This window comes from Eretmochelys imbricata, chromosome 1 (genome assembly GCF_965152235.1).
Source record: "Eretmochelys imbricata isolate rEreImb1 chromosome 1, rEreImb1.hap1, whole genome shotgun sequence".
Taxonomy (NCBI): domain Eukaryota; kingdom Metazoa; phylum Chordata; order Testudines; family Cheloniidae; genus Eretmochelys; species Eretmochelys imbricata.
In genome coordinates this window covers 324,084,940-324,229,118 of record NC_135572.1, presented here as the reverse complement: position 1 = coordinate 324,229,118, position 144,179 = coordinate 324,084,940, and the positions used below count along the sequence as shown (strand labels likewise).

The window sequence follows — 144,179 nt, the reverse complement described above, 5'->3', positions numbered from 1 at the left end:
ACATCTGGTGGTGAGGTGTGGCAAGTTGTGGAAAAGAACTTCAGGGGCCGATCTCATTTGCATAGGCACACCCACCCCGCCTAGAATGAGGCCATAGCTGCCCAAATGGTCACTTTGGCTGCTATGGGATCCCCAGTGACTCTGTTATTGGGGCAGAAAGAATAAATTGTTATTACCCTGATTATGGGAATCAAGGACAGTGGAACCGTACTTAGCCTTTTGTTATGATGGAGGGACTCGCCATCAACTAAGTAGCACTCGCTAGGCAAGGGACATGGGTTCCAAAACTCTGTGAATTGAGGGAGGTTGGGGGCCAGGTATTAATACTTGGTGGCATGGGCCCCCCTGGTGAGGGCCTTACATGCTAATTGTACTTCCTCCTCTCTCCACTGTGGAATATCAGAGCTATTTCAATTAATGGAATATTTGATTCCATTAGGAATCTAGTTACAGGCTGCTGAGCTGAATTCACTTTGGGCTAATGGTACACCAGCACTGAGGCTCCCCTACTACAAGCTGAAATCACAAAAGAGTTAAACTTACTAAGAGCTGAAATCACTGAGTGTTGTGTCAAGTAGTGGGGGAGCCTGAAGCTATATGGTGGAGCAGTTTGCGGGACGGCGAGCGGAGCGGCTGGCAGAGCAGAGCAGTTTGCGGGACGGCGAGCGGGATGGCTGCAGAACATTGCAGTTTGTGGGACGGCGAGCAGAGAGGAGCAGCTGGTGGAGCAGAGCAGTTTGTGGGACAGCGAGCGGAGCAGAGCGGAGTGGCTGGTGGAGCAGAGCAGTTTGCGGGACGGCGAGCAGAGCAGAGCGGATGGTGGAGCAGAGCAGTTTGTTGGATGCCTAGAGCAGCTCATGGGGCAGCTGGCAGAGCGGAACCCCATGGAGAGGTGGGGCCATCAGCTTTGGACCACGTAAGGTGCCCCTTAACCCCCCCTCCTCCCCAATCTCCACCAGTTTGGGAGGTAAAACTCTGCAGATAAACTTTTGAACTCTGGGGCTGCCCTGACCAAGGACAGAGACTTTTGGGTCGTTGGACTTTTGGGACTTTGGGTGATTTTGGGTTGCTGGACTCAAGAACCAAAGGGAAAGGACATGCCCCAATTTGCTTGGGGTGGGTTTTTTTGCTCATGGGTTTTGTTATGAATCCTGTTGGTGGTGTTTCCCCAATATAATGCCACATTGTTTCTCTCTGTTATTAAAAGGCTTTTTGCTACACTCAGACTATGTGCTTGGGAGAGGGGAAGTATTGCCTCTTGGAGGCGCCCAGCGGGGGTGGTATATATTTGTCCCAGGTCACTGGGTGGGGGCTCGAGCCGGTTTTCCATTGTGTTATTGGAATGGAACCCCTAGATACTGAACCCGGCCCTTGTTGCTGCCAACTCTGACAGGCAGAAGGGTTAGAAAAGCAAACCCAAGCCCTGCAAAGCAACAGGCAATTTTATTAAACCTTCATAGTGCATCATCTGCACCAATCACAATCACCTCCTAGCATTACAAACACTGCACTCCTGAGCATAGCAACAAATATCAGAGGCTTTCAGCTTCAAATTGCTACCTCAAGGCATCCCTGATCCTTATGGCCCCACGCTGCACCCCTCTTATAGCCCTGGTCTCTGGCTGTTCAAATTCAGCCTCCAGGCGCTGAGCCTTAGCAGTGCAGCCCTTTCACCCTTCCCTTCACAAATATTGTAGAGCATACAGCATGCAGCTATAAGCATAGGAATATTGTCATCGGCCAGGTCCAGTCTCCCATAGAGGCAGCGCCAGCGGGCCTTTGAACAGCCATAAGCCCACTCAATAGTCATTCTGCACTTGCTCAGCCTGTTGTTGAACAGCTCCTTGCTGTTGTCAAGGTGCCCCGTTTATGGCTTCATAAGCCACAGCATTAAAGGGTAAGCAGGGTCTCCCAGAATCACAATGGGCATTTCGACTTCCCCTGCGGTGATCTTCTGGTCCAGGAGAAAAGGAGTACTTGTGGCACCTTAGAGACTAACCAATTTATTTGAGCATAAGCTTTTGTGAGCTACAGCTCATTTCATCGGATGCATACTGTGGAAAGTATAGAAGATCTTTTGATACACACAAAGCATGAAAAAATGGGTGTTTACCACTACAAAAGGTTTTCTCTCCCCCCACCCCACTCTCCTGCTGGTAATAGCTTATCTAAAGTGATCACTCTCCTTACAATGTGTATGATAATCAAGGTGGGCCATTTCCAGCACAAATCCAGGGTTTAACAAGAACGTCTGGGGGGGGGGGGGAAGGGGTAGGAAAAAACAAGGGGAAATAGGTTACCTTGTATAATGACTTAGCCACTCCCAGTCTCTATTCAATCCTAAATTAATTTGCAAATAAATTCCAATTCAACAGTCTCTCGCTGGAGTCTGGTTTTGAAGTTTTTTTGTTGTACTATTGCAATTTTCATGTCTGTAATCGCGTGACCAGAGAGATTTAAGTGTTCTCCGACTGGTTTATGAATGTTATAATTCTTGACATCTGATTTGTGTCCATTTATTCTTTTATGTAGAGACTGTCCAGTTTGACCAATGTACATGGCAGAGGGGCATTGCTGGCACATGATGGCATATATCACATTGGTGGATGTGCAGGTGAACGAGCCTCTGATAGTGTGGCTGATGTTATTAGGCCCTGTGAGGGTGTCCCCTGAATAGATATGTGGGCACAGCTGGCAACGGGCTTTGTTGCAAGGATAGGTTCCTGGGTTAGTGGTTCTGTTGTGTGGTATGTGGTTGCTGGTGAGTATTTGCTTCAGGTTGGCGGGCTGTCTGTAGGCAAGGACTGGCCTGTCTCCCAAGATTTGTGAGAGTGTTGGGTCATCCTTCAGGATAGGTTGTAGATCCTTAATAATGCGTTGGAGGGGTTTTAGTTGGGGGCTGAAGGTGGCGGCTAGTGGCGTTCTGTTATTTTCTTTGTTAGGCCTGTCCTGTAGTAGGTGACTTCTGGGGAACTCTTCTGGCTCTATCAATCTGTTTCTTCACTTCCGCAGGTGGGTAGTGTAGTTGTAAGAATGCTTGATAGAGATCTTGTAGGTGTTTGTCTCTGTCTGAGGGGTTGGAGCAAATGCGGTTGTATCGCAGAGCTTAGCTGTAGACAATGGATCGTGTGGTGTGGTCAGGGTGAAAGCTGAAGGCATGTAGGTAGGAATAGCGGTCAGTAGGTTTCCGGTATAGGGTGGTGTTTATGTGACCATCGTTTATTAGCACTGTAGTGTCCAGGAAGTGGATCTCTTGTGTGGACTGGACCAGGCTGAGGTTGATGGTGGGATGGAAATTGTTGAAATCATGGTGGAATTCCTCAAGGGCTTCTTTTCCATAGGTCCAGATGATGAAGATGTCATCAATATAGCGCAAGTAGAGTAGGGGCGTTAGGGGACGAGAGCTGAGGAAGCTCCTCCTTGTTCTAAGTCAGTCATAAAAATGTTGGCATACTGTGGGGCCATGCAGGTACCCATAGCAGTGCCGCTGATCTGAAGGTATACATTGTCCCCAAATGTAAAATAGTTATGGGTAAGGACAAAGTCACAAAGTTCAGCCACCAGGTTAGCCGTGACATTATCGGGGATAGTATTCTTGACGGCTTGTAGTCCATCTTTGTGTGGAATGTTGGTGTAGAGGGCTTCTACATCCATAGTGGCCGGGATGGTGTTTTCAGGAAGATCACCGATGGATTGTAGTTTCCTCAGGAAGTCAGTGGTGTCTCGAAGGTAGCTGGGAGTGCTGGTAGCGTAGGGCCTGAGGAGGGAGTCTACATAGCCAGACAATCCTGCTGTCAGGGTGCCAATGCCTGAGATGATGGGGCGCCCAGGATTTCCAGGTTTATGGATCTTGGGTAGTAGATAGAATATCCCAGGTCGGGGTTCCAGGGGTGTATCTGTGCGGATTTGATCTTGTGCTTTTTCAGGGAGTTTCCTGAGCAAATGCTGTAGTTTCTTTTGGTAACTCTCAGTGGGATCAGAGGGTAATGGCTTGTAGAAAGTGGTGTTGGAGAGCTGCCGAGCAGCCTCTTGTTCATATTCCGACCTATTTCATGCTTTGTTTGTATAAAAAGATCTTCTATACTTTCCACAGTATGCATCCGATGAAGTGAGCTGTAGCTCAGGAAAGCTTATGCTCAAATAAATTGGTTAGTCTCTAAGGTGCCACAAGTACTCCTTTTCTTTTTGCGAATACAGACTAACATGGCTGTTACTCTGAAAACTGGTCTAGGAGAAAGTCCCTGCTTGCAGCTTCCTGAACAGGCCAGTTTTCTGAAATATGTGCGGGTCATGCACCTTTCCGGACCAGCCTGAGTTAATGTCCGTGAAATGCCCACGGTGATTCACAAGCACCTGGAGAACCATTGAAATATACCCCTTCTGATTAATGTACTCAGTGGCTAGGTGGTCTGGTGCCAGAATTGGAATATGCATACCATCTATCGTCCCTCTGAAGTTAGGGAAGCCCATTTGTGCAAAGCTATCCACAATGTCACACACGTTGCCCAGAGTCACAGTCTTTCGGAGCAGGATGTGATTAATGGCCCTGCACGCTTCCATCAACATGAGTCCAACGGTTGACTTTCCCACTCTGAACTTGTTAGCGACCAATTGGTAGCAGTATGGAGTAGCTAGTTTCCACAGTGCAATCGTCACGTGCTTCTCCAACGGCAGGGCAGCTCCTATTTTCATGTCCCTGTGCCACAGAGCTGGGGCGAGCTCATCACACACGCCCATGAATGTGGCTTTCCTCGTCCGAAAGTTCTGCAGCCACTGCTCGTCATCCCAGACGTGCATCATGATGTGATCCCACCACTCAGTGCTCGTTTCCTGAGCCCAGAAGCAGCATTCCACTGTGGTCAGCACCTCCGTGAATGCCACAAGCAATCTTGTATTGTAGCTACTACGCATGGCGAGATCAATGAAAAATGCTCTTGCCTTTGCAGTTTAAGGAATAACTCCACTGCCACTCATGACGTGTTAGTGAGAGCGAGCAGCATATTGGTCAACAGTGCGGGATCCATTCCTGCAGACCAAAGAGGCAGAGCAGAGTACGCACAGTATACAAACCACTGAAAGATGGTGCCAAATGTGAATGGAAGCACAGGGATTGCTGGGATCCCTCCGCCTTCCCACAACTCTTAGCAGCAGAAGAGGAAGAGATGCTCTGTGAGATAGCTGCCCAGAGTGCAGCACTTCAACTACCGCTGCAAGTGCTGCAAGTGTGAACTTGCTATTGCGCAGGCAGCTGACAGTGTGAACGCACAACAGCAGTTTCCTTTCAGCACTCTCTGAGCGGTGCTGTACCTGCCGGCGCTGTAACTGTGCCAGTGTAGACATATCCCTAGTTCTGCCATGAGTGCAGGGGACTGGACTAGATGACCTGTCGCGGTCCCTTCCAGTCCTCTAATTCTCTGATTCCAGACCCCTTGGGCACCAGGACCAGCTGACCCCACCGGGAATAAGGTGGGCAGACAATTTCAAATGGAAATAAGTAGTGAATACCTAAGGACAAAACGACTGCTGTATTAAAACAACAGGCCTCTGTACCTATACCTGTCCCTCCTACCGAATAACACAAATTAAATGTGGACAGTACTACCTATTGGACTGTCCTTGCACACCAGTTGCCTCATAGCCATTCCTAAGGTATTCCACTGCTTTTCATGATTATGATAAAGAGATTTGGCATCCAAATCACAGCTTTATTATGAACCCTTAAGATCATGGCCATATTGTGAAAAATATAATCTTTCTGATTTTCAGAAGTGCTTAGCACCTAGCAGCTCATGATTTTGCTAGACACTCAGAATCATGGATTCATAGCTTATTACAATGATCTGTAACCCACCAACCCTCCTCCTGGTCCTATGACAACAGGGGTGTTAACAGGCCACTTCTCCTTGAATGGTCCCTTAGATTATGTGCTAACTAGTTATGCTAAACCAGTGGTTCTTAACCTTTACTGCAGCCTGCACCCCTTTGGTTCTCAAAATACGTTCTTGCACCCCTTATCAAAAATCGTTGAAGTTCTTTAAACCTAGATATATTTTTTGTTTGTATATTACAGTAATCGTTAAAAAATGTATAATGTTAATAAACAAATAGGTTTCATGAAACAAAGTAGTTGTACTTACGTGCCTGTGCTTAATTTGTGTTTTCAATGATTTACCTTCTTAAAAAATCTGGCATGTCTCGCACCCCTAAGGGGTGCGTGCACCCCAGGTTAAGAACCACTGTGCTAAACTATCTATTTAGCTGTGAACCTCTGGCCAAGTCTAAAATTTTATTAAGATGATGTTTAAAAAAAAGTGAATGGTACAGAGTTTAAGCACAGAAGTTTCTGGTTATCAGGGAATCATATACAGATTATCAAGGGGTGCAAAGTTCAGTTTAAGATTGGATGGCGGAAGGAATACATAATCTGCAATATCTCCAATTGGGGGTAAAAGGTTAAAAGCTCAAAGTACAGACATTGAGATATGAGGGTATGTTGTTCATATAATGGCTATGTTCACGTGTGGAGTATAATGAGTGGATATGATGATGAGAATGGATTGACCCTCATTTGGTGAGATTTAACGTTCAATGAGTTTATGGTTCTAGTTCATATGGTCCAACAGACAAAGTCTCTCGGTCCCTTTCTCGTTGTCGATGCACGATGTCGCTCTGGCTCACACCTCCTGGTACTGTTGGTGGCCTGTGATGTGTTCGGTGTAGATGTCCCTGGACCATTGGATGGTGTCTGAGACCATGAGGCACCGCATGAGCCGTGCATAGCGTCGACCGATCCCGCAGGTCCGCAGCACACGCTCGTTGCAGGGGTTCCAGGCGCCCAGGGCTCCAATGATCAGGGCGTCCATCTGCACCTCGTAGCCCTTCGCTCTCAGAGTGTCAGCAAGGAGAGTGTACTTTTCCATCTTACGAGCTTGGGCTTTGCGAAAGGCCTGGGTCCTGTTCTCAAAGAAGACTGTGACGTTGACGAGGATAATCTTTTTCTGGGCCTCATCAGTGATGACGACGTCAGGTCACAGCTGGCTTTCGGAACCGGGGATGGCGCAGTTCACAGCGACTTCCCCCAGGCACAGTGCGATGGTTTTCACCAGGCGGTTCTGGATGGCGTTGTGGCTCAGTTGCCAGGCTCTGGAGTGGGGCTTGCAGCTTCGCAGGACGTGGGGCAGGGTCTCGTTGGAGTAGCCGCACTTCCTGCAACGCTTGTCTCAGTTTCTGTGGCTGACAGCTCCATTGAGCGGGATGCTGTTGAGCTGGGCAGTCGGTGAAACAGGTGAGGAAGTGGTTGCTGGCGTCCCACTTGCTGGTTAACTCAAAGGCTTTACCCTGGTCCGGTTTACCCTTCAGGGTTTCCATGTACAGCGAGTGGACGGCGGCCTTCAGGGTCCTCTCCAGCATGCCCCGGCGCTTGCGGTGACGATGGTGTTGTCGTCGGACCTGATCTGCAGCACCAGGACTCCCAGCTCCTGGCGCTCCTCGCACCACTCCCAGCGGCAGCTGACACACTTCCCCAGGTGACGTGTGGCATTGTGAGCGCAGGAACACAGTGAAGCAACGTCGCCCCTGTCCCGTCCAAATTCGCCATCCAGGGAGCCACTCAGGAAGGTGGCGATGTCTTGGTTGGAGGGGGCTCTGCTTCTTTATCACGCCATGCAGGGCATTTGCCACGATGTTCCTTACCATGGCATAGGGACACGTCAGCAGGCGGAAGGCATGGGTGATCACTGCAATGTTGCACAGGTCGCCGATGCGAGGGATGTTGGCGCTGCCGTGCCTGTGGGCGATGTAGACCAGCTCATTGCTGGATCTCTGGGGAAGGAGCAGCTGCTTCTTCACTAGCTGAAGGACAGTCTTGTCTGCCTTGTTGAGGGGCACCTTCGCAACAGCGGATCCCCTTAGGACAAACGAGATGTGGGGGATCAGAAAGGTGTTCAGGGCATTTATCTTCTGCCACGGTGCCAGCAGGGAGGTGACGATCTTGGCGGCATCCTGTAAGATCTCCTGGATGGTGTCCTTGGGTGTCTGCCAGACACGGAAACCCATTGGCGTGCCAAAGTGCTAATACACCTGCCCCTCTGCCGGGGGATGATGGGCTTGCCTGGATCTGGAACCCCGTCACCTTCACCAAGTCCCTTTTGCTGCCATCAATGTGGAGAGCTGCGCACTTCTTTGCATTAAAGCCGAGCCCCATCCAGTCGGCAGCTTGACTTATGGTGTCTAGCATACCTTGAAGGCTCTCTGGGTCGTCCGCAGTCAGGACCAGGTTGTCTGCGTAAGCCAGGACGCTCACCCTCTCACCGTGGAGGTTGAAGCCATCTGTGCCATTGGAGATCGCTCGCAGCAATGGCTCTATAGCGAGGTTAAAGATGATGGGGCTGAGGGGACAGCCCTGCTTTACTCCGCTCCGGATCGGGATCTCAGCGGTCTCCCCTTCAGCCAAGCAGATGGTGGTGCTGCATCCCTCGTAGAGCTCTCGGATCACACGAAGGAAGTTCTCTGGCATCCCGAACTCCTGAAGTGTGGCAAAGATGTGGTGGTAGGGTCGTCCCGCTCGCCCTTCTTGTACACCGGCACCATCACAGCCTTCTTCCAGGAGCTGGGAGTCCGGCAGAACTGCTTGCACTGGTTGAAGAGCATGGCGAGGACCAGGCAGCCAGGGTCTCGCTTTTTCAGGAGGCTGTGGGGGACGCCATCTTTCCCAGGAGCTGTGTTTTTTGTTTTCGAGAGTCTGGCCATCACTTCCTTGGGCGTAAAGTCAGTCTCCAGGACACCTACGTCGATGACGCGGGGCGGGGGGTGGAGGCGCTCTGGGCGCTATGTGGTCGAATACATCATTGATGTAGCTGTAAAGACGCTCAGACAGGATCGTGCAGTAGGACGAGGACCCATCTAGGATCCTCCTCATGGCCTTGGAGTGGTTTGCCCGGTACAGCTTTTGGATCCTGGAAGCCGCTACTGGATCGTAGCGGCGACTGGCGTTTCTGCTTCTGGCTCCCCTGGTGGCGGTGTTGTGGTTCGGAGCAGGCGTTCTGTGCACAGGTGAGGCGTTCTCCTGGTTCGAACTCCTCCTGGAAGCAATTTCCGCAGACAGCACTCGAGTGACCCTGTCTATGAGGAGGTCGAAGTCGTCAAAGGAAGCTGTCGCTTGTAGCTCCTCGGTCCAGGCCGTCTGCCACAGTGTGGCAGCCCTCACCATCGGCCGCTGGTCCTCAAGGTACTCGACCTCGTCTGGTGCAGGCTTTAAGCCTGCTGCGTGGCCGGCCTGCCGTCTCTCTCATGGGTCAGGATTCCCTTTGGTTGGGTTCTGGGGTAGAATCTCTGGCGGGATGGTGGCGTTGCTGGTGGTCAGAGAGATGCGGTCTGGCTCGGGGGTTTCTCGGACACTGCTGGTCCTTCTATGAGTGGCTGCTGCCTGGGCAGTTGCTGCTGGAGAGTGAGATCTCCCGTAGGCAGTGTCCCACAGGATGGACTTGGGGGCCGTGCTAGTCCATCTGGCGATGAAGGCCTCGTGCTTTGGTGTGACAGTGGGGCTGGTTCCTCCAGTGACGGCGAGAGTTTGTAGGTCTGAGGCGTGGTGCTGGCTCCTCTGCCAGTTGGAGTTCACAGGGCAGTCCGAGGGGCGGTGCTGGACCTTCCAGTGGCAGGATCTCGAGCAGCTATGCACGGTGGGACGCTGATCCTTCTGGAGATGGGGACATGCTGGACAGGTCGTGAGGCAGCACTGAGTCGTCTCAGCATGGAGATCTTCTTGGCGATATGCGAGGGTGAGATGGGCCTCTTGCTGGTGAGGACTTGGGTGATGTTCCCCGATGCAGCAGGTACCTTCCCAATCGCATCACCCGGTTCCGCTGGCCTGGTGATGGAGGCAGGTTTCTTGACGGCAGCTTGCGAGGTCAGCTTTCTTTGTTGAGGCTCAGGAGCAGCGGGCCAGCGTGCAGCAGGAGGGCTGGGAGCCGGGGCAGGAGACTGTATTGTTCCCTTGAGGCATTTCTTCCAGGCAACTTGGTGTGTCTTGCATTGCTTCTGCGTCTCGAAGGGCAGCCTGCAGAGGGCACAGCTGAAGGCGACCTGCTTGCTGTGACATCTCTTCAGGTTCCTGGTGATGCCACCGAGGAGATGGAAGCTTTGGGGCGGGGAGCAGATGGGGCAGATGAGAACATCTGCAGCGAGAAGATACTGCAGGTAGGTGGTGTTCTCATTATCTTACAGCAGGGGGTTTCCAGCATCATCAGTGGTACTGTTGGCTGGTTCTCCCTGGTGTGGGTGGGTGGGGTCGAAAGGTCCAGCTGGGCAGGTGTCTGGCAAGGTCCTGGGGTCCCTCTGGGTGGTTTCTGAGGCTGGGCAGGCATCTTGCAAGCTGCTGATAACCCTCTGGGTGGTCTCTGGAGAGATGCTGGTCTTGTCTGTGAAGATTCCTACCCGGATGGTGTGAAGAGCAGCGAGAGCACCACCAGTGTCAGGGTCCTGGGCAGCTGCAGGGGTAGAAGGTGGTCGCCTCGGAGCATCTTGCAGCTGGAGAGCAGGGGGTTCTGTCCGTCAGTGGCTGCTGGAGCACGGTGGGGCTGTCTGTCGGCAGCTGGTGCTGCTGGAGAGCGGGGGGGTGTCCCTCGACGGTTGCTGGAGAGCAGGTTGGGGGGCTGTCCTTTGGCGGTAGCTGGAGAGCGGAGGGGCTGTCCCATGGCAGCTGGTGCTGCTGGAAAGCGGGGGCAGGTTGTTCCTTCTGGTTGTAATTTCCCGACAGGCCGGTCTCAGTATGCAGGATCTTTCTGAAGCAGCATCTGTGGGGGAGTGGGGGGAATCCTTCGAGGAGGCACCATTCTTCCCCTTCGCGCTGCTGGTCTGCGAGGATCTTCTTCATAATCATTTTCCAAGAGATCTTCCGTGGAGCAGCAGCGGTAGCAGACTTGGACTCTTTCAAGGAGCAGTGCGCACTAGGTTCTCGGCTCAGTGTCCCCTTCTGGAACCCTGATTGTAAACCTATGACTTTCACTCCCATTCTTGTTTTTTCATTTGTTGTCCCCTGGAATTTGTTTATCCCTCTCCTTTTTCTGGTCTTTCCCCTCTGAAGAAGGAGAACCCCTTTTGAGCCAGTTAGTTGAGGGGCAATACTGAGATCGGACACGGATCTGTGGGAGAGGGGAAGTCTGGGACAGTCTGGACAAGGAGACTGAGATTAGGAACAGGGGAGAACTGAGACTGATTGGGCAAAGAGACTGGGAATAGATCAGGAAGTAAGGAGACTGGGTTAAGGAGCTGGGGGAAAGATTGAGATTGGATGAGGAGCCCAGGGAGGGAATCTTCAACAGGAAGCTAATTTGGGGTGGGGTGGGATGAGGGAAGACAACGCAAATGAGGAACTGGGAGCAAGAGAACTGGGGCTGGTTGGGCAAGGGGACTGGCTAGGAAAGGACAGCTGGGCCTGGGTGTAGGGATAGGGAAAGACTGGAAGTGAAGGAGGGTGATAGAGACAGCGAGCCTAGAGAGGAAGACTAGGCTGGCTTAGCAAGGAGACTGAGACTAGGGTGAGAAGCTTGAGGAGTAGAGACTGGGACTGGGTGGGCAAGGAGAATGGGACTGGGACAGGAATCTGGGGTAGGGTAGAGAGCAGCGAAACAAGGACAAATTGGAGGGGATGGCACGGAAAGAGTTAAGTTTGTGAGAAAATGGGCAGAACAGTCTGTGCCCACTACTTTCCAGAGCCTAGAATGCAACCCAAGATTCCTGACTCTCACCATTTCTCCTCTGCTACCAGCAAATATCCAAGGGTATGTCTACACTACGAAATTAGGTCAATTGTATAGAAGTCGATTTTTAGAAATCGATTTTATACAGTCAATTGTGTATGTCCCCACTAAGCACATTAAGTCAGCAGAGTGTGTCCTCAATACCGTGACTAGCATCGACTTCCGGAGCGGTTCACTGTGGGTAGCTATCCCACAGTTCCCGCAGTCTCTGCTGCCCACTGGAATTCTGGGTTAAGCTCCCAATGACTGATGGGGCAAAAACATTGTCTAGGGTGTTTTTGGGTACATGTAGTCAGTTGCCCCTCCCTCCCTCCGTGAAAGCAACAGAGTCACTCAGAAGAGATCTATGTGGTTCGAAAGCTTGTCTCTCTCACCAACAGAAGTTGGTCCAATAAAAGATGTCTCATATACCTTGTCTCCCGAGGAGAAACAGGACAGTTCTGAAACATATAAGTGTTCTGCAGAAGCTGTCTCAGGTGAAGAATCACTTTTAAGAAATTTGGTCCACGGGAAACTAATAGGCCCATTTAAAGTTCATGAAATCATCTAACCTCCAGCACAGCTTACTTCAGTAGGGTCATTCTGATCATCCTAAATTCACCACTGTATGGCTTCTCAGATATGATTGTAAGATGGTGGGCCTGCCCCTTTGAGAGCCTGGGGCTGGCCAATCCTGTTCAATCAGCCCACCTGTGCCATAATGAACTGTATCTAAGGCAGAGGAGGCAGGACTAACTGGCATCAGGTGGGCCTCATACAAGGACTGAGAAGATTAAGTTTACTGGAGGGAGGTAGTGGGTAATGAGCTGGTAGATAAAGTGGCAAAAAGTTCTGTCAAACACAAGCAAGCTGATTCAGAGAACCCTTTAAGTAAACTGGTGTTTAGAAATCTAATTAAAAATGAGTTCAGAGAGGAATGGCAGGAAATATGGGCAAAGGAAAAGGAAAAAAATCCATGATATAAGACCAAGAATTGAAAATGCTGATACACTCCAAGGCCCTGAGACAATGAAGTGGCTATTTAGAATTTTAACTGTACGTTGTGACTTAAATAGTAATTTGTTACTAATAAACAAACAAAGTTGGATTATGTGGGATGTGTGTGGTGCAGGAAACAGTTGAGCATCTGCTGTGGGAGTGCAAGGAGTATACCATTGAAAGGAGGAATTTATATGAAAAACGTAGAGGCTTTAAAGTATCAAAATTTTCACTGCAACACCGAGTTAGAGCACCAGGAAAATGGGCCCCTACCAAAAAGCAGTAGAGTGCTTCTTTAGGAACACTGGGAAAGATGAAAGACTTTAATTCTTGAATTATCTATGTGGTGTCCAATGTTTGGCAGCCATAGACTTGGCAAATGAGTTTGCTTCACCATAAAACACATGAAGAAGAAGTTTACAGGAGGAACTAAAAGATGCAATTTGGGCTCCTGTGGAAAGTCCTCAAGTATCCACTGGAAGAGGGGCTGAGATGGTGATGGGATTCCAGAGCAGAAGCCTGCGAGTCGGGGTTCTATCTAAGAGCCAGAGAAAGATTTAAACATAGCTCAGAAGGAACAAGGTTATAGAAGAGGAGTAAAAGAACATTTTGTTTGTGTGAACTTGTGTTTGCACTTGTCTTACCCTGGAAGTGCGTCTGGACTAGATGTGATTTGGCTGAATGCCAAATTGTGGAGAGGAACAGGCTATTGCAGGGCTAAAGAGGTGCTCAATAAGGGTGCTAGAGGTAAAAACCTGTGCAATACCATGCCCTCATACCAGAGGTGGTGAGTGGAACTGCTCAGAATGATTAACAGAATTTTAAAGCCAGGAGAGACCATTATGATCATCTCGAATGACTCTAGCGAGCAGGAGCGGCTAACAGGGGAGTTTTGTGAGGGAGTTCTCCAGGTGAAGGAGGAGTGATTACGTGACCCTTGGGGTAAGTTTGTTGTCCGTAGTGCGTATGTTTGTGTTTGTGGTGTGCTTGTTGCTTGACTGAAATTTACCATGTGGTCTGTTTGTTTGGGGGACTGTGCACTGACCGTGTGAGTGCTGAGCCTAGTGGCCCACTAGGCAAGGCTGAGAGCTTCTTAACAAGGCTTTGATCCCTAAGTCCTTTAGCACCCATCAACCTTACCAGGGGGCGGGGCTGCTCAGGAAGACCAGGGCTTTAAAAAGCCCACTCCTAAGCAACCAGAGGAGCTAGTGAACAGGAGCAGCTAACGGGAGTTTTGCAAGGGAGTTTACAGAGGAGGGCTAGATACATTCTTTAAACTTAAAGCCCAAAACACCCCCCGATAAAAACCAAACTTCAACAAAAGAACTAACTTCAGGAGTAAAAAGATAATGCAGGCACAAGTCCAGCAACAGAGTGGGGGCAACCCAGTTTATTGCACCCAATGCAGCATGTATGATTACTTGCCCTATGGGCAGGTGGTGTATGTGTGCATTCGGTACAAGGAGCTTCTGGCTCTCAGAGACCGTGTACGGACTTTGGAAACCAGGGTAGCTGAACTGGAGGAGCTAAGGGAAAGAAAGAGGTACATAGATGAGACTTTCCGGGACACAGTAGATCGTCCCACCCCCGGTCTGACAGCCTCTGTGATGTTGAGGAGAAGGAAAGTCTCAGGGCAGAGGAACATCCAACTGGAGCATATGGAAACGATCCCATAGTTGGGACCCTCCTTCCAGATGATGGTGTGTATCCTCTCGCATGGAGGATACCTCTCCAGAGGAGGGAACTCCAGTTATTAGGAAGAAACAGGTATTAGGGTGATTCGATCATTAGAAACATAGATAGCTCGGTTTGTGATGACCAGGAAAGCCACATGGTGACTTGCCCGCTTGGTGCGAAGGTTGCAGATCTCTCAAGGCATCTATATAGGCGTCTATGTAGTGCTGGGGAGGAGCCAGTGGTTGTGGTACATGTAGGTACCAATGACATAGGGAAGGAGAGAGGTCCTGGAGGCCAAATTTAAGTTGCTAGGAAAGAGATTGAAGTCCAGGACCTTTGTGGTAGCATTCTCTGAAATGCTTCAAGTTGCACATGCAGGGCCAGGTAGACAGACAGAACTGCAAGGTCTCAATGTGTGGATGAGATGATGGTGCAGGGAGGAGGGGTTTAGATTTATTAGGAACTGAGGGAACTTTTGGGAAAGGGGGAGCCTATACAGGAAGGATGGGTTCCACCTAAATCAAAATGGAACCAGATTGCTGGCACTTAACATTAAAAAGGTAGTAGAGCAGTTTTTAAACTAAAAGGGTTGGTGGAAAGCTGACAGGTGCGGAGGAGCACGTGGTTCAGACAGAGCATCCCTTGAGGAGGATCTATTAATGGAGATTCTCTATGTCCTATAAGGAGGAGAGAATGGAAGATGATAAAATACAGGTAGGATCTGATGAAAAAGAGTCAAAGGAAAAAAAATCCCATTCATTTACATCACGTAATGGCAGACAGCTAAAAATTGACAAGTTTTTAAAGTGCTTATATACCAATGCTAGAAGTCTAAATAATACAATGGGTGAACTAGAATGCCTTGTATTAAATGAGGATATTCATATAATAGGCATCACAGAAACTTGTTGGAATGAGGATAATCAATGGGACACAGAAATACTGGGGTAAAAAATATGTTGGAAGGACAGACCAGGTTGTGCTGGTGCGGGAGTGGCACTATATGTGAAAGAAAGCGTAGAATTAAATGAAGTAAAAATCTTAAATGAACCAAACTGTACCATATAATCTCGATGGATAGAAATTCCAGGCTCTAATAATACGAATATAGCAGTACAGATATATTACCACCCACCTGACCAGGATGGTGATAGTGACTGTGAAATGCTCAGGAAGATTAGAGAGGCTTTTAAAATAAAAAAAACCTCAGTAATAATGGGGGATTTCAGCTATCCCCATATTGATGGGTACATGTCACCGCAGGACGGGATGCAGAGATAAAGTTTTTTGACACTTAAATGACTGCTTCTTGGAGCAGCTAGTCCTGGAACGCACAAGAGGAGAGGCAACTAATTGATTTAGTCCTAAGTGGAGTACAGGATCTGATCCAAGAGGTGCATATAGCTGGACCGCTTGATAATAGTGACCATAATATAATTAAATGTAATATCCCTGTGGCAGGAAAAACACCACAGCAGCCCAACACTGTAGCATTTAATTTCAGAAAGGGAACTACACAAAAATGAGAAGGTTCGTTAAACCAAAATTAAAGGGTACAGTGCCAAAAGTGAAATATCTGCAAGCTGCGTGGAAACTTTTTAAAGACACCATAATAGAGGCTCAACTTAAATGTATACCCCAAATTAAAAAACATAGTAAGAGAACCAAAAAAGAGCCACCGTGGCTAAACAACAAAGTAAAAGAGGCAGTGAGAGGCAAAAAGGCATCCTTTAAAAAGTGGAAGTTAAATCCTAGTGAGGAAAATAGAAAGGAGCATAAACTCTGGCAAATGAAGTGTAAAAATATAATTAGGAAGGCAAAAAAGAATTTGAAGAACAGCTAGCCAAAGATTCAAAAAGTAATAGCAAAAAAAATTTAAAATACATCAGAAGAAGGAAGCCTGCTAAACAACCAGTGGGGCCACTGGACGATCGAGATGCTAAAGGAGCGCTCAAGGATGATAAGGCCATTGTGGAGAAACTAAATGAATTCTTTGCATCGGTCTTCACAGCTCAGGATGTGAGGGAGATTCCCAAACCTGATCCATTCTTTTTAGGTAATAAATCTGAGGAACTGTCCCAGATTGAGGTGTCATTAGAGAAGGTTTTGGAACAAATTGATAAACTAAACAGTAATAAATCACCAGAACCAGATGGTATTCACCCAAGAGTTCTGAAGGAACTCAAATTGAAATTGCAGAACTACTTCTGTAGTCAGTAACCTATCATTTAAATTAGCTTCTGTACCAAATGACTGGAGGATAGCTAATGTGACGCCAATTTTTAAGAAGGGCTCCAGAGGTGATCCTGACAATTACAGGCCAGTAAGCCTGACTTCAGTACCAAGCAAACTGGTTGAAACTTTAGTAAAGAACAAAATTGTCAGACACATAGATGAACATAATTTGTTGGGGAAGAGTCAACATGTTTTTTGTAAAGGGAAATCATGCCTCACCAATCTGCTAGAATTCGTTGAGGGGGTCAACAAGCATGTGGACAAGGGGGGTCCAGTAGATATAGTATACTTAGATTTTCAGAAAGCCTTTGACAAGGTCCCTCACCAAAGCCTCTTAAGCACAGTAAGCTGTCATGGGCTAAGAGGGAAGGTCCTTTCACGGATTGGTAACTGGTTAAAGATAGGAAACAAAGGATAGGAATAAATGGTCTGTTTTCAGAATGGAGAGGTAAATAGTGGTGTTCCCAGGGGTCTGTACTGGGAATAGTCTTAGGCCTGGTCTACACCATGAGTTTATGTCAGATTTAGCAGCTTTAAATCCGAATTAACCTTGTACCCGTTCACACAACGAAGCCATTTTTTCGACAAAAAGGGCTCTTAAAACCAATTTCTGTACTCCTCCCCAACGAGGGGAATAGCGCTGAAATCGACATCGCCATTTCGAATTAGGGTTAGTGTGGACGCAATTCGAAGGTATTGGCCTCCGGGAGCTATCCCACAGTGCACCATTGTGACTGCTCTGGACAGCACTCTGAACTCGGATGCACTGGCCAGGTGTACAGGAAAATCCCCAGGAACTTTTGAATCTCATTTTCTGTTTGGCCGGGCGAGCTCATCAGTACAGGTGACCATGCAGTCCCAGAATTGAAAAAGAGCTCCAGCATGGACCAAATGGGAGGTACTGGATCTGATCACTGTATGGGGAGAGGAATCCGTGCTATCAGAACTATGTTCCAAAAGACGAAATGCCAAAATATTTCAAAAAATCTCAGAGGCTACGAGGGACAGAGGCTACATCAGGGACGCAACACAGTGCTGCGTGAAACTTAAGGAGCTCAAACAAGTGTACCAGAAAACCAAAGTATCAAACGGACACTCCGGGACAGAGCCCCAGACATGCCGCTTCTACGCTGAGCTGCATGCAATTCTAGGGGGCGCCACCACCACTACCCCACCCCTGTCCGTGGACTCCGATGATGGGGTACTCTCCACCATGGCTGAGGATTTTGCAGATGGGTAAGATGATGATGTGGAGGACAAGCTTGGGGAGAGCACACAGCACACCGTTCTTCCCGACAGCCAGGATCTTTTTATCACCCTGAGTGAAATACCTTCCCAACCCAACGAAGCCGGAGAAGGGACCTCTGGTGAATGTACCTTTTAAAATATAATACATGTTATAAAAGCAAGTGTTTTTTAACGATTAAGTAGCCCTGAGGACTTGGGATGCATTTGTGGCCAGTACTGCTACTGGAAAAGTCTGTTTACGTGTCTGGGGATGGAGCGGAAATCCTCCAGGGACATCTCCATGAAGCTCTCCTGGAGGTACTCTAAAAGCCTTTGCAGAAGGTTTTTGGGGACAGCAGCCTTATTCCGTCCTCCATGGTAGGACGCTTTACAACGCCATGCTAGTAGCAAGTAATCTGGTATCATTGCATGACAAAGCCTGGCAGCGTATGGTCCTGGTGTTTGCTGGCATTCAAGCAACATCCATTCTTTACCTCTCTGTGTTATCCTCAGGAGAGTGATATCATTCATGATAACCTGGTTGAAATAGGGGAATTTAATTAAGGGGACATTCAGAGGTGCCTGTTCCTACTGGGCTGTTTGCCTGTGGCTGAAAAGAAATCCTCCCCGCAGTTAGCCACATGGGGGGGTGGGGGGAGGGCATTGACGCTGAGCTGTTCGTGTTTGGCTAGCAGGGATCTTCCCTGATACCAGCCAGGCGGTGGGGGGAGGGGGAAAGCGATCATCCCAGAGAATTGGATGCGGGGGAGGGGGTTAGTTTGGCTTCTGTTGCTGCACGTTAACAGGAAAACATGGCCAACTCAACGGGCTTTGCTTGGTATGGGAAAGGAGGGGATTGCTGTTATGAAGGTTGCAGAAGCCAAAAGGCTATAGCTTACCATGGCCGCCTGCAAGCTGAATTCTGTTGCCCGGTCCTGTCTGTGTGATCTCTAACACCAAAGCCACAGGCACTCAATATAAGATGCAAAATGCGACCTTGTACCAAAATCACGTGCTATGTAATGTGAATAGTGTTGTTCACGGTGAACAAGAATAGCCATTATTCTGTAAAATGTATCTTTTTAAATACATCACTCCCTTTTTTCCCTCAAGCAGCTGCAAATGTTTCAAGCCTCCCTCCTCCATCCCAAAGGCTATCTCAGATAAGGCGGCGAAAAAAACGCACGCGTGATGACATGTTCTCTGAGCTCATGCAGTCGGCCGGCACTGACAGAGCTGCGTGGAGGGACACAATAGCAGAGTACAGAACAGTGGCCGATGAACGTGAGGAGAGGTGGCAGTAGGAAGATCAGAGGAGGCATGAGGCAACGCTGGGGCTACTGCGGGATCAAACGGACATGCTCCGGCATCTGGTGGAGGTTCATGAATCGCAGCAGGATCACAGACTGCCGCTGCAGCCCCTGCTTAACCACCCTCTGTCCTCCCCAAGTTCCATAGCCTCCTCACCCAGATGCCCAAGAACACGGGGTGGGAGGCTCCGGGCACCCAACCACTCCACTCCAGTGGACAGCGCAAGCAACAGAAGGCTGGCATTCAACAAGTTTTAAAGTGATCTTTTCCTTCCCTCCTACCCTCCACCCACGCCCCACCCGGGCTACCTTGTGAGTTATCTCCCTATTTTTATAATCAATTAATAAAGAATACATGTTTTTTAAACAATAGTGACTTTTTCCTTTGCAAGCAAGCTGTGATCGAAGTGGGGAGGGCAGGTGGCTTACAGGGAATTTAGAGGCAACCAAGGGGGAGGGTTTTCATCAAGAAGAAACAAACAGAAGTGTCACACAGTACCCTGGCCAGTCATGAAACTGGTTTTCAAAGCTTCTCTGATGCGCAGCGCTTCCTGCTGTGCTCTTCTAACAGCCCAGTTGTCTGGCTGCGCGTATTCAGTGGCCAGGCAATTTGCCTCAACCTCCCACCCTGCCATAAATGTCTCCCCCTTACTCTCACAGAGATTGTGGAGCACACAGCAAGCAGGAATAACAATGGGAATATTGGTTTCGTTGAGGTCTGAGTGAGTCAGTAAACTGCGCCAGCAACCCTTTAAACGTCTAAATGCACACTCTACCACCATTCTGCACTTGCTCAGCCTATAGTTGAACAGCTCCTTACTACTGTCCAGGGTTCCTGTGTACAGCTTCATGAGCCATGGCATTAAGGGATAGGCTGGGTCCCCAAGGATAACTATAGGCATTTCAACATCCCCAACAGTTATTTTCTGGTTTGGGAAGTAAATCCCTTCCTGCAGTCATTTAAACAGACCAGAGTTCCTGAAGACGCGAGCGTCATGAACCTTTCCCGGCCATCCCACGTTGATGTTGGTGAAATGTCCCTTCTGATCCACCAGTGCTTGCAGCACCATTGAAAAGTACCCCTTGTGGTTTATGTATAGGTTGCCCTGGTGGTCCGGTCCCAAGATAGGGATATGCGTTCTGTCTATCGCCCCACCACAGTTAGGGAATCCCATTGCAGCAAAGCCATCTAGTATGACCTGCACATTTCCCAGAGTCACTACCTTTGATAGCAGCAGCTCAATGATTACGTTGGCTACTTGCATCACAGCAACCCCCACAGTAGATTTGCCCAATCCAAATTGATTACCAACTGACCAGTAGCTGTCTGGAGTTCATAGAATGATAGAATATCAGGGTTGGAAGGGACCTCAGGAGGTCATCTAGTCCAACCCCCGCTCAAAGCAGGACCAATCTCCCATTTTTGTCCCAGATCCCTAAATGGCCCCCTCATGGATGGAACTCACAACCCTGGGTTTAGCAGGCCAATGCTCAAACCACTGAGCTATCCCTCCCCCCAGTGTAAGTTGCAAGCTTCCACAGGGCTATTGCCACTTGCTTGTGAACTGTGAGGACTGCTCTCATCTTGGTATTCTTGCACTTCAGGGCAGGGGAAAGCAAGTCACAAAGTTCCATGAAAGTGCCCTTACGCATGCGAAAGTTTTGGAGCCACTGGGAATCATCCCAGACCTGCAACACTATGTGGTCCCACCAGTCTGTGCTTGTTTCCTGGGCCCAGAATCGGCGTTCCACAGCATGAGCCTGCCCCATTAACACCATGATCTCCAAATTGAGGGGGAACGTGGTTTGAGATAAAAGTGTGTTCATGTCCTCATCATCGCGCTGCCGTTGCCTCCACGCGTGGTTTTTCAGGTGCTGGTTCTGCATACACTGCACAATAATGTGCGAGGTGTTTACAATGGTCCTAACTGCTGCAGTGAGCTGAACAGGCTCCATGCTTTCTGTGCTATGGCGTCTGCTCCTGCTCGGGCAACCCAGGGAAAAGGGTGTGAAACGATTGTTTGCCATTGCTCTGACAGAGAGAGGGGTGACTGACAACATGGTTTACAGGGTTGGCTTACAGGGAATCAAAATCAACAAAGGGGGTGGCTTTGCGAGAAACAGAATGGTCCCCTCAAGGATAGAACTCAAAACCTCAAGGATGGAACTCAAAACTGGGTTTAGCAGGCCATTGATTTCACAGAGGAAGGGAGGAGAAAATGAATACAAAACAAATCTGGTCTATTTCTTGTTTTGATCCACTTCATCTATCTTTATACATCTTGCTGGCAGCAGACTGTGCAGTACAACCACTAGCCATCGTCATCTCCTGGGTGCTCGGCCGAAGACGGTGCAGTATGACTGCTGTCCATCGTCTTCTACTGGCTGCAGATTAAAAGACAGTGCAATGCCGGTAGGACTCAATCGCCATGAAACGAAACTTAAAAGGGAAACGACCTGTCTGAGCCACTCCCATGTTTCCCCAGGCGCCCCAACCTCATCGAGGTCGGTTAAAAGAGCACCCAGGACTACATCAACAATGGCTACCAGTCATACTGCACTGTCTGCTGCCAAAAGGCAATAAGCTGCTGCTTTGTAGCAATGCAGTACCACGTCTGCCAGCTCCCAGGAGAGACATACGGTGACGGTTAGCTGAGCGGGCTCCATGCTTGCCGTGGTATGGCGTCTGCATGGGTAACCCAGAAAAAAAGACGCGAAACGATTGTCTGCCGTTGGTTTCACGGAGGAAGAGAGGGAAGGGGGCCTGATGATATGTACCCAGAACCACCTGCGACAATGTTTTAGCCCCATCAGGCATTGGGATTTCTACCCAGAATTCAAATGGGTGGCGGAGACTGCGGGAACTGTGGGATAGCTACCCATAGTGCAACACTCCGGAAGTTGACGGTTGCCTCGATAGTGTGGACACACTCTGCCGACTATATGCACTTAGAGCATTTTTGTGGGGACACACATAAAATCGACTGTATAAAAATGCTTTCTACAAAATTGACTTCTATAAATTCGACCTAATTTCGTTGTGTAGACAAGGCCTTATTCAACATATTCATAAATAATCTGGAAAAAGGTAAACAGCGACGTGGCAAAATTTGCAAATGATACAAAATTATTCAAGATAGTTAAGTTCCAGGTAGACAGCGAAGAGCTACAAAAGGATCTCTCAAAACTGGATGACTGGGCAACAAAATGGCAGATGAAATTCAATGTTGATAAATGCAAAGTAATGCACATTGGAAAACATAATCCCAACTATACATATAAAATGATGGAGTCTAAATTAGCTGTTACCACTCAAGAAAGAGATCTTGGAGTCACTGTGGATAGTTCTCTGAAAACATCCACTCGATGTGCAGCGGCAGTCAAAAAAGTGAACAGAATGTTGGGACTCATTAAGAAAGGGATAGATAATAAGAAAGAAAATATCATATTGCCTCTATATAAATCCATGGTATGCCTACATCTTGAATACTTCATGCAGATGTGGTCACCCCATCTCAAAAATATATATTGAAATTGGAAAAGGTTCAGAAAAGGGCAACAAAAATGATTAGGGGTACAGAATGGCTTCCATATGAGGAGAGATTAATAAAACTGGGACTTTTCAGCTTGGAAAAGAGACGACTAAGGGGGAATATGACAAAAGTCTATAAAATCATGACTGGTGTGGAGAAAGTAAATAAGGAAGTGTTATTTACTCCTCATAACACAAGAACTAGGGGTCACCAAATGAAATTAATAGGCAGCAGGTTTAAAACAAACAAAAGGAAGTATTTCTTCATACAGCACACAGTCAACCTGTGGAACTCTTTGCCAGAGAATGTTGTAAAGGCCAGGACTATAACAGGGTTCAAAAAAGAACTAGATAAATTTATGGAGGATAGGTTTATCAGTGGCTATTAGTCAGGGATGGTGTCCCTGGCCTCTGTATGCCAGAAGCTGGGAATGAGTGACAGGGGATGGATCACTTGATGATTACCTGTTCTGTGCATTCCCTCTGGGACACCTGGCACTGGCCACTTTTGGAAGACAGGATACTTGGCTTGATGGATCTTTGGTCTGACCCAATATGGCTGTTCTTATGTTCATAACACAGACCATACAACTTAATCCAATACCAACAGACTTTCTCAATATAAGAACGAGTTCTGTGTACTAAATCTTGCCAATAAGTTTTTAATAAACCCCATTTGAAGCAAAGCATTGTTAAGATAAGAGGCAAAAAACAAAACAAAAAACTCTTTAGAATTTTCAAAACATATTTTTTCCAAGTCCCACATCTTAAAATAGCTTGTCTAAATACTGCTTGGAAGTCAAATGGTTTCCCAAAGAGCTGCATTAAGTTTCTCTCAGTCTTTGCCATAATCAAGGCGCACGGATACTCCACTGAAATCACAGGGTATGATTCAAAGGGACTCAGGGATTGAAGTACACCTACTATTAATCTGCAAGGTGAAATTAGGAATGGCATAAACCCAGGCTTGAGTAGCTGAAGTCTGGGTGGTATCTAGGAGCTGACATCCAGCTACCACATGAAAGACTACCTATTGATAGAGCGGGGGTAACAAGGTGAATCTTAGGCTTTGTCTACAGTAGGAATTAGGTCAGTAGAAAGATGCTCAGGGGTGTGAAAAATCACTGAGTAACACAGTTAAACCAAACTAACCACTGGGGAACATAGTGCTGTTGGCATAGGTATTATCTTCACTAAAGGGCTACAGCCCTGGAGCACCCATGGAATCAGCACCTATGCCAACTGAGGAAGATAGGCATTCAAGCGCTTGAAGTTGTGTGCAGGGCCCGATTTGGTAGGTGTGCTCAAAAGGCTGCCAACCAGATTGTGTCCCTCAAGTAAGTTCACACAATAGCTGGTGAAGGGAGGAGGAGGAGAACAACCACCTCCCTCACAACTTTTAGCGCAGTAGTCAGGATGTTGGAAGACCGCTGGTTCAAGTCCCCTGTACTTGATGAAAAGGGATTTGAACAGGAATCTGCTACAATTCAGCAGTGTGCCCTAACCACTAGGCTATAGGATTTTTTGATGTGGGGCTCCCTTAATCTTTCCCATTGAATTGTTTTAATAACATAATTGAATAACTAGGTCACAAAAAGTTAGAATGATGCCTTAGCCTAGTGGTTAGAGCTCTCAATTAAGACATAGCAAATATTTTCTAGTGTAGAGGGCGTGGTTTGAACTTGGGTCTCCCACAACCCAGGTATGTACTCTAACCAGTAGGTTATAACAGGCCTCCATCTCACACCTCCTTGCCCTCAGCTGTTTTGTGTGAACTCACCTGAGAGCTCTGATCTGATGGGAGGCCTCTGAGCTCGCCTACTGGATCAGCCCCTGCACATGCTAAGACAGCTGAATTGCCTATCTTCTCTCGGCCCCCACCACCACCTTTTGTGAATCACAGGCAGGGACAGACACCTCTCTGCAGCCTAGACTTAGGTGCTGAATTCTGAGAGAAACGTGGTGCTTAGCACACACCCTTCTGATCAGGATATCTCACTGGCTAGCTTAGGTGGTGGCTCCTCACCTAGGGTGTTTGCTGGGTGGATTCCATTCTAAGGTACCTATATCTTCCCATAGTATAGGAACCTACCTAACTCAGGCTTTGTGGATCACAGTTTTGTTCCTGTGATTTTCTAAGTGCCTACGCCCCTTTGTAGATCTGGGCCTTTGTCTCTTTACTCACTTGTTTCATTGAAGTTTTTGCAGTGAAATAGGTTTTTAAGACTATTACCAAGTCTTGGTTGCAGTTACAAGTGTTGTGGTTTCTTGTAAAGAATCACCTTTCTTGATCTGCATCACTAACACCTTGCCACCTGGAGCCTATTCTCCACCTTGTAGTTAACTCTTTTGTCTTCCACTACCTGCCAACAAATCGCTGTTTCTTTTTTCTTTGCTTTGTCTTATGAAATTTTTGTGTTGATTTGTGTGTGAGATGACATTTTTTCTCCTCCAGTTGAATGCTAGTCCTGCTCAAGCTCTAGGTCCCAGCTTTTTTTTTTTTTTTTTCCTCTCAGGCTTTTTATATATTCCTATTAGCTAGGAAATAAGTTCTAGCCATTTCACCCACTGAGAGATGCAGCTATGTGCTTATTCTCTCTCCCGTTAAGTAGCAGATAATTTAAAGTGATATCCCGTTTCACTGATCTTTAGAAGGATTGCCGCAGTTTGGGTAGGGACAGTAAACAAACAGTAAAGAGAGCACAGAGATGCACTGGAAAGCTGGCATGCACAATAGAAGAACACAGAATGGATTTACAGTCTTACTATAGTACCAGCTCTACTATAGCTAAGTTTGAGAACAGCTTTCTGTTTGAAGGTTGACTTTTCTAAGTGCTCTAAAATCCACACGGTTACTTGGATTGCCTTGAAATTGGGTAGCTCATCATGCGGGTTCCAGGTAGGGTGATCCACAAGGGGTTCCAGAGATACAGCCCCCACCCCAATACTTTTCTTAAGGTTGACAGATTCTTTTGCACAGACATAGGGATCAAACCAGGGATTCAAGTGTACACAGGGGCCAGTGTGCCTCTATCCTAAAAAAATCTTAGGTTGCCTTTTAAACATTTAATCCAAATGAGTTACCTTTATCACCACAGGAGGGAGAACAAACCAATCTTGGATTTACAGCACAAACAGTTCCAAAACTGCCTCAGCTGTCATTTTATACCACACCCTTGAGCGATGTAGTTATACCAACCTAACCTCCCATGCGGACAGCGCTATGTTGACGAGAGACCTTCTCCCACCAATATAGCTACTAACTCTCAGGGAGATGGATTAACTAGGCCTACTGGAGACACTGTCCCATCTGCGTAGTAGCATCTTCACTAAAGCACTACTGCAGCGCAGCTGCACCGCTGTAGCATCGTATGTGAAGACAAGGCCATGATGTGAATAGCTGGACATTTACCCCAACTAGTGTATTGCACCCATTAAATCTTTGGAGGAGCAACACTGAAAACACTATTCAAACAAGTTTGGCACTCTCAATAGCTGCATGCCTACCTTGCCTAACACTCAAGTGCCAAACAGATTATACTGCACATGTATAGATAGACTGCCCAAGAGCTTTGCTAGTCAGTCATGACTCACACAAGCTGTGTGGCTCAAGGGGACATCCACTGAATTTCAGCAACATTGAGGCACTGTAAATTCATATCCCACCTTGATCAGAAATCAGGTGGGTGTTGGCATGTTGCTACAATCTGCTTCTGTCAAAATAATTTTAAATTTGGGGAAATATCAGTTGAGTACAGCAGAAAATTCAGAAGCGGGGGGCGGAATGGGAACATCCATGGGGATGGAGTAATTCATATAGTTCAGAGCTATTGTTCTGGGCTCTGTTCATCTCCATGGGGTGTTCTCATTCATCTGAGACCATCACATTGAGATGAATGGGTCATTTCACACTCCTCAGAACCTCCTGTCCTTTCAGGTTTATCCTGTGCTGGGCATCTGGATATAGCAAAGCAGTTGCTGATTAATTTCATACTATATTACAGCAGGGCACCAATTCTGCTACAGTTGAGGCCCTGTCAACACTGGCAAGTTTCTGTGCAGTAAAGCAGCTTTCTGCACTGTAACTCCCGAGGTGTACACAGTGCCAAGCCACTTAGTGTTCAGAAACTGTGAAGTTATAGCGCTGTACAAAATCCACCCCAACGAGAGGTGTACAGCTTTCATTGCCAGGGCTACAGCACTTTGGTGCCAGTGTAGACACCATGGTTGATTACAGCACTGTGATTGGCCTCCGGGAGGTGTCCCACAATGCCTGTTCTCATCTCTCTGGTCATCAGTTTCAACTCTACTGCCCTGCCCTCAGGTGACCAACCGTCATCCCCACCCTATAAATTCCTTTGGAATTTTGAAAGTCCCCGTGCTGTTTGCTCGGTGACGCATGCAGTGGTCTCAGTGCATCTTTCCAGGTGATCGTGCCTGCTCCACACACCAGAAGATCCCCTGCTTGGATCAATGCCGAGCTGCTGGACCTCATCAGAATTTGGGGAGAGAAGGCTATCCAGTCCCAGCTGTGCTCCAGCCGTAGGAATTATGATTCCTATGGACAGATTTCATGATGCATGACAGAAAGGGGCCATGACTGGGACACATTGCAATGCAGGGTCAAAGTGAAGGAGCTGTGGAACACCTACCAAAAGGTGCAGGAGGAAAACCGCTGCTCTGGTGCTGCACCCACAAGCTGCCGATTCTACGAAGATCTGGATGCAAAACTCGATGGCAACCCCACCTCCATTGCGAAGGCCACTGTGGATACTTCGGTGGCTCGCGTGCCAGTTGAAAGTGGATCGAGCCAGGAGGAGAAAATCTTGGAGGAGGATGTGTGGGGGCCAAGGATGGCAGAGGATGACTCGGAGGTCAGAGATGCATGCAGCCAGGATCTCTTTTCTACCCCGGAGTAGGCTAGCCAGTCACAACTATCAGATGTTGGCGAAGCGCAAACTGGAGAGGAGGTTCCTGGTAAGTGGAATCGCTGAAGCGAGTTGTTGGGTGAAGGAGAGTTGCAGAAAGCAGGCTTGTCTCCCATCACATGCCTAGACTGAGCAGCGGAACAGTTTTGATTGACTCCCTCACTTCACAGGAATCTCCTGCAGAGGTCTCCAGGAAACTCTTGTGGAGATACTGGGCAATTCGCTGCCGCAGGTTCTTCGGTAGAGCTGCTTTGTTTCTTGCCCCATTAACAGTAACTTTCCCGGGCCGCTGTGCCGTCACAGGGGGTTGAGGACCATTGCTACACACAGGCAAGCCACACAGGGGCCAGGGCAGAAGCCACAGTCTTGGAGAAGACCCTCCCTTGATTCCCTGCTGACCCTCAGCAGCGAGATGTCTTCCATATGATCACAGACTATGGAAAGTGTGGGGACAGTAACGATTATCTGGCCCCTCCTAAAGTGCTGGCCCATTTCCCGTACAACACGGTGCGGGAAGAGTGATTTACTCTTCCCCTGGGGCTACTCACCATTCTGGGGGTCTTGTGGCTCCTGTGTGCTTGCTTGGGGTCAGCCAGTTAGTGACAGGTGGGAGAGTAGTGGCTGTGTTTTAAATCACTGAATCAGTGTTCTCTGTGTTGCAAACAATACTACTTCTGTAAAATGTTGTGTTTAAACTTCACAGAGATGACCTTGGGAGCCCAGCCTCCCCCTTTGTTTTCGGCGGCTGAATGGCTTCACAGAATTAGAAAGTGGCCAAGAAGAACTAAGGAGGACTTTCTGCCTGATGATGTGATGCACTCTGCCATCAAGAAACAGGAATTGAAGGAGCGGTGGGATAGCGAGAAGAGGGACAGAAAGGAGAATGCAACAGTCCAGTATGAAGCCACGGAGCGGTTCTTAAAGGCTATGGAGTGCCAAGCTGACACGCTCCAGGCAATACTAGCTCTTCAAAGCGCGCAGCTCCACGCCCGCCCTCCCCTGCCACTGTGGCAAAACTCTTTCCCATGCTCTCCCCTGACACCGCCAACACACTCTTATCAACCTCCTGGCTCCAGCCTATACACGCTGCATTCCACTCCTACCCCCTTACAGTCCAGCACTGTGGACTCCCACTACCCATTGCACTCAACACCCATCCCTCTGCAGTTTGGCCCTGCTGAAGCACAGTACCCGCTGCATTGTACTCCAAAGGAGAAGGTTGGATGTGATCCCTGGATGTACACAAATCTTTAGGCATCCCAGGATCTCCTCCTCCTGGGACCTTCCCTTCCCCTATTCCCTTCACTGCTGATGGTTTTTTTTGGTTTGACTCTCTCCTCCTGCTGTTTTTTTTTTAGTAAAAGAATTGTGTTGGTTTGAAAGCAATCTTTATTCTATTAATTGAAAGCAAAAAGAGCCCTACAAAGCAACATACAATTATGTTAAACCCACATACTGCATTGTCTGCACCTATCACCACCTAGCATTCCAAGCACTGCACTCCGGAGCATAGTAATAAATATGAGTGTCTCTCAGCTTCAAATTGCTGCCTCAAAGCATCCCTGATGCTTATGGTCCCGTGCTGCGCCCCTCTAATAGCCCTGGTCTCTGGCTGTTCAAATTCAGCCTCCAGGCACTGAGCCTTGTTAGGATATAGATATTCAGGCCTGTCTGTAAAGGCCTATACTCTAAGAATGTAGGTTTATGTTTATCATTTAGCTAGTAATATAGGTATACAAGAAAGAATCTGTGTAAGGGCCTTCTCTCACTGTGACAGTCTGAGGCCCTGTTCTTAGGCCAATGCCTTTGGCAAAGCAGCAGAGGCAGCCATAAGCTGGGAAGCATACGGTCACATCTTCACATTCCAAACTAATCAATATGGGGCTGTTAGGAAGGTGATCTGATCTATCACCTCCAGAGAAAGGGTAGAGCCTAGAAGATGTAAAAGGAAATTTAGGTTGATAGTTTTCTGTCTGGTAAGAACTCACTTATCAATAGTCACAGCTGGAAAACCCTTATGTCTTTATAGACGTAGTTGTGAAATTCTCACTTCTATATTGTTTTGTCATTATAGTTCCCACTTTGCTATTGTTTATTTGCATGGTCTCTGTCTGGTTCTGTGATTGTTTCTGTCTGCTGTATAATTAATTTTGCTGGGTGTAAACTAATTAAGGTGGTGGGATATAATTGGTTAGCTAATCACATTACAATATGTTAGGATTGGTTAGTTAAATTTCAGTAGAATGATTGGTTGAGGTATAGCTAAGAATATTACTATATAAATTAGGGGCAAACAGGAAGTAAGTGGGGATTCGAAAATAAGGAAAAAGGAACTTGGATTTAAGCTTGCTGGAAGTTCACCCCAATAAACATTGAATTGTTTGCACCTTCGGACTTCGGGTATTGTTGCTCTCTGTTCATGCGAGAAGGACCAGGGAAGTGGGAGAGTGAAGGAATAAGCTCTCTAACAAGCCTCTGTGGTCCAGCCCTGAGTGAAGCTTTCACCCTTCCCTTCACAAATATTATGGAGCATACAGCACGCGGCTATAAGCATAGGAATATTGTCATTGGCCAGGTCCAGCTTCCCACAGAGGCAATGCCAGTGGACTTTTAAATGGCCAAAAGCACACTCAACAATCATTCTGCATTTGTTCAGCCTGTTGTTGAATCACTCCTTGCTGCTGTCAAGGTGGCTCGTGTGTGGCTTCATAAGCCATGGCATTAAGGGGTAGGCAGGGTCTCCCAGGATCACAATGGACATTTCGACTCCCCTACGGTGATCTTCTGATCCAGGAAGAAAGTCCCTGCTTGCAGCTTCCTGAACAGGACAGTGTTCCGAAAGATGCGTGCGTCATGCACCTTTCTGGACCAGCGTTAATGTTCATGAAATGTCCCTGGTGATCCACAAGTGCCTGGAGAACCACTGAGAAATACCCTTTGCGATTAATGTACTCAGTGACTAGGTGGTCTGGTCCCAGAATTGGAATATGTGTGGCATCCATTGCCCCTCCGCAGTTAGGGAAGCCCATTTGTGCAAAGCCATCCACAATGTCACGCATGTTGCCCAGAATCACAGTCTTTCGGAGCAGGATGCAATTAATGGCCCTGCAGACTTCCGTCAACACGAGTGTAACAGTTGACTTTCCTACTCCGAACTGGTTTGGCCATCAGTAGCAGTCTGTCGTAGCCAGCTTCCACAGTGCAATCGTCACGTGCTTCTCCAATGGCACAGCAGCTCTCATTCTTGTGTCCTTGAGCTGCAGGGCTGGGGCAAGCTCATCACACAGTCCCATGAATTTGACTTTCCTCATCCGAAAGTTCTTCAGCCACTGCTCGTCATCCCAGACGTGCATTACGATGTGATCCCACCACTCAGTGCTTGATTCCCGAGCCCAAAAGCGGAGTTCCACTGTGGTCAGCACCTCCGTGAATGCAACAAGCAATCTCGTGTTGTAGCTACTATGCGTGGCGAAATCCATGTCGCTCTCCTCTTGCCTTTATAGGCTAAGGAATAACTCCACTGCCACTCCTGATGTGTTGGTCAGAAGGAGCAGCATACTGGTCAACAGTTCGGGATCCATTCCTGCAGCCTGAAGAGGCAGGGCATGCAATACACACACCGTTGAAAGATGGCGCCACATGCGGACGGAAGCACAGGGATTGCTGGGATGCAAAGCAATGTATCACAGGGCACTGGGACAGGATTCAGGATGCCCCACAACCCCCTCCACCTTCCCACAACTCTTAGCAGCAGAAGAGAAAGAGGTGCTCTGTGGGATAGCTGCCCAGAGTGCACCGCTCCGAATACCGCTTCAAGTGCCGCAAGTGTGAACACACTAGTGTGCAGGCAGCTTACGGTGTGAACACACAACAGCGGTTTCCCTTCAGTGCTGTCTGAGTGGTGCTGTAACTCCCGGCGCTGTGACTCTGCCAGTGTAAACATGTCCTAAGATTGAGAAAACTTTTCTGATTAAAGGTTGAGTTTTCTAAGTGTTCTGAAATCTGCATGCTTAGTTGTATTGTCTTGAAATTTTCTGTCTAATAGGATTGCTGATATAAATTTGGGATCATTTGAGCGAGAGGTTCCTGAGATAAAACCTCCCAGAAAAAACAGCTTTTCTTAAAGTTCACAGTTTCTACAAACTTTTTTATGCACACCTGGCTTCTGAAGATGTAATGTCTTAATGGAACGGAAAGGGGTAGGTGACCTGGAATTGGTGGCGGGGAGGGTGTTATATGTTGCAGGAGATAGTTGCCGGGAGTAGGGGTAGAGCAAAGACAAGAGACACACACTCACCAGTCTTCTCTCACACGCTTAAAGTTAAAGTAACCACCATGTAATAAAACTGTCCAATGTTTTGGGACATAGACCATGTCATCGCCCCCCCCACCCGCCTGGCCCCCAGTGCCTCCCGCCCACTGGCAGCCCAGCCGTTCAGTGCCTCCCCCTCCCTTCCCGCACCATCCAATCAGCTGTTTCCTGGTGTGCAGGAGGCTCTGGCGGGGGGGGGGGAGAGGGAGGAGTGAGGGCTTGGCAGGCTCAGGGGAGGGGGTGGGAAGGGGTGGAGTGGGTGTACGGCCTGTGGCAGAGCCAGGGTTGAGCAGTGAGCACATTGGAAAGTTGGCGCCTGTAGCTCCAGCGCCCGGAATTGGTGCCTATACAAGGAGCCGCATATTAACTTCTGAAGAGCCACACGTGGCTCCAGAGCACAGCCATTGTCTCTATTCCATTATCACAAAGCATCAGGTGTTGAGCATAGGTGCCAACTTCTCCTGGCACCAGTGCGTGCTCAACCCCCTCCCCCCCTGCCCTGACTCCACCCTGCCCCGCCCCCATTCCAACCATTCCCCAAAGTCCCCGCTCCAACTCCCTGCTCCTATTGGACTTCTTCCCTAAATCCCCACCCAGGCCCTGCCTCCTCCCCTCTCCCTCCCACAGCTTGCTATGCTGTGAAACAGCTGTTTTGTTGTGGCAAGCACTGGGAGGAAAAGTGGGGACATAGCAAGCTCAGGGGAGGAGGCAGAGGCGAGCTGGGGTAGGGAGCTTGGCTGCTGGTGGGTGCAGAGCACCCACCAATTTTTCCCCATGGGTGCTCCAGCCCCGGAGCATCCACAGAGTCGGCACCTATGGTGTTGAGTGCATGCAATCTGTTTGTAGATGTCCACAGTTCTATGGCTAGTCCATAACTGTGTTCACACAGCCTCTTCTCCCCACAGGCCTAAGTGAGTGAATACCTCCTGTGTACTCCTGGCAGGAGCATGTTTAGTATGTGGAGCTGACATGGTCAGTTGCACACAACAAGAGAACACTGCTAGATGAGCTGTCAAGATGTACAATCAAAAAAAGGAATTGCAAAAACACATGGAGGGTTTTAAGCAGAAGTTGGCTTTCAGCCTCTGTGACCCTCAGCAGTGGAGTTTACAGTTGTGACCAGAGCGGTCACTGTCATGGAGTGGGACAGATGCTGTGGAGGACTGTCTGGATCAACATAGGTCATGCAGCGCCTATAGTTGCACTGTGTCAATCTCAGAAGGTCGACCATAGCTCCACACTGTTTGGGGAGATGATTTTACTGAGTTGCCATAATGGAGTGGTTACATCAGCCAGAGACAAATTTGAGGGTAGATACATGCACAGAAAGTCAGCTTGAATTAACTAGGCTTTCCACTTCTTGAAATAAATCTGTTTATTGAGATTTAGCTCTAGGGTTGAGGCAGAAACTTTTGTCATCTACACAGATACAGTATCATTTTTTAAATTATTATTTAACAATAACACCATACTGGACATGAGTTTTTTTCTACCCATGGTGATCTGTGAGCCCGAAGTTAAGAAAAGGGGGAAGTCTATAGCTGCCTCTTCAAAGACCAAGATCAAGAGATCAATATAAAAGCCTACTAAATTGTCACAGATTGGCCTGTCAGGACAGCAATTTAGAGCCCTTTGGAAGTAGACCCACTGCATTAAAATAGGTGACCTATCAAAACATGTTTACTACCCTGACATGAGAGGTGTACATCAAAATTGAATTCCAGAGAGCAATGACTGGTTCATGATTAGACATCAAAACTTTGTAAAGCTCTCTCCAGGACAGCTACCAGATGTATTTTGGATTAGACCCCAAACACATAGTGAGGGCCTACCCAGAATGGGAGAGTGATGTATTGTAAAAATGCATAGGAAAGCATTCTTAGTGCCAGCTGAAGATGTGTGTTCTGGAGATCCCCCAATGCTTGGTGAAGGGAGCAAATGTATCAGAGTTAAGACTACTAGTCTGAACAAAAAACTCTCCCAAATTAGAGCTAGATTTATTAGGTATTTTACCCCCAAAACATGGTGAGCATAATTCTTATTTTTGGCACACTGTGGATTACATCCGAAAACACATGATTAGATCATATTCAATATAAGTGTAAAGTGTAGTGTGATATATCTGTAAATGAATAGTGAAACCATAACTACGTTGGATAATATGCATATTTGGGGGATGAATATATATGGTGAAGCTCTGTCTGTGGTGGGAAAGTGCGCTACTTGGGATCTGACCATGAACACAGGGCTTTGGCGAGTAAGTGATGAACATACTGCAGATTAGACCCTAGCCTATGGATGGAGCTGTGCAGAGCGGGAGCCGTGCTCGGGGCCGGATTTAAAGCTCTCGTGAGAAGACACCTGTGAGCGCTCCTATGCCAGATGCCATCTGCGGATGAGACCCCGAGCCCAGCGAAGTTCCCCATCCCCGACGCTACAGCGGTGCTCCGGGCGGGTGTCGCCCTTCAGCAACCTCCACACTTGCATGAGGCGGGGAGAGTCCTCCCCTTTCAGCGCAGCCAACGGGAGCCCCACCCAGGCCAGCTCCGTCAGGCGCCCACCGAGGCCCAGGAAACCCCGTAGAGACGGGGCCGCCGTGCGGTCGGTGCCAGCCGCTGCCAGCCAGGGACCTAGTCTCACTCACCGCCCTCCCCTGCTAAGGAAGAGGGCGCGGCTCTGCGCAGAGCCTAGTAACCGTTCAGCGCCCCACACGTCCCATGCGCGCTCACGCTGGAGCCAGACCCAGAGACTCCTGAAACGGCCATTTTGCATCGCTTTGCCTGTACGACGACACGTTACGCGCCGTACGTGGTGCCGTTGAGTTTCGTCCCGCTGCGTGCCTCGGCCCCGCCCCCGCCCGTGGCGCCTGCGCGGTGTGCGCTGTGGCGGCCGAGCCGGGGGAGCCGATCAGCGTCGCGGCGGCGGCGGCAGCTGGAGACAAAGCGCCCGACTAATGAATGGGACGGTCCTGCCTGACCCTTCCCTTTAACTCCTTCGGGCCCGGCCAGGGGGCGGTAACTGGTGGCCTCCCGCTTCCGCGGCGGCTGACCGGCGAGGTGAGTGGTCGCGCTGTGGCGTAGGGCGGGGGCTAGAGCGGGGCGATCCGGTTCTCCCGCTCCCGGGGCTGCTACTGCCCCCACCACTGGCTGGCTCTGCCTCAGCGGCGCCAGTTCCCGGGTGCCCGAGCCGTTGGCTCCCGGGGCTCTCCGCCGCCCTGTTCCGGTCAGGAGCGCCCACAGGGCAGCGCCGCCAGGCCGGGCAAGGGGCGTGCGGTGGCGAGGCACAGGAAGCGGGGGACTAGGCCCCTGGTGCTCGCTCGCTCCATTGTTTCCGAGGCCCTGGGAGGGGGCCCCGTTGAGGTGGGGGGTGCCCGGTACCGCTCCCTTGGGCGGGGCTCTCCCCAACCCCGGTGGTGGGGGGCGCGGGTCTGACCTGCCTGGGGAGCTGCTGTGCTCCCTCCGCGGTATCCGGCAGGCTGGGTGGAGGGCTCCCGACGAGCCCTCTCTGGAGGCCCGGGGCCCGCTTCGCATGCATGGCAGCGCGCGACTTGCATTGTCTCCGGCCGTCGTTGTCCGCCCCGTACAGCGCCAGGCCAGCCCGAACCACTCTGCGCCCTGCCCGCCCAGAGGCCGCGGGAGGAACCGGGCCCTTCACTTGGGGGCGGGAGGAAGAAGTGACCATGTGGCCGGTGTGAACCCGATCTAAGATGGCTAAGAGTGAATAAGAATAGCCCAGGACCCCGCTAGGCAGACATTGCGGTCTGCAGAGCTGTGATTGCATGCTGGGGTGTGGGCTTAACGAGTAATGGGGAACTCCCTGCCCGGCGTACTGCATCTAGGTGTAAATGTGTGTAACGTGCTTGCTGAGATGGAAAGTGTGTGCTCAACAAGACACACCCCGCCCCCATTTGTGTGCGCACAAGCTGAGATGGAAAGTACGTCTGGACTGTCATACACAAACATACAATTTATAAACGAGACTCTAGACACCAGGTCTAAATATTTGTTTTTGATGTGGACACTGGATTTTAGAGGAAAGAACCTCCATGGCTAGCATCAGCGATAATATGGACACCATCTCTACTCCTCCCTCCTTTGAGGGACCCCAGTCCTCAGTTGGTATTCAGACAGAACTGCCCTTGGTTTAAAGAGACGTGTCAGTAAAGTCTGCAGAATTTGACTGTCATCTATTCCAATGCAGTTTTTAATATTAACTTTACGTATTTTAACAACATCTTTAAAATACTTCACTATTTACACGTTTTGGATATTTATTACTTTTTTAAAATAGCACATTGTAATAGAGTAGCAAACTTCCTTATTGCACACCAGTTCCATTATAATAGATGTGAGATATTTTGAAAAATATAGCATGCATGTGCACTAGATGACCTAAAATTGTGAAAGGTATGCAAGTTAAATTATGAAAGGGTCCTGTTGACGCTAATGATAACCTGTAAGTGTTTTTTTTAAAGTTAAGAGTGCGCATTTCTTGCTGGATTATGATGCATAAAAAGGCCTGATTTTTTTTTTTTTTTTGTTCTCCTTCCTTTCCCCCCCCCCCTTATCTTATTTATACATTAGAAATAACAGGAATGTCGAATCTGGTCTTTCCTGGTTTTGCTAGAGGACTTCCTGGGGACCTCAAAGGTCTTTACCCGTCATGCCTTAACTGAAGGGATGTTTACCGAATCTTTAATGAAGATATCATTTCAGCCCCCATTAAAACAAACTTTTTAGGCTTCCCTTATGCATTGTTTTAAAAAAAGGAAAAGGGGACACAGTCCCTTACTTTTTCTTTAACAGTGACCTATAATTTGAAGGGTGTGTGGGGGGGGGGAAATCTGCATCTGAAGAAGTGGGTTTTTTACCCACAAAAGTTTATGCCCAAATAAATCTGTTAGTCTTTAAGGTGTCACTGGACTCCTCGTTGTTTTCATGGATACAGATTAACACAGCAACACCTCTGATACTTGGAGAATCTCTGTCAGCTCCCTCTTTCCCACCCCAAAAGTCATACCTATAGCCATGAAAATCACCATTTCTTTCAAATAATGCAAGGGTTGGAGGAGGGGAGGGATGTTATAACAGAAATGTAGAACTTTAAAGGTGGATGCAGAGGAAGAATAGAGCCTATATATCTTTTTATTTGTTGCTTCATTATGATGGATAAAGAAGTCCTGAAAGACATTCTTCTCCTCACCACCACCCCTCCCCCTCCCAATTGATTTTTAAGTTAGAGATAGGAGTCCTGTCTGGATTGGAAGACTGTTCATGGCTACCTCGGAGGGAGCAAGTCTAATTGACATAGTATTAGAGTCTGAGAACCATCTACATTAGGGTTTCCAATATTGCTAACACCCCTGTAGCCAAATAGATGTTGGGAACAGTGGGAGTTTTTCTGTGTAATTTGCATAATGTAAGCAAAACCTAAATTGAATGGAGAATATATGACATTTTGGCCTCACAAAAGACTGTAAGCTGAGTTGTTCAGAGGGGAAAATTTGTTTAAAATTTACTGTTATTAAAAACACCTGTTTAACTTCAATTGCTGACACTTTGGATAAAGGAAGATTTTGTTAGACTCAACATCTTCAATTAGTGTGAGAGCTAAATATATAAAAAATTTTATATTGTGAACTGAAACGACTGTCTACTTTGAAAAACCCACTTGTTTTACCGTTACCTTGTTTTCCCACCTTCTCCAGACCTGTTTTTTTTTTTCAACATCCACCTGTTCAATCTTGTCATAAATCAAGATTGCAAGCTATATGGGGTAGGAACTGTATTCTTGTTACTTGTCTGTACGGTAGCTAGCAGAATGAGGTCCTGGATCATGATTAGGCTCTGTAGGCAATACTGAAATATAAATATTAATGTATATCTGAAGCATACAGTCCTCTAGGAAAACCAGAAAAGACCAGAGTTCACACTGCTGATATTTATAAAATTAAAACAAAAAATAAAATGTCAGGGTCGCCTATAGAGTGAGAGAATCTGAGAAGCCCACTTTATTTAAAAAAAAAAAAGTCTCTAAGGGTGGTTTGATGTTGTAATGCATGGGATCCTCCAACCAGATTTTCTTAACTAGATACTACAGAAAAACCCATAAAAATGCTTAGATTGTTGGGAAATAGCTGATCCTCTTGCCACAGTCCCTCAGCAGGCATGTGTTAATCTCTCTCATTTTTCCATGACCTAACTGAGGACTACCTTTGGGAATCTGTTTCTGTGTAAGGAGGGGTTGGGACTGAGGGACATGAGCTCTCTGTAAACGTTCTGTTGTCTCTCCCTGAACGCCATACTGCTTCATGCCCCTCATCACAGTCAACCCAAAAATGCCAGGGTAAGTCTACAAAGGTTGGGGGAAAAACTCATCGTTTCCATCCCCAGACCAGATAATTTCCATGTAGGGGAAAATTTGGTTTTGAAGTTTTCTCTCATAATTAGAAATTTTCAATATCCCAAAAGAAACATACTTTGTTTTTGGGTTGCCACTGCAGAGTACATTGAAGGGAAATAAAGTAGACTTTCTTTACTTAATTAATTGTATTCACATGATGATTAAGGCAACCAAGGAACTATAAATATTAGATCTTTTTAGACAAAGGGGATGATTATGATCCTTAAGTCTGATCTGCATATCACAAACTATAGAACTTCACCCAGTAGGTCAGATACCTTGGTGATGGGTAAGAGATAAAAACCGGAATAGATTATAATCATAATTCAGGCACTGAGCCAAATAACTTTGTAGTATCAATACTTCTTTAAGTAGAGAGATTTCAAGAATATTGTTAGTACTGACATAGACTAGTGAAAACTGCTTTATATGTTTAAAACTCATCTGTCTTAACTGTTTACTTTTGTAGACGTTTGGAAATACATTTTCCCTAACAAATGTGTCCTTTTCTGTTTGGCAGAATTGCCCTGCTTTCTGTGCCACTGTGGCTCTTTGTTCCTGCATTTGCACCAGCATCATTATTCTCAGTAGAAATGTGCACAATTGTGAGAATGTGTTAATTTCAGCTGCTGAACTAACTAACAGGTGGCGTGCATGCTGATTTTGATGACTCAAAAAGCTATTTATGTGGGTTTTAAAGTTGGAGGTTTCAAAATAAATTAGAACATAAAGGTGCCACCAGGTTACAACTAATTAAAAGTTAGATAAACTTTTGACTTAAACTATGTGATAGTATCCTTGTAATGCACTACTACAGTATTGGACAATTTATTATGTTGTTGCCATGCCACGTTAAAGTGACATAAGCAGAATGGGATAACATAATCTTGGCATTCTTCTTTTTTATTTGTACCATATTTAATTAAAAAAATAATAATAATTTGTCCTGAACTCTTGAAAACTTAAAACCATGGCGTTTTTAAAACGTGTTGATCTTTCTGGGATTCATAATGTAATAGTTTCTAGTGGAAGTTGGCACAATAAATGTTACAGTATTACTACAGTTTTTATTAAACTAGGAAACAATGCATTCTGTAAAATTGTATTATAAAATTTTTTTTTCCCCAGTAATAATTTTAGGTAGTGTTGCAGGGCTGAACAAGGATTGATTATTCTGTTCAAACTTGTAGAGTTACTCATTTTTATAGCTGACTAGAAGCTCACTGCATTTTGTCAAAAGAAACTATAGCTTTTCCAGACAGTGAAATATGTCTGCTTTTACGAGAGCTGTGCAAAATTCCTTTGTGTATAATTTCAGCCCCCTAAAATTTCATTTTATTTGCTGGGTTGAATTGCAGTGAAAGCACAGATTTTGACTTATTAATACAAAAGCCATGTTTGCATAAATAATGTCTTTTCATAGGCAACAGATCAAGTCTGTACTTGATTATTGGCTTCTTTTCACTGGAAAATGGACATAGTTTTACATTTTAAGGTTTGTGTCTCAGTGATAATTCTCAAGTATTCTCTTTTTTGAATTTGTAACACAATGTAACTCAATTTCAAATAGCTTTGTTTTTTATTGTGAATATTTCATATACTAGTAACTGCCGTGTAGATGGTGAGATACCATGGGATAGAGAATGGGAATGTGCCCATAGGGGGCTTAACTCTCTCAACTTTCAATTTCAATATTTCATACTGATTCCCTCCATTACCTTGGGCAAGTCACCTAGTCCCTCCCCTGCTTAGTTTCTCAATATGTTGGTGTTGGAGTTTATTATAAATTAAAGACATAACTCTCTATTTTTGCAGAGTAGTTCTGATTATTGTAATTCTGTGGGGCTGAATTAGCCCACATGGCCCCCATCTCTTCCCCTCTGCACCTGCACACACACTGTACTGACTGCTCCTTACCCCATGTGGATTCTGGAGAACCATGAAGTGGAGGAGGGGAAGGAAGGTGCCAAACTGTTTTCCCTCCACTGCAGAATCCAAGGATTTCTACATGAAAATATGAATGCAAGAGATGATACAGTTTGGAGTTTCTGAGCAGCCTTAGGGGATATCTGTCAGTGGTATCATACCTTCTGCTTGAGTTTGTACTTTCAGATGTAGGGGAGGCTGTGGAGCAGTAGATGACCCTACAGGATAGCTCCTGTTGCTGGCTCAAGATATGTGGGACTAGAGGGGAACAGCCTTTAAAATCTGCAGGCTTCCAGCCCAGCTCCTCTCACCAGGAGAGTCAGTTCTTTAAAAGATATATAAAGTGAATGTTTGCATTTTCTTCCTCCAGACTCTCAGTCCCTCCTGTGTATTTTCTGTTTGGAGGGAGTGATTTCTGGCCCCCTGTGCTTATTCTCTGATACCTACTTGTTAATTCAAAGTACCTGGTTTTGGTGGAACAAATAGAGTGTATAGAACATGTTATATATGAGAGATTCAGTGTATGGTGATCATGTGCTGTATTACATGTTGATTAATACAAGATTCTGTTGGGCTAGGAGCACTGGTGAAGCAGCATATTCAATTTATGGAGGGAAGGAATAACTTGCTGTCAGATCTTCTGTTTGCAATGTAATAAATTGATAGGCTCTTTTGAGTGAACTGTTTCCAATGTGATGCAAGTCCCGTGTGTGGGGAGAAGTGTGTGGCATGCATTAACTTCATTTTCAGGGAGAAATCAGTATTGCCAACCCCAAGCACCCAATAATAGTGTCAGGTTCCAAAAATGAGTTTGGGTTAAAATCATTAATTTTCTAAAAATTATAATGTTAGGCATGTTGTTTGTCTTACAAGATTCATAGAATTCAGATTTTCCAGCTTTTGTCCACATCTGAGGCTGGAAATTTATCAATTGAAAGCTGAGTCTCATGTGGTTATGACCCCAGGACCTGGGACTTAAAGCAAAAGAATCCAAACTCAAAATACTGCAAGACTTGGGACAAAATCGTGATAGTTGACAACACTGAAAATTTCTTATGTTTAAAATAACAAATGCTTTTTTCCCTCTCTCAGGTAGACTCCTCAGCATCAATTTGCATAGCGTATACTGAACCTGAAATGAAGCCAATGGAACACAGTGGAGCAGATATGTAAGTCTCTGTCAATAAACTGTTGGACAGCTCTCTTCTTTTTCCAGTTTGTACCTTTTTCCCCCTTAATTTAGAGCAACGCCAGCTGTTGAAGAAGGGACTTGAATCAGTGATCATGAAAGTGACTTAATTTGTACAGCAATTCATAATTTAGTGTGAGTATGTGGGGGGGAATTGCATAAGTGCTTATAGAATTTAGAAGCAAGTGTCTCATTTGTGCTCCTAAATCCCTTAGTTACTTTTGAAATCAATACCCTTACTTGCCAAAATAGGTAAGGGTTTTTAGATCCTTATCCTGTGAAAAGACAAGTGCTAGGCCTAAGGTTTCCCTCTGATCAGCAAGCACAGGTCATCAGAAGAGCAGGGTACGCTTTATTGCCCGTTTAAAAATTTTTTTAAAAACCCATAGAGCATGAATAAAGTGGGGAAGAGCTGTTCATAATATATTAATGTAGCTTGACAATAAACATTATTTATTCTTGTGTAGGGTTTCAGAATGTGTTCTTTCTTTCATAAATCCAATTTAACTTAAATTTTAAAATGGATGCATTCATTGGATCATATGGACAATGACAACAGATGGATGAAATATTTACGGTAGGTAAAATGTTGAGTCTGGAAACATTGATAGGCTCACTTAAACACTATAATAGCTTCAGATATTTTCTCAAAATTTACCAAAAGTTTGAAGAGAATGTAAGATGACAATTCTTCTAGGTCATATGTCTGTAGTAAGCCTGAGAGGTCCTGTTGTGTACTAGTTCTGCGTTGGGATCTTTTCCTTATTTAGAGCTTAAGCTGTGTCTATGCTACAGCCGGGATCGACACTCTGAGATCAATCCACCGGCAGTTGATTTAGCGGATCTAATGAAGACCCGCCAAATCGACAGCAGATCGCTCTCCAGTCGACCCCTGTACTCTACCCCTGATGAGAAGAGTAAGGTAAGTCAACAGGAGAGTGTTTCCTGTTGACCCCCTGCAGTATAGACCCTGCGGTAACTCAACCGAAGATATGTTGACTACAGCTATGTTGTTCATGTAGCTGGAGTTGAGTAGCATAGGTCATCTTACCATGGTAGTGTAGACATAGCCAATTAAGGCAGTCTAAGACAGAATTACAGGAATAGGGATAAAAAAGAGCAGTTTCTCTGTAGTGGCCTTTCTATTCAACTCTATGAAAATAGACAATATTGCTTTCTCCAGAACATGGTAATATGTAATTTTAAATATTATTAAAATATATATTTGTTGCAGGTATTAAAACTGAAATGTAATGTGCACATCAGAGTGAGTTTTAGTACCTACTTCACATTTCATTATATGATGTCAAATACTGCAGCTTTTTATAGAGGTACCGAAAGCAATTTTCTAATGCAGCTCTCAAGGTTAAAAGCATTAATTGGAAATACGAAAGTATCCACTTTAACTCTATTGTAAATGGGCATCATGTCTCAGCTGTAATTCAGGAAATAATTCTTGAGGATAATCCTAGTCAAAATAACTATTGACTGCAAGCTAAGGTTGCTGCAGTAGATAATGTAATCTTATAAGCAGTTAACTCTAGACATTAAGTAGTATAAACATTTATATAAATATTTCATTTCCTTTACAATTCATACATTTCACTCCCCATTCTTTGTCCTGCTCATTCATTGTGTCTTAACTTTAGATTATAAGCACTTTGGGATAGGGCTTATGTGTAATATGGAGCATGCTTTGGGGCACTATAAAATAGAATATATGCCTATATTAGAGCTGAATGTGTCCTGTTAGTTAGAATTAAGGTTTTTATTGGAGTGTGTAAGGTGAAATTTAACATGTTTTTGGGAGTATGAAATATAAAAAAAAAAAAAATAGAATCTCTATGTAAATGTTTAAACAATCAGTTTCTTACGTCTTTGTTTGGCTATAATTGTTTTCATATGGGGTTAAATTTACTGTATCAACTCGCAATAAAAGTCATTTGTCTAGGTATTAAGAAATATTGTATAGTATACTAAGAGTAAATATGAAGTTGCTAAATTTTCATACATATAATGTGTAACTACCAAAATAGATCTCAGCACAAAGCATATTGTGCACAGGTCACTGTGTGCTGGTGCTTGGGATTGCATAGAGTGGCTCTGATCCCATTGTGCACAAGAGCAGCATGAGTGTAGCTTAGGATATGTCTACTCTGCAGTGTAAGCCCAGGGTTTGAATTTAGACTCAAGCCCTAACCCTCCTTACATCTATACATACATTATGCTAACCCAGGGTCCAGATCCAAGGCACCAGGACCCCACGGGGTTTAGGAGTTCTAACCTGAGTCAAGCTGGGACTCGGGATTCAATATTGGTTTGCAGTGTAGATGGAACCCCACTGGACTTGTGTTCTGGGAGACCATCAAAAGAATCCAATGGGCCAATGTGTTTTGTCCTCTGGACAGTCAAGTTTGGTGAACAGTCAGGTTTTTCCATACTGCACTATACTCAAAGGGCTAGAGCAACCGCATTATGGAGGGGAGCTAGGAAGTCTGGGATATGCATGGTTGGACTTGGGCACGCATAATACAGTGTAGATGCTGGACCACCAGGTTGGGACACAGGGTTCAGTAGTTCCTAGCCTGGGGTTACAAATGAGTGTAGACCCTCAAGTCCTAGGTTAATACACCCAGGGTCTGCTAACTAAAGTTCTACTAACCCTGTGCTTATGTTGCAATGTATACATACCCTTAGGGTATGTCTACTGAGGAATAAAAGACCCATAGGCATGGCTGCGGCTGGCCTGGGTCAGCTACTTGGGCTATCTGGGCTTAGCCTGCGGGGCAATAAAATTGCTGTGGGACCCAGAGCCCAAATATCTACACAGCAGTTTTACAGCCCAGCAGCCCAAGCCCCATGAGCCCAAGTCAGCTGACTTGGGCCAGCCATGAGTGTTAAACTGCTGTGTAAATATACCCTTTAGAGTTTCTGCAGACCTTCGGTTGGGTGTGTCAGTGAGGCTTACCTCCTGTGCAACTGAGAAGATGTGCTATTTGGCAGGTTGCCTGCAGTATGGAACTGCAAGATTCATAGGAGCAGAGATCCTGCTTCTGCAGACCTTTTAGTTCTGCTGGCAGGTACATTCTTTTCTGTCTCTCAAAAGGGCTGATGTCTAAAGTTTGAAATCTCATAGTGTAAAATTTTAGATACGTTTTATTCATTAGCCTTTAGTCTAAATAGAAACAACTAAAAAAAATTAAAACATCTAGCTTATTCACTAGATTTTGTTTGTGTATCTGCTTAGTATGAATTGCTAAAGCAAGTGTAGTTGCAGATTAGAGGGATCTAGCAATGTCAGACACGTGCCCTGAAATTTTGAAAATGTCACTTCTAATTTTTAGAACACCTCCTAAACTAGTAGCTGTCCTAATCTTGTTGGAGCCCTCTTGGTGATTAATTAGGGGATTAGCACACCCTCTGGTCTCTCCCATCATGCACTGGTATAGATATAGTCATCTACATTTTTTCTGACCACTTTTTCTTTTTTCTTTGCTTTCTATCTTGATTACTTTTGTTCTCTCTCCCCCTGCACTCCTTCACTCTTTTAGAAGGCTACAGACAGCCCAAGGAGGGGGAATGAGAATATGCTAGTGGCTGTTGCATGTGTTCTCACAGTTCAGTATAAAGTAGAAGGAAAAAGTTCGGCAGGTGGGCTAATACCTTGTACGTGCACTGAGGAAGTAGGGATAAAAGGGCAGCTTTCAAGGAGCCACATGCTATGTTAGCCACAGCTTTAGGAGTCTCTTTGCTGTTGGGGGTGTGGAGGGCAGAGGAAGGGAACAAAGTGCCTTTCCTCTCATCTCTGCTCCTCTCCTTTGTTCCATGTATTTTGTTCAGTTCCTCTTCCTCAGACCCCAAAAACATTAGGTTTGTTAAAAGGATTTACTTCCAGTTTTCTAGGAAATTAGACCTGTAAGTGATATAAAGAATAAATGGTATCATTTTGCTTAGGGAAAACACTAATTTTCATGCTCTGTGAAGCGATTTAAACTACTTTTAAATTAAAAAAAAAAAAAACACAAACCACCCTCGATGCAACCTTAACCATTGAGCCACAGATGATACTTTGATAATGCTTCTCTGTGTTACAGGGAGTGTTGCATGGATTAAAGTTTGTGAAGCACTTTGAGTATGCAAAATATTATTAAAATTCATTTTTTCATATAAATTAAATTCCTGTCCTAAATTAAATTTCACGTTTTTGAGCAAAATTGTATTTACCCATGCCTGCATCAATAGGACAGTTCTCTTTTATGACCAGCTCCTTGGGGAGGAGGAGACTGGGCTTTTGCTGTGCCAGGGAGGAGACAAGTGTCTGTGTCAGAATTCCTCCTTGTACCAAATGCTGCCATGGTGGGAACTACCACCTTTTCCCTTGCTGGTAACAACTGCCTCTTTCTGCTGCAGTCTTGCCTAAGCAGCAGAAGGCAAGCAAAATGTGCATGCAACAGAGACTAGGATCATCGACTCCTGGCATGGAGCCTAGAGTAGTTGTAAGCTGAAGAGCTGGCTGACTGCTGACAAGTGGGCAGAAAAAGCCTCTGTAAAACTATCATAGTGGGGTCTAGGAGTGGGCTCATTATTGAAGTTAGAGATGGAACTTACTGTTCTAAAATGGGGTATGGGCCTTACGATGCTGTGGAAGGCTCGGATGCTTGTGGTGAATGTACAGTTTACTTAGGCTTTATAAGCACATAATACTTTTTTTGGGTCCTCAAGTTTAACCTTCATTGGGTGATCTGGTGACAGTTGTTCCCATGATAGGCAAGGTAAAGCATTTCTAAAGGTGTTTTGTTTTTTTTTGTTTTGTTTTTTATATATATATATATATATGACTTATATAAAGTTTCTAAGCTAGCACTTTTGTCCTGGCCCGTTGTTAGTTGCAGCAGAAAAGAATCAGAGAAACATGTTAAGATGAACCCAGGAAAAAACAAGCTCTGTTAAACCCTGTTAACAGAGAAAACCCAGGGGTTTGGAAATATTGGAATTAGGAGGAAAACCTAGAATAGAGATGAACTAGAGGTTTGTTTGAAGAATCATTTGTAATTTATGGTAACTTTTGGTAGCTATATAAAACTATTCAGAGCTCTTAACAGAATGAACTGTAAAAGAATAGTCAAACTTAGCAGCAAAATTAATATGGAAGCAATACTCATTGCTTCACAGAATATACATACTGCTTTTTCAGGGACCCTCTGCCTCAACACATGTATCTATTTTTATTAATTCATCTCCATATGCATAATCAGGCTTCCAGTTCCAGCAAACACAGGCTTAGTGTAAATATAGTACTTTGTCTCTATATAAATGTAACATACAGCAGAACCTCAGAGTTAGGAACACCTCAGGAATGGAGATTGTTTGTAACTCTGAACAAGATGCTATGGTGGTTCTCTCAAAAGTTTACAACTGAACATTGACTTAATACAGCTTTGAAATTTTACTATGCTGAAGAAAAGTGCTGCTTTTAGCCATCTTAATTTAAATGAAATAAGCAGTTTCTTTACCTTGTCAAATCTTTTTTTAAACTGTTCCTTTATTTTTAGTAGTTTACATTTAAGTACAGTACTGTATTTGCTTTTTTTTTTTTTTGGGGGGGGGGGGGGGAGAGTGGGGGGGCGGGTCTCTGCTGCTGCCTGATTGTGTATTACAGGTTCCAAATGAGGTGTGTGGTTGACTGGTCAGTTTGTAACTCTGGTGTTCGTAACTCTGAGGTACTACTGCAATAAAATAATGAAAAATCTCCACAGGCTGTAAATAAATCTGTCTTAAAACACTTATTTGTATGCAGTCCATCGAAGTTCAGCTCATATTGATGTCCGTGGGAAGTATGTGTAGAGATCAACTGTTCTGGGCAGCCCTTGGGGATTAAAACAGACCTTCCTGGGTGCTGATTCTCATTAGTATGAAAGAAAACTGACACATAGTGAAAGTGTCCTAGCAGTTTCATAGTTGATCTTTCAACTTGAATTTTAAAAAATTGACTAACTTAAAATAAATAAAAATCCAGTTTTGGTTAGAGCACCCTTTAAATGATGTATTCTAAATTTTTAAAAATCCTTTAAAATCTGTGTGTTTCTACTACTCTGTTAATATTTATAAGGATATTTTCAGGAAGAGAAACAGTAAAACTGAATAGACACGACACACCAGCTGCCCAGCAAGTCTCTCTCACCTTATGCCTCCACCAGTACTGACTATTTGGCATCCTCTTGAATGACTTGTCATTTTATTCCTTGTTTCAGCAAAATGATTATTCTTACATTGAAAACTTATGAATGTTCTTTTTCCTAGATATAGATTGGAGCAGGATTAAGGGAGACATGTCCCCCACACGCACGCGCACACACACCCACTCCCTCCCCCTCCGCCCTGCCGCGAATGCCTCTTCATTTCTCAGCCGCACTTTCTATGTCCACTGTGCATACCAGATCATTGACACATTTAGGTCTTTCCGTAGCGCAGGTACAGTAGGGGAACAGAGCAGACTGGGTGTCATGAGGTAGGGAAAGAGCAGGGCTTTGTAGTGTGGCTAATGAGTGGCTCTGTTTGGGGGCAGGGTTGTCTGAGGCGCAGCGTTTATGCTGTGTGAAGGGATGGTTTGGGGGAGAAACAAGATCAGAAAGGAGGTATGCTCTGAGTTTCGGGTGGCTTTTTAAAAGTTGACCTGGCATTCTCAACCAACAAAATGCAGTTTGTAGTGGGATATATGTTTCTTTTGTCTTAAATTCTTTTTTTCTCATCTGTTTTTCTCTTTCCCTGATATCTCTGATCCCTTTTCACCTTGCTATCACTCACCTTTTCATTCTCCACTATATTGTTCTCGTATTCCAGTCCTTTTGTTGCTGATCCCCCAAGAGCTTATTAGCACTAGAATTTAACAGCAGCTTTGATGTCCAGTGCTAAAAAATCCTATGATCAAATGAAACCTAAATAGCAGTTTTTCTGTTGAAAAAGAAACCCTAATATTCAACAAATGACTTTTCATAGTAACATTGTCCTAGGTCTTCTAATAATGTTAATAAAGTTGTATAACCTGACATGGAAAATGTGTGTGTCTAAATAATCAAACCATCAAAATGTCTCTGAGACAATCTCCCATTGACTTCAGTGGAAGCAGAGTTAGGCCAGCCTTGAGAATTTCTGCAAATCTTACCCATAGTTACTACACAAAATTCCAAGAAGTTATTACAATATTACTTTGACAAATGGCAAAGAAATTTAAGTCAGAGTTAACACTTGATATTGTGTTCGCTTGTAATAATTTTCTTTTTGGGGTCCATTAGATTTTTGGAATTGGAAAGTTTGGGTTTTTTGTTTTTTGTTAAATTTAGCAGAGCAACTGTAACTTAAAGTTAATATATATTTTATGATTTTTGTATTAGGGTGTTATCTGTCAGACTAAAATTAACTGTATTGCTGGGTTAGAACTTGGAAAATGAATAGTGCTTACCCTCAAAACATGCAAAGCAAGAACTACGTTTAGATTGCAATCCTTGGGGTAGGGCTTGTTTACATTTGTTTAGTGCCTAGCACAATGGAGCTCCAGCTTGGTTGAGGCATGTAGGTGCTACAGGAATGTAAATGTTCAGTAATTTTCGAGTGACTTATGAAAAACAGAGAATGAATGCCAACATTTTCAAAAATAGCCTGAAGTTTGGCTTCTTGTTCATTATTTAGGCACCCTCTTGATTTTCAAAAATGCTGAACAACCAACATCCATTATGGAGGTAATTGGGAACTTTGGATGCTTTGCAGTTTTGAGAGTCGGACGCCTGAATATGGGCTTTAGAGCTAAACTTTCACCAAACATACTACCCATGTGGGCACAATATAATCTTTCTATTGTTTCTCTTCCTAGTGTCATACACATAGCTAGAACATGTGTAATATTTGAGGAACAAAATCTCCATGTTATGAAGATGCTACATAGTGAGTGGAGGGCTAGTGAGAGTAAACAGGCTCTATTATGCAGATAAGGACTTGATCAATTCTTTAAATTTAAAATAAGACCGCATTCCTTAGAAGTGCTTTTATTTTAAATTACATGTTTAAATTACAAAATGTCTTTGAGTAAAGTTTTTAAAGGGACTTTATCAATGTAGGAATCATACTTGTATCTGAAATTTCTTTTGGTCAGGAATTTTTTTTCCTTCGGTTCTTGACAGTGATTTGTATATTCTTTTCATTATTTAATTGCTGGTATGTTTCACTTCTTGTCTTGTACACTAGCACATCTTCTCTATGTTCTAAAGGGGGCTCTTTTTCACATGTTTCAGGAAATGTATTACAAGTAATACGGTAGCAGAGTTGCTGCTGATTCCAAATTTGAACCCAGAATGCTTGGCCAGAACTAGGAAGAATCAGGAGTTGGGGTGTGCCTCTGTGAGGGGCCTAATACCTATGCAAGCGAGAAGTGCTGGGATCCTGGGGCGTGGAGGGGTTGGTTCATGCCCTGCACCCTTTCCAGTGATGTAAAGAGCACCCGGCAGTGGCCTCTATGGACCTGATGAAGAAGACTGAAGGAGCAAGTTTAAGAAGGGAGAAAGCAATTGTAAAATCACAAATTAGCCAGGGGAAATTGGGGTTGGATCACATTGACTTGAATCCACTTTTGATGTATTTTTTTAAGGCTGGCTGTATTTCAGCTTGACTGTGTCCTTTTAATTGAAACAGTCACTTCTGAGCTTTCTATTCGTGTCATCTTACTACATTATTTTTTGTGATGGGGGAAGGAGGCTGGGTACCCAAGTGACTGTTAAAGAACAAAAGTGTAACTTGAAATCAACAGTCCTACTCTAATTTTTAATATAAACAAAATGGCTCCTGTTTACACACAGTAAAATTATTTTGTGATTTTATACTGTAGGTAATTGTATTGCTGATTTTCACATTGTAGCATAGTTTCTATCACTAGAGATACAGTTGGAAAAGTCAACCCCCTGCATTTGTTACTAGGACTAAATAACCCAGATAGTGATACTTGTGGCTGCATACTCACATCGTCACACCTGTTATCCCTGACCAAAATTAATTATTGACTTGGTCTCAGTCTCGGACCAGGCATCTAGATATTTTAGTTATGTGGGGAGAGATGAATTGTCTCTGATAAATCAGAACCCTCCACGGAAAGTGAGAGAACAAGTAAGAGCTCACATACCTTTGTAGCTGGGCTCCTCAGTCCTCCCACTCTGTTCTGTCTGTGGATTTCTTACTATTTTTCATCATTTTCCACCGTTCATTTTCACTTTTCTCCTCGTGCTTTACCCTGGTCTGTATTGTACTCTCGTTCCTGACTGTTCTGGTTTCCTGCCTTCCCAGGGAAGTGGCTGGGGTGGGGAGAATCAGCTGCTATCCCTGTACTTCAGATGATGCCCGGCCTTTTCCCAACAGCCTGTGTCCAACTGTCACAGAATCTCCATGAATCAGCTGATTCCAACATTCTGTCCCCTATCCTGGTAGAGACATCACACAAGATTCTGGGCATGTTTCTGCTCACTTACACTGGTATAAAACCTGTGTAACTTCATTGATATTGATTCTCAGCAGTTTGAGGGCAGAAATGGATGCTCTTTTTCTTCTCTGTTGTAATTCAAACAGCTAGCAATGATTTTGTGTGTATTCCAATGTAGAGAGTAGAATATTTCACTATCATAGTCCTTCCTAAAATAAATTGTTTCTTTTCAAGTGCCAAGTCTAGAATATTTTTAAATTACCAAACATAATTTTTTATTCCAATAAGTATTTCAGTAGTGCCTAGAGACCCACTCCAAAAACAGGACCTCGATGTGTTATGCACTGTAGAAACTTATTATAAGACAGTCCTTGCCCTAAAGAGATTACATAATCTAAATAGACAAAGTGTGGGAGAAACATATCTCTGTTTTAAGATTTCCACAAGATTCTGTGGCAGCACTGGGAATTTAATCCAGATATCCAGAGTCCTAGCCCAGTGCTTAGTGACAAGATTGTTCTTGTTGTTCCCATTTGTCACTGTTAAAAGTGAATCAGGTTTGAAAAGGAAATTTTAAGAGCATAAACACAAAACAATTTTTATAAATCTTTCAATGTTTACAGTTAGGTATTTTTCAGTATTAGTAATCAGGAGTCTCTTAAAAGTGAATTTGTCCCTTTTTTTTTCTACCGAATCCTTTTCTTCATTACTCTTCTGATGACTGTTCTAGATATTACTCTTATTTTGTTTTTGTGGTGAGTGGTGATGGTAATTTATCCCACTTATTAATTTACACTTCTCTAAATTCTTATCCTATTAAAATTTCTCTAAAATATTCAGATCTTTTTGTAATTATTCTCAGGTGCCACTTCTATGTTGATATAATTTACAGACTGTATCAGTATGTACTTTACTCATCTCCTGGAGGATTAACAAAGATAGCATATATGTCTGGCTCCCAACCATTGTAAACTGTTCCAGTGGTATATAGGGGGTGTAAACATGATGCAGTCAGCTACAGGGAGAACTCCCCCAGCTCAAGAATCACATGATCACTTTGTGTAGCCCTCTACATCTCCACTTGCAACTCCTGGTATAGTTACTGGGGCTAGGAACAGGGGCTGTCTCCATGGTGCTACAGAAATTCTTGGCTGCTGCAAGCTAGGAGACAGCCTATGGGGAGCCCCAGTAAACCATACATTTCTTATTCTTCCCTCAGCTGACCGAAAATTCGGATGGTACAAAAGTGACTTAGTCACAGACCCTCTTTAAGGGCTCTGTTAGCCTTTAAGGTGCCACCGGACTCCTCGTTGTTTTTGTGGGTACAAACACGGCTACCCCTCTGATACATAGACCCTCTTTAGCCGCTTCCCAAACTGCCGCCCTCCCCCCCCCCGCAATTTGATCCACTCTGGCAGATATCTCTGCTTATGCAGAACTCCTGTTAACTTCAGTAGGACTCTGAGAGCGTAAATCTCTGCCCACGTAGGTCTGATTTCAGGAATGGAGCCCTAGTCACTATCTTTTAATATAATCTTATAGTAACTTTCCAACTTCTGTATTTTCCTTTCCAGGCAGGGCTGGATTGAAAGCTTTTGGTATAAAGTCTGTGTAGATAAATTAATTCCACTGCATTCCCAATCTCTTTGTTCAATGAACGTGTAACTTAGTCAAAGGGCGGCTAACAGGTTTATCTGGAATAATTGTTTTTTTATTAACTTGTGTTGCTTATCATTCACCATGTTATTCTTAGTGGTTGCATATTAATATTTTTTTATTATTTTAATATTGACCTTTTTCACTTCAGTACCAGATAAACATCAGAATAATAATTTCCTAGGTCGTCATCTGCTTTCATAAACTTTGAGTCTTGTTCTGTATTTTCTTTTCTTCAAACAAGTTCATTAATTTAAAAAATAAACAGCTGTTAGTTCTTTTAAGACTGATATCAGTTAAGCTTGATGTCTGTTGTTTCTTATTGATTACTAATTTACCAGATAGTCTTTCATCTCTTTCCTCACTACCAAAACCTAGCGCTGTAGTCCTAATCCCAGTCCTACAGATCTCTAATCATATTTAATTTCCTAAATTTTACTTAATGTTTGTACAACACTTGGAAAATATAAAGAGCTAGAGAAGTGTGCGCTAAGTAATAGTCCATAATTTATTTTAAAGTCTGAAATATGACATCAGTTGAGAATGTAAGCCACTCAGAGCCCTGAGTTTCTTTGTTAGAGTTGGAGAACACCAATGAGGTCTAGTATCTCCACTAGCCACTGCTGGGTTTTTCCATGTTTTCTAAATCTGTGGACAAGCTAGTAAATTTGACAGCAATTCCAGTTTTCCTGTTTAGGGTTTTCCATGGAAAACCCTATGTCTGCTCTCTTTTCTTTAATTGTCTTTATTCTCTCAATCATATTTACAAATTTTGTTTAACTTTTCCCCAAGTATTGAACAATATTTCTTTCTTATTTCTATCTGAATTTTACTGCTTGCTTGTTGTAAAACTAGGCAAATATCTAGATGAGTTGATGTACCTCTCCCCCAGGAAGACCTCCACGTATCCTTGATTGAGAACCACTGCCTTAAAGCAACCATATATGTTGCTAGTTTTTATATGAACTTTTTTTATAACTCAAGCACCTTTTAAAACACTTGTTATAAATGATCACTTGCTGAAGGATTCCCAAGAATATTTAGGTCCACAATTAACAGTAACCTACTAGTATGAAATCCAAATTTTTCTCAACCTCTGGATACCTTATCTGTTTTCAGAAACAAGTTATCTACATATGTGAAAGTATTCTTTGACCCTGTTTTGCTATATGTTACTCAATACATATAGATATTTGTTTGTTTTACAGAAATGCTTCTTTTTGGCCTTGATCATAGTAGTAGATTTGAACAGGTGGTTTTTCTTTATTTCTGTTTTCTTCTATCAAAATATTTGGACTTTCATTGCCATTATTACCTTCCTTAATTATCTGTATTTCATTGTTTGTGTATATAAACTAGAGGAGATTTTCAAAGGCACAAATGACTTTCAGTTGGAGTTTGAAAATGTTATGCACTTCAGAATTTTGCTTGCAGTATTTTACAGTAGCTATTTGTAAACTTGCATTTTAACAAATATGACAAAACAGTGTGTACTGAAGTAGGCAAGATATTTACATTTAAAATTACATCAAGTGTTTTTTCTTAAGATACCAAATGATGATGTGCTCATTGTGACTGAGGCTGAATTTTCCGAATCATTTAATTCCGAATCAATGACAAATATTTCAAACTCTTTTAAAGTTGTTTCCAGTTACACACCATAGTAACCGTGCTATTTCCAGGAGAAAATTAATGTGGAGTTTCATTAGAAAGAAGAATTTGCTCACTTCAGGAGGAAAAACCTTTAAGAGAACATAGCAGTTTTCTTCAAAACCCAGAAGCATTCAACTGTACAAAAATACATTTAACTATCCATCTTTACCCCCTCCCCATATATTATCAATCTCCATATTTCACTCAGCATACACTTCATGCTTTGTGAGAGGTGGCCATAAGTAAATGGCTTCTAAAACTTGAAATTAGTTTTCATAAGGATTAGCAGACATATTTGTCTTCGGAAAAGCCATAGAATTTATACAGTTTGCATTAAATATGTGCTGTGAGGTATCTCTTTATGTGTGTCTCTTATATGAAGCAAAAACCTTTTCCTTGAATATCCTGTACTTCTAGAAGTAGCTCTTAAGCTGAAGTAGAGTTTCTGCGCCCAGTGTGTAAGTGTGTATAAATCCTGCAGAGTGGTTGTAAGCAGGTTTAGATTTCATTGTATACCACTGTACGTTTTTTGAAAAATTGAACTGATTGCAATCCTATGTAGAATTGAATAGGGGGAAGGATCATATATATATGGATGATAAACCACTTAAATACTAATGACAGAACTTCAAAAGTGATTGACTAATGGTTTTGAGTGCTCCAATTTTTAGATGCTCATCTTGTCACCTTAAAGGGATCTGATTATTAGAAGATGAGGGTTGAAGAATTCCTGAAAAAAGGCTGTTAAAGGTTTCTCAAATTGGGAACTAGTCTCTAGCCCCAGAATTCCTGTGTTTATGCACATGTGCATATTTAAGGGATATGTATTAGCTAATTCGCATGCACTCACCATCTGACAAAGATATTATCTTTTCTTCTCCTCCTCCCCTCCTCCCTCCCCCATTTTCTTTGATTTCCTCTTTGAGGACTCCTTGCCCACTCTCTCTGTGTGAGATCATGTGTTACCAACTTTCACAAGTTTGTAGTGAGTGAGGTGACTGAGCGAGAGCTTCTGCAGCAGGAGCCAAAAAGTTCCAAATAAGGTCACATTACACAAATCTGTATTAAATGCTGCCTGATATTGTTGTGTAGGGCTTCGGTCTTCTCTCCAAAACCAAAAATACCAGTTAATTTTCTTGATTCTCTTCTGCCCCACACAGAGCCCACATCTGCCCCCTTCTGCAGCATCAACAGGGCTCCACCTTCCAAGTCTGGTGATGAGCAGAGGTCCTCTTCTTTCCTTTCTTGGGTGGAAGGAGAAGAGGCAACTGTCACTTTGCACAGGAGGGGAGGGAGCAGAGCTGCTGTGCTCTTTTTGCTGCCCCCTTTCTACATGTGAAAATGATTATAGACTCTTCCTGCTTCTCCCAGGAGGGAGCTCTACCTCTTGCAGCAGCTATGGTAGGCTGTCCTTCCCGAGAAGGTAGGAAAATGCTGAAGCTAACTAAACAAAGGGCCTTTTCCCTGCAGGTCTGAAAGTCCTATGAAGGCTGCAGCTTTTGGTGTCCTCCCAAGATTGCCTACAACAGAGGCCAAAAATCAGATTAACTGGGAGAGTTGACAGCTCTGTCAAAGCTGCTTGGTACCACAAACCTTTTCCTGTGTCACTACATGTGCCATGTAGATTTGTTACCCTGCCTTGTGTCCGGATAATCTTTGTATCCACCGCATTGCAGAGTCTACAGAGAAGCCACCTGTATATGTGAAACATAGGCAGGGAGAATTAGCAAGGAAATTTTTACAAACGTATGTCCAAGCCTGCCTAAAATCTGTGCATTCTGTTGCATTTCTCCCCCACACTGGGTGAATTTTAGCCCCTAAAAATGTCACTTACACAGCGAGGGTGCATTTTGTAGTATTAAGTGTCAGGTTTTGTCATTGGTCGGACGTTTACTAGGAGTCAGCCAGGAGCTCTGCTCTCCAGCCTTGCTGCCAATCTCTATTCTTCTCTCACCTTAACCATGTTTGGTAAACCCAGCACCTAAGTCCCAGACTGACAGACTCTCTCAGATGTCAGACCAGAAGTGCTCTGATGAACCACAGGCAGTTAAGTCCGAGGCAACAGCTGCCTTTGTAGCAGAATTTCAAGCTGTGGCCCACTACAACTTCAGCTTCCCCTTCTGTGACCCTCTTGTTACTTTGTCTTAGCCCTTATTAGTAAGAAGGGGCAGGGTGACAGAATTGAAATCCAAGGTGTCAATATGGAAACCTGCAGTTCTGCTAGAAAAGCAGCTGCCTCCTGTTGTATCAGAGAAGGAAGTTGCTGACAGAGCCAAGCAGCTTCATTGGTTTTTGTGGTGTAGTTCAATTATCTTGACTAAACAGTTACTGCATTTAATTAAAAAAAAAAAATTCAAAAGTGACTTGCATGCAAGATATGGGGAGTGATGGAGTGAATTTTTGAGTTTGTGAGGACTGTGGTTGTTCAGCTAGAGGAACCCAAAGAAAGGTTCAAGAAAGCTGGATGCATTTCAAAGGATAAGTATTTCGTCATCAAAACCTAATGTTTCTGAACATATTATATGGAACATTCAGTTGTTCTCTGAAGAATTATAACAAATTTGGAGATTGAATTCAATCACTGAAATATGAAACAAAGCAAAACTAAAATCCCTAAGTGCAAAACTCAAAGCTAAAATAACTAGTTTCCACCTGTGTGCTCGTGAGAGTGAGTGTGAAATAGTCCTTTTTGACAAATACTAAACTGTTAGGTTTTTTTAAGGGGGGGAAATCACATTAAATAAGCCCACTGTTTCTAGAAGTATATCTTAATTTTTCATGTATTATAATCTGAACTGTTTAACATGGTTTTCTTTTTATTTCTAGATGGCGTGAAAGGATCATAATTACCTAATCAACATGAACAGAATGGCTTCCTGGATGAAGAAAACAAACGTTCAGTTCATAGGCTTATGTCTACAACATGAAGTATTTAACAGTAGCTGTCTTTGAGAAATTAATTTGTGACCTGAGATCTCCTGGTCCCGGAAAGAAATTGAGATTTTACAAATTAGAGCTATAATTTTTCAGCACGTTTTTTGTGACTAATGATATTTAAATCTGCACAACAAAAATATAGAATACAAAACCCAAGGGTCATACTGATACATTTTTGTTTGTGCATTACGCAGGATATATCATTTTAAATTAAATTTTTAAATCATCTTTACTTTTATTTATTTCTTAATACATGAAGACTCAGCAAGAATAATTTGTCACCCATGGAAAAAAATAAGGCATATTCCCCAGAAATGGACAGTAATTTTGTGTTAGATAAAATCAACAATTTAAAAGTAGAGCAAGAAGATGATGGCATGAATAATTGTACTTTGGAAAGAATGGATATAAAAAATGAACATGAAGATTTCAAACATACAGACAGTAGCGATGAACAAGAAGACAAAGAAAAACATTTCATTAATAACAATCCTGGCAAATATTTATCTACAGAAAATGAAGATGATTATGGATCTCTGTTTTCTCAGTACAGTAGTACTCTTTATGATGTAGCAATGGAAGCTGTGACACAAAGCCTCCTTTCTAGCAGAAACATAAGCTCCCGGAAAAAATCCCCTGCTTGGAATCATTTTTTTATATCCCCTCGAGACAGCACTAAAGCAATATGTATGTACTGTATGAAAGAATTTAGCAGGGGTAAAAATGAAAAGGACCTAAGTACAAGTTGTCTCATGAGGCATGTGAGGAGAGCTCATCCTACTGTACTTATTCAAGAAAATGGAAGTATGCCGGGTCTAGCTTCTCTTTCTTCACCTTCATTGTTACTGCCTGCTCAGTCTGCAGATGTTGGAGATTTAAGTGCTGTGTTATCGCCTATAAAACTGGTCAAGAAAATTGCTTCTAAGATACCATCTCCAGATCGAGTAATTGAGGAATCTGTTTCTATAGTCTCTTCTGAAGAAATATCAGACCTTTCCGTTTCTGAAAAGTGCATCAAAGAAGAAATCATGGCCGGGTCATCTCCACCCCTACCCAACAATCAATATGATGAAACTGTGGAGAATGTAGCTGAGAAAACTGTTCCAATTCCAAAGAGTACATCAGGTTCCAGAAGAAGATCTGCTGTCTGGAAACACTTTTATTTGTCTCCTTTAGATAATTCTAAAGCAGTTTGCATCCACTGCATGAATGAATTCAGTAGAGGAAAGAATGGAAAAGATCTTGGAACTAGTTGCTTAATAAGGCACATGTGGAGAGCCCATCGTTCCATCGTTTTGCAGGAGAATGGCGGTGGTACAAGCATACCACCCTTGTACTCTGCTCCTCCAACTTTATTGCCTTCTATACTGCCTTCTGACGGTGATCTGAATTCTGTGTCGTCCTCTCCAGGAAAACTGCTTAAAGAATCAGTGTCTGCTTCTTCCTCTCCAGATAGAATGGCAGAGGAGATCCATTCTACTCTCCCTTCTGGAGATGCTCTGGTGGAAGACTCATCAATGTTGTCATCTGATGATATAGGTGAAGCCTCCTTAGTGTCTTCTCCTGAGAAGCAGTGTGAGGGATTAAGTCCATTGATATTTGAACATAGCTCTGTGTTTCAGCAGAATAAAAGGATTATGAAAAGGCTTAAATCGGAAGTTTGGCACCATTTTTCACTGTCTCCAGTGGACAGTCTAAAAGCTATATGTAGATACTGTAGTTGTATGATAAGTTGTGGGAAAAAAGGAGATGTAGGCACAAACTGCTTGATGAGACATCTGTATAGACGCCACCCTGAGGTGATTGGGAACCAGAAGAGTTTTATAGATGCAAGTTTGGCAAATTCTCCTTATGCTACTTTGGCTTCCGCAGAATGTTCCTCTTCAAAATTGATTGACTTACCCACAATGGTTACAAATGGTAATCCGATTATATTTCCTGTCAATAGCAAGAAGACCTCAAAACTGTGGAATCACTTTTCAATTTGTTCTGCAGATTCAACTAAAGTAATATGTATGCACTGTGGACGTACAATAAGCAGGGGGAAAAAGCCAATAAATTTAGGTACAAGTTGCCTTCTAAGACATTTGCAGCGGTTTCATAACAATGTGCTGAAAACTGATGTTTCAGAGACAGTGTTGTCCTCTTCTACGGATAATCACAAGCCACTGAGCACAGAATTATTAGGATCTTCAACCTTTGATGAAACCAATGACAAGTTTTGTGATTCTCACCCAGTTGCCAAAAAAATTACAAGTCTTGTAGCTGAAATGATTGCACTTGACCTTCAGCCATATTCTTTTGTAGACAACATTGGCTTTAACAGGCTGCTTGAATACTTGCAACCTCAGTATTCCTTACCTTCACCATCGTATTTTTCTAGGACAGCAATTCCAGAAATGTATGATAACGTGAAACAAATAATTATTTCACATCTGAAAAAAGCTGAAAGCGGAGTAATACATTTTACATCAGGAATATGGATGAGCAATCAAACACGAGAATATCTAACTCTTACTGCTCACTGGGTAACATTTGAGTCCTCATTTAGACCCCAGTGTGAAGATTACCATTGTACAGCACTTTTAAATGTGTCACAGATTGATTGTGACTACAATGGCATCAGTATTCAAAAGCAGTTAGAATATTGGTGGGAAGCCTGGATAACTTCCATTGGCCTTCAGATTGGGATTACTGTTACTGATAATCAGAGTATTGGAAAAACTTTAAATGAAAGTGATCATTCGAGTGTGCAGTGTTTTGGCCACACTGTTAATCTCATAGTAAATGAGGCTATTAAAAGTCAGAGAATGGTTCAAAATTTGCTTAGTATTGCAAGAAAGATTTGTGAACGTGTTCATCGGTCAGCAAAAGCAAAGGAGAAATTAGCTGAGTTACAAAAAGAATATGAGTTGCCCCAGCATCAACTTATTCAAGATGTTCCATCCAAATGGAATACATCATTCCATATGCTTGAACGCTTAATTGAACAGAAAAGAGCAATTGATGAAATGTCAATAGAGTGCAGCTTTAGGGAGCTGATAAGTTGTGATCAGTGGGTAGTTATGCAATCTGTGTGTCATGCTCTGAAACCATTTGAAGTTGCGAGTAGAGAGATGAGTACACACATGTCCACTTTAAGCCAGGTGATTCCAATGATTCACATACTTAACAGAAAAATAGAGATGTTGTTTGAGGAAACAATGGGGATTGACACCATGTTAAAATCCTTGAAAGAAGCTATGGCGAGTAGATTGTCTAGCACACTTCATGATCCAAGGTACATTTTTGCTACACTTTTAGACCCCCGCTACAAAACATCCTTATTTACAGAGGAGGAGGCTGAACAGTATAAACTGGACTTAATCAGGGAGCTGGAAATATTGAGTTCTACCTCAGATGATAAACCTGTTTCTAATGGGTGCGATATAGGTTCACCATCTACAAACTCCTGTGGGGAGGATAATCTTTGGTCACTTATGGCTGACATGAAAAAATCAAAAGATCTAAAAGAGAAGGCAAAGTTACCAGAGGATATGGTGCTCTCATACTTGGAGGAAGAAGTGCTTGAGCATAACTGTGACCCACTAACTTACTGGGACTTTAAGAAGTCATCTTGGCCAGTATTGTCAAAATTGGCTGTCAGATTCTTGGGTTGTCCACCAAGTATTGTTCCTTCAGAGAGATTGTTCAATACATCCAATGAAAACAGCAGCTTTAGTCAGTCAAGGCTAATGATTGAACACTTTGAAAAACTTATCTTTTTGAAAGTGAATCTTCCCTTAATATACTTCCAGTATTGAAACTAATGAACAAATTAGACTAAAACTATTGTTGCTCACTGGATATTAAATATTTGGATTGTTAAATTGCTCCAGTAGGGGCCATGTATGACATCTAATCAGTGACTGTAATTCAAAATTTTAGTTTTGTCAGCTTTCATTAAAATGTCTACATGTGCCTTATTCATAGTTCTTCAGGCCAGATATTGTATATATGTTTTTTAAAAGTTCACACTAGAAATAGCCTGTCTTGTCAAATTATACATAATTATGTAGGTTTTAATCCATAATTGTAAATGAACTTAAAGCGCGGTCATTTGTTTTAATAGAATGGCAAAAAAGATGTAAACAGTTCTATTCTGTAGTTTTTTATTCAATTATGTAAAACCCATAAACCAGGTACTGTATTTTAGTTAAACATTGCTTTAATTGCAGCAAAATAGCTTTTGTAGCTGTCAAAAGAAAGCTGTACATAAAAGGTGGAGTTCAAGCCATCTTTTTACCTAGCAGTTTTTAATTGCAAGCCCTAAAGTACTTAAAGGGTTATGAAGAATTATTATGGAAGATGTTTACTATGACAGGAAACTATTGAATTACTCTTTGAAAACGTAACTAAATTTAGAGGTATTATGGAACATCAGTTATACAGTAATCTGTAATAAAACTTGCCATGTGCTGTTCTCCTATTCAGGTTTTACATTGTTACTGAATTACAGAAATATTCTGAGTATTTATATAAGCTCTTTTTGGAAGTTTTTATCAAAGTTTGTGAATGAATGCTTGTTGTTTAATGCAGTGCATGAAAAGGCAAGAAATTTACAGTGAAAGATCTGATGTTCTAAAGCCTTTTTTTAATCTTTAGTGCATCACAATTATAAGGGTTACCTTGTGTAAAAATTGAACCCTGGTTCCTGACATGATTACAGCTGGCTATAACAATTTGTCTTAAAGTTCCTAGTACAAAAATAACAAACTCTGATTCTGAAGAATAGCCTTATGGATACTGTGCACTGCTTAGAATTTTATGTAGTAGGGTTGATTCATAATTGTTTGGTGTCCATCATGCAAATGAGTGGGTCCCTACCAAATTCATGGTCTATTACAAGATTTTAAAAATCATAAATTTCATATTTCAGCTATTTAAATCTGAAATTCCACAGTGTTGTAATTGTAGGGGGCCTGACCCAAAAAGGAGTTGTGCAGGGGTTGCAAGTTTATTGTGGAGTGGGGGTGGGGAGGTTCCAGTACTGCTACCCTTCTGCGCTGCTGCTGGTTGCTCCGCCTTCAGAGCTGGGCAGCTGTAGACCGGTGGCTGTTGACTGGGAGCCCATCTCTGAAGACAGAGCCGCCACCAGGAGCACTGTAGAACTAAGGATGCCATGATATGGTATCTATTGTCACCGTTCTACACTGCTGCCTGCAGAGCTGAGCCTCAGTTGGCAGCTCCTGCTCTCCAGGTACCACGCTCTGAAGGCAGTGCAGAAGTAAGGGTGGCAATACCACGACCCACCTAAAATAACCTTGTGATCCCCCTGCAACTCCCTTTTCGGTCAGGACCCCCAATTTGAGAAACACTGGTCTCCCCTGTGAAATCTATATAGTATAGGGTAAAAGCACACAAGACCAGATTTCACGGTCCATGACGCATTTTTAATAGCTGTGAATTTCGCAGGACCCTACAAATGAGTTATTGTAGAACCCTCTAAACTTCAAAAATAGAGTAAAAATAGCCAGCATTTAAATTGTAAACAATGTTTTCCATGTTTTTCTCTCAACTACTAAAGAGTCATCTTCCCATTTCAGTTTGATTAAATACTTTTGGGAAGCAAGTCATGCATTTGCCTATGACCTTTTAGAAAAATTGTAGTTTTGTTAAAATACTGTACCTATGCTAATCTAATTTTGCATTTACTATGTTTTAGTGTATTTATAAATGGTGAACTCAGTTTCTGAAATTAAACATTTTATTTGCAATTTCTAGTGCTATTGAACACTGCCTTTTTCGTTTCAGATGGAAGTAGAAAAACTGTTTAATGTGAGAATGAAACTGATTAAAATACATACAGAAACATATATTTTAGCACAGACCATTATATGGAAGGGAGATTAATTGGTATATTTAGCCTTTGAAATCCAGAGAGCTATCTTCTGTAGCCCTTACGTTGAGTAGCGTCTTACTGCAAGTACTTCCATTGATTTCAGTATGCCTACTTGACCTAAGTAAAGGTTGCTGAGATGTTCTCCCAGTGGCTTAATAGTTACTACATGACACTTCCCAAAACATTTTGAAAATAGGCTGTTAATGGAACAATTAAAACTAAATTCTGTTCTCAACTATATGCACAATAACACCACTGAAATATTTGGGAATTGTACTTGGCCTGAGACCAGAATTTGTTCTAACCCAGTGCTTTCCCATCTGGGTCTGTTTCTTGTGCCTTCTGCATTTAAGTCTAGGTGGCTTCCTCCTCTATATTGCCTGGGCATCAGCACAGTGGGTCAGTGAGAACATGCAAAAGACTGGGTCTCTGCTCAGTTTTAGTCTGCAACTTCACTCAGGCTGGGAACAAGTCCTGCTGAACTGTTATACCCCTGGGCTGAAGCATGCTCAGTCACTCTGAGAATGATGCATGCGCAGTCTGGTCAGCACTAGAAGCTGTGAAAGGCTTGAGTATGCTCGGAGTGGACAGAATCTTCAAAGATTTTAGCTGCTAAACACTTACAAGTCTGAGCCTATCTGACCAGTAACTTTTCAAAGACATAACTTGACCAAATTTGGGTGGATTTTCAAAGGGATGGCAAAAATCCCTGCTGTGAAATCCAGCTCCTACCAAATTTCAAGTCCTTACTGTGAAGCAAAAAAGACTGCCAGAATTTTTTAGCATAGGTAAAACGTATTTTTCCTTAGTCTCTTTCTTGGAAAAGGCTGAACTTTATTTTGGAAAGTTTTTTCGGTCAGAGGCAGAAACCCAGCATGAAAATTTCAGCCCAACTGGTTAAAGTTTGGCAAAGTAATAAGCAACAGAAAACCACTGTATAATGGAACATGTCAAGCAGTGCTACCAGCTCCACTTATAATAAAAAATTTGAAATTAAAATTTAGGGTACTCAGATTTGATCACTTAATTGTAATTTTATATTAACAAATGTAATGCAATTCAACTATTACGCACTGGTGCCACATTAAAAGGATTGGAGCTGGTAGCTCCACTTATAATAAAAGATTCTCTTGTACATTAAAAGGATCAACACCTACCACTGTAGAGGGGGGGAAACAAATCTCAGGGCGAAACTACTATATTCCTTAGAAAAAACAATTTAGTATAACTTCTAAGGTTAGGATTCTCATTAATGATGCTTTTATTCCTGCCTCCCCCGCCCTTTCAACTAGTCACAGTGGCAAACTGCATTAAAGACAAAGCTGCGACCAGTTGTGTAATCCACTAACAGTGAAAGCTGCGGTCAAACAGTCTTGCTTATATTGATATCATGCTGGTTTGTGGTTTTGTTTTCTTATTGCAGTTTGAAGAATTAAACTCATTTATGTAGAGGGAATCTAAGCATTCAGAACTACAAGTAAAAAAGCATGTGGGGGTGGTCGTCTTCTAGTGTTTATAAGTGTGTGGCGTGAAGAGCACTCCTAAATTTGGGGGGAAAGTAGGGTAAAGGTAGGTAACAGTGAGGATTCTCTTGTACAGGCCTCCTGGCTCTGCAGCAGAGGCATCCTCTCCTGAAGCCCACCTGATAGTTTAAAAAAATGGAAATTTCATTCACAAAAGAAGACAATGAAGATAAGGTTTCAGCATTGATGGGTAAGCTGGGTGTATATTTTTCCAAACGATCATCTCTGGCAAGATTTCACTGCATGGGATTTATGTTCTCTCGTGAACAGAGAGAATATTTTGAAAGAAGACATGGTCTGGTGTTCTTTAGAAGTTAAAATGTTCTGGAAGCATTATGTATTAATTAACAATGATACCTAAAAGTTCAGATTTTACAGAAACTAACCATCACAGTTAACTTTTGAAAGACAACTTTCAGTGTAAAAAAAATTTGCAAAAAACCCACAAGGTTTGTGCCTATAAATGTATGGCTAATTCATACATCAAGAAAGCAACACAATGGTGCTATTTCTCCTCTGAGTATATTTCTAAACTTAAGCCTATGTCAGAGGGCTTCTTAAAAGTTTTTATCAAAACCAGCCAACCAAAAAACAAATAAACCAAACCCAATACGTAGCCATTCACAAAAGTTGGAAAATAGTTCATAAATCAAGACAGCAATGGCTGAGTGCACCACCTATTTACTGACTTCTCACTTAAAGCTATCCAAAGGACCAAAGACTTAAGCCCAACTAAATAAATGGTGCAATACTTCCTACTTCAATCTGAAAATATATAGTTGCTTCTCTACAGTGGTAGTTAGGGTAATTATTTGTTTCAGTGGCATGTTGTGGTACTGCACCCTTAATCTTTACTTCATTAAAACTTTTTATTTTTGGTGGGGGGGGGGTGGGGAGGAGAGAATATACTGAAGTCAAGAGAGAGTTTTTTGCAAACTAGGAATTAGATTATTTTGTTTAACAATACACCAGAAAACAGGTGATTCTCTTCTAAATGCTGGTGCCTTTGAAGCTGTGTTGCAAAACTTTTAAGACCAAAAAAAATCTGAACTTTGAGATCTGGAAAGATGAACTCACTCAAAACTTTCCTTTGTGTTTTGTAAACTTACATGCTTGCATACTTACTCTTTTCAATACCTCTTATGATATTTGATGTTTAGGATGGCTCTGGAGGGAATTAGATAAGTTTTTTTTTTCCCACAGGGAAAATCAAATAGATGGCACTTCACCAATGGCAATTTCAGGGGAGGCCAAAGACTGGTTTAACAGGTTTGGCAGAATCAACCTCGCAAGAGTACTGCGGGAGAAAGCCTCAACTGCCACAATGGAGCAGGCTCCACCCAATATTATCAGTTCCTCTCATGCATGAGCACTGAATCTTACGTGGGGGCTTCAAAAGAAAACAAAATCCTAGAGTTGTAAACATGCACTTCCATGAATAGGAAGGTGAGCACCTGCTGCTTTTTCAGTGGGGAAACTTTTTGCTCAGTAAAATATTTTACGTCTTGAATTTTCAGACAATAAGGAAGATTTACATATTCGATTGCTAAACTCCATCACATTTATACTTGTCACGGGTATTGAATTTTCATATGCTGCTGGACCTCTCACCACACCAGATCTAGTGTGGTTAAGAAAACAAGATGTCACAAGATTTAAATTGATACACCACATCCCTTGTTTATTTGAGTAGACTATGCAGGTTTACTTAGCAGGAATTACTGGTGAGAGGTTATGGATTCCCAAGGGTGGATTCCCAGTGCTGATTTTGATCATGTATCTGTGTGAAAGCTTATAGTCTAAACTGCGTGAAAGCTGAGTGAATCAGTCTCAAAGTATGATCTCTAAACACAAGGACATATCACCAAACCTATACTATACAGTACATTTGTCTCCTAAATATGTTCTAGCCCTATCCCTTTGCAAAGTCTTCCAGGACAACTTAACTCCCTGAAATTTATAGAAATGAATGTTTTTATAGGTACATGTCTTTGTTACGTATCAAGATAGTTTGGTTGTGGAGGAAGGATTACTGAACAAAAGCCTAAATATTTTTCTCTGAAATCTAAATTGTCCTTTCTCCATGTTCAATATAAAAATGTGATGAACCCTCTTCTAATTCCCAACTCTGTCTCAAGGTGGTGCTTGCCAAAAAGTACAATTGTGCTTCAAATGGGTTCTTGTAACTTTAATTATTTAACAGCTTACAAAGCACAATTATATATAGTGACAAAGCTACAATGAATGTGGCTTTGCTATGATACAAAATGAGATTATTAAAGTTTCACACAGCAATTTAGTGGGAAAAAAAATCACAATTTATACAGTAGAACCAGCAAGCAGTACATCTGTAATGCCCAAGGATTAAATACCACAGAATAGCATACGCCTGCTCCATTATATTTTTCATACCAGGCATTTAAAAACATGTATATATTGCATTGGTAAACAGGCCAAAAAAAATCAAATTATTTAATAATGCTGACCTTGAAAATGTTTCAAAGAAGATACATACAATATACAGTTCAATCATGATGTGGATTGGATTTACATAACATTAGAAAGCTTTCTGTAATTTATGTAAGAAACAGCTGTATAGGTAAATAAGTTAATCAGTACAAAGATTGTATTTTTTCCATAGCTACTGAATTGCATTGTTAGGCAAATTGCAATTATTTTGGAGATTATCAAGTCATCAGTGAAGTTATGTCAGAAAACTTCCTTATGGTCAAGAAGAGCGAGTAAGCTTTTCCAACAGTATTAATTTTGTTTTTAAGCTTAAAGTAAAAGGAGGTAGTTTGGTAAGGTTCAACCCAATTCTGTCGATGCCTGATATATGTGCAAGTGGCCGATGGGTCATCTTGTAACGAGATACTTGAATTGGATCCATTTCCATTAGAATGTGTGTATAAGACAACATCATCTGGTCCCCAGGTTTAACATCTTCCCTTTTGTCATACCTGTAAGGAGTATGCAGTGGATTTATTTGCATTCTTTTCAGAACATACTAAACTTCTGCTAGTTATCTGCACAGACATGTACTATCAAAAACAACATAAAAGGAATAAAAAGATTCTCAGTCTAATTCTCATCATACTTCATTATGTGAGCCACAGAAACAAGTGCTGTTCAAAGGAAGTCAAACATTGCATTAGCAACTCTTCCTGCTGCTACTTTGGTAGTCCATAGAGATCTGTGAGCTGCTCATAGCATATTTCCTCTCTGCCCCTCTATTTGAAAGCTGTGGAGAAAAGATTTACTGTGAGGCCTGTGATTAGCAGGGGAGGGGGAGTGGACTGGCTTTCATTAGGATCTGATTATGTGGGTTTGACTTATTAGGCTGCAGAAGGGGCAGTCCCCTATTGCTGGCAGGCAGTTGCAGTGGGGGTCCAACATCATGATGGTGCTGAGTCATCTCTTCTCCCCCCACCGATAAAACAAGTAGGATTTCCTACTGGTTAGGGCTCTAGTGTAGAACTTGGGATTCCCTGGGTTCCATTCCCTACTCTGCCACAGGCTTCCTGTGTGACCGTGGGACCAGAGTTACAAAGGTACTTAGGTGCCTGAAGATGCAGATCGGTACTTGGCATGGTTTATAGAAATGCCTATGCATGCAAAATGCCTAACCTGCCAAGAAACTTCTGTAAATTACACTAGGGCCCAGATCTTCAAAGACATTTAGATACCTAACTCTCAGTGAAATCAACAGGAGTTAGGCAGTATGTAGGCACCTATCTGCATCTTTAGACACCTAAATACCTTTGGCCATCTGGCCACTTGTTGCTTCGTCCCTCAGTTCCCCATCTGTAAAACAGAGATGGCAGCCCAACTGCACAGGGCTATTGGAAAGATAAATACATTAAAGGGGATAGATAGAAACATAGCATGCCCATGAAAATATAATAGCTCTAAGGGAATGCTATTTTCTTAAGTAAATGAGTCAGGTTAAATCATAGCCTTCATGAGACTGTGTACCATGTTGCATTAGGTTCCACGTAGTGGGAAGATAAGAAATATTTATATTTTCACATTATATGTGTATATTTTCCATTGTACATAAATGATTCATAAAGATAAATCCTTTTAGCTAATTTCTAAAGTTATGTTTAAGTTATCAATTTGCTTCCCTTCTGTAATTAGAGTTCCCACTTCTATACCTTGCAACAATGGGGCAAGGAAGACGGAATGAAGAAACTTCCTTACGTGTCAACTTGTACGTCCACCAATCCTTCACATCTAAGCAATTTCTTCCCTGGTGGGATCCAAAGGTTACTCTAAAGTTGCCAGCAAGAGGAAGGGCCTTAATTCCAGAACAAAAGCTTCCAAAACTCTTTAACACTAAAACTCAGCTCTGATCAATCCAAGTTAGTTTTGACATGAAATAACCAGCCTCATCTTTGCTGAGGCTGAATCAAATTAATGAACATTGAGCTAATGAGAAAAACTGACAGGAAATACATTTGTCCTCTAGCAACTGCTTGTCCCTCGGTATTCACCTCTGAGATGCAACTCACAGTGATGGAGAAGTCAAGAGGGGCAAGGATAACAAAAGTTAATAGAAACAGAACCTTCATTCCAGCAAAATCCCATTAAGAACACTAATTTCAAAGATGGTGCCACAGCATGAAGCACATTCCGCAGAATCCCAAGAAGCCTGTAAATATACTGTGTAATGGTACACTAATGTATGCAAACTACATATTTATCGTCTCTCCTAAGAAACCACCTTTTCGGGACTAAGCAGTTTAAGGACTATCAGATCCAGCTACCATTTGAGATGGCACATCTGGTCAGGCTGGTGGAGAGAACATGACATCTGGCCAACAGCCTTGCCAGTTCCAATCCCATAGTCTCCCTCTGGGCTACTAAAGGAGCTATCATTAGGATGCAAGCTTTCCTGAATATTATTACAGTATTTTAAAATAATACCTTATGCTCATACAGCACCTTTCATCCTGTTCAAAGAGTTCATGCTAATGGAGGAAAGGCAAACAAGATTATAGACCCATCCAGTTTTAGAATCTACATAAAGTTTCTTTCAGTCGCTCTTTGAAGGCAGATAATGGAATTCCTGCATTTGTCTTGGGGCAAATAGAATATCTGGGCATGCCACTTCAAAACACTTCTAGTTATACACTGCAGTTATCCTGATGAAGCATCAGTCTGCTTAGCCACTCCATCCATAAATCTGATTATCCCTTTATGTGTACAGTCTGTGAAGACAGCAAATTATTTTCTACCCATCTGCAGGGCTCTTGCTTCCTCATGCCAGAGGGAAGGTCTGGTACTACCCTGAATCTTTGCATTATTGTGCTGTGTGATGAGAACCTGGTGCCTGTGTGTATGATCGTCAGCTGCTGTTTATCCCTGACCTCTCTTATGTTGATCCTTATGATGAATCAGCCTTTCCTTGATGCACCTTTCTGATGAGCAAAGATAACAGTGAGTGACAAACTGCCCCTCCATATCAGGCTGCAAGCCCACAGAACATCTGTCAGAGTGACAAAATGCTATTACTTTCTTTTTTCCATCACATTACGGCCTCACATTCTATGCTGCACCACTAACGGGAAGCAAAAACTGGTTAAAAGCCATCAAAATTAGGCATCATATACAGAAAATGTAAAATAGTCCAAAGTACGTTCAGTAAAGTAGCTTGCTGAATAAACAAGAATTGGGGCACTCTAGCTACCATATCTGTCTTACCACATGGGGGACGACGACATTGTACAATTATTTCTGACAGTTCATGATTTAGAGCTTCCTCCAGATTCCAACATGTGAAGAGTAGTCTGACATGAGAGTTGAACAGTTGTGAGGAAATGTCCTCACTAACATATTCAGTATTGTAATTAGATTGAGAAAAAGTAGCAACAATAAGTGGTGCCAAACTGGCTAACTTCTGCACTCCTGACAAAAGCTAATTGGTTCTTCCTTCTCATTTTCCCTCCTCCCTGACTCCAAAAACCATGAGTTCTCAGATCACCTCAAGAACTAAATTACAACTCCCGCAGCTCCCATTAGCCTGGAACGGTGAACCGCGGCCAGTGGGAGCTGCGATCAGCTGAACCTGCGGACGCTGCAGGTAAACAAAGCATCCCGGCCTGCCAGCGGATTTCCCTACGGGCTGCGTGCCAAAGGTGGCCGATCCCTACTCTATATGATGGAAGGGATATTCCACATAACTAAGGCTATATTTGAACATGCAAATACCGGAACATTTTGTCACATTTTTTCAATTTAAGATATTTGCCACTGTTCTTAAAAATTAGGATAAATTAGGATACACTCTACTGTCATCAGTTGAAAAGTGATGGACTACTACAACGTGTTTTGAAAGATCCAGTGAAGTAAAAATGGATTTTGAGGGTTATCCAGGACACATTTTTATCCAGTCACAACAAAGGTAGTTGAGTTTAATAAGCTAAGAGATTTTTTGATTTTCCCTCTTGTGTCTTTAAATTATCTCTGGTACTTAAACAATAAATGGGCCAAGAAAAACAGAAAACAAAAAGCTTCACGGACGTTCCATGTTTGGTAGAGAATTCTTACAGACTTCACCAAAATTCCCTGAAGATTTGATTGCCCCTGATCATGACTTAACACACACACTGTGTAAGAATCAGTGTCCATCCGGTTTGCCAGCATGCATGCACACAAGAGGGAAAAACAATGTTTACTGTCTTGACAAAAAACACTTGCTCATGGCATACCTCCAATTCGAGTTGACTTCCAAAAATCGAGAAACTCCAGTCTGTGCAGCAGCCACATCAATATGGACAGAGACATCTACAACAAAAACAATACTATTTCAAAATGCTTGTAACTACAGTACACCTGTAAGTGAAGAATAAGCTATGTAACCATAAAGATACATGTAAATATTCCAAAATAAACAATATCTAATGTATTTATGAGAAATGTACAGCAAAGAATCCTCAAAACTGAAGTTAGATGAACACTACTTAACATTCAAACCAACTTTACATACCTGCTGTTGAAGGCACCAACTCATGTAATTTCTGTATTGCAACTCCTCCAGGGTAGTTGAAATGTGAAACATATAACGATGTTCCTGAATAAGCAGCATTAATTAGGAGATGTGTCATAACCAACAGCGATCCGAGTTTATATAGCCAGGATTTTTTGTAGTTATGTAAACTGTTAAGGGGTAAAAAAACCAGAATGAAAATTCGCTGTTGATCTTGCCTTTACGTTCTGTAAGTAGTTATTGGGGCAGAACATTTTAAAAATAAAAGGTTTCACTGTTGGACAAAAGCAAGAGTGAGGATGACTGCAAGTTCTATTATATTAACTAAAAAATTATAACACTGTATTTCTTTCCCTTAATTCTAAAGGAATTATTTTGAATGACAAATTAATAGTTACAATTACAACAAATAATAAAATATTCATAATAACACTTTAACACTTCTGTGTTTTTAACCTTTAGCTATAGAAATAAACATACAATTCTCAAAAGCACTTTGGAATTTCACTTTAATTTAATTAGATTTGTTTATTTAAACAACTAATTTCAGTTCTTTAAGATAAACATTATAGTTAAATGTACCTAATTAATTAGCACTAAGGAGTTTCCCGAGTAAAGTAATAAACAGTACAGCTATTCACTGGAATGTGCCCCTTTCTCTTGTGGGTGAAATTAACTGAATTATACCACTACGCTGGGGTACAACTTGCTGCAGATATCTACTTATAACTTTCATTAATTGGAGTCACACATTCATCAAGGAGAACAAAAACCTGTATTTATACAGCATATACAATAAGATTTCTAATAAATCATTTTAATGAGTCAGACAATAGCGATCCCACTTTATTTATAGTGTTGTAACAGTTCTGGCCTTAACTGAGGACTTAGTTAATAAATAAACTTTTAACTATCTGGTTACAAGACTAGGACTATGGGCCAAATTCTGGAACTGTAACAAACCTTTCCCAAACAGGTGCACATATGTATTGCAAAGAGAGTGCTAGTGGCTCTCAAACTTTTTTCATTTGCGGACCCCTACAAATTTTCGAATGGAGGTGCAGAACCCTTTGGAAATTTTGAATGGAGGTGCGGACACGTATAGAGATCTATTGCCTGTATATATAGTTGAATTCTGTTCCATCAGTTTTCAGTCCAAGTCTTTTGCGGACCCCTTAAACATAGTCCGCAGACCCCCAGGGGTCCACGGACAGCAGGTTGAGAACCATTGTGCTAAACTACTTCCATTTTCGGCTGGCAGCAAGCAACCCAAAGCACAGCCCTGCCCCCCACCTTACTCCTGTTGGGTGCCCAAATAACATGTTCCTGGGGCATTGCTAGGTTAGAAGCAGCATGCTCATAAAAGAGTGGCCCATGCCCCATAGTCCAATCCTCGTGCACCCCACTGTGACTCTTGCTATGGAGAACCTTCAGAGCTTTGTGCTGAGCTAGTATAGGGCAGCCAACTTGCAACCTGTGCTGCCACTGCTGGCCACAGCAGTTCTGGTACAGAATCTGGCTCAATCACCACCTGCGTACATGCACTCCTTTGGCTAGCACATTACATTTAATCTCTTTCTCCTCTAAGCGATAAAAGAACTGACCAGCATCTTGTAAGCTACTATCAAGTTTGAACTGAGAATAATCTTTTCAAGAAGCATTACTCTGAACTTACATTCGTGTGCAACCTTTGGCAGCCACTATGTTGAAGACGGGGAAAGTGTATATGATAAACCGCAGCTCTTTATGTGGGAGAAAAGAATACAAAAAAATAAAACCCAGCGTTGGTAGAATTAATACCCGAGTCCTTTTGTCTGCTGCACCTAGAGGCACAAATATAATGCTGCATCCCAAAGCACGAGGCAGGGCTGAATAGAAATACCACAAGAAAGGAGAAGTCTTTAAGATGAAAAGGGAGTTAAGGATGTTATTGTTATCAGCAAATGTTTGGGTTAAAGTAACTTTATCCTTTCAGATGTTCTGCAAAACTTTTTTAAGTATGCAATAAATGTATTTAGTTTACAGCTATCACATTGTTCCAAATTACTCATATATTGAACTTCTAAATAAGACAGTTTAGTCATTTCTGAAGATTTTGTTTTCTTCACTTAAGTTTTGCAGTCATCTACAGAGCTGGTTGAAAAATAGGAAAAAAAAGGGTAATGAAAAATGTTGAGGAACTTGATTTTTTTTTACCAGCTTCCATGTAAAGAAATAAGCAAATGAAGGCATGTTTCAGTGGTCCATTAATATATCCTTGGAAATGCTATGGGCCTTCATTCCCCTCAAGCATTCAGGTATCAAGACAATGAACATGGTACAAAAACCTATAAAGCAGCATATAGGCATATATTAATGAACCACTGTGCACAAATACACAGCTAAATGCAATTACAACGGGGATCCTGAATTTAAAGTCTTTTTTTAAGGATTATAAGAAAAATAAGAGAAGAAAGGAAGGGTACGGGGAAAAACATTAATTTGGTAATTTGAAAACATCTTTTTCCTTTTTTTTTAAGTTTCCTGGACTTTACAGCTTCCCTTCTCCCTCACCCTTTGTGCTCAGCTGCCCTTGCAATTGCAGTCGGTGATCCACTGGTCTTTTCCCACTCTCTTCCTATTGCAAACACTATGCTGGGAATGTTAAACAGTTAGACAAAGAGAATTAAGAAGTGGGTAGCAAGTCAAATTGTTGCCGAAAAAGGGAGCTGGATTCAAGGGGACAGAGAGATAAAATGCACTCTCATGAAAAGCCCTCTTCTCTTTTCAAGGTTAGAGGCAATGAGGTAAGAGAGGAGGAGTCAAGGGGTGATTTTGAAATCGGGCCCTTAGCAGTAAATACAAAAAGGAAAGGGCAAATTGTAGAGGTTTTGTAAAGGAATAACTGCCAGGGGTGGTGGTGAGTTGAATATAGCACCAAGGCTGTGACTACATAGGAAAAGTTGAACCCTTAAAATATATATACATCCGGGTTGTTCCACTGGTGCCACCAGCAGCAGAAGCTACAGCGTAGATGGGATTCAGACATTTTTGCAACTGGATCATCTAACCCTACTCTTAGCCACTGCCTGTATTACAGCTGCAACCGCTGTTGCCACCACTGCACTAATGGGGAACGATGAATTCTGTTTTTGCCAGTGTAGATGCAGCACCAAGGCCCTGGTGATAGGGAGGACAGTGGAATTCACAACCAAGAGGGAGAGAAGAGTGAACGATAAGGCAGTGAAGAGACTGAAGGACAATGCAGGATTGCACAAGGAGCTTGATCCTGTGCCCCTGGAAGTCAATGGAAAAGCTTCCTTTGACTTTAATGGGGCAGGAGCAGGCACCAAGAGGAGGACAGGAGAGAGGTATGTCTTGGAACTGGACCCCACAAGGTAAATTTCAACTGAATTCTGTCATTGATGCCAAACATTTCAATCATGTCACAGCTGAGTCCCATGAATAAATCAGTACAAATATTTGGCTTAGCTGACATAAGGCCATGTCCTTATTTTCCTATATATATTTAAAGGATACTCCCCAGTTTGAACTTTTATTTAAAACTGTATTATACCAAAGCACTTTCCCCTCCGGCCATAGAAGCTGCCTCCAAAATACGGAGTCCACAGCAACTGTTAGTCCTAGAAGAAAAAAAAGATATCTAAGACTGAGGAGCTTATCCAAGCTGAACATTTGCCTAAGAGATTAACATAGACTGGGACACCCTATGAGCCTGATCTAATGCCAATGGGAGCCAGATCATGCTCTGGGTCTTGTGCTGACATAGAAATGTGACAGGTAATTGCACAGTTTGCATTTCATTGTAGAAATCACAGGCACTATTAGAGAGAGACTCATACTGTGGTCTTGCTCTATGTCCAGTGTGAACAATAGTCTGGACTGTCGATCAGGAAGGATGTGAAGCAGGGAGTGGCTTCTCTCTGTTAGCATCCTCCACCTCACAGTGCCGGAGTAAGTGAATGCTGATGTGCTCAGAATTATCTTCCACTGCTTCTCCTCTCAGTGTTGTAACACCCTCCCCCCTGCCCATAAATAGCAAATGTATTGATGCAACCACCATCAGGCAGACTCTGAGAGCATGCTTTTTAAGAGAGTCGTGTTGTCCATGAGGAGGCTCAGTGGGTCTACATATGCTCCAGGCCTCCACAGATGGCTTGAGACCCAGGCGATTTCAGTTTTTCTGCAGTGACCAACACCTAATCTATTAAAGTTAAAGAAATGAAATAATAAAAGATGGGAACATAGCATGTACCAGGCAACTCAAGTATCCCTAGAACCTGATTTGTGTAAACCTCCCTCCTTCCATCTTCCTCAATATCATCTTGTGTCACATCACATTACATCTCATTCCCGGTCTGAGTTCGCTACTTAGGGTGCAGATCTCAGGCCATTTGATGGTAATAATGGCCAACCCCCCTGAACGTTGTGAGTGGGAAACTCCATCTCATCTTACCATAATAGTGCACTCTAGGAAACGTTGCAAGTTGAAACATGCAGCATTTTCCGGCCCCTACACAAGTTCTTTCTGTGTAGAAGACAATATGGTCCTAAGGTTTTTGCTAAATATCCTGCATTTCTCCCAGAGTAAAATTTCACCAGTTTAATGAATACATTAGCTTTCTTGTGGTGAAAACAGAGGAAATTTATTCTTAATTTTCACTTTTTATTGAGTAAGTTTTACTGCAGGCATATTTTTAAATAAAAGAAGACCTTAGAAAAAAGAGGAAATAGTAGATATTAAATTCAATGAAAAAAAGGAGCACTTACCCAACCAAACAACGCCAGCAGCAACAGCATGGGAAAGCATCTTTAAAATGGGGATTCTTTTACTTAATAATGTCACCAGAAGCATGAGGCCCAAGAAGATACAGAGCTCTGATCTGAAGACAATAATTGCCAGTGCTGAGAACCAAATAAATGGTCCGTGCTTTTGCTGTATCCAAGATGTAAGTGCCAAGAGAACTGTAAAAAGATATAAAAACACTGTATTAACCACCGGACATCTTTAAGGTTTTTTTTAATTCAAGTATCTCCTCTATTTTGGGCCCTATTCAGTATTCCTACTGCAGCAAAGCTTTGCCAGAGAAAGGTATGCAGAATAGGGCCCTTTGTAAAGTACTCTAGTTTGATGCCCTAGCTAACTAGGAACAGGTGTATCACAAAGGAAAGAGTCTGGAATCCCTCCCCCGGGAGTATATTTAATGAGTGACATGAACAACTCTACTTGTGACAGGGTACTGAAAGCTTTTCTGAATCTAAGTGGTATGATTATTACTATTATAATTTATTCTGTGACAGCCAGTGTGCTTGTTATTCTCATGACCTGTGTGTATCTTGCATTAATGCTAATGGCACTCAGATCCAAGCATCAAGAAGAAAATGTACCCTGCGTCTCCTAAGAACAAAGAAATATGAACACATTTGGGTGGCTAGTTGCACATGTGTCACATCTCTATATACTATGGGTTCTCTACTTTTTTTCATAGTGTTGGCCACATCCTAACAAAGATCATATTGAGCACCAGTCGCGATCACAAAGCATCCATGTGGAAATTACAGCAATTGCTTATATGAAAGAGTAATAGTAGAAAAGTATTTTAGTAGTCTCAATACCTTGTACAGTGCTTTGAAAAGGTTATCGCTGTGCAACAGTCACTTGATGATTCAATGTGTTTTTATTCTGTTCTATATAGGTTCTTATACTGCCCTCATCTGAGTACCTTCCAGTAGTGCATTAAGGGACACAATTAATATCTGCCTCATGTGACTGGTTGTTTCTCCCATCCTCTCTCCAGGGGGAGAACTGTGTGTGCAGTGGAATCTTCTGGTTTGGGGGATTTTTTATTTTTCAGATGCGTTTAGATCAGGTCAAAGAAGAGCATATTGCACTTAGAGAGGGAGGTGGTGAGGTTTCTGATGGTCCTTATTTCGGAAGGGAGTTCATTGCCTAGTCTCAGACTATCCTCTGAGGTAGCTCTGTCTCCTGCACAGACTAGCTTTACCTTTACTACAGATTTTTAAATCGCAAGAATGTCCAGAGGCTGTGCAATGGCCACGTGTTTTATAAATAAAATAAATGTAGTCAAATCTCTACTTAATCAAAGTCACTACTAGGTAAACTCCCTATATATTCAGCTTTAATACAACTTCAGTTTAGCGAATTATTTTAACACATATGCTATAAAACATACAACCACAGTTCTCCAGACTCCTTGCCACACAGTCCAGCCATCAAGCATATATACATTAACTTGGTCTGACTACATTTATTTGTCCATGTGCACTCACTATCAATAACGTTAGAAATAATTTCAAAATGTATATGACATCCTCAAAATAAATGCTTACCAACAGGAAGTGCGAACATATTGGGAAGTGTTCGAGTGCAATAAAACATTAGATGAAACTGAGTAACAGTTATTAGACAGAAGATCGTCGATACAGTTGATCCAAACTGCTTTCTGACTTCTTTCTTTAACTTCCATAGTGCATAAATCACACTAAGCCCCAGACTTCCTCGGACTTTTGTGAAGAAAAAAAATTAAGATAAGAAAGCAATGTCAGGTTGCTTATTGATGTAGGCAACAACAAAGAGGAATGTTAAGAAATATTAAATTACTATTGCATAAATACAAAGAAAATATTAAGTAGTGCAATATTTAAAAGATGGGGTAAGGTGTGTATAAAGAAACAGGCAAATTATGTTACAATACAATATTTTAGATCAGACTTAAAAGAATAAAGTATCCAAGGTAGTGTTTTCAGTGCAATCCATCCTTGTTTGGTTGTGACTCAGTATCGCAGGGGCTGAGTTCTCTGAATGATGTTACGTGGGGTGGTGTAGCAGGGTGGTCTGCCCCTTTAAGGGCCTGCGGAGCCAAGGAGCAGCAAGCCCTGGCCAAAGGAGAAGCCCAGAAGACAGGTGCTGAGAATGACCAAATCCAGCTAAGAAGCAGCCAATGATTGGCGCTGATTCCCAGCAGGAAGATATAAGTGAGGAGCCAGCTCTGTCAGAGAAGGAGAGCCAGGAGAGACAAACACTTCCCTGGTCCCCAGCCCCCAGGGTGTGTGTGTGTATGTGTGTAGGCGTGGCTGACTGTTTTGTCCCCAAGCAGTTAGGCAGACCCACCAGACTACCGGTAGATAATAGTATGTCTAAATAAAACACATTGTGTCCATAAAAACCTGGATGTGAATTCTGAATTCCCTTCCACCATCCCCTCAGTTTTCTGTTAGAACTCTGTTACTTTAGTATAACTTTCTTTGTGTTGGTTACCTGGTAAAAAAAGGATGGTGGAACTTTTAAGTTAGCATTAAGTTAAATAACTCAAGTCTTGCAAGTTCACTTGTAAAATAAACATACTACCATATTCTCCAGCATTGATCCAAAACACTATACCTTAGAACAGTGTTACAGACCAGTACTGCAGAATACATCACTATTCAAGATCTCCTTTCAGACCTGATTTAAAGTTCATACCTATCAGTTGTGAGTAAAACTTGGACATTTGCAAGCTAGACAGCACGAATATAGCTGGGCTGGAAAGCGCAGCAATAAAGACTGGTCCAAGAAACGTTCTTGGGACAACTCCAGGAAACTCATGATGGTCGTACTGCAAAGAAAAGAAAGGCTCAGTATGACAGGCAAGCTAGAAATAATGTCTAAGAACAGATGAATGTAGCAGAACTAGACAAATAATGCTCTTATGATTCATGTTGCATTTGTGCTGGTCAAGAGAGAGATGGGTTATCTTGGACAGACCATAAATAATAATGTCCTCTTTCCTATTCACCTTCTCCAAGTCCAGTCTGTGGTACACAATGTCATGGATGGCTTGGAGGTTGAAGCTCTCCTCCACTTTTGTAAATGGACAGACAGTTAAATATGCAAAGGCCACAGCAATGATCAGCAACAGCAGGAGTGATTGTCCACTTGAGCTCCTCTTCTCAGCCATGCTGGATATGAAATCCACATATCGTCTATTATCAGAGATCAAAACTGACAGAGGGGAAAAAATGAAATTCTATTAACATCATGACAACGTGCCTACAAAGGGAAAAGGAGAGACTAATGCATTTTAATAAAATATGAAGGGAAAGACAATGCTACTGTACATGTAGCCTACTGCATGACTAACAGATCAAGTAATCAATCAGGTTTTCATATATACTAACAAAGTGAAGTATCTTGCCAAGAGTATACTCAGCCAGTGTTCCATGATTTGCACTGACTGCCTGAAGTTTAAGGTTTTGGCTTTACTCTATAAAGCCTTAATGTCTTATGCTTTACCGTAAAAGACAACCTCTCTCCACATAGCATACTGCCACCACAAACATAAAAGAGAAGGAGCTGGTGGCACAGTGTTTTCTGTGCGAGTCCCATATCTTTGTAACTTGCCCCTCCCTGTGGTGTGAAATAGCCTGACTTTAATAATTGTATGCAGTGTTGTTGTAGCCATGTCGGTCCTAGGATATTAGAGAGACAAGGTGGGTGAGGTCATATCTTTTATTGGACCAACTTCTGTTGGTAACAGAGACCAGCTGATTTCTGAGGCAGTTTCCGTAAAAACAGTCCAGATGTTTACAAGAACAAACTTTGAGCAAAACAATATATTTTCCCCATGTTTAAAAAATTCTTACAACTGAAGCTCATCCTGGTGCCAGGAATGTGCCTTTTGCTGTTCCCATGAAAATCCACCCAAATTTACCAAGTTATGCAGCTCTAAAAATCATAATTCACCCATGCTCAGTAGGGAGATGTTAGAGGGTGATAGTTAAATTCTCTGCAAATTCTGTCGGCAGACATCATGTTCCTCCCCCCAAACACATCCTACGTGCTGGCTAGGCTGCATATGTTCCATCCCCACAGCGCAACTGAGGAACAGTGGCGTAGTGGAACTGGAATGCACCAGCATGGTGTTCTGGCTCAGTGCACCACCCCTTACAGAGTGGGGGCAGAGTTAGAGCAGCATGAGGCGGGGTTAAAGGATCAGGCTGGTGCGGAGACACGGCAGTTTAGGACTACACTGTTGGTGATGACACTCGGAATGTGAGTGCTGAGCACAACTTTCTTTGTAATTGCTCCCCCTGGTTGCCATGGGCCACTGTGGTACCATAAACTGGAATTGTGAGCAAGGAGTCTCTCTATTATGTGCTCTCAATGCCCTCCCCCCCCACCCCGATAGCACCCAGGCAGTATAGAGAAGGAGGTAACTTAACTGGAATGTAGAAGGGTGAAGAGCAGAGGGGAGACCAACACACGAGCCAAAAGGAAGACTGGGACAGGGACCAGACAGAACGAAGGGCAGAAATAGAAGGGATCAGAGGTATAATGGTCTGTAACTACTAGAATATGTACACCTTGAGAACCTAAAGTTGATTCCAGGATTCTTGAGTCTCACCATTCCCCTGCTGTCAGCAAATACCTGTGAAACCCACTGGCAAAGTACGTGTCTCATCTACCTCTACTGTTTGGCCCATGGAGAGAATGACAACCTACTACCAATTACTGTGTTACCCCCAGAGGTCTGTACTGGAAAACTAAAGGTTCCAACACCATTGATAATACATCCAGACGTCAGTTTGGTTTTACAAAAAGGAATTTTTTTTCCATTTTTCTTGGTTTGTAACTTTTGGCACTGCCAAATATAAGCAACAATGCCAGTCCGAAGCCTGGGTAAAAAAGGAGGGTTCTGCAGTTAGGTTTGCTACCCATTCAGGTAAAACCTTAATGCAACTGAAACAATTCAGTCCAACAGAAATTTGAGTAAGTAGAGATGGAGGTCAAAACCCACGTATGAGAGTTATCAGTGAAAGCCAAAAGAAAGCTGAGATCTCAAGATATTGAATCCTGATAACCAAATCTGTAACCCGAATAGGCATGTATATACTTTATATAGTACAGGAAAGTTGGCACAGGTCACACAAGAAATGAAAAAGTACCATGTGAACACAGTGTCAGTGAGACAAGATGGCCAGGGAGTGGCAAGATAGTGTCTGGAGCTACAATGTTATATTCAGGAAGATGAATGCACAAAAGAGGTGTATAAATTATGCTGGATAACATCACAGTGAAGACCCTCTGGTTTGTGAGCCAGTGAACAACAGATTAACAAAAGCTAGACTATAAATAAAACATAGCAAATGTACAATAATCGAAGTATGCACTAACAAACACAGCAGGTGGCAGCGAAAAGTACCCATTCTATGAGCAGGTGTGTGGTGGGCTGTATAGACTCCACACCAGGGACGGGCAAACTTTTTGGCCTGAGGGCCTCATTGGGTTTCTGAAATTGTACAGAGGGCCAGTTAAGGGAGGCTGTGCCTCCCCAAACAGCCAGGTATGGCCCGGCCCCCGCCCCCTATCCTATGCTTCTCGCCCCCTGACGGTCCTCCCAGGACTCCTGCCCCATCCAACCCACCCTGTTCCCTGATGGCCCCCCAGGGACCCCTGCTCCCTGACGGCCCCCCTGCTCTCTATCCCCTTAACGCCCCCAGACCTCCAACCCCTAACTGCCCCCCACCGCCCCATCCAATCCCCCCTCCTTCCTGACTGTCCCCCAGGGACTCCTGCCCCATCCAACCACCCCTTCTCCCTGACAGCCCCCAGACTCCCGCCCCTAACTGCCCCCGCACCCCATCCAACCCCCCCTCCTTCCTGGCTGCCCCCCCAGAACTTCCCTGCCCCATCCAAACACCCCTTCTCCCTGATCGCCCCTGGACCCCCCCCCCGCCCCTAATTGCCCTCTACCACTCCATCCAACCCCCACTCTCCTTCCTGACTCCCCCCCTCCCTCCCCCCAGGACTCCTGCTCCATCCCCCACCCCTGCTCCCTGTCCCCTGACCACCCCCGGAAGCCCAGCCCCTGACTGCCCCCCGCCACCCCATCCAACCCCTCCTCTCCTTCCTGACTGCCCCCTGGGATCTCTGCCCTCATTCAACCCCCCTGTTCCCTGCCCTCTGACTGCACCGACCCCTATCCACATCCCTGACCACATCTCTGACCACCCCCCGAACTCTCCTGCCTCTATCCAACCCCCCTGCTCCCTGCCCCCTTACCGCGTTGCCCGGAGCACCGCTGGCTGGTGGCGCGGCTGCACCAGGACAGGCAGCCACGCCATGCAGCACAAAGCACTGGGTCAGGCCAGGCTCTGCAGCTGCGCTGCCCCAGGAGCTCGCAGCCCCATCACCCAGAGCATTGCACCGGTGGCGCAGTGAGCTGAGGCTGCGGGGGAGGGGAACAGTGGGGGAGGGGCCGGGGGCGAGCCTCCCATGCCAGGAGCTCAGGGGCCAGGCAGGACGGTCCCGTAGGCCGGATGTGGCCTGCGGGCCATAGTTTGCCCACCTCTGCCCCACACTGATAAGGAAGGCACACCCTATGTGCAGGATTAACCCTCCCCCCCTCGCCACCCCTGTCAATCCTGAATGATAAGGAGGAGGCCAATAAAAAGGAGGAAACTGCAAGTAGCTGTGGGGGTAAGATCATCCTGAACAGAAAACTGCTGGAGCAACTCCTGAAGACACAAGGGGAACTCCCATCCAGGAGATATCCATCCCCAGTTCTAGGGGGAGTACAGTGAACTCTCAGGGTAAGCCTGACAGAGTGATCCTGATTTCAGTAGCCCAGCCAGACGGACTTGTCAAAAACTGCTAAGCAGACTGTCCTGCAATAAGATGGTATTGTCTGCCTTTTTCCCTGTGAGTTGGGTCAGTGAAGAAGATATTCTCGGGTGTACTGCTGAGACATTTAATTTTCATTTTGATCCCCCATCAGAAGAAATTTAAGAAAGCCCACAAAGGGTAGGGTCCCCCTTTGCAAGGATTAGGAAACTGGAACCTGTGTATAAGCCATGCAGCATAGATAACTGGGCATCACCAGGGTCTCCCACCATCTGCAAGCTGCACCAAGTATCGGATGACATGCCTATTCATGACATCAAGCTAATGATAGGCAACTTGAGTGCACAAATCAGCAACACCTGTACTGGATGGAAAGAAGTAATGGGCACAGCAGTGGCAGGCATCCAAACTGATAATGGTGAATGGCTCTTGAATCTCTGTGGCACAAAAACCATAAAAATCTCTTCCAGCAGAAGAGGATTCAAAAGCTCACACTCAGATCATCAGAGAATGCAACTATCAAACAGACAGACCATGTGTGTATATCTAAGAGATGGGCAACTTCCTGGAGGGATGTCAAAGTCAGCAGAGAAGCAGATGTTGGCTCAGATCATTATCTTTGAATGGCCACATTACAACTTAGACTCAAAAACCCCACAAAAATGGAAACAAGAATGTTATAGAAATAAAGAAGTTCCAGGACAAAAAAACAAAGATCGATTTCCAGATTGCACTTAACTGTTCTACTGTTTTACAGGACCAGACTGATGAAAGTCTGGAAGACACATGGCCAAACTGGAAGAAGATGGTAGTTGAGACAACTGAGAAAGTAGCAGGCCAGCGAAGGGGGCAGAAGAAAGATGCCTGGATTACATCTGGAACATGGGAAGCAACTGATGAGCTAAAAGCTCTGAAGGCCAAAAAGGAACAGTGCAAGACACAGGCAGAACTCTTAGAGGTGGATGCAAGACACAGAGAAAAGGATAAAAAAAAAATTAAAAAATTAAAGAACAGATGCAGATAAGATAGAATTGCCTGGGTTCAGGAGAAGACTATAAGGCAGCAATAACAGCACAGAGGGGAGATTTCAAGTAGCTCTATAGAATAGTGAAAGACATCTCAGGAAGAGCCAGACAGACACAGCTCTGAAAGATAGGAGACAAGCTAACCAAGAGTACCCAAGGGAGGAAAGAGAAAGCAAGGAAGACCAAGGAAGAACTGGCAGAAGACAGTGACAGAGGATACTGAATGCGCTGGCATCACTTGAGGAGAAGTACCACAGCTAGTGAGTGACTGTAATGAATGGAGGAACTGGACAGCCCGATGTGTCATAGGCACAGGAGGAACTAAGGTAAGGTTTGTTTAAAACTTAAGATATTAACATTCTTTTACCATAGTTGCGTCAAAAGTTGCAAACTTAAGCACTTAAAAGTTAGGAAATGCCAGTATTAAGATTGCTTATGAATCCTAAATTCCGCCCCCCCCCGATGCATGTGCATTATAATACAACCTTTAATTACTGATCATACACTACTTTTTTTTCCCATAGGACACCAAAAACAATGAGGAACACACAATTAGTGACTACTACAATCTTAACTTTTGAGTGCTTGGTTTTGCAACATTAAAATTTTAACAAAAAGATTTTCTTTTCTCTTTTATTTGACTCTAAGTGCGTTCAGAATTAGGAGGCTGCAAGGAAGGTACATCCCTTTGGGATTTGCCACAATAAGGCAAATCCTTAATTCCTTGAGCTGTGTCAGCTGCTTTGACAATGTGTTTTGAAGGTGGCCTTAAAAGTATTTTTAAACTTAGAAGGCCTATACCAGGCTTTTTTTTTCCTTCAGGGAGGGGATGGCTTCATTACAAAGTGGGGTGATGTAGTGCACATCATAGTAGTCTTTCTAGGTTTTAACATCTCTTGAGTTCGGGGCAATCAAAGGAAGAAGGCTGTAATTCTGGACTGCAAATCTGAGGAGAAAACTTGTTAAGATTTCTATAGACAATGGTGGTAACCAGGTTATCAAAATATTAGGGCTGTTGATTAATCGCAGTTAACTCACACGATTAACTCAAAAATTTAATCACGATTAACTGCACTGTTAAACAACAGAATACCAATTGAAATTTATTAAATATTTTTAAATATATTGATTTGTATTACAACACAGAATACAAGGTGTACAGTTCTCACTTTATATTATCTTTTATTACAAATATTTGCACTGTAAAAAATGATAAAAGAAATAGTATTTTTCAATTCACCTCATACAAGTACTGTAGTGCAATCTCCTTATCGTGAAAGTGTAACTTACAAACGCAGGTTTTTTTGTTACATAACTTCACTCAAAAACAAAACAATGTAAAACTTTAGAGCCTACAAGTCCACTCAGTCCTACTTCTTGTTCAGCCAGTTGCTAAGACAAACAAGCTTGTTTACATTTACAGGAGATACTGTTGCCGGCTTTTTATTAACAATCTCACATGAAAGTGAGAACAGCCATTCGCATGGCACTTTTGTAGTCAGCGTTGCAAGATATTTATGTGCCAGCTATGCTAAACGTTCATATGCCCCTTCATGCTTCTGCCACCATTCCAGAGGACATGCTTCCATGCCGATGATGCTCATTAAAAAAATGATGTGTCAATTAAATGTGTGACTGAACTCCTTGGGGGAGAATTGTATGACTCCTGTTCTGTTTTACCCGCATTCTGCCATATATTTCATGTTATAGCAGTCTCAGATGATGACTCAGCATGTTCTTTTTTAGAACACTTTATCAGCAGATTTGACAAAATGCAAAGAAGGTATCAATGTGAGATTTCTAAAAATAGCTACAGTACTCAACCCAAGGTTTAAGAATATGAAAGTCTGAGAGGGACGAGTTGTGGAGCAGGCTTTCAGGTAATAAGGACCCCTGAGGATGGATCTGGGTGCTATTTTGTCAAGTTATGTGGGGAGTGTCTAACCTGACATTCCTGATGGTATTGGTGCTTTACCAGCGACTCCAAAATAGACTGGGTAAATTAAAATTGGTATATTTGACCTGGCGGGTTAGGGAACCCCTAAGGTCAAGAGGAGGGACTGAAGGGTTAAAATCCATTGCTGATGTAATAACCTGGCATATGGATTTGTGTACAGGCCCAAAGTCCAGAGTTTGGTCAAGAGGTCAGAGGCCTAGCAAATAGCGATTAGTTAAGAGAAAGTAGAATAACCAAAGATAACTTTGCTTTTGCTAAGATATGCCTGGCCAGCAAAACGCCAGATGTTGGGGGCAATAACTGTGCCTTATTCAAAGTTGCAAATAGAACAAAGCCCTGTTTCTGTTGTGTTAGTTTCTTCTGTAGGAAGATGTTCTTCCCACACATCCAACCTTGAGTTTATGAAAGGTTCAAGCATTTCAGTATAAGATATGGCCTCCTCCCATCTCCCTTTCCCAGGGACCAATGCCTGCCTTAAAACACAAATGAATAACTTGAAAGACAAACTTTATTGCCATATACTTTCACTGTTTCTTTGCTTTTACCCTTGGATATGTATCCATTGGACAATCAAAGAAGCTACTTCATTCCTACGGACTCCAAATCAGAATTCAATATATATATTTTATACTAATACATTTATTAAAGTACTAATTAAATGTTAAATGTTAATTTGTCAATTTAAGACCATGGGCAGACCATTATGTAACCTTTGACCATTGGTTACTGTGCTATTATGTCTTGTTGCTAGACCTATCTGGGGGTGTGGGACTGCCTACCCTGTCACTTTCCCCTGCCCATGGAAAATCCATTTATTCCATTGTAATCAATTGATTGACAGTGTCTCTGAGCCTAATAAGCAAGGTGACACTCCGTCAGTGCTGTTAAGTAATAAACTCCTGTGCTTGACTTCTACACGGTGTGGATTTATGTCCTTCAGCATCTGACTCAGATGATGAAAATTAACATGCGTTGGTCCACTCTGCTTTGGATAGTTATCGAGCAGAACCCGACATCAGCATGGACGCATGTCCTCTGCAACAGTGGTTGAACCATGAAGGGACATATGAATCTTCATTTGCAGCTGCCACGTAAATATCTTGTGACGCAGCTACAATAGTGCCATGAGAACACCTGTTCTCTCTGTCAAGTGACATTGTAAACAAGAAGCGGGCAGCATTATCTCCTGCAAATTGTAACCAGACTTGTTTGTCTGAGCAATTGGCTGAAAAGAATTAGGACTGAGTGGACTTGTAGGCTCTAAAGTTTTACATTGTTTTGTTTTTTAATGCAGTTTATATTTTGTACATAATTCGACATTTGTAAGTTCAACTTTCCCGATAAAGAGACTGCACTACAGTACTTGTATTAGGTGAACTGAAAAATACTATTTCTTTTGTTTTTTACACTGCAAATATTTGCAACCAAAATAAACATAAAGTGAGACTGTACATTTTGCATTCTGTGTTGTAATAGAAATCAATTTATTTGAAAATGTAGGAAACATCAAAAAATTTAAATAAACGGTATCATGTTATTGTTTAACAGCACGATTAATTGCATGACTAATTTTTTTAATCGCTTGACAGCCCTAAAAAATATCCTGAAATATTTTGTTATTTCTAATAAACGTTAACACAATCCACAATTATTATGTCATTTCATAACCTTTTGGGAATGCTTTCCAGAAGGTGTTAGAGCCAATCAGTGCAGTTTTCCTTTAAAGGAAGGGTGTTTGACAGAATGAATGGCTTCAGAAATATGATTACAAATACACTGTTTATAGTTTAACACTATGAGATGCATGATGTGAATATTTATACCTATGTTGTCAAAAGACAAACTTTTGTCAAATTTTTACCCTGGTTTAATTTTAAACGCATGGCCTGTAGCCAGGGCTGGTGCAACCACTAGGCGAACTAGACGATTGTCTAGGGTGCCAAATGGTTAGGGGTGCCAAAAAGCGGTGCCCTGGCTCGGCAGGGAGAAGCTGCCTTCCGGAAGCACTGGAGAGCCAGAGCGTCGGCTTGTGGGGGCTGCGAGCCCCAGCCATGGAGGAGCCGGCGCGGCGCAGGGGGGCAGCAGCCCTGCAAACGCGGGTGGCGCCACTAGCGGGTAGTAGCCGCGTCCCCCACCCCTCCTGCCCAGGCTGCGGCCCAGCACCCCCTCTTCCTCGGGGGCACCTGCAGGCTACAGCAGATGCTTACGGGCGGCGGCCCCCGGGCATCCCCCGTCACCATACTTGAGCTCTGCGGCTCCCGGGAGTGTGAGCCACTGCCCCTCCCACTGCCTCAGCACTCTGTGGGGGAGGGGCTGTGCGCGAGGCAGCATGTTCTGCCTCCACGTGGAGCCAGCGTCTGACCGGCATGGGCATGGTAAGGGGAGTCCCAGCCGGGGGGCAGTCAGGGAGCAGGGGGAAGGTTGGATGAGTCGGGAGTTCGGGGGGTGGGGGAGGGAGACTCGGAGCAGACAGGGAGTAGGGGGGGTTAGATAGGTCGGGAGTTCTGGGGGCATGTCAGGGGGAGGGAAGTGGTTGGATGTGGCATGGGAGTTCCAGGGGTCTGTCTGGGTACGAGGCTGTGGATAAGGGTTGGGGCAGTCAGGGGACAGGTAGGGGGTAGAGTCCTAGGGGGGCAGTTAGGGTGGGCGGGGGTATCAGGAGGGGGCAGTCAGGGGACAAGGAACAGGGAGGCTTAGGTAGGGGGTGGGGTTCTGGGGAGCAGTTAGGGGCAGGGATCCCAGGAAGGGGCAGTCAGGGGACAAGGAGCAGTGGAGGGGTGTTGGGGGTTCTGAGGGGGGTAGTCAGGGGGTAGGAAGTGGGAGGGAGTGGATGGGGGTGGGGCTAGGGCAGGGCTCTCCACCCCGTTCTCTTTTTTGGTTGTTGAAATATGGTAACCCTAGGTGAGAGGGGAACCGGGGGCGCATGGGGGCTGGTGCCCTCATGCATCTGCTGCAGCCTGCAGGAGCCCCCCCAGAGGAGTGGGGTGCCGGGCCGCAGCCTGGGCAGGAGGAGCAGGGGGGCAGCTGCGCCGCCGCCTTTGCAGGGCTGCTGCACCCCCGTGCCGCGCCCAGTGATGAACTGCCAAAATCTTAACAATCGGTTCCCTCCTCACCCCACGACGGGGTCGTTGCCCACCCCTGCCTCCCGGAACCCCTACCCCATCCACCCCCCTGACTGCCCCCAGAACCAGGCAGGAGGGTCTTGTGGGCCACCGAAGCGGATGCCCACCCCACCCCTAAGAGCCAGAGGGACCTGCCGGTGGGCGAGGTGGGGAGTTCCGGCGGTGCTTACCTGGGGCAGCTCCCAGGAAGCATCCGGCAGGTCCCTCTGGCTCCTAGGGGCAGGGTAGCCTAGCTAGGGGGGAAGCAGGGGGAGCGGCCACTCCCCCCACTGATCACATCAAAAGTGGCGCCTTAGGCGCCGACTCCGTGGGTGCTCTGGGGCTGGAGCACCCATGGGGAAAATTTGGTGGGTGCAGAGCACCCACTGGCAGCTCCCCACCCCACACCTGGCCCCAGCTAACCTCACCTCACCTCCGCTCCACCACCTCCCCTGAACGCGCCGCCCCACTCTGTTTCTCCCCCCCTCGCCCCCGGCCTCCTGTGAATCGGCTGTTCGGCAGCAAGCCTGGGAGGGCTGAGAAGCAAGTGGCGGCTTCACGCTCAGAGCCAGGGTGGCGGAGGTGAGCTGGGCCGGGAGCAGTTCCCTGAGCGCCCCCCGGTTACCCGCTGCGGCGTGGGCGGCCCTCCTCATGTCCGTTCCCCCCCACCCCAGCTCACCTCTGCCTCCCTGGGCCTGAGTGCGAAACCGCCACTTGCTTCTCAGCCCGCCCCAGCTTCCCATGCGAACAGCTAATTCGCGGAAAGCCTAGGGAGGGGCGGAGAAGCAGAACAGGGCGGTGCATTCAGGGGAGGAGGTGGAGCGGAGGTAAGATGAGGCTGGGGGGGGGGGGGGGCTGCCAGTGGGTGCTCTGCACCCACCAAATTTTCACCTTGGGTGCTCCAGCCCTGGAGCACCCATGGAGTTGGCGCCTAAGGCGCCACTTTTGGCCGGTTGTTAAATTTAGAAGCTCTCCCTCACAGAACAAGCAGTTCTAAAAGGGCTTCTAAATTTAACAACTGGTTGCAGCCAACCGGCTCCAGCTCACCACTGGCTGCGCCGGCTCCTCCATGGCTAGGGCTCGCCGCCACCACGAGTGGGATGCTCTGGCTCTCCAGTGCCTCCGGAAGGCGACTCCTCCCTGCCGAGCTGCTGCAGCGGCCCAAGCCCAGCAAAGCCAGTGAGTGGACTCGGGGCTGGGGCCGCCGGGGTGGGGAGGGCTCGTGGGGGGGCTGTGCAGGGGGGTTCAGCGGGTGGGGAGGGAGAAACCTGGTATGGGGAGCAGCCCCTGGGCATGGCTGGCCCCTAGGGTCTGTAAAGGCTTGTTGGGATTTGCCCCTCAATGAACCAATGTGCGGTGGTGGGAGGCGGGGGCACGAAGGTGGAAGTTTCGCCTAGGGCGCAAAATATCCTTGCACCGGCCCTGCCTTTAGCTTAGATTCCCTACACTCTCCTCAATGACCCAGTTCAGTCGCTCTCCCAGCTGGCAGGGGTGAGACATGTCCAGATGGGCCCCCCTCCCTGCACATTATTATTCCGCTGTGTGCATTCCTCCAGCAGCCAGTGCTGTCGTAGGGGAGCCCTGGCCTCTTCCACGCATTAGTGAAAACCTCACCCTGCTTCCACTGGGCAGCCCCAGCTCTCCCCGTGGGCGCCTCGCGAGCCGGGCAGCTCCGCTCAGTCCACTGCACAGCGCTGTGGGGAGGGGAGTCGGCGGGGCTCGCGCAGTGTCCCACAGCGACGTGCCTGCCACACGGTCACGCGAGGGCCGGTCACGCGTGGATAAGACAAGTCAAACGAATCCCCCTCATCCTCCCTGAGTCCCCTCCCGCCTCCCCTGGAGGCGCCGGCGCCCCGCGTGACGGGGGACCCCCGGGGGAGAAGACTGAGGTGTGGAAGGGGTTGCAGGCTGGCCAGCCGCCCCTTACACTCCACCCCTAGCAGCCAGGGGCCAACCTGCCTCCACAGCCGCCTGAACTCACCAGCTACAGCCCGTCAGCCACGTGGCCGCCTCCCACAGGGCGCAGGTGACCGCGTCAGATCACCTGACCGTACAAGAGGCTCCAGGCGGCCATGGTGGATTCGGGCAAAGCACCCACAGCAGGCATACGAGCCCCTGGACGCGCAGCTTCTAACAGAAATGGGCGCCAGGTACGAGGTCGCTGCCTGGCTCCCGGCTGCCCGGACTCAAAATGGCCGCTGAGCGTGCAGCCGGCCCCGCCCCTTGCTCTTTCTCCTGCGGCTTCCTGCCCATCTCCGCCCCGGGCTTACACGTCCGTTCTCATTGGCCCCGAGCGTGGCGAGCTCTGATTGGGCCACGTTCCCACAGGCTCGCTGTCTGGTCCAATGGGCGCCGGCAGTTGGAGTATGCGTGGGGCTGACGCGGAAATCCGAATGGGGGCAGCGGCTGGGCCCGGCCGGCCGGTGTGGCTCGGCTCGGTTCGCGGCTTGTGAGGGTGGCTCGCGGGGCGCCGCTGGTGGCCGGCTCCTGAGCGAGGGGCGGCTGTGGCCTGCTTCCCCCTGCCCCCGCGCCATGAAACCCGGCCCGCGTCGCGGCTGTGCGCCGGTGGCCGCGGCGCTGGTGCTGTGCGCCGCCCTGCTGCCGCCCCCCGCCCGGGGCGCCGGGCCGCGGCCCCGCCAGGCCTGCGCCACCTGCCGGGGCATCGCGGACCGCTTCAACCAGGTGGGCGCGGCCGGGGGAGCCGCGCGTCACAGGGACACGGGGGCCCACGGAGATGGAACCCAGGCGTCCGGGGCCCCGAGAGTGGGGCAGGCGCCCAGCCTGGTGTGCCCTCCTAGAGCGGAGCCTCGCTCCAGGGGTCCGGGGCTGCTGGCGAGGCAGGGGCGGTCCGTGCCTCACGCTGTGCTGGGGCGAGAGGCTCCCTTCGCATCTCTTCTTGGGGCTGCTGAGCTAATGGGGTTTGAGACTTCAGCACATCGGGCAGTGGTTCATTCTCCGCCCGGTGTGATGCGCCGGCTGCGGGAGCGATTCTGCTCCGGCTCTTTGTTGTCACCTTGGCTCTTCTGTTCTATGGATGCGTGTGTGGGTGTGAGACGCTACATGTGGGAACGTTCATCCGAGTGTTGGGGTAAAATTCCAGCCCCATTGAACTCCATGGCAAAACTTCCAGTGACTTCAGTGAGGCTGGGACTTCACTCACGTTCCCATAGGGCAGCCAGGAAACCAATCTTAATAAAGACTATTCCAGAACCTTATTATGCAAATGACAATCTAGGCACCAGGTACTATTGTAACTTACCTTTTTTTTTTTTTCCATCTCTCTTCTAACCCCCCTCCCTGCCCCCATTGCCTTTCGTCCCATTGTTTCATATAACATTTGATGGTAAGCTTCAAAATCTTGTTTGTTAGGCACCTATCACAACTTTGCATGTTGTGAAAGTTATAAATATTACTTTTTTCCCCTATTACACTTAAAATGTGATTACCTTTTTAATAGTAAAGGTCTACATGGATAATTATTTCAATAAAACTTATTTTTAAGAAGTATTTTGTTTTCTGTAGGGATTGGCGGATACAGCAAAAAAGAATTTTGGTGGTGGGAACACTGCTTGGGAAGAGAAAACACTATCCAAGTATGAATCCAGGTACAGTATATCTATGAACTTTTACTTTGTGACCAAGCCATGTTTCTCATCTGCCATAATGTTATAGCAGTCTGTACAAAAGCATAAATATTGAACATATTTTTTGTAGAATAATAAAATAAAGCTATGTGTTCTTAATGATTTCTGATCAAATACAACCAATTTGATATTTCCAGGGATATTAGCAGTTTTGGTGAAGACTACAGTCCAGTGTTTTAACCCTCTATCTGATTTTTACCAACACCACCCAAAACTAGGCTCCATTATCTCACGCTGTTGAAAATCTTGTGAGGTTATTTAGCCATTTATTGAGTAGTTTGTTTTTTTTTCTCTGTCAGAGCTATCATAGGCTTGATTTTAATCCCAAGATGCAGTCATATTTGTTGCATTAGAGTTTGTTAAATAATCGGTCCCTAAATGCCTGCACTATTGTAGAATGTGGTGGTGTTTTAGCAGTGTTGGTCCCCGGATATTGGAGAGATAAAGAGGGTGAGGTAATACCGTTTATTGGACCAACTTTGACAGACAGTAATCCAAAGGTCCAGACTTTCTCCCTGTTTCAGTGCTAGAACAGTTTATGCTTCACCTTCCCATTTCTTGCATATGCAGGATTAAAAAAACCTGCCAGTTTGAATTGCATTCTTCTCCCAGTCTGCAAATTCAGTATTGAATTTTGGTCTCTGAGTAATAAGATGCTAGCGTGAAACTTCTAGATTTGAGTAACTACCAAAGCTGTGGATTTATATTGCTTGCCCGCATCTGATTTTACTGATAAATATAAGTATCTGATAATTATTTAAAAATATTGTGGTTGAAAATTATTTCTTTTTTGCCTTTGCAACCCACTATCATCTATAAATATAACTGGTAAAATTAAAGTGGTTCTTGTGATTTTGTTCTTCACCGGTGCTGGCTGCTTAGTTGATGATGCAATATTAGCTAACTCTTAATGCTTCTGCAAAAGTTTTGTTTTGTTGCTATGTTTGGGAAGTGGCCCAAATCACACCACAAAGTGATCATGTAATAAAAGTTAAGAGGTTGGAGTCTAGATACTCAGTGATCGCACACCATTCTTAAATTAATTTTAAACTTGTAACTTTTTTCCCTTCTAGCGAAATCCGTCTTGTAGAGATCATAGAGAACCTGTGTGACAGCAGTAACTTTGAATGCAACAACATGGTAGAAGAGCATGAAGAACATATAGAGAACTGGTGGTTCAAACTGTAGGTAACAAAATCTCTAATGAGGTCTTTATTTGTGGATAAATATCTAAGAGGACAGTCCATCTTTACTAAATCCTGTGTCTGATCAATAAGAACAGCTCAGCCTCACTTTTTTTTCCCCTTCCACGCTACAATAACTCAGTAAGAAGCTACTATTTCTTTCTCTGTGTGGTTTCAGAGTAACAACCGTGTTAGTCTGTATTCGCAAAAAGAAAAGAAGTACTTGTGGCACCTTAAAAACTAACCAATTTATTTGAGCATAAGCTTTCGTGAGCTATAGCTCACTTCATCGGATGCATACTGTGGAAACTGCAGAAGACATTATATACACAGAGACCATGAAACAATACCTCCTCCCACCCCACTCTCCTGCTGGTAATAGCTTATCTAAAGTGATCACTCTCCTTACAATGTGTATGATAATCAAGGTGGGCCATTTCCAGCACAAATCCAGGGTTTAACAAGAATGTCTTGGGGGGGGGGGGGGTAGGAAAAAACAAGGGGAAATAGGCTACCTTGCATAATGACTTAGCCATTCCCAGTCTCTATTTAAGCCTAAATTAATAGTACCCAATTTGCAAATGAATTCCAATTCAGCAGTTTCTCGCTGGAGTCTGGATTTGAAGTTTTTTTTGTTGTAAGATAGCGACCTTCATGTCTGCAATTGCGTGACCAGAGAGATTGAAGTGTTCTCCAACTGGTTTATGAATGTTATAATTCTTGACATCTGATTTGTGTCCATTTATTCTTTTACGTAGAGACTGCCCAGTTTGACCAATGTACATGGCAGAGGGGCATTGCTGGCACATGATGGCATATATCACATTGGTGGATATGCAGGTGAACGAGCCTCTGATAGTGTGGCTGATGTTATTAGGCCCTGTGATGGTGTCCCCTGAATAGATATGCGGGCACAGTTGGCAACGGGCTTTGTTGCAAGGATAGGTTCCTCGGTTAGTGGTTCTGTTGTGTAGTATGTGGTTGTTGGTGAGTATTTGCTTCAGATTGGGGGGCTGTCTGTAGGCAAGGACTGGCCTGTCTCCCAAGATTTGTGAGAGTGTTGGGTCGTCCTTCAGGATAGGTTGTAGATCCTTAATAATGCGTTGGAGGGGTTTTAGTTGGGGGCTGAAGGTGACGGCTAGTGGCGTTCTGTTATTTTCTTTGTTAGGCCTGTCCTGTAGTAGGTGACTTCTGGGAACTCTTCTGGCTCTATCAATCTGTTTCTTCACTTCTGCAGGTGGGTATTGTAGTTGTAAGAATGCTTGATAGAGATCTTGTAGGTGTTTGTCTCTGTCTGAGGGGTTGGAGCAAATGCGGTTGTATCGCAGAGCTTGGCTGTAGACGATGGATCGTGTGGTGTGGTCGGGGTGAAAGCTGGAGGCATGTAGGTAGGAATAGCGGTCAGTAGGTTTCCGGTATAGGGTGGTGTTTATGTGACCATTGTTTATTAGCACTGTAGTGTCCAGGAAGTGGATCTCTTGTGTGGACTGGACCAGGCTGAGGTTGATGATGGGGTGGAAATTGTTGAAATCATGGTGGAATTCCTCAAGGGCTTCTTTTCCATGGGTCCAGATGATGATGTCATCAATATAGTGCAAGTAGAGTAGGGGCGTTATGGGACGAGAACTGAGGAAGCGTTGTTCTAAGTCAGCCATAAAAATGTTGGCATACTGTGGGGCCATGCAGGTACCCATAGCAGTGCCGCTGATTTGAAGGTATACATTGTCCCCAAATGTAAAATAGTTATGGGTAAGGACAAAGTCACAAAGTTCAGCCACCAGGTTAGCCGTGACATTATCGGGGATAGTGTTCTTTGTCCTTACCCATATCTATTCGGGGACACCATCAAAGGGTCTAATAACATCAGCCACACTATCAGAGGCTCGTTCACCTGCACATCCACCAATGTGATATATGCCATCATGTGCCAGCAATGCCCCTCTGCCATGTACATTGGTCAAACTGGGCAGTCTCTACGTAAAAGAATAAATGGACACAAATCAGATGTCAAGAATTATAACATTCATAAACCAGTTGGAGAACACTTCAATCTCTCTGGTCACGCAATTGCAGACATGAAGGTCGCTATCTTACAACAAAAAAACTTCAAATCCAGACTCCAGCGAGAAACTGCTGAATTGGAATTCATTTGCAAATTGGATACTATTAATTTAGGCTTAAATAGAGACTGGGAGTGGCTATTTCCCCTTGTTTTTTCCTACCCTCCCCCCCGCCCCCCCCCCGACATTCTGGTTAAACTTGGATTTATGCTGGAAATGGCCCACCTTGATTTTCATACACATTGTAAAGAGAGTGGTCACTTTGGATGGGCTATTACCAGCAGGAGAGTGAGTTTGTGTGTGGGAGACGGAGGGTAAGAAAACCTGGATTTGTGCTGGAAATGGCCCAACTTGATTATCATACACATTGTAAGGAGAGTGATCACTTTAGATAAGCTATTACCAGCAGGAGAGTGGGGTGGGAGGAGGTATTGTTTCATGGTCCCTGTGTATATAATGTCTTCTGCAGTTTCCACAGTATGCATCCGATGAAGTGAGCTGTAGCTCACGAAAGCTTATGCTCAAATAAATTCGTTAGTCTCTAAGGTGCCACAAGTACTCCTTTTTCTTTTTTCTCTGTGTGGTCACTGATCAATTAGGATTATGGAATCAGGGTAAACTGTGGAGAAAGTGCATAGTGTAGCTATGAAATTATTCTGAGGTTATTTTATATTTATACTTCACCTCTCATTCCAAAGGCTCTAAAAGCACTTTATTACTCTATACACAAAGTATTATGAAATGCAGCAGTCTCTGGACTGAATGGTAGTACCCAATTGGCATGCGGTACAGCAATGAGGAAAGGTAGACATTTAGCTAAGACACCCTGGCAAACCTTTTTTCTTATTAAAAGTATCTTGAGATCTCTATTCAAGTACCTTGAGCAAAAAGACCTAGCTCTTCTTAAATTTTGAAAGACTATTCACAATAAATAGCATATTGTTCTATTTACCTTTGTATGGATCAGTTACTAGATCTATGAGCCTGTGGAGTTTCTTGTTGTTTGTCCTATATGAACATTACCTTAAAGACACAGGCAGTGCGTACATACTACCTCTTTTTGGTTGTTTTCCTGGCTTACTAACTCACTGTATAGAAGGTTGATGCTAATGTGAGTCCAGGGATTTGATCCCTTGTGAATTTGTAGCATTTTTCTAATAGCCTTTGGTGCAATCCCATGGTTTGTTACTGTTCCCATCCTGATCAATGGTTAAGACTTCTACGTACTACTGTAATATAAATAAATAAAAATCATACTCAGTGAGGATGGCTTTGTAGGATTCCATATCTCTTCCATAATTCCAGATATTTTCTCAGTTTACAGGTAAAAGAGTAACCCCTCTAACTGCCAGTTTTGCCAAATTAACCTGGGATTAGTAGGCTAATTATGCTTGTATTATTTCATCATGTACTCCATCACATCCCTACAGCCCGCCACTTCCCGCAGCTCCCATTGGCTGGGAATGGTGAACCGCAGCCACTGGGAGCTGCAGGGGGCTGTGCCTGCAGAAGGTCAATGTCTGCAAAATGTCTCATGGCCCGCAATCAGCTTACCCTGATGTGCTGCAGGTTGCCCAGGTTTATGCTATATTCCATACCTTACGAAAAAAATTAGCTGGTTGGACTGTTGCCTCACTGTTCACCTTTCCCCGTATTTTTTAAAGTCAGGGGATATGAAATGAGAGCTACAAAAACTCTTTAAATAATGAAACGTGTGTAATAAACAGAAAAGGTTTAAAGTAATTTGGTTTTGGAATACCATCAGATTCTGGAAGGCTTCCAGAATTAAGGCGTCACTGAATTAAGATAGCTCTTTCCATTAAGAAAAGGAGTACTTGTGGCACCTTAGAGACTAACCAATTTATTAGAGCATAAGCTTTTGTGAGCTACAGCTCACTTCATCAGCTGTATAACAGCCGATGAAGTGAGCTGTAGCTCACGAAAGCTTATGCTTATGCTCTAATTATTAAGCTTATGCTCTAATAAATTTGTTAGTCTAAGGTGCTACAAGTACTCCTTTTCTTTTTGCAAATACAGTCCAACACGGCTGCTACTCTGAAATCTTTCCATTTGGGAATCCAATTAAGATAATTCAGTGACGCCTTCCAGAAAGAGCTAAGATAGCTCTTTCCATTGTTGACAGAAAAAAATTGTGATACATTTTAAAATTATTTAATCTATATGTTTATTTTTGTTCTGTCCTCCAAAACTACCCTTCACTTTTTTTATAATAGTGTCAGCCAAGGTGAGACGTTTGCCCATGCACTACTCTTGAGAATTGTATTTAAACATGTATATTTCAAACAGAGTTTTGTTGAGTTGTGTGATGTGCTAGATACAGGAATCTTTACTCCTCCTTTTAAGAAATTTAATGTCTATTCTACAGAAAGAAGAAGTATCCTGACTTGTTTAAATGGTTTTGTATAGAAACTACTGAAGTTTGCTGCCCTGCTGGAACATATGGACCAGACTGCCTTGGTATTTCTTTAAATTTAGAAAATATTACAGTCATTTTAAACCCATGAGTATGTTGGCTCTGTTTTATCCAGTCATCTAATGCTTGTCTATCGTGAACCGCTTTGTAAAAATAGAACTTTGCTGGAGACTCCATCTGACTTAATGGGGGTCCAGATCAAAAGAGGTGAGAGGGAAATGGTATCTTGAAGTGGAGCTGAGCAGGCAGAATCATAACAATGAGGGTTCGTGTCCAGATACCAGGGTGATCTATATACAATAGTAGTATAGTAAATAGCAGGAAGCGTGTGCACATATGGCAGTAGCTAGTGTAGCTGAAGGTGGAACAGCAGTTATTCATAGATTCATAGATATTTAGGTCAGAAGGGACCATTATGATCATCTAGTCTTACCTCCTGCACAACGCAGGCCACAGAATTTCACCCACCACTCCTACAAAAAAAACCTCACACCTATATCTGTGCTATTGAAGTCCTCAAATTGTAGTTTAAAGACTTCAAGGAGCAGAGAATCCTCCAGCAAGTGACCCGTGCCCCATGCTACAGAGGAAGGCGAAGAGCCTCCAGGGCCTCTTCCAATCTGCCCTGGAGGAAAATTCCTTCCCCACCCCAAATATGGCGATCAGCTAAACCCTGAGCATATGGGCAAGATTCATCAGCCAGATACTACAGAAAATTCTTCCCAGTTGAGAGGCCAGAGATAGCGAAGCATCCTGGAGGCTGCTGGGGAAGACACAGGCAAATCCACAGTTGAGGATCGGGTGGAATGGAGAGGAGGAGAAATGGGAGGGAGGCAGCTGGAGAGGTTTAGGAGCAGCAGCAGAGGAAGCACAGTCGCTAGGTGATTCTGGGAAAAGAGTAGGAGAAGTGGGTGGGAAGAGGAGTGGGTTAGATCAAAAATTGACCTCTCCTATAAGTAGTGCCATTTAATACCTGTCTGCAGTTTCAATCTGATCACTCTTCACAATCTGACTATCTTTTTGTTAATTGCTAAATAGACAAAGCCTAATTAAATGAATTCCAAAGTACATGAAATTTGTCTTCCTGAAACACACATTCATTTAAGACGTGGAATTAACTTAGTCAAAACTCCAGTAAGCAGATAGCACAGACATAGCTATTTCATACCGGCGCTGGTTGGAGTTAGAATTTTTGAATGTGTATGTGCAAGTGAGCAAAGGGTAGGGTCATTCCTCAATCTAAGCCTCTTTGCTACCTTTTTTCAGCAAATCTATTTTCTTACATCTATTTTTCAAGAAATGATCTAAAAAGAAATTCAGCACAACAGGTAAACTCCAGATAACTCTAAAATTCTTATGAAAACCAGTCTTTATCTGAAACACATTATTTTAATGTCAGATGTCCCTGGGACACTGATTATTGGCATTGACCTGTATACTGACGTACAAAAGTAAGACCCTGTCATGGGACTTTTTTTTGGTTTCAAGAGTAGAAATCAACTTATGAGGAGGTTCTGCACATGATGTGAGCTTCTAGTGTGAAAAATAAATTCCCCCCTCACTTTTTATTGGCTAATTTGGGAATGGGTGGAAGGAGATGGGTAGGTCTGGAAGAAGATAGAAAATACTTCTGTTTAGAATGTCAAGGTTTTTTTACCCCATAGTAATGAAAAGTTCTAAGTTATAATGTTTTAACTCTCTTTGTAGCATGTCGTGGTGGATCAGAAAGGCCTTGTCATGGAAATGGTCACTGTGATGGAGATGGCACTAGAGGTGGGGATGGATCATGCAGTTGTAACAGGGAGTACACAGGAGAGTTTTGTCTAGACTGCGCTGATGGTTATTACAGCATCCTGAAAAATGATACACATTCAGTTTGTGCAGGTAACTAGCATTTGCTTTCATTTTTGTATAACCCTTTGTTAGTAGTTAAGAATTCTAATAAATAAAATATCTTAGAAAATTGTGCAAGTAGAGGATATAGCTAACAAGAAATGAGGGGGGGGGAAATCAGAATGGTTAGATTACTGTGTCTTAACAGTGAGACGTATCAGTCATACACATGTTCCATGGTGGTGGAGGATCTGGCAAATCATTCTTCTGAACGGTCTTTGTTTTTGTTAATCTCTTCTGACAATGATCTTTAAGTAACTTTGTAGCAGAATTCAATTATTAAATGTAACTATTGATTTTAATGGCAGAAATAATACATTAAAATATGTAGCAAATATCCTATGAAATTTTGACCGTAGGTTACCATATAATGGTCTACATTATAGCCTGCGTAATAGCCTGGCCTGGTCACTTAAATGGATTTTGGCTAAAAATACTTTCAAGTTCCATCTAAAACATAAAAAACCTCACAGTCTAATTTTGCAATTCAGTGCAGAGCAGACTAATTTAGTAGCTTAAAAAACATGATTGTAGGATTTAACTAAAAATGTTACATAACATTAACTGAACTATTAGTAGCACAATTTGGCAGTGTTATAACGCAGTTATTAAGCACTTTTTTTCCATCTGACTTGCTTCATATTATGATCTAAAGAAATGTTATCCAGTAGTATCAAATCCTAATGCTGGATGCATAGCATGTTTCACCAAGCCTTTTGAGGCCAGTACCATCTCAGGTTGTTGGATCCTAAAGCAAAATTATGTGCTAAAAAAAGTGAAGTTTGCTGATTCAGTAGGTAGCACTGCTCTGGGTTAGTACTAAACTAGTGCCCCAACACTGTGCTAGTGAACAAAGGGTTGCAGGAGTTGCTATATTTCTGATAAGAGGTGAAATTTGGTTCTAACCACTTCCAGTGATCAAATAATCTCATGGCTCTCCTCTCAACACAAGGGTGCCAACCTCTCTGTACTTACTAAATTCTAATGTGGGTAACTACATTCTGTCCCACCTCTTCATTACACTTATGCAAAATACAAAAACAAAAAACCCAGCTAGTTGTATAGTGTTGCTAGTTAAAATGCTTGCTCTCTTCCACTCTGTAGGTGGTCAGATTTTGGTAGTGTGTGTGGTTAAAACTAAAATAATATATATGATCAGAATAAATCTGAGTTTTTTATAAAGTATCATATTTATACGTTAATGTGATCAGGTAATTTCTGGTCAATCCTAGTATTTGGTTGCCTGAAGACTTACAGTTTGAAAGAAAGTCTAATTTGTTTAAAGCGTAAGTTAATGTAGCTCTAACAGCTCAAAATCTTTTTCTAGCTTGCCATGATGCTTGTAAAACTTGCGCTGGCTCAACTGACGAAGACTGCAAAGATTGTAAAGAGGGCTGGATCAAAAATGAGGAAGAAACCTGTGTGGGTAAGCAAGGTCTTGTCCATGCTAACACAAAGTTAAACACATTTTAAAAAATAGTTGAAGTGAACATCAATAAGCTTAGACCACATCAATCTGAAACCATTCCACTATAAGATCATTTATGGTATCCTTCTGAAAACTAGCTCAGATGTGTTCTGTGATTTATGGTGGTCTCTTGATTCCTGACTTGTAACATAATGCATGGCAATACCAGAAGGATATCTTCCTTTTTCTCAATAAAATGCCTTTCAACAGCATAATAAATGTTCAGTCTGAGATATACCAAGTAATCTGAACTGAAAGCTTGCATCTGTAATCCACTGAACCACAAATGTAGATATATCAAATATCGCGTTGCTGATAAACATGGGTACATTTGAATACTAAATATTTTTAATTAGTGCTTTAGAAATACCTTGAATGGCATCATACTATGTATTGTGGGATTGCCTAAGAGAACTTTTAGAAAAGTTATGCAGGTCCGCAGATAGTTCCCTCTAAGGTGTGCACCTGGGTGGCCGGACATGAGAGAATGAAGGGCCACCCACCTAATTAGTGGAACCGCGCAGGCGTGGCTTCGCTACTTAGGTGCCTGGACCCTGGAAAAGACGCACATGTAAGGTGAGGTGGTCGCCTTGGGCGGGGGAATAGAGGGTAGGTGGGAGGGGGAAGTGGGGTGAGAAGGGGGGGTGGGGGGGGCGCAGGAATTTGGGACGCGAAGGCTGTGGCAGCCAGAGAAAGAGGTGACTTTCCCCAGCTCCAGGGCTGTGGCTGCCGGGGAAAGACCCTCTCCTTCCCAGCCACAGCTCAGGGGCTGCCATGGCAGGGGAGAGAGGGCACATTGTTGCATTAAAAAGGTAAGACTACTGATATTAAAAATATGAGTGTGCTTTTATTTATAGAACAAAAAAATTGTTTTTTTATTTTTAATAGCACTTTTATCCAAATTGCTTTACAATAGTTAGCTAACAGCACAAATGACATTTGGAAAGATCATTAAGTGGTCCACCAAGACCCTCAGAAATTTTCAAGTGGTCCACAAAAATTTGTTTGCAATCCACTGGTATAGAGCAAGTCTTTCAGTACTACTTGTAGCTGCCCGAAGTAGGTGGTATCAGGACATTCTGGATGGTCTCTTAATTCTCAGTACTACAGAATTAAATCTACAAATTTACACTTTATCAGTACCAAGGTTTAGCAGTAGTAAGTGGATCAGATATAGTTACCACAAGCCTTTGGACAAAAAAACAAAGAAAACTTGTGTGGATATGGCCCCTTTAGAAGTGACTGGCATGGTATACAATCAACAGAATTACAGCTATTGTCTATACTTGTGTAGGTAAGTGTAGAACACCGTAGGAAAAGCATCTGTACAAGTTACATCAAGGAAATAATAGTTATGATGTAAGCAGCAGCAGGAAGAAGTGGGCAGCAAGGATGACCCAAGTAGCCTTACTCTGTCTGATTTTTAGTTGAGTGGATTTGCACCCTTTCCTTGAATTTACAACCAAAATGAGCATGTACTTGGCTTCCTAAAGTGGCATTAATGTTCAACATGGCTTGTTAATCAAACTTAATTTCTTTTCCAATCCTGTGTTGCACTTTCCTCTTCAATCTTGTATCTTTAACAACACCTAAAGCACTTTGCTGGCTTAGTAACATGGGAGCAGCAAAAGCAGAAGTGTTCTAGAGAGGTAGAAGTGACTGAATATTGCAAGTTACATACAGTAGAACCTCAGGAATGGAGGTTGTTCAAAACTTAATGTTTGTAACTCTGAACAAAATATTATGGTTCTCCTTTCAAAAGTTTACTACTGAACATATTGACTTAATACAGCTTTGAAATTTTATTATGTAGGAGGAAAACGCTGCTTTTAGCCATCTTAATTTAAATGAAACAAGCACAAACAATTTCCTTACCTTGTCAAATCTTTTTTTGAATTTTCCCTATTTTTTAGTAATTTACATTTAATACTGTATTTGCGGGGGAGTTTTTTTGTTGTTTTTTTTTTTAAGTCTCTGCTGCTGCCTGATTGCATACTTCTGGTTCCAAATGAGATGTGTGATTGACCGATCAGTTCATAACTCAGGGGTTCGTAACTCTGAGGTTCTACTGTAGTATTTATGTGATTAGCGTAGGAGAATGCATACCTCCAAGTGTTAGACTTGGAAACACATCAGGATATGAGGTTTTCTCAGTCTCAGTTGCTTTTTATTTAACTTGAAATCATTCCAGTCCGAAGTGTCTGTCTTACTGCTGCTCTAAAAGGAATGAAACTTCATTAGTATTTGAGTGTCAAATACACCTTTTCAAGTTGGGCAAATTAATACTGGACACTGACTACTTTTTGCTTTCAGGACATTGTGGGCCTGATGCAAACCTATTGGATGGTAGTCTTTCTGTTGACTTCAGAGGACTTGGATCATGACCTGTATAAAGTAGTTCTTACAGGATGTTGAAGATTAACACTTAAACATTATGCTAACTTAACCACATTCCACAGTTGTAGATAACCTGTGTCATTTCTTATGTTTCAGATGTGGATGAATGTGCTGTAGAAGCTTCTCCTTGCAAAGATGATCAGTACTGTCTAAACACAAATGGATCTTTTATATGCAAAGGTTTCCTTTCAATTACCTTAACATTTAGAATAATATTTGATCTATATAGAATGGAACAAATTCTGTTACTTTCTTCCACTAGACAAGCATGACTAATACAGTTGCTTCAAAAATATCCTTTTTTAATTTAACTATAATTTTTTTCTGTCCTAACCACAAGTTAGAATAAGAGAATTTGCTGTTTGTGCCCTCTTCCTTTTTTCATATTTCATTTGAGGGATGTTTGTATAGTTGACATCATCTGTAGAGTGTCTTGAAGTTTGTTGCTGGTGTTCAGAATCTGAATGTATTAGTAATGACACATACTGCAATTTTTTTACAGCCTTGTGTACGTCACCATTATAAATCAACTTTGTTTATAAAACACTTAAAGCCTCTTATACTATTTGCAGCACTAAATGATGATATAGTTACACCTAGAATACCATTAATTATTTTCAGCTTTTCCTTGCTCTTAGCTTTCTGAAACTTTCTTTATTGACCAAACTTTCTGTGCTTGGTTTCAACTTAAAGTGGACTTTTCTGGAATGCTTGAAGAAAACTAAATATATATATATTTTTCCATTTCACAAAGTCCTCACAATGTAAACTAATGTATTGTTGCCATGTTAAACCCTCACTGCAGAAAACTGTCTGGCTAAATAGTAGAAACTATTCAGCTTAATAATGGGTACCGTCCACTGCCCACAAGGAATGTTTAAATGTTAATATTAACCAGCACAGGCAGTTTCTATTCATGTTCTTTGTTTCGTTTTCAAATCAAGGAAGCTGAATTACCCTCCTCCCCAAAATCCAAATTAAAGATTACAAAATTAAATGCACAACAGTGAAGGAACTAATTTGGAGCTCATCAGGGGCTGTCCTATTGTTCAGTTAAACATCCTTATAACAGTGCCCAGTCCTGATTAGGGGGAGATGGGGAGGGGCCTATAGGTGGTTCCATGTTGAACATGTGAACAAGTTAGTATTGTTTTGGGAACTATAATTTCTTTCACATTTTTCCCCCTCTTTCTTACGTAAATTTGTGAGCTTAAGTTCAAGATACAATCTTTTCTGTTTACATCTCATCTGCATTCCAGTATTCATTAATGGTGTTTTTGTTTTAGCATGCGATGCTAGCTGTGTAGGCTGCACAGGAGAAGGTTCTGGCAAATGTAAAAACTGCTTGTCTGGATACACAATAGAAGATGAAAAGTGTACAGGTTAGCTGGATTTTTGAGTTACTCTTAATGTACTGTAGTGCACTTGCTGGATCAACATATGTTCCAAAAGCTGGAATACAAGATGGTTTACTGCTGAGTGTCTCTCTTTTTAAATGTTAGTCTGTTAGAGCTTCAGCTCTTGTAAATGCTCAAAATGTTTCATAAAATAAAAAGCTCAGCAGTCCATTGGTTTTATGTAAAAATAAAGATCCCTTCTAATATTCAGGCACTATCATATGGCTAAACTGATCTACAGCAAGGCCTAAAAAGACTAGACACTGCTACACAGGGGAAAAAGGTATTGCGTTTAACACTTAAAGTTTTTTCCTGGTATATCCATTATAGTGACAAGATAACTCATTCAGGAGAGTCAAACATATGGCCTCATGATTTCTGACCTGAATTACTATACATGTTCGTGTTATGCAGACTCTAAGCTTTAATTTTTATTAAAAGCAAACTTGCAAATGTGAACAGTGTAGTTTGTCATATCTGCCAGAGTTAGCAGGCAGCCTGAAACAATGCAGCAGACGTGTACTCTCTCTCCTGTTAATCTCATCAGAGTGGCAACTCTGAAGCCCCAGGATGATACTTCGGTAATTTTTTCATTGGTTGTTACTTTAGCATTGGGAAAAGAGGTGGAGTGAACCCCTCAAGGGGTGGAAATGGGAGTTGCTGTGGAGAAGGAAATTTGGAGAGAAGAACAGAGGACATACAAAGAGGGAGCAAAACAGCGAAGGGAAGATGGGGAGGGAAGATTAAAACAGGCAGACGTATCGATGGCCTAAAGAGGAGCATTTTCTTATTGAATGTGACCATATGGTACTGAAAAAATAGTTTACTACACAAAGCCTCTGATCTCCCCTTGATGTCTGTGCAAATCTTCCGCTGACATCTGTGAGATTTGCTGTATATTGAGATGAGTACAAAGTCCTGAACTTATCCCATCCCATGATCTACAATCAAACATGGAATCAGCACATGTCTCCCAATGAGTTTGACATCTGTCTGAAGTCAGCAGAATCAAGACAGGTCAGAATCAAGCTCATTCTTGAGACAGAATTGAAAACTATGGGCAGGATTTCTGCCTTCTTCAGTACTGAGGAGAGCAGTAAATGAATATACTAGAAGTGCCTTGACATCCACAAAGGAAGAGAGCAATGTTTGTCTTCCCTTGTTGAAATTAAATGTGTCTTGAAAGTTCTTTGCAAACCCCCTATGTATCTGATTGTTGGACACTTTCGTAGAACTGGGTGCTAGCAGTTTTCACTATAAATTAAACAGTTGTTTGTTTTAAAGCAGTTAACTTTTTTTTTTTAGATATTGATGAGTGTAACCTTGGAGAAAAAGTGTGTGTAAGAGAAAATGAAGACTGTATTAATACCCCAGGCAGTTACACGTGTGTCTGTTCAGAAAGCTTTGAAGAAAAAGATGGTATTTGTGTTCAGACTGTAAAAGCAGGTGAGTGACTTAAAAAAGGCCCTGAAACTAAATGTACTTTAGTACAGCATGCCTAACATATCAGGCTTACAAGGTGTGAATACTCTACAGCTTTGACACTGTATTTGTTCTGAGAGTATCCAGTCACTTCCATTTTCTCATCTGTGGGTGCATGTTATACACATCCATCAGCCCTTAATCTGGGCCTCCTGTTTTACTGTCTTTAATATTAAATTGTTTGTTGGTAGAGAAGGCATTCCCAGATAGGAAGTGTCAGTATTTAATCTTATTGTCCTACTGGTCCGCTTTCTATTTGCTAGTACCTTTCCTTCTACTACTTTTTATTTTTGTCCTCCCCTTGGGAGAGAGCCCCTCTTGTGTAAGGGGTCAAAAAAATCCAAACCAGGGTCTATCTTATTGTTAAACTGGAGGGGATTCAGAAAAGAGCTACAAGAATTTGTGGTCTGGAGAAAACACCTTATAATGAGAGACTTAAGGAGATCAAGCCATGAAGTTTAAAGAGAAGGCTCTGGGGGAACTTAATCAGAGTCTGGAAATACCTACACAAGGAGAAGATCCCTGATATCTGAGAGCTCTTTATTTTGGCAGACAAAGGCATAAATAGATCTAGTGGTTGGAAGTTGAAACTAGAAAATGCAAATTTGAAATAGGATGCGCATTTTTAGGTCAGGGAAATTAACCATTGTAACAGATCACTAATGGATGTGACAGATTTTCTGTCACTTGAAATAGTGGTTCTCAACAAGGGGTACACAGAGGTCTTCTAGTGGGTACATGGACTCATCTCGATATTTTTTTGTCTAGTTTTACCACAGGCTACATAAAAAGCACTAGTGAAATCGGTACAAATTGAAATTTCATACAATGAGTCATTTATACTGCTGTATATGTGATACACTGAACTATAAGTACAATATTTTCTTCCAATTGATTTATTTATAATATGGTAAAAATGAGTCAGTGTGCAATTTTTCAGTAATAGTGTGCTGTGGCACTTTTTTGTATTTTTTGTCTGATTTTTGTAAGCAAGTAGTTTTTAATTGAGGTGAAACTTGGGGTACGCAAGAAATCAGACTCCTGAAAGGGGTACAGTAGTCTGGAAGGGTTGAGAGCCATTGAAAAGATGCTTTAATCTGACCAAGTTATTGAGCTTGATGCCTGCATTACTGGGTGGAAATCTATGACCAGTGATATGGGGGAGCTGACAGTCACAGTAGGTGGTGATGGTCCCTTTTGATTTTTAATCTGTTAGTCCAGGTGAGCCATACTGTGCTGAAGCCCTCCTTAACTCCTTCACCCTTCCTAAGGTCATGAAGGATTGAGCTATGCTTGCCTTCTGTATAATTTTCACTAAATAGCTAAGTTAGCCACACATGTGCAGTCTTCCTTAGCTGTGTTCTATGGGTCCAACCCACAGCCCACTAAAGTCAGTATAAATATTCCCATTTACTTTAGTGGGCTTTGGATCAGCCATTTTGAGTCTAACACAGAATAGAGATGTATTGCATGTTCACAATGTGAATTAATGGGGTTATAACTCTGAATGTCACCAGAATGTTCAAAAGGCACTTCTCCTTATTTCCCTGTTAAGTGTTAGTCTCCTACACAGCTGTTTGGGATATAGGTACATTAAGAGTTTTTTATTTTAATTGGAAGAGGGTGTCTCTCCTTGTTATCAAAATACCTAAATTGTTTGTTCTTAAACTTAAGTCAAAATTATAATACAGTGAAAACAAAGGCCTAAAATGGAAAAAGCTATGCTGCTCATATTAGAGTAGCAGCCGGGTTAGTCTGTATCTGCAAAAAACAGGAGGACTTGTGGCACCTTAGACTAACAAATTTATTTGAGCATAGGCTTTCCGGAGCGACAGCTCACTTCATCAGATGCATACAGCGTGAGCTGTAGCTCACGAAAGCTGATGCTCAAATACATTTGTTAGTCTGTAAAGTGCCACAAATACTCCTGTTCTTTTTGTTTTTGGTATTGTGATTGCTTCTGCTATAAGTGTATTCTAATTAAGTCCTCTGGAACTTATATGATATAGAAACACTGGCTCAAGTAAGCACAGGCTCTGTAGACTGGAACCAATTTATAAAGCTAAGACAGGAGACTAATGCAAGCAGGCATCTCCCCAGTATGACTAGACACATGTTGCTGGTTCTTTCTTGATGGATACTCTTGGGTAGTTTCTCTTAACACAGTAAGTTCCCAGAGTCAAAAGGTGACAAATATGGTCCTACTTATTCTAAAATATAATTAGAGGCTTTATTCTAACTGAGACACTTTTTACAGGAGAAGAAGTAGAGACATTGGCAACTGCACCTCCATCTGCTGGACATGAGGATTTATGATCTGCATTCCAAAGGAAGACATTAATATCTACACTTTAAATTATTGGACTGAAGTGCTGTTTACCTGATGTACTGTGGAAATGGTGTTGAATATGCAGGTTGACAGTATGATTATTTTGGAAACTGATAGTGATTAATTGCCCTCCCAGCTGCATTTCTTCATTCACTTAAATGCCACTTTTATACAGGTTTAATAAAACCCTCCAACTACGAACCTCACTCTAGATGGATGAAGTATAGAATTTGTTTGAATTGGTATATTTGATTTAAAAACAGTTTATTCTTAAGCAAACTGCCTATTTCTCATTCTAGCATCTGTTAGGACTGATAATCCTTTTTGAGGGGCTTAAGTTTATCCTGAACTTCATAATTCAAACAAAATGGACTGACCATCTGGGGACTTCTGACGTGAATATTTTTTCTATAGTAGAATTTGGCTTTTAGAAACTGTAAAAGGGAGTCTTTTTGGAAAACTCTTGTCTTAAATGAAAGCTGAATGCCTAATATTGCATTCAATAAAGATTTATTTTGACTGGTGTGAGTCTGCAACTTGAGACAATCTCCACGCTCTGCCTTAAATGTAAGTTACAGGGGAAAGTAGATGAAAGCAGAAAGATTCCTTTGCAGTTTCAGTAATGGGAGAAAAGTGCTCTCACTATCTGAGTAAACTTAGTGGCATGTTTCTTCAGAAAGTTATCTACAAAACTAGATGAGTTCAAATTTCTCCTAAATAAAGCAGTTACATTTAAATGTTTGCATTGTAGTAGGTGGTGTATCTACCCAAGGCATGGTCCCTGCACTAAAGAGCTCATAGTTGTAAGCAGCTGCCTCTTTGCAGTTGCTAGAAATGTATGTTTTCACTAGATACTACATAGGCACACCAGTAACTACTTTGCTGGTGTGTATACAGTGCACAGTATATTAGTATATTGCCAATGACAAAGCAATGGGTCATATTGAAACTAATATTACTATTTGTATTAATTCTTCCTGTGGCACTCTTGTCTTTAGTGAATTGTACCAGGTACAGTTTTAGTATGTAAGTATCTGACCTTTTCCATGTGCCAATTGATGTAAAAACTATCTTTAACAATGAGCTTGCCAGTGCTAGCATCTTCAAAAATAGTGGTATGAGTTTATATGCCAACACTCAGCACTTGGTAGCTTAAGTGTTGAAAATTAAACTCGTTACTTTACATTTTGGTAGGGGAGGGGGGAGGTTACACTTAAGTGAAGTTTTTTAAATGAGGTAGTGCATACCCTTGACTGCTCTTGGGGGAAAAAACAGTTCAACTACTGGATTTCTAGAGTATCAGAACCCCTCTTCCCCAAGTCCTAGAAAAGCGTCAATGACTGTCTCTTCCTATTGACAAAATAAGTTGCGTTCTTAGGAGGGAACAGTGGGGAAAGATTGATTGGAAAAAGTAAAGATAGAACTGGACTATAAACTAGACTTGGATTTTGAGCTCACCTTATGTTTGCAATGTGCCCCAGAAACTGCCAAAAGCAAGAAGAATGATTAGAGCAATGACCAAGGAAGATAACCTTAGGTGCTCTACTCTCACGCAATCTGAGAAGCAAGGTCATGTTTAGGTCAGTTTAGGTCAGTCTAGAAGCAAGGGGGAGGGATAGCTCAGTGGTTTGAGCGTTGGCCTACTAAACCCAGGGTTGAGAGTTCAATCCTCAAAAGGGCCATTTAGGGATCTGGGGCAAAAATTGGGGATGGGTCCTGCTTTGAGGAGGGAGTTGGACTAAGATGACCTCCTGAGGTCTTTTCCAACCATGATATTCTATGTTTACAGTAAGCAAACTGGGAGAGAATTAGAGCTTCAATAGGAGCACTACCTCCAGCAACAGAAGGAAAAAGGATCTTAGGCCTCGTCTATACTGCAGAGTTTTATTGCTAAAATCAGCTTTTGGCAACCAAACGAGTACACACGACAGTGCCACTTTTGGCAACAAAATAAAACTAACAGGGAGAGGCATAAAGTTTTTTCCAACAAACTTAAAGTAACAAAGCGTCAATGTAGACGTGACTGTTCTTTATATCACCATAGCTGGCCTCCCCTAGTATCTCACAATGCCTACCGTGACCACTCTGCTCACTGTTTTGAACTCAGCTGCCCTGTAGTCATGCACCCCTTCTCTTTCAAAGCTCAATGAAGTTCTAATAGCTGAGCAAATCATGAATGTGGAATTCCTGCACTATGAACACTGGGGCAGGTGTGGGTGTGAGGGAGAGAGACTGCTGTGCTGTGCAAAGTGAGGGAGCCAGGGGCTGATGTTGGGGGTGTCCCTCTCCCCCACCTCAGGACTAGTTGCTTCTGGCTGCTGTCTGAACTTGATGATTACCTGTTCTGTTCATTCCCTCTGAAGCACCTGGTGTTGGCCACTGTTGGAAAACAGGATATTGGGCTGGATGGACCATTGGTCTGACCCAGTACGGCTGTGCTTATGTTCTTATAAAAATGGACAACGGGCTGGATGACAGCATGCTGATATGCTCACTCGTCCCCCAACACACACACATGGTCCCTGTCACACCCTCTCTCGCCCTACACACTTCAATTGAAAAGCAGTTGACAGTAGGATGCCCGTGGAATGATGGGATTGAGAAACCTGCATCATGTGACTTTACTTGCCCCATGAGGCATTGTAAACCCTTCCCAAAGCACCCTGTGATCAATTGCACAGTGGGATAGCTACCCACAGCGCATGGCCCTCTGTGCACCGCAAGAGCTGCTAGTGTGGATGCGCTCTGCCGACACAAGAAGAATAGTGTGTGAATATGCAACAGTGGTTTTATTAAAGCAGCTTAACTTTTGGCGACAAAACTCTGCCGTGTAGACATAGCCACAGAAACATGAAGGAAAAGTGATAGTAGTGGACATTGCCTGCCTTTGGGGGAAGTAGGGTGGGAGAGAACTAAAGATGACCCAACCTCTGCGTTTTATTTCAGGCAGGATAGAGGATTGTCAACAGTGATAAAGAAGGTTAGAGGGTTTGGGAGGGAAAATGCCACAGCCAAATTCTATGTTAAGTTCAAGGTTATCTCAGATAAACTGAGGTGGGATTGAATGGAGGGAGACAAGTCAGTGCAGAGACAGAAGCTGTCTGTGCAGAGACAGAAGCTGAAGCCAGGGCACCCAGAAACAGTATAAAGGAAGGAGAGGGGGTGAAGATCAGAGCCGTGTAGGACCTCCCTGGACAAAGGGGGTAAAACCCACTAAAAGATGGTGGAAGGGAAAGCTGAAAGGAGGGGTTTGAGTGTGGCAGAGAGAGGTCACAGACAGCCTGAAAGGTTGGTGGAGGTGAAAATGATGAGAGTGGCATTGCAAAAGATCAGGTGGTGGAATGAATAAACTACTTTGAGTGATTAGCATCCTCTAAAACAGCGGTTCTCAAACTTTTCTATTGGTGACCCCTTTTCCACAGCAAGCCTTTGAGCGTGAACCCCCCCAATAAATTTATATATATTTATATATATATATATAACACTATTATAAATGCTGGAGGTGAAGCAGGTTTGGGGGTGGAGACTGATAGCTCGTGACCCCCCCTCCTAAGTAATAACCTCGTGACTCCCCAAGGGGGTCACAAGCTGCAGTTTGAGAACCCCTGCTCTAAAACATCTAACCATGTTACTGCAGCTATCAAATGCACTGTTTCAAAAACCTGTCTTTGTTCAAACTTAACAGTGAACTTGCTCTCAATCTGTGAAGTGATTGCCCTCTTGTGGTGAGCTACTCCTCACCGCACAGCTCTGTCAATAAATGGCTGTTCATCAGTTACTTACATTGTATGTGCTCTTGCTGTCTTTGTTCTTTGTAAAAAACTAGCAACTGACTTATTGACCTAAATATTTTTTCTTTACGCTGGAGCAGTACAGACAAAGCAGCATTCATTTCTTTTAAATCAAGGTACTTCCCATTAACTAGTATTTTAGAAGCCAGTGTTCGCTTCCTCGTGTGAGACTGAAACCTTCTGTTTAGCCACAGCACAGGCAGCAGCAGTTAATTCTTTGACATTCTTCCTACCATAAGTATCAAGTTAGTCTTGAAGGGCCCATCTGGAAGGGGATGGAGTTGTCTGTCATTCCATCAGTGTCTGTATGGGGACTTGGTAAGGCTATGCGAAGGTGGTTTTTGGATACCTTAGTTAGCATCTCCTTAGAATGCCATCTTGCTTTCAAGAGACAAGATGGGTGAGGTGCTGAGGGTGCCGAGAATGGTGCCAGAGCAGAGAAGCCATCGCCAACATCACCAGGGTTGGTTTCCCTCTGGTTGGTATTGGAGGACCTGGTGCTGTATAGGAGTTGGGGGCAACATGCTCCCTTCTGCTTGACATCCTCATCGGTGCTGGATCTTGCCCCGCCAGAGTAAGTGGTACCAGAAATGCCATGAGGTCCCTCCAGGGTGGGCAGCACCATGATCCCACTGGTGCCACAATGTCCCCCCCGGGGGTATGTGGTTGGTTCTGCACTGGACTCAAGGACACCTGCAAGCATGGAATTGACGGTGCCACTTGTGGGGTGAGGGCAGAGGAGTGGCCCAACTCTCCATGCTTGTCCTTCCTTGGATCCAGGGAATGTCCCCTCTTGGATCATTGCTTTTCTGTGCTTCTTCCTCTGCACCCGTGAAGAGGAATGGTGCCAAGAGACACGTGCCACTAGAGGAGCACTCGGCACCGACATCGGTCTGAGTGCAGCTTCCATCAGGATGGACCTTAGCCTAGCCTCCCTGCATGCCTATCATTATGGGTGGTAAGAAGGAACTGAGAAGGATGGCCGGCCCCCTTTATACCAGTGCCTGAGCACCTGGCCCCAGAGGGCGCTAGAGCTAGCCCAAAGGATACCACTGAGGGAAAAATCTCCGGTGACTGCGCACATGGTGCATGCTCACCTGACGTGGAATGGCCATGAGCAACTCATCTTGAAGAACAATTACGGAAGAACAGTTTTTTTGAGACCCAAAGGAGAGAACAGGAAAAGGAGAAACGGGAAAGGAGGAAAGAACATCCTGCAGCCCGACTTAACAACCCAGATCCGCCCCGTCCATTGGGAAATATCTGCCCCAACTGTGACAAGGTCTGTGGATCCCAGGTAGATCTCATTAGTCACCTGTGGATCCATCAGCGATAATCAGCTATCTTTTTATTGGGAGACAATCATCCTCGAACTCCGAGGGATCGCTGACGATGACTAATGGGTGCTGTGAGACTAATTTCATTTGTTTGTCATACCCTTTGAGATCCTTGGATGGAAGGCTCCAGTGCGAACTGGCTCAAGTGGAGTTTTGTACTAGTCTAGTTCTGAGATGAAAGATTAAATTGGGTTTACTAGCTGTCACTGGGTTCAAGGTGCAAGTCAGACCAGAGAGGAGTCGTCACTACGTGCCCTGCTGGTGCCCTACAATGCTTTGCTATTTTAGTTCCCAGTCTGGAATGCTCACAGCAAGCCTAGAAGCATTCAGGTCACACCCTGAGTGTCTGTGTGGCAGACAGTGCTGGTTCAGCAGCTCTGACCCCAGCAGTCTGACTACAGCTCCACTCTGCCTTCTGCCAGCCTTGGGTACAAGCTGCAAAGTGTCCCCAGCACGCTCCCTGTTCCAGGTTTCTCCCAAACTATGTGCTCTGCAATGTTCAGCCCTCTCCTGGACCTCACAGAGGAATAATAAGGTTTGTTTGTTTCTTTAAAGAGACAAAAGCATATCCCAGACCTAAAAGTCACAATATTACAAGAAAAAACTTCAAAAACAGACTCCAACGAGAGACTGCTGAATTGGAATTAATTTGCAAACTGGACACCATTAAATTAGGCTTGAATAAAGACTAGGAGTGGATGTGTCATTACACAAAGTGAAACTATTTTCCCACTGTTCCTCACACATTCTTGTCAACTGCTGGAAATGGCCGACCTTGATTATCACTACAAAAGGTTTTTTTTCTCTTCTGCTGGTAATAGCTCACCTTACCTGATCACTCTCCTTACAATGTGTATGGTAACACCCATTGTTTCATGTTTTCTGTGTATATAAAATCTCCCTCCCGTATTTTCCACTGCATGCATCCGATGAAGTGAGCTGTAGCTCACGAAAGTTTATGCTCAAATAAATTGGTTAGTCTCTAAGGTGCCACAAGTACTCCTTTTCTTTTTGCAGATACAGACTAACACGGCTGCTACTCTGAAACCTGTTTCTGCTAGAGTTCTCTTTCCTTCCACAAAAAGAATTTCATAGTTATCATTCCATTATAACGCTTGTCCTGTAAACTTCTTTTTCAAATACCACCTGGCTGAGTAGCTCTGACAAAGTAGTATTTGTTTTAGATGGAATGCTGTCTGTAGTCACCTTGGGTTTGAACAATATGCAGTAAATTGTTAAATTAATTGGTTTTGTGCTGAAAGCTGGAACATTTTCTGTTTTAATTGCCTCTTTTTAGTGTATCTCTGCACTTTATGAGTTGATTGATCACCTTTCTCCCCTCTCTATATCACATACCAAAACCAAATCTTTAGTTTCAGCTTCATGGTAACATGTGGGCATGCTGGAGAAAGTACAGGAGATTGTTTCAACATTAGGCAAATCATACGATGACAGTGTATATATAGCTGTGGAGAACCATCTTTGTTACTATATTATGCCCTGCGCCTGCAAATACGCCTGTAAGTTGTTCTTAAGAACTCCCTCTAGACCAGTGGAGGGCAACCTGTGACCTGTGGGCCGCATGCAGCCCATCAGGGTAAGCTGATTGCGGGCTGTGAGACATTTTGCAGACGTTGACCATCTGCAGGCACAGCCCCCTACAGCTCCCAGTGGCGGCGATTCACAGTCACTGGCCACTGGGAGCTGCGGGAAGCAGTGGCCAGCACGTCTCTGCAACCCACTGCTTCCCGCAGCTCCCATTGGCCGGGAACGGTGAACTGTGGCCAGTGGGGAGCTGTGGGGGGCCATGCCTGCGGACGGTCAATGTCCACGAAACGTCTCACAGCCTGCAATCAGCTTGCCCTGATGGGCCGCATGTGGCCCAGGGGCCACAGGTTGCCCACTTCTGCTCTAGACTGACAATAAGGATGGAGCTGAAACTTCCAAGATAGTTGCTACGCTTCATATTCCTTACATTGGATGCACCAAGATGGCTACTATCCTTTATATTCCCTAAATTGGATGCACCTGGCTGGCTATCTGGTATTGCAATTGCCTGGCCTGATGTCCTGTGGAACATTCAGGGCTTGGATAGATTGTTTTTGGACAATGGCTTCCATGCTTTCCTACCTATGACAACTACTGTGCATGCTCGTTTGCTACCTGGGCTCCTTCTCCTGGGGTAGTGGTATGTGTACAAATGTCAAAGCACACAGGCCCTGCTAAGGCCCCCCACAGGAACACTAAATTTAAAATAGACAGTTTTCTTCAAACGCTTAAAAAAATCCTCTGGGGGAGATCAAACTCAGAAAACTTCAGCTCAGCAGGAGAACTTTTTGAAAGTAAATGAATGAGTGAACAATGTGAGGTTATCGCTAAAACCATTTTAAAACTTCAGCTTAGCATTTCAGTGTTGCAATAAGGGGTGTTTTCCTTAAAGCCTCAACTGCTGCAGTCATGTAATAGGTGAGAATTTCAGCTCTCTGTTCAAATCCCTTCTCCATAGCAGGCAGAGTGGGGAATTGAACCTAGGTGTCCCATATTCTGGTGAGTGTGCTAGATGCGGGGTTAAAGGTTATAAGTGAGGCTACTGTCAATGTACCTCACAGGAACCTGCTTATATACCTATGTCTAGGAGAGGGCTTATGGCTGAGAATCCCAAATGAAGACAGACAACCCTGCTTCTGGCTGGACTTAAGTGTCTAAGTCCCTTTGAGGGGTGGGACCTACTTCCCCACCTTCCAAAAATACTTTTAAGCTGCTCAGAGTCTTTTTTTATGTTGTGTGGTCGTGGGTGGGTTGTTTGTAGGGGTTTTTGTTTTTGTTTTTTTCCAATTTACTATTAACCAAAAACCCTCAAAATAAGATATTTCTTATTCTTACGTATCTTCACTACTGCTAGAAGCAGAAGCAGGAAATGTCTTCTTTACTTATCCATACCATAGTTAAGTACAATGAGGTTTGATTCTTGATTGAGTTCCTAGATACTCCTGTAACACAAATATTGTAATAAAATAAACAAAAGATACCATTTTTGCTGCTGCCGCAAGATAAATGTGCTTGGTTGGGGCATCCTGTCTCTGAATATAGATAACAGAGGGTACCAAAGGATAAACTGATATTGCACAAACTGTGTAGTAATAGCAGAAAAGAGCCCTGTATATTACAGCAGGAAGGTTTGTATAACATGACACTCAATCACAAGCAACATGTTTTTCTTTATTTACTGAACATGTAGAGGAATCCTGATGATGTCGCCCTGATATAATTAAAGGTAGGTATTTTAGGATTTGGCTAATGTGATCATAAGAGCATCCCAGTGCCAGAGGGCAAGGGGCTCATTAGTATTAGGTCCGCATTTCCCAAACTTTTTTGGCCACGGAACACTTTTTAGCCTACTACGGAACACTTATAATATTATTTTGTAGTCATTTGGTTTTCAAATAAAAAATTGTGTTATTTGTGCTCAAATATATTTTATTTTGTAAAACAGCAAAAATACAAATTTAAAATAACTTGAACTAACAATTTATAACTGGAAAGCGCGTACAAAGTAGTCAAAGTCAAGTGCAAGAGTCAAAATTAAATTCTAGATTCTTTCATGGAACACCTATTCACATTGTGCGGAACACGGTTTGGGAAACACTGTATTAGGTAATGAGTTTCAGCTGGCTTGACCATTTCAGTGTACCCCAGCTCACGAGGGTTATAATCTGTATCAAAATGGTATTGTGCAATAAGTCACTGGAAAACTAATAATTCACTGATCATTAATGTTTTTGTGTGATGTCTGTACACAGTGTGCATTAAGAGTTATGGATATATGCAGAATGATAACTAAAATGTGTTTAAGCCTGGCATGTCAGGGGGAATTGGTAAACCGGTCTGCCCTAGACAAAGGAATGTGTTTGCTTCTTTGACCAGCCAGGTCATCATGCAGACACAATGAAGGTCCATTTACATGTTAGGTAAAGATAGTACTCATACTGACAAGTGGGGGAGGAGCCACCATGGTGTCTATGTCATGCTGTCTGGAGCAGCTCATGACTGTGAGTTCAACCTCAGGACAGACTGTCAAAAAGCAGGGCAGGCACCTCAAACTGGTGGTATATACTATAATTAGATTTCACCAATCCACTATCAAATGTGAACTCCTGAAGTACTATAACAGTCTTACCACAGAGTCACAAACTGGCCCCTTGGGCACTCCAGTTCATCTTGCCTCTGGGTCAAGCTGAACCACTCCCAGTCTCTATTCAAGCCTAAGTTAATTGTATCCAATTTGCAAATTAATTCCAATTCAGCAGTCTCTCGTTGGAGTCTGTTTTCGAAGTTTTTTTGTTGAAGAATAGTCACTTTTAGATCAGAAATCGAATGACCAGAGAGACTGAAGTGTTCTCCGACTGGTTTATGAATGTTATAATTCTTGACATCTGATTTATGTCCATTTATTCTTTTACGTAGAGACTGTCCGGTTTGGCCAATGTACATGGCAGAGGGGCATTGCTGGCACATGATGGCATATATCACATTGGTAGATGTGCAGGTGAACGAGCCTCTGACAGTGTGGCTGATGTAATTAGGCCCTATGATGGTGTCCCCTGAATAGAACTGTGGGCACAGTTGGCAACGAGCTTTGTTGCAAGGATAGGTTCCTGGGTTAATGGTTCTGTTGTGTGGTGTGTGGTTGCTGGTGAGTATTTGCTTCAGGTTGGGGGCTGTCTGTAGGCAAGGACTGGCCTGTCTCCCAAGATTTGTGAGAGTGATGGGTTGTCCTTCAGGGGATAGGTTGTAGATCCTTGATAATGCGTTGGAGAGGTTTTAGTTGGGGGCTGAAGGTGACTGCTAGTGGCGTTCTGTTATTTTCTTTGTTCTGGGTACTCTTCTGGCGCCGTCAATCTGTTTCTTCACTTCAGCAGGTGGGTACTGTAGTTGTAAGAATGCTTGATAGAGATCTTGTAGGTGTTTGTCTCTGTCTGAGGGGTTGGAGCAAACACGGTTGTATCGTAGAGCTTGGCTGTAGACGATGGATCGTGTGGCATGGTCTGGATGAAAGCTGGAGGCATGTAGGTAGGAATAGATTTCCAGTATAGGGTGGTGTTTATGTGACCATCACTTATTAGCACTGTAGTGTCCAGGAAGTGGATCTCTTGTGTGGACTGGTCCAGGCTGAGGTTGATGGTGGGATGGAAATTGTTGAAATCATGGTGGAATTCCTCAAGGGCTTCTTTTCCATGGGTCCAGATGATGAAGATGTCATCAATATAGCGCAAGTAGAGTAGGGGCATTAGGGGATGAGAGCTGAGGAAGCGTTGTTCTAAGTCAGCCATAAAAATGTTGGCATACTGTGGGGCCATGCGGGTACCCATAGCAGTGCTGCTGATTTGAAGGTATACATTGTCCCCAAATGTGAAATAGTTATGGGTGAGGACAAAGTCACAAAGTAGTCAGATTACTCTCAAGCCCCAAGAGACCAGTCACTTACCCCAGATCAATTTGAACCTTAGATCTCACACCAAAGACAACAACTGTAGCCAGTCCTCTAGTAATTTAACTAAAGATTTATTAACTAGGAAAAAGAAATGAGAGAGTTATTTACTGGTTAAAGCAGGCAACATATACACACAAATGAATTACAGGTCTATGGTTCCAAAAAGTGACAGAGCTGTAGTAATCTGTCAGTGCTGAAAGAAAAGGAGTACTTGTGGCACCTTAGAGACTAACCAATTTATTTGAGCATAAGCTTTCATGAGCTACAGCTTACTTCATCCGATGAAGTGAGCTGTAGCTCACAAAAGCTTATGCTCAAATAAATTGGTTAGTCTCTAAGGTTCCACAAGTACTCCTTTTCTTTTTGCGAATACAGACTAACACGGCTGTTACTCTGAAACCTGTCAATGCTGAATGTCCTTTAGGGCTAACCCAGGTTGACCCTTGGGATCTCTGCTTTGTTTCTTAGATGTAGCCCTGGGAGAGTTCAAACATCAAAGAGAGAACTATTTCTTCTTCTGAGCATCTTTATATGCCTTTCCCCCAGAGTTCAAACTGATGGAATGAGGCAGAGCTCCTGCACCGAACTTCTTCAAAGGTGGATAGAGTAATCAACAAAGTTTTTGTCCTACAATGGTCCATTTAGTTTTGAAAGACCTTCTTGATGGGTGGAGGAACCACTCCTCCTGTCTGAGTTCACAAGTTCAGAGCAGGCATTTTTACAATTGTAAAGCAAAATTTTCATATTACCTGATAGCATGGGATATAGATATTACAAATAAGATTAATGCATGCAAAAAGTTACAAGCATTTTATAGAGACTAAACACTTTCTTACAAGTCTAACACTTATCTTGAACAATACCAAATATATAGGTGAGCTTGGCTGGCTCCCTGCTAAAAATTTATCAGTGCTCAGCTGATACCTGCAGACTTGGGAAGAGCTGGCACTTTGTCTACCAGCATCACAGTCTACACCCAGCAGGACAGAGAATCTTGGTCTGGGTTTTTCTTTTCAAAGAATGCATTGCAAAGTTTAACTGGACTTTAAAGACAGGGGAGCTGAACCTGATAAGCAATTGAATCAACTGATTGTATATAATATTACTGTATTATACAAGTTTAGTGTGTGAAGTGTTTTAGGAAAGCCTATGACACACTGGTGATTAATAGTAGTCAAATGTATGTATTAACACATATAAGGAATTATTGATAGTCAGTGTTATACGTATAAGAAGCACACAGGATCTTTATAGGGAAGAAGGCAGCATGCCACATTTATTGAGAATACAACAGTTAGCATATGCTTTTCAATCTCTCTCTCTCACACACACAGTCCTGCCAGTTGATGTTTATAGTTTCCAGTTCAGAGTCTGGATCAATCTAGTGGCCAGCCAGATTGGTTGCAGAGGGGAGCAGGGCTCTGTCGGTTGTGATCCGATGCTCCTGGAGTGTGGCAAGATGAACCCAAAGTCCCATGGCAAAGTACCCTGTTCTTATAGTCCTTTTTCTCTGTTGAAGTCTATAGATTTTGCTATGTCAGTTTCTGACTGATTACTCCTTGATTGGTGTTAACATTCCAAAACACCTCTGAGAGGGTCATCCTGTCCTAGTTTTGATATAATCAATTGTCTTTAGGGGAGCCAGCCTTCTCCTCAGAGTTGTCAGTTTGCCCTTCCTCAATCATGGATACGCACTGATGGTTCTTTGGCATCAACAAATCTCGATAAGTGTCTTCGCTCCTCCTTTCTTGACCATCTGGTTAACAATGGCCTTCACACCTTATCTTTTCCTGATACATGCATTCCTCATTCACACAAGCAGTCTCTTACGGATACCAAACAGTCTTTTACAGAGACTTTGAGAATACAAACAGTAGTATTTTATATTGAGCAAACAGGCATTGCAAATTAAACCTTGCTAAGTTTCACAATCAATAACCAAGATAATTTACATTGAGACCCAGGCCTTCAATGTTCCTCTAATCTACTTAACATAGACACAATACAGAATCCTGTCTCTTACTAACTAGACCTTAAAACAAAGAACTAAAGAGGGCCCAATTTGTAATGCATATGGGAAAACAGAATCTCATAGTCCCAGAGGGTCATTCCTTTCTGCTATTCAAATGGGGTGGCTAGCAGGATGAAATCAAATTATACATTCATTCTTATAGTGTAATTCTAAAATCCTGCCCCTACATTAATATTAAGGTTTCAGAGTGGTAGCCGTGTTAGTCTGTATCAGCAAAAACAATGAGGCGTCCTTGTGGCACCTTAGAGACTAACAAATTTGCCCAAATAAATTTGTTAGTCTCTAAGGTGCCAGAAGGACTCCTCATTTTTATTAATATTAAGCTTCACAATCTGTGTCCAAACAATGGAAGAAACAGGTCTCTCCCTGTCAGAAGGGAATGTCACAGCTTTCTACCTGTCTCCAATAAATTAAGCAAGGTGTGACCCAAAACATTGGAAGCCCCAGTTACATTCAAATCAGCAGGGGAATGGGAAGCCCACAGGAAGGAAAAAACAGCATGAGATCATCCTGCCTCTTGCAACAAGGTCACTGAACTTTGGAAGACATAAGCAAAGACAGAAGCCATCTTTGGCATCCATCACTAGAGAGTGACAAGGGAACAGAGCTCTTGCAAGCTGAGAAAGGTGGATCCTTCAACCCAGGAGTTGAAGTTTTTGGAAACTGAATATAGGTGAAAAACCTACTTAGGAAAAGATCTTTCACCTAGGAAGATAAGGGAAGTCAATATCTTGTACTTCTGTGGAAAGAAGAATGATCAGTGGGAGAAAGCATCTTGAACAAAGCCTGTACCCCGCTAGATCAAGTTTTAGATTTTTAGATGCATTTTCACTTTTATTTGCTTGTAACCATTTCTATTTTATTTATGCCTTTTACTTGGCCTCACTTCAAATAGGTTTTTAATAAATGTTTTGTTTTATTTTTTCTATAAACCAATGCAGTGAGGTGTTTGCAGAAAAGGGTATATTTACCCCAGTTAAGTTAGGATTCTGGAATATGCTTTTGTCTCTTTAAAGAAACAAACAAACCTTATTATTTCTCTGTGAGGTCCAGGAGAGGGCTGAACATTGCAGAGCACATAGTTTGGGAGAAACCTGGAACAGGGAGCGTGCTGGGGACACTTTGCAGCTTGTACCCAAGGCTGGCAGAAGGCAGAGTGGAGCTGTAGTCAGACTGCTGGGGTCAGAGCTGCTGAACCAGCACTGTCTGCCACACAGACACTCAGGGTGTGACCTGAATGCTTCTAGGCTTGCTGTGAGCATTCCAGACTGGGAACTAAAATAGCAAAGCATTGTAGGGCACCAGCAGGGCACGTAGTGATGACTCCTCTCTGGTCTGACTTGCACCTTGAACCCAGTGTCAGCTAGTAAACCCAATTTAATCTTTCATCTCAGAACTAGACTAGTACAAAACTCCACTTGAGCCAGTTCGCACTGGAGCCTTCCATCCAAGGATCTCAAAGGGTATGACAAACAAATGAAATTAGTCTCACAGCACCCATTAGTCATCGTCAGCGATCCCTCGGAGTTCGAGGATGATTGTCTCCCAATAAAAAGATAGCAGATTATCGCTGATGGATCCACAGGTGACTAATGAGATCTACCTGGGATCCACAGACCTTGTCACAGTTGGGGCAGATATTTCCCAATGGACGGGGCGGATCTGGGTTGTTAAGTTGGGCTGCAGGATGTTCTTTCCTCCTTTCCCGTTTCTCCTTTTCCTGTTCTCTCCTTTGGGTCTCAAAAAAACTGTTCTTCCGTAATTGTTCTTCAAGATGAGTTGCTCATGGCCATTCCACGTCAGGTGAGCATGCACCATGTGCGCAGTCACCGGAGATTTTTCCCTCAGTGGTATCCTTTGGGCTAGCTCTAGCGCCCTCTGGGGCCAGGTGCTCAGGCACTGGTATAAAGGGGGCCGGCCATCCTTCTCAGTTCCTTCTTACCACCCATAAAGATAGGCATGCAGGGAGGCTAGGCTAAGGTCCATCCTGATGGAAGCTGCACTCAGACCGATGTCGGTGCCGAGTGCTCCTCTAGTGGCACGTGTCTCTTGGCACCATTCCTCTTCACGGGTGCAGAGGAAGAAGCACAGAAAAGCAATGATCCAAGAGGGGACATTCCCTGGATCCAAGGAAGGACAAGCATGGAGAGTTGGGCCACTCCTCTGCCCTCACCCCACAAGTGGCACCATCAATTCCATGCTTGCAGGTGTCCTTGAGTCCAGTGCAGAACCAACCACATACCCCCGGGGGGGACATTGTGGCACCAGTGGGATCATGGTGCTGCCCACCCTGGAGGGACCTCATGGCATTTCTGGTACCACTTACTCTGGCGGGGCAAGATCCAGCACCGATGAGGATGTCAAGCAGAAGGGAGCATGTTGCCCCCAACTCCTATACAGCACCAGGTCTTCCAATACCAACCAGAGGGAAACCAACCCTGGTGATGTTGGCGATGGCTTCTCTGCTCTGGCACCATTCTCGGCACCCTCAGCACCTCACCCATCTTGTCTCTTGAAAGCAAGATGGCATTCTAAGGAGATGCTAACTAAGGTGTCCAAAAACCACCTTCGCATAGCCTTACCAAGTCCCCATACAGACACTGATGGAATGACAGACAACTCCATCCCCTTCCAGATGGGCCCTTCAAGACTAACTTGATACTTATGGTAGGAAGAATGTCAAAGAATTAACTGCTGCTGCCTGTGCTGTGGCTAAACAGAAGGTTTCAGTCTCACACGAGGAAGCGAACACTGGCTTCTAAAATACTAGTTAATGGGAAGTACCTTGATTTAAAAGAAATGAATGCTGCTTTGTCTGTACTGCTCCAGCGTAAAGAAAAAATATTCAGGTCAATAAATCAGTTGCTAGTTTTTTACAAAGGGGTTTTGTAAAAGTACAAAAGGTTTTAGTTGGGGCTGAAGGTGATGGCTAGTGGCATTCTGTTATTTTCTTTGTTGGGCCTGTCCTGTAGTAGGTGATTTCTGGGTACTCTTCTGGCTCTGTCAATCTGTTTCTTCACTTCATCAGGTGGGTACTGTAGTTGAAAGAATGCTTTATAGAGATCTTGTAGGTGTTTGTCTCTGTCTGAGGGGTTGGAGCAAATGCGGTTGTATCGCAGAGCTTGGCTGTAGACAATGGATCATGTGGTGTGCTCTGGATCAAAGCTGGAGGCATGTAGGTAAGCATAGCGGTCAGTAGGTTTCTGGTATAGGGTGGTGTTTATGTGACCATCGCTTATTAGCACTGTAGTGTCCAGGAAATGGATTTCTTATGTGGACTGGTCCAGGCTGAGGTTGATGGTGGGATTGAAAATTGTTGAAAAAACACTAACCCAGGAACCTATTCTTGCAACAAAGCCCGTTGCCAACTGTGTCCACATATCTATTCAGGGGACACCATCACAGGGCCTAATCACATCAGCCACACTATCAGAGGCTCGTTCACTGCACATCTACCAATGTGATATATGCCATCATGTGCCAGCAATGCCCCTCTGCCATGCACATTGGCAAAACCAGACAGTCTTTACGTAAAAGAATAAACGGACACAAATCAGACGTAAAGAATTATAACATTCATAATCCAGTCGGAGAACATGTCAATCTCTCTTGTCACTCGATTACAGACCTAAAAGTCGCAATATTACAACAAAAAAACTTCAGAAACAGACTCCAACAAGACACTGCTGAATTGGAATTAATTTGCAAACTGGACACCATTAAATTAGGCTTGAATAAAGACTGGGCGTGGATGTGTCATTACACAAAGTAAAACTATTTTCCCACTGTTCCTCACACATTCTTGTCAACTGCTGGAAATGGCCCACCTTGACTATCACTACAAAAGATTTTTTTTCTCTCCTGCTGGTAATAGCTCACCTTACCCGATCACTCTCGTTACAGTGTGCATGGTAACACCCATTGTTTCATATTCTCTGTGTATATAAAATCTCCCTCCTGTATTTTCCACTGCATGCATCTGATGAAGCGAGCTCTAGCTCATCAAAGCTTATGCTCAAATAAATTTGTTAGTCTCTAAGGTGCCACAGGTAATCCTGTTCTTCTAGCAGAAGCAGGAATAGTCTGATGTTGCTGTAGGCATTCCCTTGCTCTTTGTAGATGGTAACTGTGACTACATAACAATTTCTCCCTATCTAGAAATGTACGACTATGCTCCAACTGTAGGGGGGGAAGCATATAATGCATTTGTTGTTGCAGGAGACTGTACTGTAACAGACTTTCTCTGCTTTCGTTTTAAACCAGTAGAGGGTACTCTTAAACTGCTACAACCACAATTAGGGGTTGTATTCCTGCTGACGAGCCAGTGTTTGAAATGCAAACAATATTACTGGAGGAAGGGTGAGAAGGATTATTTTGAACTTCTAATGCCAATCTATGGGAGAGATCCCTCACAGTAAGGTAAAACTAACATTTAGTATATAAAAAAATTCCTAAACTCAGAATACTAACAGTCTACCTCAGTCATCAAACAAGATACCATGGTGGCAGATTCTGGGACAGCAAACGCTTATGCTTCACTTTACATATGTGAGAAGTCTCATTAAAGTCAATACAGCACTATTCATCTGTCTAAAGTGAAGCATGAGCGTAAGTGTTTGCAGGATTGGTGCTATAGATTACTATACATTTATATTCCTGCCAATTAACTAATATAGTTCTTAGCACGAACTGATTTAAGTCTATGGAATTCAGTAGATGATAAAACCACATGACCTCATAGAAATGTAGGGCTAGAAGGGACCTAAAGAAATCATAAAGTCCATCTCCACTATGCTGAGACTAAGTATACATAATTTACATACCTCTTACTCTCCATTCTCATACAAGCTCAAGTCAGTACCAAAAACATACAGTTCACTTATCTTAGTAACATTTTGTCAACACAAGTGTAAATAAAACATGGGTTCTTAATATATCACATGCTTTTCCATGCCACTCGTACTTTTACACTGCTTCTTGTCTGTATAACTACATGTTATTGTATTAAACATATGAACTATTTGCCCTCCATGCTCCTCTACCTTTCCAAGTCTCAGCCTCTGTCAGCCAATTGTACCCAACCTCAAGTCCATTCTTATTGCTCACAGATGTTTCGTCTCTACAAATTGGCAGAGAAGCAAAGGGTGAGGTAACAAGCAACACCTGGGACCAATTCATGATTCTTATTGGCACATCTGGAGCTCCCAGAATGATTAAAGTGCTAAGGCTAATGGAGCCACTTTTATGGTCAATTTGCAGTCCAACACTACCTCTGCCAGTATAATGAACGCTGATGGCTCATTACGAACAGAATAACATTGTTTTCTACTGTAGCTCTTGCCTGGACATTGCAGCTCATTAGTTCTCCATTTTCTCCCTTCAAAACTTTCTACAGATGAGACTGTGGAGGGACAAAAAGTGTTATTGTTACATTGTGAGTGGCAGATTTCGTTTCAGTGCCCTGTTTATAAGGATCTGATGGTTAAAAAAGATCAGGGAATTAGGGGCTGGAATTCAGACAAGGCTGTCAACATTCTTGTTGCACGGGAAAGGTGAGATAACTCTCTTGTTACTTAGCAGGTATTTTATTTTCCAAACATGTTCATTTTAAACATATCTGTATAATAGGATTTCTTAATCTTGCCTGTGCCATTTCTCTGGATGCCCTGAACCATACTATAGAAATGCAAAGTATCATCATTATTATTTATTATGACAAACTCCATTCAAATGCAGTTCGGCGTAGGGGAGAAATATTGTTTAAAATTTGAAATCTCTATGCTTTCTTTTTATATTGACTTCACCTGTCCTGTGTGTTATCTGTCAGAAGGTAAAAACATGCTTACATCTATCCCTGTTCAGCAAAGCACTTAAGTTCATGATTAATTTTAGGCATGTGCTTCAATCTAATTCCCCAGAAGCTAATGTGATTTAAGCATGGGCTTAAGTGCTTTGCTGAATCAGATAGCAGAGCTGCAGTAGCCAATAGCTTGCGTATTCATATGTACCAAGCTATGGCTTTCTGCAAACAGTAATACAGATGCTTAACTTTAAGACTGTGAATAGTTTCAGTGGCTTCAATGGGACTAACAAAGTTAAGCACATGTCCAAATGCTTGTAATATGAGGACCTAAATTACCAGTGTGACAGGTTCCCTCCAGGATGACACCTGGAATTGGGGTACCAGTGAGCCCCCTGACCCACCAGCCTGGGCTCCCGCTAACACTGTACTGCTGTGACAAACTACAAGGCCTTCCAGCCTGCACTTTCACCAGCATACATACAGGTAGGAACACACCCAGCTGCAGTTACAAGCAGGCTCTCTGACCAGCCCCTGTTTGGGAAAGCTGCTCCCGGCTCTGCAGGCATGCACCCCTTCTGGAGTATAAACCCAAAATTATATCGTCTTGTACTGCACAGGGAACTGTACAGCGTAAGCTCATAAAATTCTCCCCCTCAATGTGGAGAGGAATATGCAACAGCCTTTTGTCCCTGACTTATGATTCCCGCACACTGGTTTGGATAAAGCAAAAAGAAGTTTATTAACTACAAGAGATAGATTTTAAGTGATAACAAACAGATCAAAGCAGGTTAGCTAGAAAATAAACAAAAAAACCCAAACTAAACTTAATATACTAAATAGGTTGAATATAAATAGCAGATTCTCACCCTAAGAGATGATATAAGCTGGCTGCAGATTCTTAAGGGGCAAGCTCCACTTGCTTACAGCTTGGAATCCCCAGGTATTCCGTTCACAGACTAGAAATCCCTTTAGCCTGGGTCTAGCACTTCCCCCAGTTCAGTCTTTGTTCCTCAGGTGTTTCCAGGAGTCTTCTTGTGTGGGGAGCGAAGAACACCAGTTGATATCACTCCCTGCCTTATATAGCTTTTGCATATGGTGGGAGCCCTTTGTTTCAAAGCTTGGTTCTCAGACCGATCTATGAAAAAACACTGACATCCCAAGATGGAGTCACCATCCCAAGGTGGGAGATAAGCTTCTCCTATAGCCTATAGTTTTTCCTAATGGCTCTGTCATAAATATAAAGGGAAAGGTAACAACCTTCCTGTATACAGTACTATAAAATCCCTCCTGGCCAGAAGCACAATATCCTTTTACCTGTAAAGGGTTAAGAAGCTCAAGTAACCTGGCTGGCACCTGACGAAAAGGACCGATAAGGGGACAAGATACTTTCAAATCTGCAGGGGTGTGGGGGAGAAAGGCTTTTGTCTGTCTGTTCTGTGTGCTTGCCAGTGAGAGATCAAGAAAGCAAGCAATCCAACTCCATTAGAAGTAGTAAGTACTAGCAAGGAAATGCATTAGTTTACTTTTGTTTTGGTTTGTGATTTTCTCTGTGCTGAGAGGGAGGTGTATTCCTGGTTTTATTTTTGTAACTTTAAAGTTTTTGCCCAGAGGGAAATCCTCTGTGTTTTAAATCTGATTGCCCTGTGAGATTAGCTTCCCTTCTAATTTTACAGAGGTGTTTCTTTTACCTTTTTTCTTTCTAATAAAGTTTCTTTTAAGAGCCTGACTGATTTCTCTATGGTTCTAAGACCCAGGGGTTTGGATCTGTGATCACTTTGTAACCAATTGGTTAGGATATTATGTTCAAGCCTCCCCACAAAAGGGGATGAAAGGGTTTGGGGGATCTTTTGGGGGAACAGGAACTCCAAGTGGTCCTTTCCCTGATTCTTTGTTAAATCACTTGGTGGTGGCAGCGTACCCTCCAAGGGCAAAGAGTTTGTGCCTTGGGGAAGTTTTACCCTAAGCTGGTAGAAATAAGCTTAGGGGGTCTTTCATGAGGGTCCCCACATCTGTACCCTAGAGTTCAGAGTGGGGAAGGAACCCTGGCAGACTCATTGCCCTGAATAGGCCCTTCCCCACTCAGCTGTCTAGACTGAGAGCATCTTGTCTAGTGGGCATTACCCAGGTGTAATTACCTTTGAAATACAGATACATAGTCAACAGCCATAACTTCAGATACAAAAATGATATATGCATACAAATAGGATAACCATATTCAGCAAATCATAACCTTTTAATGACACTTCACATGACCCATCTTGCATAAAATGCATCATAATTATGCTATAATCATATCATAATATCACCGTGAAGAATATGGTCTGCAGTGTCACAATCAGCAGTGTTGGGTTTCTCACAGTGATGTTAAAGGGACACTCCATTGCATGCTGGTTGAAGTGGTTCAATCTAGGACAACACATTTCCATGGGAAAGTTCCCCTGTTATTGAATCCAACTATCTCAGAGCACATGCTCCAAATCCAGAACAAGGCGTGAACTTATGTGATTGTTAATAGCAATGAAAAAGACTGCCTGTTGCATAGTAGTCAGTCTATAAACAAAAAAATGGACTACTTTTGAAGAGTTATCTTCTCTTACTCTGAAAATAGCATAGATATTTACCAGGGAAGTCATCATCAATCATATGGCAATCTGGCTATTGGCTTCAGCTCTATAGTGATAATATTTGGACTTTACATAATGTAAAATAAGAACACAGTGTTTAGATGAGTAAGGAGTACAGTATTGGAAAGATTCAATTACATGAGTTAATGTTCCTTGAATAGCACTTGAATAAACTTCCATGGGAAATTTGTTTATTTCTGAACATAGTTAAATGGTTCCAGGAAATACTCACGCTATGAAAAACTCTGCCTATTCCCTCGGGAAGGAGAGGTATTTATCAGAGGATTGGGATATTCTGTCTTGGCCAGTGGTGAAATGGAAATGCCATACTTTATTCTTAGTCTCTGTGTTTACAAGTAGAAAGAAAGAGAATGCACAATGTTGGAAACTCAATTCGGCTGCTGTTTCCAAGGTCCTGGGAAAACCTCAAAAGTCTTCCAGTTCTTAGCAGCAAATTGAGTGATGCAGAGAAACAGCATTAATACAATAGTAAGAAGGGGCCAGCATTGAGTCTGTGTAATCACAAAGACCCAGCTCCACAAAGGGATTGAGGCACCACTGTGACCCACCAAAACACCCGCTAGGCTTCTCAACTCACTTGGCACCTACATGTCTCTTGTAAAACCTCCATTGGCACCTACATTTCTAGATCTGGGCATGCGCATTGCTGTTTCAGTGTAGGTGGCTGGAGGCCTATCGCCTGCCTAAACCCCACCATAATCCATGGAAAGATAAGTGTTCACCCACCTATTTTACCTACAGGGCCCAATCTGGTACACATACTCATAGGATGCTTATCAGATCAGGCCCGATCTAAGATCCGGTAGCAGAAGTTGAGGTAGTGGTGGCTTTGCCACCATTATAACATTTAGCCCAGTGATTAGAGCACTCACCAGGGATGTGGGAGACCTGGGTTTAAATTCCCCTCTCTACCTGAGGGGGAAAAAAGATTTAAACATTCCAACACCCCAGTGAGTGTCCTAATGTCTGGGCAATGAGATATTCTAATAAGAGAGTCCCCGAATCTCGCCAGTTGAAGCTGTTACACTTTGGATAAATACTTGATAGTCACTGCACCAGAGAGTGAGAATAATTTTATAGCCTGGGGGTTATGGTGCCCACCTGGGATGTGGCAGATCCAGGGTCCAGTCCCCCTACTCTGGTGACTTTTTAATTATTTATCCAAACTGGAACTTCAACAGGAGAGACTGAGGGAGACCTACATCAGACTGTTCTATAGCTCAACCGTTAAGTCACTCTCCTAAGAGGTTGAAGATCTCTGTTCAAATAGTTTCTTCCCATCAACATCAAACACATATGGTCTACTGAGGACTGTTGCACCAGCCAGCCAGAGTGACTGTAGTTGACAGTGTTGCAGCAGGTGTTGTGTAATGAAGTTCCCTCATCTTGTTATACCAATAAAATAAAAACCAGCAGGATCTTATTAAAGGGAAAAAGGCAAAATACCAAATTTATTGTGAATACAGAAAGAATCATAGTAAGCAGTTAGTTATAGTTATAACATTCCATTCAATCTCATATTTATTCACACATTCATTCATACAAACATACACACACAGGTTCTGCAAGGTTGTTATCATAGTTACCAGCCTTAGAGTTGCTCATGCCAAGCCACTGGCCAGGTGGCCTGGACATGAGGAGGGAGCAGGGCCTTGTCAGATGCTCATCTGATGCTCCTGGAAGTTGGTTTGCAGAATCAGACCCCAAAGTTCTCACTTTTTAGAGTCTATTTTTATAGGAATTTCTTCCTATGCCAGTCTATGGGAATTGCTTCATCATGCTGTTGCTGAATCAATCAGCAGATATCACATTCCTGATGGCTCCAAGATGTTATCTTGTTCTTTGGTTCTCCCATTCTTGAGGCTGTTGGGTGGATTCCAGTCTGCCCTCCGGGGGGGGGGGGGTCCTCTGGTTATTTCCACTTGACGCCTTCTTCAGCCGATGGACACTGGATTCTTAGGCTGGCACCTCCCTGATCATTCAGTTATTATCCACACCAAGCATCCATCCACATACATCCTCTATCTCTATTTTAATCACAATTGTTAATACAACAAAAGAGCATGAAAGTCTCTGGGTGCTGTTTCTGTTGTTAGAGTATTGCTTTGAGTCTCTCTCTCTGTGAATTGCTTTGAGAATAGACTCTGTCTTAGAATGTACTAACACAATTAGCAGCTTGCAAGTTTCACACATAGAGGGAGAGAAACAGTACCAAAAACCAAGAGACCTCTTAATTAGTAATACCCTGGAATTTAAACTCTGGGGAATCAAACTCATTTGTGATTTTAATACAGAACTTCTTTAATATGATCCAACAATCTGGCTGAATCCATGAGTCTTGGGGGCAGCCCTGTGGGCAGCAACAGTTAGGGGTAGGGAATGTGCCCCTTTGTGCATCCATGGAGAACTTGAGAGCAGGGTGTGCTGAAGTGTTTTTTGGACATGTAATGCCACTTTTGAATATAATGAGCGATTGAAGGGAGGCCACATCTCTGAAAGATTGTGACATTTTGCACAAGGTCAAACCACTTTATGCTCAGGGCTTTGGTGATGAAATTGCATATGGAATGCCTCCAGCCACTGCAAGTTTTGCTGTAAGAAGGTCCAGGTTTCTGACTCATATAACAATGCAGGTAGTACACAGGTTTGATAGATCCTGAACTTGGTCCCTGTGCAAAGACATTTTCCTGTCCATAAGTGAGATATGGACTACATGCAGGAGGTGGCGAGACCTATTAGTTAAAGAACATTGAGTTTGCTGTGACCGTTTGAACTCTGCATGCAGCCTAGATAGGTGAACTCATCAGTGTTCTCCATGATACTCAATCCCACCTGCACCAAGGGTTTTGATGGCCCAGATCCAAGATTCTGGACTTTGGTTTTCTGCCATGAGACATTCAACTCCATAGTGCAGATGGCATCTTGGAGAGTTGGCGCTGATATTCTCTGACTTCTCCACAAGCAAGGCCGTGTTGTCAACATTGTCTTGGTCAGTGGCAGGAAAGGGTCTTAGTGTGTGGCAGGGATACATTCTCACCCCGGCTTTATTCTGTCAAGCTATCGGCTGGCTATTAGGACTTAATACCATACATGTCAGAGTCAAGGTCGATCAAGATGTGTTTACTGATACTTAAACTCAAACACATCAGACAGAGAGAGGAGAATTGAACCGTGGTCTTCTGCACCCCAGCTAAGTGCACTAACCACTGGCCTAAAAGTTATAAGATGGGTGCTGCCTCCCACTGCCATCACCATCATTTTGTGTGCAGTGAGGCAGGCATCTAACTCCCATCTCACAAGACACAGTTTAGGTGCCTAAGCCTCCTGACTCCAGGAGAGGGGTTCCCAGTTGTGGATCACAAGCAGAGATAGGCGCATAACTCTATGAATGGGGAGGGGCTTCGAAGAAACCTGTCTTCTCAGCATCTCCCACTTGCTGGTATTTCTTCTTCAACGGGAGTCACTTTCTGAATAGGCAAGAATTATGAGAATTTACTCAATACACTGGTGCAGCCTCCATGCTGATTTACACATAGACCCTTGAAGTCAGTGGGACTGCATGGGGAAGAGGATCATCTTGCAGCAGAGCCACAAGGGTGGGAGTCAGAGATCTGGATTCTACTAGCTCTGCCATAAACTCCTGTGTGATTTTGAGTGAGTCACTTCACCTCTCTGTGCTTCAGATTCCCTGGTCCAAACTCTCCAATTAGGAAAGGGCCAGTGGTGTAGCTGGCCATGATAGGACCAGCTCAGGATAGAGGGGGTGTTCCAGTGATAGCTAGTGAAATGGTTCCTATACTACCCACTCGGTGTGAGGGCATGGTCTGGGAAAAGGGAGCCTTCTGCTCTGACAATCCTCAGCTGCCATAATGACCAGTGGGGCAACTGACAACTGTAACTTAGAGCAGCCCTCATGTATCTCTTAATTGCACTGGGGAACCCACCAGCAATATTGTAGCCCCAGGACTGGCGGAACACAAAGGTGCCTTAAAGCCACCTTGGCACCCCCCTCCTGGGTTGGGCTGTCTACCCCTGTGCCAGAACCATGGATCCCTTGTGTGAAAGCATGGACAACAGTTTTTTTCTAAGTCATACTGAAGTTTAATTCACTAATATTTGTGAGGAATGCTCAAATGCAACAGTGGCAATGCCATAGAAATGCCTATGACGAGTGAAATAAGCACTGAATTTGGCAGATTGTATGCATATAATGAGGGTCTAGATCTGATATGAGTTCAACCCGAACTGAGGAGTAATGTGGATTTTGTAAGAACATGTGATTGGGGGTTTTGGCAAGAACTTGAGCAAATGCAGGTATGGAGAAATAGTTCCTTTTGATTATACAAGGACTGATCATATTTTCATAGCTGGAGCATATGAAGGGAATTTACGATTTGCTGCATTCCCACAACAGTAATAAAATAGCTCCACAGAGGAGATGACAAACTACACATGAGAAACATGCACAGTCCACTCCCCTCTTCTCTTCCCTCCCCAATGGAAACGTCTTCATGTTTCCTTTTTCCCAAAAACAAAGCATGTTAGAAAAAGGCATTAGCAGCAGAACAAAATGGCCTTTCTTCTTAGCAAAAGTCTATTTTTTATCTTAAGAAGATGTGTAAAGAAATACCAACCTTCACAAAGTTTATTTAATCTCATGCTTTGATGAATGTTGTGATGACAAGCATTAGAACCTGCAGGGGCTGGAAGCAGAAGGTTGGGGGCTGCTGACGCCACTGCATCATGGGAGGATCCTGTGAGGCTGGGGTTGGCAGGAAGTACCGCCCAGCAGGACCAGAGTGGCAGCTCCTCACAGCCCCCGATTGGCCAATACCAGTATATAAACCAGGAAACCATAAAGGGAGCATTCTGAGCAAAAATACAGACCTCCTGTTTGTCTCTGCTACAGACTCTACTGGTGATAGACCCTGGTTTGTCTTGAACTTTGCTGTTTGATTGCTATCTGTAACCTGGTGCTGTACCCTGATCTCCTGGTAACCTGATCCTGCCTGATGCCTGTCTTAGTTCACCCTCTGGCCTGTCTCGGGCTCTGACTTCCTGGTACCTGACTTGGCCCGACTCCTGCTCTGACCACTAGGTCTGGCTGTCCTTGTCTTCCCCCTAGAGATTTAATTCTCTTTCTTCTTTTGGGTTTTTTCTTTTTTTGTTTTGGGTGGTATGAGTGTGAGAGAATAAGATAAGAATGGAATGTGAAAGAGAGGCATGGGCAGTGGGTAGCATAGGCAGGGGAAGGCTGTGCCTCCCCAAACAGCCTTGCATGGCCCCGCCCATGCTCCGTCCCAATGTCCCCTCCTGCCTACTTCCAGTTCCCTTCCCTAAATCTGAATCAGGCAGAGCAGTGTTTTGCACTTGGGTCTCCCACATAGCAGGTCAGTGTCCACAGGGTATGTCTACACTGCAGCTGCAGCATTCATACTGCTATTTGTAACGTGCTGGTTTGAGCCCCCCTAACTCAAGTCTGTCTACCCAGGCAGGGAGGGTTGTTGCCAGCTGCAGTGTAGACAGACCCTTAAGGGCTTGGTTTCATTCTGCTGCAGAATAAAAAAATAAAATAAAATCTCAGCATTTGTGGTGACCAGAATTATTTTCTGGCCTTTCCTTGGTACCAACATGGTCAAACTGAACAGCATTTTAGAATTCAAATGAATGTTCTGGACACAGTTTTTTACATCATTCTACCAGGTCTCTGGGCTTGATCCTGCTTGGTGTTGAACATGCCTGCACAGTACTGAGCTCCCTGTGTGCAATGGGGGTTGAGAGCACTCAGCTGTATGTGGACAATACTGCCTACTTCACAAGGGTATTGCGAGGCTTAATTCATTAGTGTATGTTAAGCACGCTGAGTGGATGAAGGAAGTGCTCAGTAATATTGAACTGAATGGACAAAAGGCTTCAACGTTTTAGCCAAGAAGTGGTACTTGCTGCTGAGCTATATAAAAAGTAACAGTAGAGAACAATATCTATTAAACTATCTGCCATATAAAGCATCGCTAATATTCTTGAATGGGAAGGCTACTTTCTGTCGGTGGATAAAATACTGATTTTGCTATCCTTAACTTTAATGATGATTTGCTTAAGCTTTGTATAACCATGGCGTAAAGGAACCCAAATATTCTATACTGATGAAGCTGAGAGAGCATGCTGAATAGACCCTAGCAAGTAAAATGGTAGTTGCTCCAAACTTAATAATTTAAAGCCTTTGTCTCATACATATTAAAGCCTGAATTGGCCTCCACTCTTAACAGAAATAATGCCACAATGGATATGCAATGGCATAAATCAGGCTTGCAAGTTGTGTGCTGCACCACTTTTGAATAGAGGCCGTGACAGGGGAAAAGTACAAATGGGCTGGATACAGACCAGGTGAAATCTAAGCATGAATATACGTTTTCCAAGCAGATCTGTGTTGCAGTTTCACCTCTGAAAGAAGAGCAAATCAGGTCTCTCTTCTTCCTCTTGGCAATAATTCTTTTGCCAGACTGAACCATTGTATGGCAGTGGATAACACCCTCATTTTATATTCCTGTTCATATGTCCATGTGAACTGGAGGGAAAGGTTTTAATTATTGACTTATTTTCTTCTTTTTAAATACACCAAACCCTCTTTTGTAACCCGCTTAGAAGCCAAAGAAGCTGAGCATGAAAAAGAGATACTGCTACAAAAAGGAATGATAAGGATTAGTGACTTACTCTGAATTTTTTACTGTATGTTTATCCTCTCTTAGCCTGCAGATATTTTGTGTGGCTCAGTAAATGTCTGTTCTGTCCTTTGGACACTGCAAATACTAGCAATATTTTGGATAGCGTAGGGGAAGGAGTTTGGTGTTTGTACACAAGTCTAAGATTTCCAGTGACGATCATGGAGTGGGGAGAAGTTTCTCCTATTTTTGTGACCATGTAAAATAAAGGTGTAAATTCCATCTTGTGATGATTAGTATATGGTACTACACTCTGCTACTGTATATGATTAAGCATTGTTTGTCCACTTAATTTTTGATGAATTATTTCAATGTGGCAAATCAGAGGCTAACTTGGCAACTCTGGCAGCGGTAAAGGGCTACATATCCACATTTGGCATCAAGTGCTCGATGACAACCAGAAATTAAACAGAACAGAATAAATTGAAAGTGGGATTGGCTGACTGATCCATGGCATGGCAACCACTCATTAAGCCCCTATCTTTCTTTCACCTTCTACCCAGAGGAATTTTTTATGCACTTAGAAGTGGTCAGGACCTCTTGAGTTGTATGTTACAAACTGGATCCTACCATGACTGTTTAGATACCAAGGTGACTGGGGTCTTAAAACAGCCTTCAGTGGATAAATGTATAGATGGGATTCCCTTGACCTCACTCAGATTTTAAGTGGAACTATCAAAATGAGTACATTATTATTATTATTTTATTTTGTTTTGCTTTCAAATCAGTCAATTTTTTAATTGCTGCATAAAAAAAGGGGATAATTTTTTGGCAATTTCCTTTGCAATACGGTAAGCCGCTCCCATCTCCACAACTCCATCCTAATTTGCATATAAACCTAGCACTATCTCTCACTTTGTCAGCAGAGATTTAATAGATAAAGACTGAAGTAGGGTCTCATATAAATAGATTTTGTAATTTTTACAAAATCTCCTATAGAAATTTCCATAGTTTCCAACAGACAGCATCAGTAATTAAAAATATACAGGACTTCCAGAATATTAGTTGACCAAGGGAGAAATTTTCAAAATAATGTATTGTGTGCAAATTGTACACGCTTCCATCTGAATCTCAGAGGCTGGCTTGCAGCTCTCAGCTGATTCTCCACCAGTTTGCAATATGTGTAGCCATTACAGCTGTACCAAGTGAGTGTAAAATGCTGCTATTCTGATTATAATAGCATTTTATACCCACTTTGTATAGGAGTAAAGGACAACACACAATGCCAAGCAGGATGCACTGGGAAAGAGAGAAGTCAGGCAGATACAGTGGCGGGTGTGACAGACTTCCCCGGGTTGCAACCTGGAACTGGGGTACTGCTGAGCCCTCTGGCATACCAGTCTGGGCCCCCTTTCACACTGTGGTGCTGTGACGAGCTGCAGATCGCTCCCGGTCCTGCACTCACACAAACATTTGCACAGACAGTGACACACCTAGCTGCAGTTACATGAATGCTTCTCCTAAGCCACTCATGAACTAACAATAGAGAGGCTTCAGCCAGCTCCCCACCAGCTCCATAGCCTAGGACCCCAGAGCTGTACTGTCCTCTCCTGGTCAAAAACCTGACCAGTGTAAGATTAATTCCTAGTCCGCCCATCCCTCAATGTGGAGAGGACATGTACCAGTTTTTGTTCACTGAGTAGATCTCCCATGCCCTTCAAGCAGCACACTGTTTTAGGTAAAAAAAACAAAACAAATTTATTAACTACAGAAAGATCGATTTTAAGTGATTATAAGTAAGGCTATGCTTTAGTCACAGGTATTTTTGGTAAAAGTCATGGACAGGTCATGGGCAGTAAACAAAAATTCACTGCCCGACACCTGTCCATGACTTGTACTATATACCCCAATTAAATCTTGGGTGCTCTGGAGCAGGAGGCCACCCAGGTGTGCCGCAGGTGCACTGTGGGGGGAGGGGGGAGGGGCACTGCTGGTGCTCTGTGTGGGTGGCCCAGAACCCCCACTGGTGCTGGGAGTAGGGAGTAGCCTCTGGGCGTGGGGGTGGGGGTGTTGGCCGGCAGACTCCCTTCCTGGCTCCGCGGAAGTGGTAACATATACCTGGGCTCCTAGGCAGAGGTGTGGATGGGGGGCTCCACATGCTGCCCCCGCCCCAAGCGCCAGCTCCGCAGCTCCCATTGGCTGGAAACCACAGCCAATGGGAGCTGCAGAGTGGTGCCTGTGGGCAGAGACAGTGCACAGAGCCACCTGGCCATGCCTCCGCCTAGGAACCGAGGGACATGTCATGCTTCCAGGGAGCCCCCCCCTGAGGTAAGCTCTGCCCAGAGCCCTCACTCACTCCTGCACCCCAAACCCCTGCCCCAGCCCTGAGCCCAAAGTCCCAGAGCCACAAAGGGATTTAGGCATTATGACACTCAGTGTCACAACTAAAAAAAATCACTGGAACAACAATGTGATCCACAAAGCCTGAATTAGTTGCTGAGCCAATGGGAGATGCCAATGAGAGGATTGTTTCCTAAGCCCTGCCTCTCTCAGAGACATAGATGCCTATCTCTGGTTGTGATCCACAATGGGGAACCTCTCTTCTGGAGTCAGATAGCCTAGGCACCTAAGTTGTTTCTGTTGAGAATCAGTGAAGTGCTTGCCTCACTCCACACAAATGGCTGGAGCAGGTAACTGAGCCCACCTTATAATTTAACCCAGTGCCTAGAACTCTCACCTGGGATGTTGCTAGGGTTCAAATGGAGTCTCCTGCTCCTGTACAAGTGCTCCAGCTGCAGACTATGGGATAGTCTGATATGGGGCTCCCTCCGTCTCTCCTGTTGAAGCCGTTCCATTTTGTATAAATAAAGAGTCCCTGGAACAGGGGGAGTGGACCCTGAGTCTTGAGTCTCCCAGGTTGAGGCTCTAACTATAGGGCTACAGAGTCATTCTCTTTCTACCTGGTCCAATGACTCCTTAAATAGTAATCCACAGTGGATCAGAAGAGATTGAGGGAGCCCCATATTAGAATATCCCATAATGTACTGGTTGGAGAACTCTCCTGGGTGGTGCAAATACTTTCTCCTCCTATAGCTGAAGGTGGATTTAAACTGGGGTGTCTCACCTCCTGGAGAGTGCTCTAACCACTTAGCTAAAAGTCATAAGGTGGGCATCACTGCCAGATCCTACACTCTGAATGAGACCTGATTTGGTAGATGGCCTCTGCGCACACCTAGTAGATCAGGCCCCATGGATGAGATAGGCAGGTGAGTGCCTAACTTACCCTGATATGTGGATCACTTGGGGCATAGGTGAAAGATAGGTATCCACATGCAGGAATATAGGTGCCTAGAGAACTTTTACCCTGAAAGTTTAGGTATCTATTGGGTTAGGTGGCATTGGAAGGGGGGCTATCTAGATTGTATGCATCCGATGAAGTGAGCTGTAGCTCATGAAAGCTAATGCTCAGATAAATTGGTTAGTCTCTAAGCTGCCACAAGTACTCCTTTTCTTTTTGTGAATACAGACTAACACGGCTGTTACTCTGAAACGTAGATTGTAGTGACACCTAATACTGGTTGTGACACATGGCTAGAAAGGGTTAGGCATCCTGCAGGATAAATGGCCCATATTCAAACTTTAGAAACATGTTAGAAAAGTATGTAAATGGTAATTAGGGCCATTCCATGTTAGATAGGCTAGAACTTTGGAATGCAAACTTGTATTGTTATAAATTAGAAGTGATACTAATTGTATGTGTGTACTTATGTCTTGTTAGAGGTTAACAATGTAACCAAACGGTTCCTGTCTATGCTGTATTGTGTTAATTCAGGGATCAAAAGGAGATCTTAACATTTAAATGAACTGTAAATATAGTGATATCACTGCATTCATCTCTCTGAAATGTATAGCAAATCACCTGAAAATGGTGGAAAACAGGCAATTGTTTTATGTTAATCCCTGTAGCTAATTACTGGTGACGCTTAGGAAATAGATATACTTCGAAGTTGCCATGATTGCCTATTGTTTGCCTAAGGACTCTGAGCTGTCAAGAAAAGGCCTGGAACTGTATAAAGATGTCTTGGATCCTCTTCCTTTTTATCTCAGATCTGCTTGATGTTTTATGCAGGGGAGGACTGAGTCATAAGACTGAGATCTCCAGTCCCATCTGGATCGCCCTGAATATGAACATTGGACTATAACCTATGGACTAATTCTGAAAGAACTCTTTGCAGCTACAAAGCTCACCATCTTTACTATGTTTCAGAGTAACAGCCTTAGAGACTAAGGTGCCACAAGTACATCTTTACTATTAATCTGATCTTAGAACTATACTCATGTCTGTATGTATACTGATCTTTTAACCAATGCTCTCTCTTTTTTTTTTAAATACATTTTAGTTTAGTTAATAAGAATTGGCTGTAAGCGTATGTAAGCATATGTTTGGGTAAGATCTGAAATATTCATTAACCTGGGAAGTAATGTGTCCGATCCTTTGGCATTGGTAGAACTTTCTTATATGATGAATAAGATTTTCAGTATTGGAAATACTCATCATCGTATTGGACTCGGGTGTCTGGGTGGAGGCCTAAGGCTGGGTTGCTTTAAGGGAACTGTGTTTTTGGCTTCTGTCCCAGCAGCAGAACAGAGGGAGCCCAGCTGGGTGGGGGCAGGGGAGGTGGAGAAGATCCAGTGAGCAACAGGGGCAGAGTCTTGGGGAAAAGGCAGAGCAGGGGGCAGGGCCTCAGGGGTTCAGTTACTAGCAATTAGAAAGGTGGCAACCCTATCCAGCTCCATCTCCACAAACTGGAGGCCGCTCCCCCCGTGGAGCATCTCTGACCCAGAAAGCTCAATCCAGTCCCAGAGGGTGCCCACCATTGCATCATGGGATTTGCAGTCCTTCAAAAGCAGCATACAGTACATAGAGGTCTGTCTAATCCAGTTGTTCTTAACCTATTTACCATTGTGGGCTGCATATGCTGTTCTCTATGCGTTATGTGGGCCACATACACACAATATATATACTACCAGGATGGCCCCGAGTGTGTCACATGGACAGCAGCTGTGTGCTGATTGGGCTGCAAGTGACCCACGGGTTGAGAACCACTGGTCTATTCAGAATACCTCTGAAAGGATTCAGACTCCTCATATAGATGTGCGTGTGTCTACACTTAGATGCTTAAGTACCTTTGGTGATCTGGACCAATGTGATGAGGTTTACATTAATTTATTGTGATTACAATCAGAAATATAAGTCCAGATTCTCAGCTAATGTAAATTGATTAAACTCCATTGACTTCAGTGGAAATACCCTGATCTAATCCATCTGAGAATCTAGCCCACAATTCATACATTTAGTTAAAAACAATGAATTACAAACATTACAAAATAAAATCTCAGTCAAATCAATCAATGGCTTAGTAACCTTCTTCAATTAATCACTTGTCAAAGGTTTAATGCACATTTAATTCTATTTATTCACATTCTTAGTTTGACAGAGACAAATCTGTTTAGTAAACTTGGTAGGTCTACAAGCGTCACATGATAGGGGAAATTTAATGAATCCAAAAGCAAATAAGTACAGTAGTTTCAGTGCTGCTTTAAACCAGTAATAAATGGTATGCTATTTCTCAGACGGTCTGACCTTTGATGCAACGATTATATTACAGACTGTAAGATCCTATTTTATACTATATTTCACTTTGGTAAATATCTGTTAAGAGACCAAATTCTACTTATTCAGTGTGACTCTCCGTTATCTTTAAGTGAAATAGTTGGTAATAACTAATAGTTGGTAATAATTATTTGTGTCTCTTTATGAAATTAAGTTATTCAGTACATATTATAGGAGAACTATAGGCATAATACACTTTACTAGGTCATCAAAACCTTTTAGCTATCAAACCAGTGCCAGAGCTGCATTGTTGCCATTATATTGTCATGTAAGTGACAGCATATGTTCCTCAATAAACTATAGGCCAAATCTTCAAAAGTTAATATGCATTTTGTAGGTGGTCAGCTTTGGTACGCACAAACCTTGTTGTGCAAGTATAAATGGTGATGTGAGAGGCTTTCAGCTTTTAGGACCCTGCATAAGGCTCACTGTTGAGCCACCCCTAAAGGGTTTCAGTCATTGAAATGCTACAAAATTAATTCTGAAGTATATAGTGCCACATACTGTCCTCAGATACACATGTGGGGTTCCATTTGTAAGGATGTGCACACAGTCTCAGTTAGGGAAATTCTTATCCAAATGGTTAGAATTGTATTCAAGAACAAATATGATTTAAGACCCACAAGTTAGAGTTAGAAAACTTCCTTACTCAACAACCAGGGTAAGATCATGGTTCCCAACTCCATCCCCTTTGTACTGCTCCAGTGATGCAAAAGGGATCTAGAGTTACCCCAGCAGGGTAGCCAGGGACTCTCTTGGTCCAGTAGTGCAGTCCCTAGGTAGTAGCATTAGCTTGGGTAGCTCAGAGCAGCTCTTATGCTGCTCTAAATTACAGCCATTGGGTTGAAGGTCGGGGGAGCTGTGAAGTGTCCCCTTGTCTCAAACTCACTATGTTGGAATAGGTTTCAGAGTAGCAGCCGTGTTAGTCTGTATTCGCAAGAAGAAAAGGAGGACTTGTGGCACCTTAGAGACTAACCAATTTATTTGAGCATAAGCTTTCGTGAGCTACATCTCACTTCATCAGATGCACTGGAATAGGATTTGCAGTCCTTTGCTCATGTCCATGTCCACTGAAGGCAGGACAACAAGTAATCAACTTGATCTAAAGCAGAGACTGGCAACCTTTGGCATGGGGCCCATCAGGGAAATCCGCTGGAGGGTCTGGATGGTTTGTTTACCT

At 43.4% G+C, this 144,179-nt stretch overlaps 3 protein-coding genes across 4 annotated transcripts; 2 read left to right on the top strand and 1 right to left on the bottom strand.

The window, feature by feature from the left end:
- Positions 1-34,690: 34,690 nt before the first annotated feature.
- ZBED4 (zinc finger BED-type containing 4) lies at positions 34,691-62,956 on the top strand. The gene is made up of 3 exons (XM_077834801.1): positions 34,691-35,011; positions 41,376-41,452; positions 57,068-62,956. Exon 3 carries the CDS (start codon positions 57,463-57,465, stop codon positions 60,979-60,981), a length of 3,519 nt encoding a protein of 1,172 aa, XP_077690927.1. The 5' UTR covers positions 34,691-35,011; positions 41,376-41,452; positions 57,068-57,462; the 3' UTR covers positions 60,982-62,956.
- Positions 62,957-66,737: 3,781 nt separating this feature from the next.
- ALG12 (ALG12 alpha-1,6-mannosyltransferase) lies at positions 66,738-91,449 on the bottom strand. Of its 2 annotated transcripts, none has more exons than XM_077834777.1 (10): positions 91,261-91,449; positions 79,370-79,575; positions 79,057-79,189; positions 77,925-78,098; positions 76,344-76,538; positions 75,093-75,196; positions 73,249-73,472; positions 71,574-71,743; positions 71,296-71,371; positions 66,738-67,542 (listed from the first exon to the last, which is right to left on the bottom strand). In XM_077834777.1, the coding sequence occupies exons 2-10, from the start codon at positions 79,529-79,531 to the stop codon at positions 67,311-67,313; spliced, it is 1,470 nt and encodes a 489-aa protein (XP_077690903.1). In that variant the 5' UTR covers positions 79,532-79,575; positions 91,261-91,449; the 3' UTR covers positions 66,738-67,310. The 2 variants fall into 2 exon arrangements, with proteins under 2 accessions (XP_077690903.1, XP_077690913.1); XM_077834787.1 differs by lacking the exon at positions 91,261-91,449 and adding an exon at positions 90,894-91,041.
- A 234-nt stretch (positions 91,450-91,683) lies between these two features.
- On the top strand, positions 91,684-110,090 carry CRELD2 (CRELD disulfide isomerase 2). The gene is made up of 10 exons (XM_077834764.1): positions 91,684-91,961; positions 92,802-92,884; positions 93,997-94,107; positions 98,554-98,645; positions 100,309-100,485; positions 101,822-101,920; positions 104,456-104,539; positions 105,646-105,741; positions 107,062-107,202; positions 109,496-110,090. Exons 1-10 carry the CDS (start codon positions 91,812-91,814, stop codon positions 109,552-109,554), a joined length of 1,092 nt encoding a protein of 363 aa, XP_077690890.1. The 5' UTR covers positions 91,684-91,811; the 3' UTR covers positions 109,555-110,090.
- Positions 110,091-144,179: the final 34,089 nt, after the last annotated feature.

Excerpts from the sequence above, each read along its gene's own strand:
- ZBED4 (XM_077834801.1), top strand. The coding sequence starts at position 57,463 with ATGGAAAAAAATAAGGCATATTCCCCAGAAATGGACAGTAATTTTGTG.
- ALG12 (XM_077834777.1), bottom strand. The coding sequence starts at position 79,531 with ATGGCTGAGAAGAGGAGCTCAAGTGGACAATCACTCCTGCTGTTGCTG. Across the intron at positions 79,190-79,369 it reads ACAGACTGGACTTGGAGAAG|TACGACCATCATGAGTTTCC; the intron begins GTGAATAGGAAA and ends TTTTCTTTGCAG. Across the intron at positions 78,099-79,056 it reads GTTTTACTCACAACTGATAG|TCCGAGGAAGTCTGGGGCTT; the intron begins GTATGAACTTTA and ends TCTTCACAAAAG.
- CRELD2 (XM_077834764.1), top strand. The coding sequence starts at position 91,812 with ATGAAACCCGGCCCGCGTCGCGGCTGTGCGCCGGTGGCCGCGGCGCTG. Across the intron at positions 91,962-92,801 it reads TCGCGGACCGCTTCAACCAG|GGATTGGCGGATACAGCAAA; the intron begins GTGGGCGCGGCC and ends TGTTTTCTGTAG. Across the intron at positions 107,203-109,495 it reads TGTTCAGACTGTAAAAGCAG|GAGAAGAAGTAGAGACATTG; the intron begins GTGAGTGACTTA and ends CACTTTTTACAG.